Genomic DNA, 122986 nt, shown 5'->3' with positions numbered 1-122986 from the left:
ATTGGCTGGCCTCGACCTGAAGACATGTGGCTCTGTTTAAGAGCATGCTGACTTACCGTCCCTCCGCCCTGCACCCCTGCCTGGATAAGGTTGCCAGAGTCCCACCGGATAACACAGTTTACGCTGCTCTGCTGACTCACCTGACTGAGACACAACTACAAGGAAAAGCACATCTCATCTCTGCTTTTTAGCTAGAAAACTAGATTCAGTTCTTGTTTTCAGTAACACTAAACATGTCGGTGTGTTTCAGAGGAAGTGTTTGTCAAATTGACATGGACTAATCATGGTGGCTGCAGACATTTTAGACGCTACGTTCGATAAATTTATCTCTATGACGACAGGATTCCCATCCCATCTTTAAGTGTGGGTAAACGTTAGCATGTTAACATGCCAACACAGCAATTTTTGCCCGATGGCAAGCCAATATGCTAAGTGTTACTTGCTAAACATGGGCATGCTAACAATGCTAACTGTACAAGTTAACACACAAAGGTGAACAAGTAATTAATGTTACGTGATGTCTGCATGTTAATGACCAATAGTAGTTAAGGTGCATGCAAACATGCTAACATGTTAATGTGCACTCACCTTAAGCTACAAGGCTTTTATGCTCAACATCTTCTCAGTCTGTGAGGCATTAAGGCCATTAGCTGTAGATGTTTGAACGGACGTACCTGTTGCTGTACCTGTACGCTCATTGCTATCAACAGCATTGGATATTGCACTTAGCCATATTTATAATATTTAAATTAATTGTTCAGCCCTGCTTGGCGCCCAGTGTGCCAAAGATCCATATATGCAGGATATGTTTATGCAAGAGATGTGAGATGTTAACTGTTAAAGGTGTTTTTTTGTTTTTTTTTTAAGTCATAAAGACATCTTCCCATTCCAGAGGCTTCACCATTCCTTCATCAGTTTAACAGAGCTGATGAAACCTTTCGGATAGGAGATGAAACGTGGACGTTCGCTGCATGACTAAGACTTTTTATTGAAATACCCAGAGAGACGGTGTATTTGCTGGTCTGTTTGCATTTTTGTCAACAGTTGAAGTCAGTGGAACCACGTAGGAGAGATTCAGGGTGTAACAGGCCGGGTAGGAGTTTCCTCCAACATATCTGTCATTTATCATGGGGGCCAGAGCAGCATTCCTTCAGCTTGAGTTTACTTCATTTCCCTTCTTTTTGCCCCATTCAGGGTGAGTCCAGCCTGAGTCCTTCAGTCCTACTTGGAAAGCTCACAAGGTTCGTCTTGTCTGGAACATGTTGGCTGAAGAGTCGTCAATACTCAACAAAACAAGCATTTATTTAAATAAAACTAACTGGAAATGTTTCTCTGCAGGAGGTTAATTATACTGTGTGATGTGTCGCAGGGTTTTTAAGAGCCACAGTGGTTCTTTATCGGAATTCATCTGTTTGTAAGAAATCTAAGTCATTGTGGTTTAGCTTTAAACCACAACCTCAACCATGTTTCAGTTGAAAAGGCATCTTTGTTGGACCTGAGAAACTTCATTTTTGGCCACTTGGGGGCAGCACAGCAAGGCTACAGTTGCCTATTTATGCATCCAGCAGACCAGCATATCACCCACGTGGAAAGGTTGGAGGACTAAAGGTTGGGGGCACATGAACGTCTGTACAAAAGTTCACAACAATCCATCAATCAAATGTTGAGATATTTGAGTGGTGGGCCGACCAACATTTCCAACCCTAGAAACATGCTGCTAGCGTGAGTAAGAGCGGAACTTATTCGACTCTTTGTTTTCAATTGTTTTTTGGTGTCTCGTCAAAAATGTCTTTGCGGTGGGAGTTGCGCCAGAAAGTTGAACTCGTGAGCTCTAAGATCCTGATTATTGACAGCCATGTTGACAGCAGATCATTTGACAAACAAGGACACATTTTTTTGGAGGTTTCCTGATCACATAAATCTCAGATAACCTGACACAGTGAATAGTTTGTTACACAGAACCATGTGGGAAGTCGTCCTTGGAAACTGTTTGGTGGCCACTTTCAGAAGATACATGGTGGGTGATTGGACGAACCATCTGTCTATCACAAGCTAACTTCAACCAATCAGATCAACAAACTTAGTAGGGGCGTGAAACTCTTGGCAAAGCCAGTCGGGATGAGAAAGAAAACATGCTTTCCATGTAGAAAAACTGGAAATCAGATACAACTGATGCTACAGCGGCATTTATGCTAACCTCTTCAGAGCTGCCATTATTGTTTTCAATGAACGGCTGCTTCTCTCGCTGTCACACACCTAAACCTTGCCCACCTGTAGCTGCCAATAGTTCCCTGTAGGATGATCGATTGGTCCAATCCACCGCGGTTTGGTCACAAGCGCCTAACTTGAAGCCTGGCAACATGGATCTCATGTGATCTCACTGATCCAGCTGCCTCGCAAGCAATAAACAGTCAGTTTACCTTCTGAGAGAAATGTTAACCATCCTGTTGACGTGCTGAGCAAGCAATAAATAAAGTCTTCAGCATTTACTGGGACAGGAAAATGCCCAAGATGCTGACTTGCTGTGAGCCATGCCACTGCCTCCATAAGTCATACCAGACAATGCAAATGCAAATATGTGAGTGATGATGATTCAGTCCTTTTTCCATCTGTTTCCAGTCCAGAAGCTGTCTTTGGGAGTAGATCAGTGGAGATGGATGTGCATGTTGACCTGTGTATATCTGTGAGTGATTGGCTGTGCCTTCCTCCATGATCTCCAGACGCTCTGACTGGCAAACAGTACAGACAGCACCCTATTATTCATCCCCAGTGATCCCAGTGCTCCCACACACTATCCCGATTTATCGCTGAGGACCATGGGAAAGGTCAGAGGCGACCTCCTCCCGTTTATTCCCTGTAGTCACATGGATTTGATGGAATGCTTAATAGTATGTGTACTCTTCATTAAACCCTCTGTTGTTCTTGTGTCTCGAGTTGGTCCACTAAACAGCTGCTGTGCTGTGTGGAAACTCTGAGGAGGGCAGCAGACAAAATGCAAACAGGACACACACTCAGGACAATGGTATCAAACATCCTGCATCTGCTGTTTCTGCAGAAAAATAAAGGGCATGCTTACTCCAACTGCTTTGAGCTTATTCCAAGAACATTGTGTTTGAGAGTCCAGGTTGATTCAGTCTGGAGTCAGAGGGTTTGTTTTACGAGCAGGTCAGGATCGTGGGCATGTGGTCGTGAGATAAACACATTATCGAGCCAAATTCCCCATTTTATTATTCATGCACATGCTGAAGGCTTTATTTAACGAAGGACGGTGAATATTTCTCTCAGAAGGTAACCTGAATGTTTACTGATCTTAAATGGATGGCTCCCCCACATTACAAAATGGTGATTTTCTGCCTCACCTCTGCTGGTATCAAACAGGTAGTTCTGGTTTTACTGGTCCAGATTTTGAGAAATCTGTCTCTGAGTCAGATATCCACACTGAAAACAAAGCCGTAACTAGGATTTTAGAAACACTGAGTTCAGCTTCCACCCCAAAAACTGTTGACTTGACATCAAATAAACAAACAAATGGAATAATGGAACATTTTCTTCTTTTAGACGTGCTCGCAGAGCAGCTCGAGGGAAGGGAGCGTCAGTCAGTCGACTCACTGCTTCGACCCACATTAAAATGTCTCTTCAACTATTGGGTGGATTGCTGTGAAATTTATAGTGATGACGAATTTAGACAATGAGTCCTTACGTCTTTAGTGACTCTCTGACTTTTGCTGATTAGCAAATGTTAGCATGCTAACAAGCTAAACTCAGGCGGTGAACATAGTAAACATTATACCTACTGAGCATCAGCATGTTAGCATTGTCACTGTGAGCATGTTAGCACGCTGATGTTAGCATTTAGCTCAAACCACTGCGGTACTTTTCAAGAGTTTCGTAAAACCAACAGGCCAAGATTCTTGTTCTTCCCACGGAGAACAATCACCAGGGAAGAAGAAGGCCGCCTTAAAGTAAACCTCTGTGACATGAATAAACTCTAAAATATTCCCATTTTTGTTTGTTTACAGCAGGTGCTCAGACCAAACAGAACGTGTTTTCTCTTTCTTCTCACTTTCTTTTCCAACCTGTGACTCAGCGGCCTCCTCCTGCTTTGGTCAAGCACCCCCTTATAAAGGAGCGTTTTTGATGTCAGCATGACTGAACTATGATAAATACAGGTTAATTTTCATTTATGACTCAATGCCCGGTCACACAGAAGAGGAAAAGTGACTGAGTTCTGCTTCCAATTAAGGACCCACAAACACTTCCCGTTGGCCTGCTCTGATTCTATCTGTGCTCATCTCATAAACAAGGAAAAAACCTGGTGGAATTTTACAGCAGAGCAGGAAAAGTCTTTGAAAGGAAATGAGGGCTTTTTGCAGGGTGGTGCAGCTGTGAGGGCAGGTAGGAGCTTTGTTTTGTGTGGAGGCTCCATAGATTTGAAGCGGGAGGAACACAGTTTCCCTTCAGAGGCTGAACGATCATGACCCCACCTCTCCCTGAGGAGGGGAAGCTTCCATCGCTGTCTATTTTTGACTCTGCCCTGGAGAGGCGATACCAGGCTGGAAAAATAAATACAGTCCGAGCGTAGTCTCATTTGATCCCCCAGTAGATTTCCTGGAAGCGTGTGAGTGAAGGAGGAATTTCAGAGCCACTGCTGACTGAAGGAGCAGTCTGTAGGATTTAGTGGCATCTAGTGGTGAGGTTGCAGATTGCAACCAACTGATACCCCTAAGCAAGCATGTAGGTAGCTGGAAAACTCACGAAAAATGCAAAAGTCTCTCTCTAAAATCAGTGTTTGGTTTGTCTGTTCTTGGTTACTGTAGAAAAAGAGAAGAGGACTCCAAAAGCATATTTATTATGCCATTTTAATGGGTTCAGATCTCCACTGCTGTAGCTGCGGTTTTGTTATGTTTATGCACAAAAACTAGGATTTTCTGCGTTATAACAACAGCATGCTCTTTCCACTTTCCCTCCTGACACATAATTTTTAATTTAAGGTTTGTTTAGGCTTTGGTACAAACTTGACTCGGCCAATGTTTGGAAAAGATGATGGGAGGAAAAAGGAAAGGGTTGGAGTTACAGCTGTCTTCTGTGTCAAAGTCTGACATTTTATTGAAACCATCCATCCACCCCGACTGCCTCCCTCTACAGACTTTATGGCTCTGTAACAGCATCAATATGTTTTAGGACATTTGCCAAAACACATTTTGCTGTCGTGTTTCCTGAGAGGACCGTCTCAGCAGACATCTGCACGACCACATCAGGTTCTTGTTTTCTGAGCAGACGACCAGGCTGTCACTTCTCCGGTAGAGAAGGGCAGATCACCATGAAGTGTACAGAGCATGTTCGTGGTCCCAGGAGGATGTGCACTTTCTATTTTGGACTCCCCGTCAGCCATCCCTCCTCTGGGGCCGCCGTCAGGCCAGAATGTCAACTTTGCACACAGGATCTCATCAGAAATTCGGCAGGTTGCCATTTGCTGTGCACGTTGCATGAGCCCTGATTGGATGGGGAGTTATACGGAAATTGCGGGGACACCCCCCAAGTGACTCTGCGGTTGTAAACTAGAACTGCTCCTTTAACTGACAAAAGCCCCAGAAATACATACATACAGTGATGATCTTTTACTTAAGTAAAACTACAATATGACAGTCAGTAAGTACTCCATTAGATGTAAAAGTCATTGATTTAAAATCCTACTCAGGTCAAAGTACCAGAGTGAAATAGTGCTGATAATAGACCTTCAGTATTATAAGTAAAATATGCTTAAAGCTTTCACATGACTGAATTATTATTCTCTGTAACATTATCAGATTGTTAATACTGAAGCATCAATGTTGGAGCAGCGTGTTACTGTTGAAGCTGCTCCAGGTGGAGCTATTTTTAATGACTTTACATACAGTTAGCTTGTTTAGTCCAGTGGTAAAAAGTATGATGAGAGCTGCTTATTTGATGGTGCCAGGATTAAGTTGTGGGACGCAGTACAGGATAGAGTCCAGTACACGTCGGGTTGTCAGTTACATAAGCTGGAAGCAGCAGAAGGACCTCACTTAATTGAGGCAAACAAACTCTCATCCACATAAACACTGTCTAGACAGTTCCAGATAATAGATAAAAGGGATGGAGATTACTTCCGAGGTTTCCGGTCGCCGCAAACTCGACAGAGCAGCAGTTAAATAAGCAAATTAAATGATAAATCAGACAGAACGACAGCAGTTGATCTACTAAAGCAGGAGCTGGAACCTTTTTCATGCTTCAGAGTCTAAAAATGTATGTTTTTATTTATGGAGCTCGCACCTAACAAACAAACAAACAAACATACAGACAAAATATATTTATTATTGTAGCTTCACTGAGGAGCTTCTTCACAGTTCAGGTGAGGCAGCACCTTCTCCTGTAAACCCGTCATGGTGTTTAACCAGCTACTGTGATTCAGTATTTAAATGAAGCTCAAACACCCCCTGACATGATGCGTCATTATTAAGATAAAAGCTATGTACAACTGAATATTTTTCAAACATCTGTGAGCTTCTCATTTCTGTCCTGAAAGTGATAAAGAGACGTTTTCCTCTATGACGTAAAACAGCTTCCTGTACCACCCTGGACGGTAAATTAGCTTCAGTATGTGTGTTTCTCTCTCCTGGGGGATGGAGGGGATGGAGAGTCTGAGTCACAGAGGAGATGCTTCATATCAAGCGTCTCATGCTGAACAGCACTTTCTCATTTAAGTCTTAATCCAAACGTAAACACAGGAGGTAAAAAGGCTGGAGAAAGGTCAAAACTTTCAAATTAAGATCATCAGCATGACTGAAGTAAAAGATCAGGGTACTTCTGTCACTGGTCGCAGTGAATGGCTCCTTAGCCACCTGGGTGCCTTAAAGGTATCACAAACTGTAAGAAAAATTCATGAAAAGTAGTTTTCAGGGCTTTTAATGTGCTTTGGGTTAACTGTCCCTTCAGGGAATAATGATTAAACGAGAAAGATGTGGGATGTTAATTAATGAGAGGTGCAGGTGGGGGGATTTTGTCACCTTTGGACAAAACCAAGTTAGCTGTTTGATGCAGTTTCCAGTCTGTACTAAGCAAAGCTAACTGGCTGCTAGCTGTAACTTAATATTTATATAGACATAAATGTGTTTTTTTCTCATTGAAGAAAGCAAATAAGCTTGTTTCCTCAAAGTTCACCTTTTCCTTTGCCTGGACTCAGTCAGGCTCAATAAAACCATCCCATCTTGTCAGCCCAAATCATGCTGGATTATTATACCATGTCTGTTTCACATTAACCCGCTATATTACATTAAGTGCGAAAGTAGGCCTACAATGACACAGCTACTGCTTAATGCAAATGATGGATGTCATCCTGGATGAGTAGCTCTATGTATTTATATAAATTTAAGAGGAAGCTATATTGATGTAATCACCGTCAACCAGGTAGAGTGCCATGTTTATTGTGTGCTGAAGTGAAACATGACAGCTCATAAACCTGTCCACAGTTACCACTGGAAGTCACCTCATTATTGACTGAGAGCAGCTTCATGAAAGGAAACTGAAAAATTTCCCACTTTGCATGATGCAGCACCCAGACGGACCATTACAAAGTCAAAGCACAGCAAGAGCCTCCTGTTAAAATATTTATATAAAGAAACAAGCGTGGGGGTGCAACCGGCATTTATTTTTATCATCAGAGAGTCTGACGAATATTTATTGTTTAGTCTGTAAAATGAGAACAATGTTTATCACAGTCCAAAACCTGTAGTCACTGAGTTTAACATCAAAGACTATGAAAGAACCATATTCAGCTTTGAGAGGCTGGAACCAGAGGATATTTACATGGTTTAAACAATCACATATTTATTTGTTTTTATTTATTTATTTTCACCAGGAACGTTAGCACTCTCGAGTTTGTCCGTTAGCTAAATGTGAAGTGCAGCTAGCATCCAGCTAGCTTAGCACAAAGACTGGAAACGGGGGGGACGGTTAGCCTGGTTAGCGGTTCGTGTGCCGAAGGGTTTGTGTGCCGAACTAGTTGTTTGCTCGGATCAGTCACTTCCTGGAGTGTCTGATGTTCGCCTGGCAACCGCACTGAGCCAAGTTTCAGGGTAACTTAATGAACGTTAAACTCGACAAACTGACTATGTGTTTATAATTTTATATGTTAAATCTATCGACATAACGTTATGGGACATTTAACGGTCATTTTGACATTGCTTTGAGACTTGCTTGACGACTCGAAAGGGCTTGGCTTTTTTCTTGAATATTTGAAACTTTCTAGATTTAGAGATCTTACGCTTTATTTTGGAAGGATGATTGAGTGATTTGTAGTGCAGAGCGCGCAAACCTGGCAACCCAGAACGCAGCATATCAGTAGACGCCAACGCAGAAGGTAACGGCCACGGAGGAGGCTAGTCCAAAAATATCAAAACACGGATTCAAGGATTATGTTGTCGATGATTGTTGAAAGAAGAAAACGGCGGCATGGAAGGACTACGACCACCGCAACATTATACTGCATCACAAAACCCGCAAAGAAAGGTACGTGAATGTGTTAGCTAGCTTGATGTTTAGCTGACTGGATGTTCGGCTAACTTGTTGCTTGGCTAACCTAGTTACTTGTTATTTGGCTAACCTAGCTAAGTTGTTGTTTGGCTAACCTAGTTACTTGTTATTTGGCTAACCTAGCCAAGTTGTTGTTTGGCTAACCTAGTTACTTGTTATTTGGCTAACCTAGCTAACTTGTTATTTGGCTAACCTAGCTAAGTTGTTGTTTGGCTAACCTAGTTAACTTGTTGTTTGGCTAACCTAGTTAACTTGTTGTTTGGCTAACCTAGTTAACTTGTTGTTTGGCTAACCTAGTTAACTTGTTGTTTAGCTAACTTGCTGGTTGCTCAGACGTTATCTGGAAAGCAGGAGTTTTGTCATTGATTGCCATAAAATGTCAAATATCAGTAAGGTTTCTAAGGTGTTAGTAGGCTTCAACAGTCTTCGTTAATCTTGAAAATAAGCCTCAGCTTTTCATGTCCACTGCCTTTTAGCTGTTTTTAATGTATATATAGGGGTAATTATCTCCTCAGCATTTCGTATGACTTGTGATTTGCTTGACCAGAGCCATGACTTGACCTGACCTGAGACTTGCATTAGACTTGAAGAGACTTTCCTATGACTTGGCTTGCACATGTTTGAGCTACTCCCACCTCTGCATGGCTTTGGTTGTTTGAGTTGTATTGACACCAACAAATGCCTGTCATTCAAAATTCTACATAAGTATTAACATCAAAATATATTTAAATGAACTCATGATGCGGAATGGCCCATCTCAGAATGATATATATTACTTTATTGTAATAATGGATGTATTAGTAATAATAATTAATCGTTTTAATAATTTTAATTACTCTATGCTGCTAGTTTATGGACCCCCGTCTTATTTTATGTTATCAATTTGTTGATTACGTTGTGTATTATTGATCTGAACCTGCAAAGTAGCGAAGTTACCACATAAATGTTGTGGAGTAAAAGGTACTATTTGCCTCTGAATTGCAGTGAAGTACAAATATAAAGTAACTGAAAGTGGAAGTACTCAAGGAAAGTACAATTACTTCAAGTTTGTACGTAAGTACAGTACTTTCCAGCACTGTATCAGTTTTGCATTTCTTTAAATGCAGTGCTGTGAAACAACATTTGCATTGTTTATACTTGATTTATAATTTGGAATTCACCACTGACACTCTGGGTTTTGTTTCTGTTGTAAATGAAACTGTGACAATTACCCAATTACTAGCTAGTCAAAAACACTTAACATGATCTAGTTTCAGCTTCTCACATATGAAGATCTGCTGCTACTCTGTTAATCTCTTTTGAGGGACTGTCAATAATCAAGACACAAATGTTGGAAAATTACATTCACTTTATTCTCATATCATTAAGGGCTGTGTCTTCATAAACCTCTTTGCAGGCTGTTCATTGTGATAGTAATGGTCATGCACTCACAGTGTGCTTAAAGAAATAGTTCAACATTCTGGGTTTCCTTTTGGAAAGCCAGGCTAGCTGTTTCCCCCTACTTCAATCCTTGTGCTAAGCTAACCAGCCGCTGGCTTTATATTCAAAGTACAGTGCCATCAATATTTTCATCAAACTCTCTCTTCAAGAAATCTCAACTGCATCAGCACCTCTTGAAATAAAATGTTACCATAATCTGTGTCTGACTACAGGAAACCAGCCAAACTCCAAACATTAGAAACATGCACAGAGCGAAATATCATTTAAGGTCTCAGCTGAATAATCAGGAGTAAATAAACTTGATGTGGGCTGCTGTTCAGAGGTTTACATGTTTTTGTTGCACAAATAATGTCTCACACAGTACTTAAATGTAGAAAATTCATTTGGTACAAAATATTGCTTCTATTACAAAATAACATCACAGGATGAGAAAAGTTATACATCAACTTGACTTGCAGAGAATATCAATAATAACTTCAGGATTAACACATTAAAATCGCATGAAACTGTGGATCCCAGTGTAGCCCACTACATTACAGCGCTGGATTTCATATTCATGTCTTTCTTTAGAAAAATACAGTATCTTTATTGTACTTTTGCATCCGAGTGTCACAGTCAGTGCTTAGTCCATCCTTAAAGCGTTTTCAAACATTTCCATATCAAATCAACAGATATTATGTCCAGGGGAGAACCACAGGCCTGGGATCAGTACAGAAAACATACCTTTTAAAATGTCCAGCTTAGTTTTACAATAAAACTAATATTCATTTCTTAGTGTTAACAGTCACAGAACAAGACACAATCACGCAAATGAGAAAATAAGACAAAGAGAAAATGTAAAGTGCAAACTACATAAAGGGTAAAGGGACGGCTTGGGTTGCTTTATAAAACCTGTGGACGGTGTAGAGTGATCGCAGATGATTCAGCCTACGTACAGAATACTTCATCTAGTCATACTTCATCCTTCACCAGTAGAGCATTTTCTTTTATGACCTGTTGTAGTGTTATGTTCTTCATTTTCACCTTGACGAGAAACTTGACTGAACGTCACTGAGTGAAGACATCTGACTTTGTTCCACTCTAAATCTGATTTCTCTCTCGCTGTCTCTCACTCATTTCATTTTCAAAACCCCCTCACTGGACCCTTAAATAGGTTTACTTGTTTTCTTACTGAAAGTCAGAAGATTGATCATGTCTGTGCATAAGTGTGGAGCTACAGCCAACAGCCGGTTAGCTTATCTTATCTTAGAATAAGATTGGAAACAACAAGCTTAAATCTTATGCAGTAACAGTAATCCAGTAACTTCCTGGATTTACTGCACATACAATATAAATAAGATGCATGTTTATCAGTGAATGTCAGAGGTGCTTTTGGGCAGATTTTGTTACTCCTGTGCAGATCTTAGCTTGTTTTTTCCCCCTGTTTTCAGTCTTAATGTTAAGCTAAGCTACCTAGCTGCTGCCTGAAGCTTCATATTTAGCTTACAGACGAGAGTGGTATTTATCTTCTCATGTAACTTTGAGGGAGAATGCAAATAATTATATTTCCTAGAAGGTAAAGTTATTCCTTTAACATTTTGCGTCTGTATTTCAGTGTGGTCTGTCAGTGGAGAAAACTGTCCACAGTGTTGAAGTGCTTTAGTGTGGATTTTCCTATTACATTCAATAAACTGATGGTTAGCATGTGCCTTGATAATAATACCAAGCAGGAATCACCCCTGCTGTAGCCATAAGGTGTAGAGTTCCAATTCCTGAAAAGGCCACTAGATGCTCACTGCAAGAAGTCCATTCAAAAAGTCCAAACTTCTCTTTATCCTCTAAATACGAGGAGGAAATTATTTTCCAGAAGAAGTTCTGGTTTCAATAGTTTGTCTGTTGTCTTCATTTAGGGGATATTATGGCACATGTTGTCTTGATTGACAGGTGTCTCAGCCATTGTGGTCACATCTTGCATCTCAGCTTCAACTAGCTTCTTCCCCTTTGACCAAATATGGATTCATTCCCTCTAGTAGCAAAGATTGTTGTGGGAAAACCAAATCAAGGCTTTAAACTGTCTGTTCAGAAGACTTTGGGTGACATCATACACTACATTCATGTTTTTCTACTGTCTCTGGTTAAAATCACCAACCTCCTCATGAACAGAAATTGGAAAAGTCCCAAATGGTAAGTCCTTCATGGCCTGCATGTTCATTCACATTACGCGCTAAAGCTTCGGTTGTGCTTTCGTTTCCTTGACTGGCAACATTTAACCAGCAGCCCCAGCATGATCATCACAAGTAACGCTGTGAGTACAACAGCAATAATATAGTTTTGGACTCCTGCTCTGTGACACATTTCCTGGGTCACCTTCTCGATATTGACTGGTTCTGAATACTCCTCGTGAACGCAGGTCACAGTCTCGATGTCGGGAACCACCACACCTGAGTGTTGCACCATGTGGACGAAGCCAAGGTTGCTGCAGCAGCTCAGAGGGTTGGAGCCCATGTAGAGGGTTTTTAGTGAGTGCTCCAGAGCCAGCATGGTGCTGTACTCCAGGGTGACCAGGTTGTTGTTTTGCAGGTTTAGTGACTCAATGGAGGACTCTTTGTTCCACATAGGTAGAGTGGTCAGCTGGTTTGTGGACAGGTCTATGTGTTTGAGACTCCTCAGTGACGACAGGTCTGTGTTTAGGTTGGAAATGTTGTTCTCCCTGAGGAGGAGGTGAACCAAGGAACGCTCCAGACCAGAGAGGGAGTCTTTGTCCATGTCTAAGCCCGGGTTCAGGGACAAGTCCAGTAACTTCAGAGGGGTGTTGGCAAAGGCATTCGCAGGTAGAGTCCTTAGATTGTTTTCAGAGAGGTTCAGGAACTGCAAGTTTTGCATTGAAGTAAAGGAAACACAGTCTTGAGCATCCTGGTGGTTTTGGTCCGAGGCACAGATTTGCAGGTTGTTCTGCTCCAGCTGCAGGTGTTTGACACTTGGAAGTCTTTGAAATATCTGATGGTCCAGGGTGGCGAGGTCGTTGCCTTGTAAGAACAGCTCTTCCAGCCATGGCAGAGTGTTTTCACCAAATGTCAGACTCTGCAGTGAATTGTAGCTGAGATTGATGATCTTCACTCTCTGTAGGAAATCTTCCTGTGTGACAGAAAACGATCCGATGCAGTTATTGCTCACATTCAGGACCTCGAGACATCCCATACGGTTAAAAAAGGACTCTGGTAAGCTTTGTAGCTGGTTGTAACTCATGTCCAGGTATCTCAGGTATTTCAAAATAACATTAGCCTTCTTTCCTGAACTTCCTGTGACGTTGACGCTCTGGAGTTGGTTTCGTGAAATGTCCAGGCATCTAAGCACATTGTTTCCAGGGAGAAGAGGAAAGTAATGCATTTTGTTTTCGCTGAGGTCCAAACACTCCAATTTATAGGAGTCTTTTGATCTTGTGCTTTGGAAAAGCTCCAGGCTGTTCTTGCTGAGATTGAGCACTTTTAAGTTACGCAGATTGAAGTCTGTGATGCACGTGATTGAATTCTTGGACAAATCGAGTTCAGTCAGATGATTCAAGGAGTCAAAAGCTCCGTCTTCAATCTCCAAGATGACATTGTTGTGGAGGCTGATTTTTGTCAGGGATGAGGATCCACGGAAAGTATCTTGTGCTATCTTGGTGATGCTATTGCTGTTGAGGGAAAGGTTTTCCAGCGACGGAGAATCAGCCAGGAAATAGTCAGACATTCCTGTGTACAGCCCATTGCTTGAAAGATCAAGTGACTTTACAGCTGTAAGAGGCCCAATGTTGATTTTGGAGAGAGCGAAAACATTCAGATGATTCCTGGACAGATCCAGGACTGTCAGATCAGTCATGTCTTTGAAGAGTCCCGGCTGGATGAAGTGGATCTTGTTCGAGTGAAGGTTCAGATGATGGAAGCCGGTGTGGTACGCGAGCGTTTCCTGCGTGAGATTTTGCACCTGGTTACGTGAAAGGTCCAGCATTTGGACGCCATGAGGAAGGTTGACTGGGGCACTTCTAAGGCTCAGATCGCTGCAGAACACATCCATCTGGACCTACGAACAAGGCAAACACACAGGTCTGATTATGTCGGCTTACTGCCAGATTGCTTGACCATGACACAATGCAGACCTATTGTTTAAAGCATATGCAGAGAATTTATGAGTCAGTGTATCTGCGGCATGTTCTTGGCAGCAACACAGTCCTCTGAGGTTCATGATAGTGAGTTATTCTAATGAGAAAACAACTCGTAACTATCGATATTTCTCTTTGAATTAATTCTGAACTGCTATTTAATGACTGCCAATAGCTCTCATCTGAAGTTCTTCAACCAAAAACAGATTTTCAGTTTGAAGAAAATACACCCCACACCTTTATTGCCAACTTGCCATTTTTGTCATCATCTCTCTCTTTTCTCTTCATAGATTCAAACATTTAAGTTGTTAAGTTTAGTTTCTAATTGAAACCATATGGCCAGAGGACCCCCCCCCCCCCCCCCCGTCCAAAAACAGCTCATAAAACTGTCTCCTCCTCTGCTTTCTCTCTGAGCACATCAGACTTCTTAGCATATTTGTGGTATTCTGAAAGTGGCATTCCTCGTTGCTTACATGCCGGCCATAAACAAACACAATGATTTATTGGAGGACTACTGGAGGGCAAAGCATCTTGTGTCTGGTATTATGAACAAATCGGTCCCATCTTTAAGAAAATCTTATTAAAAACATGGTCTTTTGCCTGTGTCTGTGCTGTTATCAGTGATATATACACACTGTTCGTTCTGCTTACATTCCTAAAGCTTAAAGCTTAAACCTTTCTGTGCATAGTATCTGATATATGTGTGGGTTTATGTCTCGTTTAACAAATGACTTCAGGGCCAACAGACGGGAGCTGAGGCAAGACACAGAAATGATTATAGTTTGCTGTAATTATTCCTCCAAAGTGTTGTTCTTCCTCAGCGAGGAAACGCTTGCCACAACACTAAGAATTTTAGGCTAAAAATCCTGCTTTTAGTTCTTCTGTCCATCCCTAATTCTTTTATTAGATAGTAACAGCACAGATGACAGAAAGTGATGGACAGATGGTGAATGACGTGCTGATCAGGTACATATCACAGTTTCAGTATCACCTAACATCACTGAGCGGTTCTCTATCACTGCTGCTGCACTGACTCAGCCAGTAACCCACTTCACTGAAGCGCTTCTACATATTTCCATATTTGTCTTTCCTGGGAAAAGAAAATCCTCCAGCACACAGGAAGTGATGCTCGTTACATGTCAAGTTTGTTACACAATTCAAAGTGCTGCACGAGAAGCCAAAACTGATTCGCCAGAAACTCCAAAGAAAGACGTCACGGTCTACTGTACGCACCGACACTGCACTGACCCCCGCAGCCAAACTCAAAAACACGTCCAGATTTTCTTCCAGTGAAGCCAAATAATGTTTCACTATCCAAATATTAAAACCCAAAGGTCCGACAGCTGGCAGCGCAGTTCAAGAGCTAAAACTAATAAACCAGATCTGCTCTGGTCAAAAGCTTTCAAATAAACTCTGTGCTGCAGATAATCTGAACAAACCTCAAGCACCTGATGGAGCTGGTGCCTCATCTCCGTTGCTGTGGGCAACCCATGAAAATAAACGAATGACGAATGAAAAAAACCGCACGTATTCAGTATTTATTTAAGTGTAAGTGTGAGGAAGGAGCCTCAGTGATGCTGAATCTAAAGCGTAACAGCTGAACCTCAACTGGACTCGTGTGTTTGTCAGGCTGTACTTACAACTTGGCATGGAGGGAGGTGGCGGGGAGGATGTGCGGATGCCGCCACGCAGCTGACCAACAGCGGGAAGAGCAGCTGGAAGGCGGCCATGGTGCTGAGGCAGGGAGATCCAGATCACACGCGTTAGAAACACATGAGCGCAGGAAGCATGTTGGAGGTGATATGGCTCGAAAAGGGAAGGAAGAGGGAAGTGGCCCTACCTACTGTGTGACATGCAGACCTGTGACAGTGCTATTTATGCCCGCTCATACAAAAGGGGCTTTTTGTTACTTGTGACATTTCTCTGTCAGACTGTGCTGCACTCTGGAGCTGCAGAACTGGTAGTACTGAGAACGAATGACTAAGCAAATGAAGCTGAAGGGTTTCCGTGAGTTCTGAGTAAATGTAATCAAATCTGAACTGTATGTTACTGTTTGGAAACAGAAAAGACAGAGATTGTTTTGTCGGGCCTCAGTGAGTCATCTGTTACGAGACTCGAGCTCTGTGCCTCGTTATTTTGTGGAAACTCGCTAAAATATTTCCTGATAGGTTCCCCTGAACACAACAAAACAACATGCAGGGCAGACAGTGTGGGAGTAATTAGCACTGCAGTAATGGTAAATACCCATGGGGACAATCTCTAAAAACTAAAACTAAAAAGCAGTTTGCTCTTCAGATGTTCATCACAGAGCTCTCTCGTGGTGTTTGTGAGTAAATGCCAGCTCTGAGCTGATGAAGAGGCTTGAAGCTGCATGAAATACACACACATCTTTATTTAGCGCTACTGGAAAACATTTGGACTTTGCCGGCAGTTGAAAAACAAGTTAAGAATCAGTCAGTCACAATGAATTTGCTGCTTGAGGCAGATGGAAAAGCTGCTTCTTTTAACGCTGCAGAAAGTCAAATACACAGTTTATCACACGTCAGTGCAGAACACTTTTAAGCATTTACAGTCTGATCAAACATTTGTGCGTCTGCTGCCAGAAAGGTCAGCATGCTTTCTAAACTCTTTCTCAGGCCAGAAACAGACCTCCAGGAACTTAAACTACAACATTTCCATCTTACGCCACTTTGTTTTTCTTCTGCATGAAACTTTGTACGTTTTACTCCACTACATTTATTTAACAGCTATTTTTCTGAGTTCCACTCTGAACTTCTTCTCACATGCTTTCATTTAAATAATGTTTGAGGCCCAAAGAAGTTAAACTATTAAATATTTTTAAAAACGCAGGAGATTAGAGAAAAGTCCAGAGGAACACAGATTTGTGTCTTCTTTCTTCTCCCATTAATCATCTGTTGACTGCTCCGTTTGCGGGGGCCCGACCCTCAGCTGGGGAACACTGGACTAAATTAACTGTACGTTAATGTAACAGAGTCCACGACGAGCCGCTGCAGCCGCAACCGTAACGTAGAATTAATCTAATAATGTCATTTATAATAACTCATCACTCACAGCGGATGTTTTTCTACACAACAAGTACTTTTACTTTGGATACTTTGCGTACATTTTGTTAATAATACTAAAACGGTGATTATTTTGGCAGTATCGCGATCTGCAGGCTGTTTTTAAAGATTCTCTTTAAGAGATTGCAGTCTTAGTGTTGTGTACACATCCAGCACACAGCTTTTCACACTTTCCTGCCTCTTAACTGCTGAATTTCCATCATCTCAATTAGTTTATTCAGATTCCCTTTTGAGGCCAATTAATGTACAATTATGTCAGCAACTAGAAGTATTTCGATCCTTTACTCGAGTAAAAGCAATAACAGTGAAAATAGAGAGATTTTATCTGAAATACTTAGATAATGTGTTTTTAATGTAAAATCTTCTCTGATAAGACTTTGACTTTGAATGCAGGACTTTTACTTGCAGAGGAGTATCTTTACATTGTTATACTGGTACTTAAGTAAAGTATCTGAGTACTTCTTCCACCATTGCATTTGTAGCCGTGCACACACTCCACGAGCAGCATCTGTTCCCACAGTCCAGTCCAAGCGCAGCATGCAACAACAACACGCCTGAAGACTTCTCAGAGCTGAACGTTTACCTCACTCTCAGCTGATGACTAGTCGTCTTGGTGCCTCCTGACCATGTTGATTTCACATCCTCAGCGCGCACACCCACCCACTCGCAGATCGATAGTAACCGAGCGAACACCACAAGTCGAAAGCTCCTCTCAGCTGACTCTTCCCTCCACATCTCAGGGCTCCGGCTGCTGTCCAGCCATCACATCCTGTGAGAATATCCTGCATCGCTCAGCCTCTCCCCCCTCCCACTCCTCTCAGGGAAATACCTTATAAGGGGGTTGGGAAGTCCAGATTTATGCTCCACTTCAAGGAGACCCTTGAAGAGGAGGAAAAATACCGTCTTTTAATCCTAAAGTTGGACTCTTTCTTTAGAAATAGTTTGGATGTTCTCACACACCAAACTCCATTTGGAATTTGAGGCATTTTAGGATGCTTGACCACAGAGCTAAGAGTTCAAAGTTCACTTAGTCTCTCTGTGATTATTATTTTTTAACAACCTTTTATGGATAAAATGGGAACGTGTTGACGCTCCGTGGCTCCACCCAGAGAGAGCAGAATGTCAGCAGCAGTTATTGATGGATTTATAAGAATTTGTCCGCCCTTCAGACGCGTGTGGGTGTGTTGAAAAATCACACATCCTTTTCAGGACTGTGGGAGTGAGTCTCATTTGTCATGTGGCTTTTTCTTGGTAAACACTGTAAACAAACAACGCTGTAACTCCAGTGACTAAGTCCACTTTGGACAGACAGACAGACAGTCAGTGGTTCTGTGTTTGACTGATTTGGCCGTGTCATGGTGAACGGACTTGTTTTTAAAGATTCTTCTGAACTGTATCTAATATTTCCAGTGTCTGGTAGGCTGCTGTTAATATAGAAACGTGCTCGCAGCTGACATGCAGTGATGGAAGAAGTGTTCACCTCTACTTCAGTAAAAGTAATAATACCATGGTGTAAAAATACTCAGTTACAAATAAAAGTGCCAGTGATCACATCCCTGACATACTGTCACTTTGTAAGGCTGATGTGAAGAACGTTTGGCCAGTTTGACCCTCCTTCAGCTCTGTTTTGGAAACGTCTGCAGTTCTCAGCTGTTTTTTAATGTCGTTACCTCCAGCTAACAGGTGATGATTTCATTTTCTTGAGGTAACAACATAATTAAATTATGATTCGAGAGAACAACATTAAAAAGAATTGTAAGCGTGGCTGCTCTCAGCTTTTGAGGTAGATCTGATTTTAGCTTGTTTATATGTATTGATGAAAACTGTAATACAGTTTTGGGATTGTTTGGTTAAACTGCTTCTACTGTAATTTAATTTCTACTGCTGCTCGATGTGAAACTGCTCTTTCCAGTGTTTCCAGTGTTTCCAGTGTTTCCAGTGTTACCTGATACACTGAAGTCCAGTGCTGGACAGTATTCAGAGCTTCAGACGTGTCTGAGATCTTTTCATTCAGCAAAAGTGATCAGAGCATGTGATATAAAAATACTCACATCAAACAGGAGTATTCTCAACAAAATGAACTTGCAGTATCAAAAGTAAAAGTACTCGTCAAACAGAGAATCGAGTGTCACAGATTATCATTGTTACTGATGTGTTTGGTCGAGGTGGAGCTCATTTTAATGACTTTACATTGTTTACAGAAACAATGCCAAGAAGAAGAAGATGATGATGATGATGATGGTCTTCCTCTGCTGATGAAGGCTTTGTGACATGGTTGAAAGCTCCAGTAAAAGTTGGTAAGTGACTTTGAATTATTATTATTTCCTGTGTCTGAACTGAACTTTGATGTAAGATGGTGAGAAGTCCTAAAAATTGCAGTGATCAAATGTAAAATTCTAAATCATCTGCAAGACAACAGAGCAGAATTCATGTGTTGATGAAAACAGTGTGATGTGGTTGAAAGCCCAGAATAAGCTAGTAGGTGGGCCTTGAGTCTGGATGGTTTCATCAAAGCACAGTTAACCAACATCAGTTCACGTCTAATTGAGTGACTGAAACTGTCAGATACTGAAAAAGTACAATATCTCCGTCTGAAATGAGGCAAAAGGAGTAAAAGTACCTCAAACTCCAGCGTCACTGCTGATGTGCAGCTAAAAATCTGTGAAGAGTCAAAATGATGGTAGAAAGTGTAGAAGAAGAAGTCTTACCTGCTCCGCTCTGCAGTGCCTCGTACCTTTGCAGCAGGTCTGGTTTCACCTTCATCCTCTCATCTTCATTATGTTTTATCCATGGTGTCATGTGTTCACACACACACACACACACACACACACCACTTCACAGCTTCATGTTACAAAAGCACACCACATGGTGTACACCTTGCCCGGGGGATTGCCCCCTTTTATTCACCGGGATTCCCAGACTTTTTGTTTCCCTTTCCTCGGCTCAGCACCGCCACCGCGGCCGCCGCGGGGCGTGTGCAGCTTTGCTTTGTTTTCCAGATATTTGTTTCCTGGAGGGAAATGGTGACATCAGCTTGGATGCTGTTCAAACAAATTAATCATTGACTGGGTGACAGGCCAGTTTTTTTTTACCCTGTTAGATCTCAGTTAGACCAACGCTGCCTCCTGCTGCTCACAATCACACACTGCAGGTTGTTCCAGGAATCAGACTCGATGCCTGCTGGAAGAAAGTAACTAAGTACATTTACTTTAAGTACTGCACTGAAGTAAAATTTAGAGGCACTTGTTTGTCCACTTTGTCTGACAGCTTTAGTTACTCAGTTACACAGATCCAGATTATTAATACAAAGTCAGCTAATGAATTATGATGCATGACTCTGTGTTAAACCTCCTGACAGGTTAATAAAGTGGTTGAAAACAGCTCCACCTCCACCAGCTGCAATATTAAAGATGAACACATTAATGCATCAGTGATTATAATGCTGTGACATAATACACATTATTCTGAAAATCTTCCTGTAATGACTACAGTTACTTTTAGTACTTTAATTCTATGTTGATGCTAACACGTAACAGTACGTCAGAAGGTTTTGAATGCAGGACTTTTACTCATCAGGAGCCCGTAAAACACCGCTGTAAAACATGAAAGACGACACAGGAAGTGACAGTTTGTTGAGCACTGCTCCTCACACTCACACCTTTGTGCTATAAGATTAAGACAGTCTGTGTGGCTTTAGGATGAGTGTTAGTGTCATAAAGATACTCACACCTCCAAACAGGAGTATTCTCAAATCAACATAAAGTATAAAAAGTACTCATTACGCAGAGAATTGTCTCCTCCTCCTCCTGTGTTGTGAGAGTTGCATATTATTATTATTATTGATGTGTTTGGTTGAGGTGGAGCTGATTTTAATGACTTCTTTCTTTACAGAAACAGTCTAAAGAAGATGATGAAGATGGTCTTCCTCTGCTGATGAAGGCTGTGTGGTTGAAAACTCCAGTAAAAGCTGGTAAGAGGAGTATAAAGTTCGATCAAATGCAAAGTGGTCTGCAGGTTGCGTTTAATGTAAGAACGTCGCCGGTTTGATTCCAGCTCATTGGAGGATGGTATCAATATATCCAACAATAGCACATCGTTTCCCTCTTCATATGTGGATAAATGACAGTTATCCTTAAAAACTGCTAACGTTAAGCTAAGCTAAGCTAACTTTTCTCTGACTCTCCTCACTGCACTTTTCTTTCTTCTGCTCCTCAATTTATTTCTACGGTTGAAGGCTTTCTGATGTTGATGTGTCTGAGAAGAGAAAATATAATTATGGCAAGAAAAATCCTCCCTTTAATGTAAAGACATCGTTAGTATCTTCTTCTCTCCATTAATTCTGATTTATCAGCTTGATACTTGCGTCTTCTTCATCGTATTCAGAGGAATCGAACAGAATAATCAAATCAAACACGCGTGTAATTGGCCAGGAATAGGTTTTATATAAAATTTGAACAGTGGATACAGAGGCGATATTATGTGTATAAAAAAATACATACAATAAAAGGAAAATAAATGAATCTTATCTTTTCTATTTGGAGCAGATGTTCAAGTTAGCTGATGAAATGTAAAAGGCACTAAATGTACAACATTCCAGTTTTAAAGACGTTAACAGAGGCCAAGGTCATTCCGAGATGAACCAAAATAAAACAAAAATCACAGGGAATTTGTTGTCTTTGATATGCAAGACATAGTGCAGATTTTACAACATAACATACCAAACAAATCTCAAATAACACACAACTATTTACCATCGAGAAACACTAAGCGCGCACTTTAAGACTCGTCAGGAGCGGAGCGAACGTCGCCTCCTGCACTCAGACACCAACACACCCAGCGCTGCACGTCAGCTTGGTCAAACTGGAAATCTTTCATAATTTATAGTTTACATCACAATTTCTACAACAGCACTAAGCACTGCGACAAGTCACGATTAGGAGCGAAGCGACCAGCAGTAAAGGTCTGTCGGCATCATACAGGATGTTTTCTTTGCATGTGACGAATACATTGAAAAACATGCTAACTAGGAAAAGAACAAACCGACAGAAAAGACTCGAACACGAAGGCGAAATCTGGAAGACTACAGTGCCTGCAGTCCAGTCGACACGGGCTGAATTCACATTTCCTCAGTCCGACGGTCGTTACGACAGGAAATACAAGTTAAAGCAAAACTCAAACCAGTGAAATAACTCAAGCAGTCGTTTAACGTTTGGTCTGGAGCGGTCAAACTTAACGTTCTGCAGAATGTTGGCCACAGTTGTGAAGTCATGTCAGTCATTTAGATTTAACTGAAAAGGTTCTCACATTCTGGATGAACAAAGGTGAGAGGATGAATCCTGATGAGGTGACACGCCGCTGTATTTTAACATTATTGCTAACGTAGCATGCTGGCTGCTAGAGTTTCTAGCATTCTTTGTTTCCGTTCCTCCCTCTGGTTGTTTTCAGGTGCGCAATGAGCGTTAAAGTCAGACTTCAAGTGTTGTAGGATACAAACTGTGAGCACCGCAGTGAAACCGGCAGACAGAAGGAAAACAAACCTACATTATCTTTCATTCACGATGACATAATCAACCCTGCTCACTAACATCTGGATGGTTTTTATGTGGCTAGAATCTAGATTTTTAGAAAATGACAGTAAGACATCAGATGGTCACTTCCTCCACATTACGGAGCTTTCTGGTGAGTTTCAGCTCATCGTTTTCTGTCCAACCCACAACTTTATGTTTGGTTTTGTGTTCAGTCACTTGTTTAGCCCTAAAAAGCAGCTGAAAGCCTCCGTACACGACCTGAATGATGTGGTCAAAAAATCTGTTATTGCAGGTTAAACAGTACTGTTGTTATCTGTTGAGTGATGGATCTCTTGGACTTTATCTGAATGTGGCACTGAAACAAAGCTGAAGAAACATCACATTAATTCTGTTTATTGTGCAGATTTCAGACTGAAGAAAGTTAAATTCGAGCCCTTTTTTGAGCGGACAGACTTAACACTTCCTGCAGGCACTGTGTACATTAGAGTGGACGGTGACAAATGATTAAGACTGAAAGAGAAAGCATGCCACCAACTCTCTGGACCTCTACAGCAAACTGCTGTCCTTCTCTGGAAAGACACCCGCAGCCACGACACACTGGAATGACTTACAGTAAACAGCACTATATCTTACAGGAGCAGAGATATTTACAAACACTGGTCAACATGAATTTACTGCATTCAGAGTCACAGGCTGAAGCTGAAGGCATGTCGACGGACTGCAACACAAACATCATCCTCAAAGGTCACCGAACCGTTAAGACGAAACCAGAACAGAAATTTGGCTTTTAAATGCTTCAAGAAAACACAGGTGTCATACAAATTTGGAATGCATTTTAAAGCTTAAAAGAACTTAACCTAATATATTTGGCCCATTAGTGTAAAAAAAAAAAAAGCTTTATACAATACATATGAAAAAGGATGGATACTTTCATAATAATAATTGTTATGTTAGTAAATTGCATGCAAACAGTGTATTTAGCATTGAGAGCTCCTGGTTTGTAGAAAATGAGATATTTCACCTCAGCTGAACATTTTGTCAGAGATGCCGATTTCATCTAAACACTGCGCAGGCGAAAACCACGAGCAGGAAACGTTTTTAAAGTGTGACACAGGCCGCATCGTCTGTGTTCATGTGCACTTTTTTAAAAATTAAGATGAACACAGAACAGCCAAATTTAGTGAAAAAGAAAACAATACGCAGGAAACAGAGACGTTCCACTGAGGTGAAAATCCAACCGGAGGCAGTTTCATCAAAGGTACCACAACAACATGCCAGAAGTCCACAGAAAACTGAAGCATTCACAGTAAAACGACGTCAGACGGCTTCTTCTGTGTCATCTGAGGAGTACCAGCTTTACTTCGTAGATGTCGTTAGAGCTGCATGCAAAGTTACTGAAGGCAATGTAAAATCTAACTCTACATTAAACGCCCCTACAAAACAAGATCACTATGGAACTGCCCAACGAGGGAGACGAGCCGAGGCCTCGCCGCCTGCTGCACCAGCTGGCCGTGAACGCCGTCCGTTTTTACAAATAAAGGTTTCAACATAGTGTCAAGAGGAAAAATGTAACTTAGGTGTTGATGCGTAACGTAGTGTAACATGAGCAGACTCACAACGAGCCGTTTGAAAGGAGGATCAGAGCTGATTCAGCACCAAAGGGGTCATTTCTTATTCCTACATTACCCACAATGCAGCTCGAGCACTGCACTGTGGGATTCAGGCGTGTTACGCTCGCGGCGGTTAACGCAGCCTCGAGCGGAGACGAGGAGCAGCTGCAGTTCAGTTCAGCTGCAGATCAGTTTCATTTTCTCACGTTGGCAGTCATGCTCGGGGTTCCCCTTCAACCCCGCCGTGGCCTCCTGACTCATTTTAAAACCTGATTAACTGCTTAATCTGCGTGTGGGACGATGGGTTGGACTGGAGCAGCTCAGGTCCATCACGACTGAGCTGTGTCTCTGACATGGAACTGACAGAAACGAATGTGAAACTCCACATTTTCTATCATCAAAGCTGAATCACACGTTATCTGATGGATGAGATCACATTTCAGCCAATGCGTTCAGCCTCTTTTGCCTGCTCAGACGTGATTGGTCAATACTGCTCGAACTACAGTCGAACTATAAATGGAAACAAGAACGCTTCCGATGCCAAAATCAGCTCTGTTGGCTTCAGAATCAGTATTTAGAGTTTAGTGTCAGCTTGTCTTTGATATCGACAGAATACGTCCCTTTACGTAAATGTTAACACTGCAGAGTTAAACGCAGGACAGTGAACATCACTTGGAATAGACGATTGGTGTGATTTAATGCTGCATTCACAGGCGATGGGAATTACCACGAGCAAACTACGGTTTGTTGTGACGTGACAGACAAACATGTTGAGTCATCTATGAGCGGGGTCAGGAGGAATGTTTTTGTTGTTGTGGCTGGTTTGTTTTGGTTAGTCTCGTCTTATTTAAGGTGTGAGCGTAGAGACGAACGGCGGTTAGCGCTGATCAGCTGGTGCAGCAGCCTGCAGAACCCTCTGAAGACACGATAAACTTCTTCCATGTGGAATGATTTCTGAGGGCTCTCTGATCTGTACTCTGATCCCTGTGCTGGAGAACAACGTCAAGGCCGACTTGATGGAGTAATGTAGTGTCCACTGGAGTCTTTTTCTTTGCTTTTTTTGTCTTTACAGTTAAGCACATGGAGACATCACTTTATCATTATAACAGCATCATGCTTTCAGAGGACAAGAGATGAAAAAAAAAGAAAGAAACGGCACCAATTTGTGTCCCTGTTGAAATATTCCCACCCTTCCCATGAGCAGCTGATAGAGAGGTCTGATACTTTACTGTTATATTTATTTCTTTTGGTCCCCGGCTCCTCTTCAGTTTTTACGGATGTCAGCGTAGACCACCGGCTCCATCTTATGGAACGAGTTTTTGCTGCCTGAGTGATCCAACTGGGCGTATATCACCGGGCCCTGGAACGGAGGAGGAGGACGAAGAGCCGTCAGGTAGAGACACAAACACTCTCACATCCCTGCAGAAGAATCTGAATGAACCATGTTTGTTAAACTGTCCATCTCTAGTTTTTGGCAGTTTTCCTTCTCAATGGCAGATTTGTTCTATTTTTTATGTTTTATGCTCTGACTGACTTAATTAGTTGGAAAAGCAAAAACATGCAGACGGGTGATAACGAAAAAAGATGAGCTTAAACGATTAGTCGATTAATCGATTAGTTGCTCTGCAGAAAATGACTATTTTGATAATGTCATGAATCGTTTGTCATTTTTGTGACCAGAGCAAGAAGCAAACTTAACTTTGTGACTTCATACAGCTCAAGTTTCATCAGTGTCTTTATAAAATATTTGCATATTTAAAATAATTAAAATGAAAAACATTCACCATCGATGGGGCTGTTTTTAATTTGTTTTTGTCTAAAACTGCACCAACAAGAACTGGCAGCAGTCACCTGATGCTCTCTCTACATACATCTGATACAGGACTCAACATTTAAAACACTTTGAGCAAAGTCTTACTGAAAATAAACAGCGACAGTTTAATTCTCCCTGAACGTAAAACTCACAGTTCTTGTGGGTTCTAGGTCGATGAGAAATCCCCATTTCCAGGGCAAATGTGCTGAAAGCTGCTGTGGAGTTCATTTCATTTCTGATGTTGTTGCCATTTGACAGAAGCAGGCTAGCTGTTTCCCTCTATTTACAGTCTTTGTGCTAAGCTAAGCTAGCCGGCAGTTGGCTGCAACTTCAGCATACAGACGTGAGAGCGGCATCATTCTTCTAACTGAACAGCAGAAACAAAGAAAACTTTTCTTTCACTTTTACTTCACTTTGATTTGTGTTTTTCATTTTATTGCTGCTGCGTGTTTTTGTTCTTTTGATCACCTGAGGCTTTAATGTTCTTGTCACATGATCTAAAGTTCCCCTGCATCATGTTTGTTTGGCAGCTTGATTTTTTTGACACCGTCCCCCAGCTCCTACCTGTAGTGGACCCGAGGGACTGGTAGACCTGGAGCCCTCCAGGCTGGATTCCACCTTCTTTCGTGGCTTGGGAGCCTGAGAGCTCACGCTTTCCAAGGACGTACATCTATTTTAGGGTTACCGTTTGCCACGGTGTGGAGCAACCGTTGGTGCACAGTCAGATGGAGACAGACGACAAATAATGAGGCACAAGACAAAAATAAAGAAGTGAGAGATGAGCATGAAACACTAGATGCAAACAAAGTGCTGTGCAGAGATCCTGGAAGCAGCGACGGACGCTGGGAGGAAGCCTGAGGAGCACGAGGAGATCAGAGGAGGCTGCTGCAGCTTCCAGGTACGAAGCACGACTCGAATTCAAGTTAACTTACTTCAGTTTGTCAGATTCACGTTTAATCGACATTTATGTAACTAAAGTTTCAGATTGGACAGAATTTGGATGAAGTCTCACTTCACAGTAAACTGAGTATCTTCAGGTTTTAGACTGATGGTCAACTTAAAAAAAAAAAAGCTTTGGGTCCTGAGACATTACGATCTGAATTCTTCTGTGTGTTTTTACAGAAATAAAAGATTAAAGAATCTATTAAAGCATAAAACAATCTGCAGATTAATCACCACAAATGAAAACACCTGCTTTAATTACAGCTGTAACCATTAATCAATCAGCTGTCAGCCATCAATCACCAACTAATTTGATAATCAATTAATCAGTTTGAGCCATGTTTTAAGAAAAAGAGTCAAACTTCTGATTCCAGCCTTTTAAATGTGGATGTTCTCTGGTTTTTCACTCCTCTGTGACAGAAAACTGAGTGTATTTGGGCTGTGGGGGAAATGAGACACTTGAGGACGTTGTCCTGAGCTTGATTGATGTTTTTCACTATTTTATAGACCAAACAGCCAATCGATTAATCCAGAAAACATCTACAGATGAACGGACAGTGATGATAATCGTCAGTTGAGGCCATCAGTGCACCTCTGGTAAAAACACTGTGTCACCGGCAGAGAGGCAAAATAATTCAACATTTCAGAGTGAAGGTTTGAGGCGTCGTGTCGACAGACGTTTCATTAAAGAAAAGCTGGTGATGAAGATGAGGAAGACAGCGGTTAGCTTTGATTGGCGAAAGATGACACACAATGACGAGACAACATGCTGACATGGAGCCAATCAATGGAGTTAGGAGCAAGTTAATGTGTTAGTGATGGAGGAAAGTGACTGGCACCAGTGCAAACAGGAACCCCAAAGACTGCCGGAGCTCCGGCTCAGAGCACCACCACTCAGGCTTAACGCTGACTTCACACCTCTGGTTTACGGTCGATCCGTGGTTAAATCACTGACATGAAGAGGAAACAGCTGGAGCATGCGAGGGAGGCGTGGTCAAACTACCTCAAACACACACAAAGAAACTAAACTACGTCTACTTATTGACCTTCAACAGACATGAAGAATTAGTAACATCAGATCAAACACACAGCTCGTTCTCCGCAGGTGGAGGCAGAGCGAAGCTGCTCTCATGCACAGAGTTAGCCAGATGTTACAGTCTGAAGATCCAACCTCTCAAATACGACTAAAAACCAAAGATTCAGGAAAGCAGAAAGCAGCTCCGTCACACGAGCTGTGAAATCCACCCGAGAAACTTCGTGCGTTCCTACAAACCACGGCCCTGATCCAATGTTTTTATACCACAAAATGAGTGGACGTAGTCTGAACAGCAGACAAATGTTAAGATCGGCATTAAAAACGTACATAAATAATTTGTACAGAAACACACTGTAATGTGTTTACGCGCAGACATAAAGGACATTTCCACTGTCTATCAGTGCTCAATTAAAACCTTTATATGAACATATTTAATACTAATACTGTGTTTTACTGTGGCTCATCACCTGTTCATACACGCTCTCTACAGGAGGAGTTTTTGATTTCTAGATTAAAAAACACTTTAATCTGCTTAGAGCTGCACTGTGTTCTGCACCCTTTCCTAACGCTGATGAAAGTGTCACCTGAACGTTTACGTACGTTTTTAATGCCATTCTTCACTTTCTGAATCCTGTTTGTGTCTTTTGGACACTGGGTCTCGTGTCGTTTGACCGTGGCGGCGTTAACCTCGGCGCTCAGTGAGCTGCAGCGTGGAGGAACTCACCCTTCATATTCATGGCGGTTGTAAAGCACCCTCATGGTAACGCAGGCAGCCACAGCGATGAGGATGAGGAGGAGTAAAGCACCGCACACTGCTCCGACGATGACGGCCGTGTTGCTCTGAGGAAGAGACTCTGGACACACACACACACACACACACACACACACACACACACACACACACACACACACACACACACACACACACACACACACACACACACACACACACACACACACACACACACACACACACACACACACACACGGTTGGTTTTACAATATAAAGTCGACATTACCAAATGCATTAAAACCGTCTACATCAGTCTTTGAAGGCCAAACATGACCTACAACAAAATGATTTCTTTAGATTCCTACAGATTCGTGATTATTTCAACCAGAAATTGCAGAATTATCAGCAGCAGAATCAACATTTTATAAAATTCTGAAATCTGCCTACAGCTCAACTCTGGAAAAGAGTATTTCTAGACTAAACAATTCGCTGTTCCACGCCACTAATGAAAGTACACTTCATATCAAAGGGAAATGGGAAAGAGAGGCAGGAATAAGGCTTTCTGAGGAGGTGTGGGGGGAGATATGTACTTTTCAATGGTCTTCAACTAACTCTATGGACTGGAGAGAACACTGTAAAAAATCCATTACCAGGAAGTGGTTAAACCCAACACCACCTTCAATTGAGGATTGGCATGGTATTATTCTAGAAATATTCAAAATGGAAAAGCTCACCTATTGTCTGAGAACCCAAAAGGTTAAATTCTATCAAATATGGGAAAAATGGATCGACTTTATAACCCGAGCAGACTTCATATAATCCCTCTGAATATTTTCTTATCTTTTTCCTTTCTTTTTATCAACTTACTGTCCCTGGTGGGAATAACAATAAGCAGGTTCCCTCACCTCAATGTATGTAGTTGTCTTTTTAGGATTGCTTCACATGGATGCATAAACTGCAACTATGAAGGGTGTAAGCTTATATCTTGAAGAGTGTTTGTTGAGTGTAAATGTGTAAAAACTTTCTTAATTAGAAAAATGTACAATGACATGTTCTAAGGAAAGTGACAATGGACATTCATGGAGGACCAAGAAAACTGTCCTTAACCACACAAACTGTGACTCTTGTTGCTCACCTGTATGTAAAAATGGTTGCATAAACAAGCAAATAAAAAAAAAAATATTTTTTTAAATAAATAAATAAAACCGTCTACAGTCTCTTCTGTCTTTGTTTAGCGCCTTTTAAACTGTCTTTAGCCACCACATTTTTTTTATTAAAGCACAAACTCAGCTCGAATTTTGTCTCATAATTTTGTCACTTTAAGTGGTTCAAAACTTCCAGAAACCCCAAACGCAAGACGAATGACACAGGAAGATACGAACATGTACAAATATTGAGCAACAATCACAACAGGAAGTTCACGATTACACAAAAAGTTTCACAAACAAAACTTTCCGTGCACATGTGAAATGATTTTATACAAACTCACTGTGACCTTTTCATTTGAAGTGTTTGTAGATTTCTGAAAATGTTTTTGCAAACGTTTTCATGCATGACGGCCTCATATCAGCACGTTCAGTCTCAACAGGATGTGTAAATAAAGTTGTTGCTACAAATAAAACGTGGCCTTCAAGTTTGAGCTAAACTTTAAGGTCAGATTGGAGGCAAAGCTGCGAGTGTTGTTGACATCTGCAGCAGCACGAGGTGTGTGTGTGTGTGTGTGTGTGTGTGTGTGTGTGTGTGTGTGTGTGTGTGTGTGTGCGTGCAGGAAACAGCAAACACACTGCGGTGCCGCAGAGATCGAAATGTCAGATGTAGAGCGAGCTCCCACCTGGAGGGTGGGGCAACCACCGTTTGGCTACAAGACAACAAGCCGTCACACGCTCGCATGGGCTTCACGTACCTGAAAAACAACCAACAAGAACGCACCTGCTGGAACGGCTTTTGTTCACCAGAGCCCACAGCGCCAACAGGCCGCCGGCCCGAGAGGAGCCGACATGTTTACGCCTTCAGGGAGAGTGGCCCAGTTCATTCAGCTTAATCCTGATTATATCAAGACCACTGGATACTCACTTCTGATTGGCTGGAAGGTTTGAGCAATGTTTAGGCTTAGCCAACGTTCACTGAGGCAGTATTGTCCAAATGAAACCATGCACATGTCATTTAAAATACGTTTGATATTTCAGTCAGTTTAAATTTAACCCGCGTCAGCCTGTCAATCAGTTCACCATCAGAATGATCTCACAGAGCCGCAATTAAAAAAGCATTCAACAGGCGAATCACACAGGTGCTTTTATTGTGGAGCAGCCACAGGAAATGCATTGCATTTGTCAACTAAGCTAGTGCAGCTATACTACTGTAGCTAATGATTTCAGGCAGAATGACACGAGAGGAAACATCCACAAAGTGCTGAGTCGCACGCAAAAAGCCGGTTCTGCTGCCGACTGTGAGAACGAGCTCACCTCCAACACCACGGCAACCAAGGTAAACAACTCCCGCTGCCCTGCTATTGGATGGAGAGTCACTCACGTGGTGACGTGTCCCAGCCCGGAATAAAAACTATAATCGACCTGTTGTCTGACATGCTGCATTTTTTCTCTATACTGCAGCTTTTATATTCATCGTTTGAGTAAATGAGGAGATGATCTGGGCTTAGAGGCGACTAAAGTCAGACTTAAAGACAGTTTAAAGGTAATCCTGTTTGGTTTAATCTAGATCCAGCAGCAGTTTAAGATAAACCTGGATTTAATCCAGGTTTTCACTAATTCTAGGTGGTGCAACTCGCCCGATGCATCCAAAGCAGCCGTTCAGTCGACTGCATCTGACAGTCAACCAGATTACAAACAGACAGAAACGCCGACTCTTTGCCTGGAAACACGGCAGACGGCTCCGCACGCAGCGGCCAATCAGCATGTGTGTGTGGAGTGTGTGCAGAGACTCAGTGAGTGGGTGAAGTGTCTGTCCAAGGCCGCAGGTGCATTTAAAAAGCATCTTGTGTAAGCACAATCTTTAAGCATCCCGCCTCCAGCTTTTCATCACAAGTCTGTCAGAAAAAACGTTTCCTTCACTTCAGAGCTCACCTTTCAGAACGACCCTGAGCTCCGTTCGAGCCGGCGTTCCCGTCACGTCCGGCGGGTTCTTCACGTCGCAGAAGAAGGTACCGTTGTCGCTGAACTGAGCCGGACTCAGCTGTATGGAGACGTCCCGCTTGTTTATGTCTCCGATGAACTGCACCCTGTCCTTGAACTCGTCTTGTCCCGGGAATCCTTTCCCGTTGGAAAAGTAGAAAATCTGCAGCGGGAAGGAAAAACGGGTTCAACTGTCTGCACTGCATCATCTGTGTGTGTGTGTGTGTGTGTGTGTGTGTGTGTGTGTGTGTGTGTGTGTGTGCGTGTGTGTGTGTGCGTGTGTGTGATCTTTATTCTATCTTTTTTAGCTCAACACAGCAAAATGGCAGAGCTATGGGGAAGTAAAAACTTCATGTGCAAATGGATTTTATCACCACATCATCTTCTACTGTTAGAGCCATAACATCTCACAACACATAACATCAATTCAGTGGACTGACAGAAAATGAAGAGATTTATTTTGACTCATTGTGTTTAAACAAAAACATCAAACCAGTTTCCTGCTTCCAGCCACTCAGCTGTGAGGCCATACATGACAGCAAATAGAGGTGTTCTCATCAGGGGCCAATCAGAGGCTTTTATTTTCTTCAGTACGTATGTGGACACAGTGAACAGCTGTAAACCTTATTTCCTACGATCTGAATGGAAAACTGTTCCTGGTTCCAGCTGTTCTCTGTTCTGTCTCATTATAAATTACCAACATGATGTGAACGAACGTTTAACTGGACGGAAATGCAAAACATCAACACACAAACCCTCCGCAGCCAAATTCACTCTCTGCTTTAACGTGAATCAGCCAGAGCTGATGTGTTCTGCCGCCGGCAGCGTTTGTCCTTCTAACCGTCGAGAGGGAGGAAGAGGAGAAGGTCCTTCCTCACAGCAGAAAACAGGTGTTACTGATCACATTAACAATGGCTCCGTTATATTCAAGCCTTCCAGTAAATCACGACAGTGACTCAACACACGCAACACCAGGACGCTGAAACCGAAGCAGCTACGACAAACTCAGCCTCCTTCTTTCTATTCTTTCCACCTGTGTGTGTCTCCTGCTGGGACATGTCAGGACAGCAAACAGCTGTTCGTGTCAGAGCCGCCCGTCCACCATCGTGACGTCTGTGAACTTTTCCCTGTCAAACAGTTTTAGAGCTGCTCCCTCCATCCTAAAACTCAAAGCACATTGACTCTAAGACAACAAAGAGCGAGCAGATTCAGCGAGGCCATGAAAGACATGTCCTCCACCCTCAAAGACACAGATGTGTCCTCAGCACTAATCTGGCTCTGGGTCACATGTGGACAAAGACGCCATGGCCTCATTGTTATTAGCGGGCTGTTGCCAGTTTGATATCACAGAGTAACAGGAAGAATACTAACTCTACTGCCTGATGTCCTGCAGAGCTGTCAAATGTCCACAAACACCTGAACAATAAAAAAAAAACGATGAATCTCTTCTTCTTTGGTTTCTGCTCTGTTGGGGAGTGAGACAGACTCAGTTTCCTCCTGCTGAGCTGTGAGGACGAGGCTGATGGCAGCGACCAGTCAGATCACAAACATCCCAGTTAGGATAAACTTTATCGCCCAACAAGCGGCTTGACAAGGTGCACAGGAAAGGTTTTATTTATACAGCCCAATATCACAGGTTTGCTTCAAGGGGTTTCACAGTCTGTCCAGGATACAACACCCTCTGTCCTCAGAGACTCGACTGGGATCAAGAAAAACTCCCCAAAAGCCGATTTAACAGGAAAACATGAAAGAAACGTCGAGACGATCAGCAGAGGACAGATTCCTCTCACACAGACGAGCATGCAGGAAAAACACAGCGTGGACAGTCAGGAGGACAAAATGACAGACTGAACACGTATGAAGAATGTGGATCTGCTTCAGAAAACACGTCTGGAAGAACGCCGTGTATTATTAACAGAGTGTGTGTGTGTGTGTGTGTGTTAGCTCACACCGCGACGCTCAGCTGCCCTCAGTTTGAATCTATGAATATACTCCATGACTTATAATCCAAAGGAAGCAAACTACAGGTAAAAACACGGGCGGTAACACCTGAACTGAAGCTGCCAAAGTCACCCTACAGTTTGGAGGCTGAGCGATTAACTGGGGCCGATATCACCTCACAAACTATCGGCACAGGTGGAACTCGGGTCTGACGGCGGCCAATGGCTGCGCAGGTCAGGATCCTCTACGACGAGCAGACGAGCACCGAACAATCGTTCCTGTATCGGCCTTTAAAAATCCACCATCAGTCGACTGTCACATGTTTTTTGTCCTGAATACCGATGTGATTCGATCACATGGAGACTTCCTGTTAACCAGCAGTCACTCAGAAGCTGCTGCGCTCTGATGATGAGATAATTTCATAATCGTCTGACAAAATCATCACAAATCTGCACACGCTAAAAAGCCAAGCTGGCGTTTTGAGATTTACACGCCCTGAGAGCGTTCTGTGTGGACGGAGGGCAGAAACGGAGAGTAAAAGGTGCGTTTAGAAAATTAACCGGCTCGGTGTCGACACACTCAAACGCTGGCTGCGTGCATCTTTTTCTGGCATGACTGCTCTGCAATTTAAAACCCTGCGGCTGCGTCATCATGTCTGCAGGCAGGTAGGCCGCCGTCCAGCCTGAGAGGGGACGGTGGACAGCTCTGCTCTCCAGGACGGACCGTTTACATTCACTGTAACACTCAGGAAAGATCTTAAATGGGACTTAAAGCTCAGTTAAACATGATTCTTTCCGAGCAGTCGTCCCGCTAATAGAGTCACAATCATATGTGCAGTTATTTATGTTCGCTGTGGCCGACCGAGACAGTTTTAGCACTTGACAGTTAATCTCGATTGTTTGAAACTGACATCTGCGGTAATCAAGCGGTTCATGAATCATTTTGCCAGAAACAAATCAGTTTAACTGCTGTGTAAACACTGCAGCTCTCCACGGAAACACGAGGCCGGCGCTCGTTTCGTCACAGCGCCACAAGAGTAGGAAATAAACAGAAACGCTGGAAACACACCACGGCGCTCGAGCAGGATGCAGACGAGAGAAATCCAAAAATCACGTGAAAATATATAAACAAACAGCTGTGAAGACACAAAGAGGAAGCAGGAGTGAGCATGAAAACACAAACTTCTGAAGTTCATTATTTAAAAGTGGAACTGAAACAGAGTGTAAATAAACGTCTGAGCCTGAACATGACACTGTGAACTCGTGTGCTTGAACGCACCACGATGAGCGTCCCGCTGAGGCCTTTCTTCATGCAGATAAGACAATCGCAGGAAAACATCCTGGAGCTGTGGGAAATCTTCCCGGAGCGGAAGCGGCCGGCGAGGACTTACCACGTACGGAGCTTTGTAGAACTGGTTGTCGGGCTGACTCGACTGGAAGCTCCAGGTCACCGACGTGGAGCTGCTGACCACCTCGCTCGACTTAAAGGTGCATCGGAGGACTCCCGTGGTGCCGTTCTGCATCATCACCTCGGGGTCGGCGTGTATGTCGATGGCTGATGCAGGTTTTGAGACTGTGAACGAATGAGGGGATGAAAATAAGTTTCCTGGTATTATTATGGTGACGACACAGAAACGATCCACAAACGATCCAGGTGATGAGTTTACAGGCTGCTCTTCACTGGCCTTTAACACACCTGTAGTCACTGTCAGACATGAACCCTGCACGCATGAAAACATGAAAACATGAGCACCCACTTCCTGTATGTAATCTGTGACGATCAGTATTTGTCTGTGCACTATTTTTATTTACGTACAGTTTACAGAAACATTTGACGTGTATTTACAGACTCTGCTTTTGGTCGTTGTTGTTTACATATATAATCACTCGTTTATTTTCATGTCTTTGTTTGGCTTTGTTGTCCTTGTTTGCAGCTTCCTGTAAATTGTTCTTGGCCTTTAAACCGGAGTCAGATTCTTTATTGTGTTTACATAAAGCCAGAGATGCTTAAAGTGACTGATCGAAAAGGTGATAAAGAGATTAATCAGTAGCAGATGTGAAGGGAGAAGCGGTCACATAAGATTTATTAACACAATTCATATCTTTAAATGTTTAATGTGCTCTTGATGCCCTCAGACGACTTAATGGCTCAAATCGATAACATTACGTTACGTTATTGGAGGTAACAGGTTGTCGTTTAGCAGCTGGACGTTCCCACAAACCACCGACTTATTTCCCTCAAATTAATGTTTAATTTAGTGCCTTCGTCCATTTGTCCTGCAGCCTTGTGAACTTTCTCCGTGCTGTTGCTGCTCTGAGTGTTGTTTCAGTGCTTCTTGTTGGCTGCTGGCCGGGCAGCTGGGGGCTAAATGCACCATTGTGTCGCGCGACGCAAAATAAACAGTGGAGGTCAGATCACGGACAAAAATGAGCTGCTCGAGCTCAATAGAGGTTTAGTCTGATTTCAAACTGAAAGATGCGGATATGTCGGGAGTTTTTTGATGGTAAACACAACAAAATGTTATCTTCAATGTCCCCAACACAGTTTTAATATGATGACTGATCTGTCTCTGTTCATTTGTACATAGAAATTATTCAATTTGTGCACCTAAATTCTCTAAAGTGACACCTGCACAATCTAAATCAGCATTATTTCTCAACACATTGGCTGAAGAATGATTACTTTTGACTGTATTATATTGTCCAGGTGCTCACGTTAGTGTCTGTTATAAGTGACTACGACAGTTACTGTGTACAGGACACAGAAAACAGAAGGAGGTTCATCAGTGTGAAGTCCTGATTTCACAGTTTACTGATTAATAACCGCTACAGGAAGCTCTGAATGGGAGATGTGTGACAATACACTGACCTTTATGTCACAAACAAACACAGATCTGTACAACTGTAAATATCTATGAAAATCCAGGTCACAAACTAAACTATTAGACTTGATGTAAATGCAACCAGAGCTTAGATCGTCTCTGTCTCCTGCACTTTGCACAGCAATTAGACCAAATTCTGTCTAACGCACTGTGACAGTCTGGGATTCAGGCTCCAGGGAATAAAGTGCATTAAAAACAAAGAAAACGGACAAAGTAACTTCACAATATGAGAAGGAAGGACGTGTTTGTCATCCACTTCTTCCTGTCAGATGTTATTAGTCTGAGATTCAAAGCAGAAAGCCACAAGTCCACTTCTGCAAAGCACAGGATGCTGTTCTCCATCATTTCAAATGGCAGAAGTTTGTGGTGTTGTGGTGCAGGAAAGTGTGTTTATGAACTGTGTGCTGCTGTCCTTCACACACTTCATTTACTTTAAGCTGTCCAGCGTTCAACAGCTAATTATCAACTGGTGGACTTTTACATCAGCTCCATCATTTTTCTCATCTTCTACACAGATAAATCCTCAGTTTGGAGCTAATTCTACAGTCTCTGAGTGATATTTAGAGATAAAACATATTATATTGTGCAAAAGACCTGGTTTGTTAGTGTTAGCTGAGACTTCAGTGCTGTTTGTCTAACTAGCCTTTAGCAATAAAGTTAGCAGCACTAACAGTAATTAAAAAGACCAGAGACATTAATGTGCTTACTGCCACAATATTAAAGGAAATATGTGAAACTCTGAACAGAATCACAGGCACATTGGGTTTGTGCTTGCTTCATGAAGTGTATCCTGATATCTGGGTCAGGAAGAGGTTAGCCATTAAGAAAATGAGGTGCTCTCTTTGCTGTGGGACGCTAAGCTCGTCGAAACAGAAAGATGCGTTTGGCGCTGTTAGCTACTGGGTGTCAATAAAACACAATAACTGCTTTATAATGCTCGTGATAAAGATGTGTTGTGCTGTAAATTACTGGAAATTGTGTTAAGTCGGTGCGCTGGTTAGCTTACGAAATGACTATCCCCCGGGCGACACGTAGCTAACGTAAAGATTCACGTTAAACGACACCTTCGCTGAAAATCTGCCACTTTGATGTGGCTTTGTTTATCGCCAGAATGCCTGCAAGGGAGGACACGGTTTGAAATATTTTTTATATTATTAAAAGACACTCTTCAAATCGGCATACACCCAACACACCCAGTAACCCTTCTTTCAGCTAAATATTACTGTGTGCCAGCTGGTTGGCCTCTCTAGTTAACGTTACTTCCACGGTAAGTGCCACCGTCACCTTCCACAGAAAGACACTAGCAAGGGCGGTAGCCACCGCTCTGTACCAATTCAGACTCAGATTTTGGTTAATTTAACTGTTCCTTAACACGTTATCTACAACGTTATGTCGGCGTGGGAACAAGGAGGGTCTAGGTAACAATCCCAAGAAAAATGTTTTCGGTACTGCTACACCTCGTCTCTAGCTATGGGGGTGGACAAAGGTAGCTACATTAATTAGCAAGATTGAGAACAGAGGTTACGAGTGTGGTTAGGTGTCTCCCGTACATGAGATGCGATATAACATCGCTAGCTTGCTAAGCTGATATCCCACCTCAAATAATGAGCTCAAAATTAAACATTTCCAAATTGAATTTTAAGCCAGGTTGGGCCTCAGCACTCACCTAATACCACACATATCGTAAATCCAGTCAATAAAACACGCTTGCAGAAGGTAGTTGACCATTTTGGCTCCATTATGTTGTTGTAAACAGGAGTAGCCCCTCCGCTTTTTTTTTCCACCCTCTATCGTACGAGTCGTTTCTTCTTCGTGGAAAGTTGAAGGGGTGGGTCCAGAGTTCTGAGTGTAACTGCTGCCCCCTACAAGTCAATAAGTTCATTGACGGCTTGCAGCAGCTACTTGCGTTGCAGTGGAGGAATTATTCCTTTAAAAATTATCTAAGTACATTAAAATCAATCATATCATTTGATTACTATTACTTATACTTTGATTACTCATGCTTTAAAGCAGGATTTTACTGCTGTATTTGTTTGAGGTGGAGCTCTTTTTGAACAGTTTTGTACAGGACCACAACTTTATTATAGATTAAGCTGCCGATTATTTCCTCCATTAAGTGATTTATTGTTCAGTTTGTAAAAATTGTGAAGAGAGTGATAAATGGATGGTTTGTCCATCCATTAATCCAAAATGAAAAAAAAAAAAAAACAACAATTCAAAATAATTAACAACAAAAGCAGAAAATCCTCACATTTGTGAAGCTGGAAGAGTAAAATATTTACTTTTGGGTAGTTTAATTAATAACAAATCATCACATTTTATAAGCACTTTGTTTTATATGTTTGAGTCTTATAAAGTAATCAGTAAATGAAGCTGTCACATAAATGTGGTGAAGCAAAGAGCAATATTTCCCAGGTGTCCTCTGTAATATATTATTGACATGGGTGGTGTGTGAAGAGGAATCAGGCTGCTTCAAAATCAGCTGGAAAAAAATAGAGAAATATTGTAAAAATACAATTAATTATATTTTACCTGGTAATACTGTTAACTTTTCATCTAGCGCCATCATCAGGCCTAAATGTTACTGTGCAGTACTTTGGTTTCTGAGTAAAACTAATAACAAACATATCAGTTTCAGCTGTACTGCCTTCAGTGCTAGTTAGCAAATGTTAGCATGCTAACATGCTAAAATAAGATGGCGAGCATGGTAAACATTACATCTACAAAACATTAGCATGTTAGTACTGTCATTGTTAGCATGTTGATGTTAGCATTTAATGCTAGCCTCAGAGCAGCTAGCTTAGCTGCAGACTCACATTAAAGTGTTCGTACAAACGTTCGCAGGAACCGTTAATTTTCAGGAGCAGGACAGCTAGCATTCAGACGCTTCAGCCCAAACCTTCAGGTGTGACCAGTGTTTGAATTCACAACTCATTTTAATCGTCTAAACAAACGTCTGGAGAGGATTCAATGCACCACAAGAACCACCACACATGTATTTCACTCTGATGACGTTTAGCATGAAGACAGAAAAAAAAGATAATCAGATTAAAACTCAGCACACAAATTCAGTGGGCAGAACTTTATGGTAAATATTTGTCAGATTTCATCATATTCATCATTCAGCGTGCGGCTCATGCCTCTTTCAACTAACGAGTAAATATACAACATTTCACCTTTTTTTGGACAGTTTGAAATGCAACAAGTGGATTTGCAGGTTCACACTAGGATTCGACCGATATGGCTTCTTTCTGGAGCACTGAGAGCCAATAATTAGAATAAATTTTTGGCCATTTTTAGGGCTTAAAAGCACCGAAATTCTAAATAAAATAATTTTATTCTTGTTGAGAAACAGCATTTCCATCATCTCTGCTGAAACTCGTGTTTACAGTTACTCAGAAAATGAGAATATCGGTCTAACCCTAGAACAGAGCTTATGAACAATGAGTCAATTCATCAGTGGAAAAGCATAAAAAGTGCCTCTGAAAGCTCAAACTGTGCACTCGAATAAAGCACAAAAACATCTTAAAAAGGCCGAACCATCAGCTCAGTGTTTAGCATCGTGATTTACTGGAAACAAGACGCTTTTTAAGTAATTTACTGTCAATGCTTATGACGTCAGAGCTGACGGTGTTACAGCCGAACATACGAGGTGTGAGATTTCAGTTTATGTGAACAGTCGCTGTAACGACTGCAGTCATTTGTCAGCGTGCACGAGGTTATCAAAACTACAAAAAGCACATTTCCCACAAGTCACACTCCTGGAAAACAAACCGTTACTGAATATTAAGATTGCACAAACAAATCTGGGCTTTGAGTGCACTTCATTAGTCGTGATTCTCTAATTAAGCTAAAAACTAAGCAGCAGGTAGTACACAGTGTGAGCTTCCAGACCGTAGCTGTAGTTCAGGATTCACTCTTTTCAATCCAGCAGCGTTAAATCAGAAGGTACTCCATAAAAATCATGACCAAAAGGAATTAGTAGACGTCTGAGACGACTGCTGCTATTAAAGCCCCACGGGGCCGGTTTGTTACTGTAATAGACATGAAAGTAGAGGGAGACTAAATGTCAACAATAAAATGAAAACACACCAAGCCAATAACGCAGTAAGGCCTTCAGAGGAAACAATGTCCACAATTCACACTGTAAAATTTCTCAACTCTCAGCCCACAATCATACAGTTTTCTGTCAGTGCAACTCAGGCGGCTTCGCCCACACATCCGCATCATCTCATAACACGCCGCGCGACTCCATCATAAATATCAACTCAACATATCTACAGTATAGACAAATGCAACATAAGGAAATGTAATACATGCAAGTCAAAAACAAAAGAAACAGTGATCGACGTCCTTAAATCATACTGACACACTCTGTGCTGTTTCACACGGTGACGCCTCCGTCTGAGCGAGCGAAGAAAATTAATTCACGCTCAGATTCGCCATCAAAGCACATCTGCAGCTTCGCGTTTTTAACCGTTTGAGGCGAGCGCAGAACGACGAGTCGCAATCTCTGATCAGAGGAGATCAGGACAGCCGAGTCCCGGGAAATGTTTACATCCTGAAACTGATTTCAGAATCACACAGATCCACCTTGGCTGGTGAAATCTCTCTGGTCCTGTTGTGACTGTTTGTTTTCTGCCATTTGTGACTCTATTAATAGTTGAAATCACGTTCCTCTGAGCTGCTTCTAACAGAGACATAGTGGCAGCCTGAACATTTCAAATGTGGGCGTCTAAATTGGTCGAATATGCCAACGCGAGCAACTACAAATATTCTTGCGTTTATTTTTTCCAGCAGGAAGAAACAAGCTGCAGCGTGGCTGATTATCGAGCAGCAGCTGTGTGATCCGGCCTCTTCGGCCTCGCTGAGGTTGAAATCCGGCTCTTAATCAAACTTAATATGGATTATTCAAAAGGAAACGGCCCAACTGTTCGCTTTAAGAACGTGTTGCTGCCTCTGAGCGTAAAATAAAACACTTCACTGATCGTCTCAGACCTCTTCAAATCTTTTAGGCTGCGTCTAATTCTTTCAACGACGACGGGTGTGTGGAGGTGTGAACGCAGGCGGGGTTTGAACTTTTCTCTCTGTCGCTTTTCACGCGAACAAAGTGAAACAGCACCAAAGAACCACGTGAAAAGGTTGAAAACCCGCTGAGTTCTTGTGAGTGCAGCCTTTCAGACGCAGGCGGCTGATGCGTCGTACGACCTGGTTTCTTATGAAGCACACTGAGGCCTTTAAATCCCTGTAAGGATCAGGCGATACTGGAAAAGACCTGCTGTTGTCCCACCATCATAAACCAGGTTTGCATCCAAATGTAGCACAAATTTTACCTGAAATTTCAGAAATTCTGCAAAAACAAGTGTGAATTTTCTGAGCGTCCACTGCTGTTTTGCTAATATTAGGAGTTGGTTCATCGAGGTAAACAGTAGGTGGCGGTAGTGCTCCGGTCAGGTGTCATTAAAACAGAAGAAGAGCTTTTCCACCTCGGCCAATCCTCGAAACCTTTTCATTTTCAGTATTTCCACTTTGCACAAATAGAAAATGTGCTTAGAAACCAGGTGCACGCTGCACATTTCCAGTCAGTTTCAGGTGTGTTTGAATGACATAAAGAGAGCTGAAGAGAGAAGTTCAAACCCTGGTTCCTCCACGGCGTGAAGCAGGTGTGAACATGGGATTCGGAAAGTCACAGAAATTCACCTCTAGTGACATCCTTAAATTAAACCCTTTAGTAGTCTCACATATGATCTTGTAGTGACGGAGACACGACAGATAAGAAGCTGTCCTTAAACTGGGATTACACACTGAATTTCCCAGTCAGGCAGGAAAAGTCTGCAGAGAGGGTCGTTAGCGAGAGGCTAGTTTTCCTCCACCATCCAGAGGTGACCTTAAATACCACGTTGCCCAATCAGCTGCAGCCTCTGCTTGTGCCTTGTGTTCGTGTGCTCTTCCATCGTGTGTTATTTAAAAGCTGCCCACTGTGATTTAAGAGCTTTAGAGCGAGGTTAAGAAAGTCCAACCGAGGTCGATTCAAAAAGGAGCAAAGCGTTAAAATCTGTTTTTTCTGCTCGCCTGAACGCTCCTTTGGCCTGACACGAACTGGGTCAACTAGTGTTTCAGTGGTTTCCTCGACGTGGCCGAGCGTTTCTGCAGCTTTACAGGACAGAAAAAGGCTTCTGTCAGACGTTCAGAGCACACAGGAGCTGAGGAGATGGAGGGTGTTGCTCACATTGTGTCATGTTCCTGTTTTTTTTATCCCAGTTAAGCGATGTGCAAGCATTTTCCATGAATTTCCTTCATCACGTCTTTGTCACAGGGCAGAAATGACCAGAACGAGGTGGAAAATGTCACAGAAAAAACGGCCAGAAAAGGTGGAAAAACAAAACAAAAACAGGGAAAGAAGAAGCGAGTGGAAGGAGGAAGCGATTATCAACCGCTGTGAGGACAGACGGAGGAAAGTTATGCATCCAGTTGTTTTCTATTTACCTGGAAAGAGAAGCTGCGGATGAAAAGTGCTCGAGAAGACGACAGACCTTTTTGGTTGAGCTAATACAGACAGTCGTATCTACAGTAGAAACACTCCCTCCGTCCAGACTCACACGTTTACTTATTTACATTTTCTCTAGTGTTCTTCTTCATTATTCTATCCGTGATCCAAGACTCTAAATGTACACAAAAGGCTCCTCATGCCGGGTCTGTCCTTGTCCCTCCTGACTCTTCCTCTGTGGTTATGGGGAGGAGGAAGGGTCGGATCAATAATGTTATTGGGCCAGTGATAAGAGGACGAGGGGAATGAAACTGAAGGCAGTCTTTGCTCGGCGGCATCATGTTTCCGGAAGCTGGTTGATGTCAGTCAAGTTGGTGTCGTTGAGGATGACTCTGATCCGGTCCAGAGAGTCGGCCTGACGTATTCGCTCCAGCTGCACCTGCAGACAGACGTGAACCAATCAGCTTCAAGGCTTGATGCCACTCGCTAAAATACGACTCAGTTTGCCCCGAGTTTTCCCTCTCAGGCTGCTGTACGAGCAAGCTGATTGGTGGAAACGACAGGCAAAGAATAAAACTTTAAATCTTTACTTTGATTTACAGTTCATTGATCTAGAACATATGAGCCTTTTAGGAGGAGCTCTTTGTAGTGAAGTATAATATTCATCCTTTATTAAGTGTCAAACCTCGATCAATGAAAAACTCAATCAATGAAAATGTGGTTCGATCGTATCATCTTATCATTTCCATATTTTATTAGACGACCATTAATTTGGAAAGTCTGATACCAGTTTCATAATAACGTGCTGCATTAATACAAATCTAAACGAACATGCAGTCAATGCAGCAGAAGCAGAGACTTCGTCCTCTTAATTCCACAATTTCTTCTTTGACTACATTACCCATGATGCAACCCCACAGAGATTCGGGTGAGTTATGCGAGCAGCGGCTACAAAACTCTGAGTTCACTTCTTTAACTCCACTCATCTTTAAACCTTCACAGCATCGAGCGTAAAGTTCAGTTTTATTCCAGTTCAGTCGCACGTCTTGACCTTTCGACGGCGCAGCTACGAGGACGTCAAGCTACCGGCTGCTCAGGCTGCAGACTTCATCTGACTGCCGACAGGAAACGAGCTGTCAGAGCATCAGAAGCGTTAAATTCCACCCAAAGACAGAGCAGTGCCCGTTCTACTGCAACCACTCACACGTGAAGAAATATGAATATATCTGAGTTTTGAACTGTTCGTTCGACAAAATAAGACATCTGAGGACGTCACCTTTGACATTTTATAGACTGAACGAGCTTTATGAAGTCTGGATTAATCAAAGTCAATCAGTGACGAACATGATCACTCTTCTACAACACTACACAGATCTCAGAAATCTTTAAAAGCGGGTCATGAACACATCGCTTGATTTTCCAGAACGTTCAGTCGTTTCCTAAAACTGCTCCTCAAACTTGCTTTTATTGGGGCCTTTTTTCAGCTGCAGATTAATCCTCATTTGGTGCTCCAGTGAGTATTTGGGGCAGCAGGCCGGTGTGTGTGTGACCGACTCTGCGGAGTGTGTGTTCATGGAGTTCAGCTGTGTGGCTCATTCATGTGTTTTAGCAGCTTTCAGACAACAATGCAGCTCGACGACACGTGAGGCCACGCAGACAAAACTTGAGATCTTCGTCAACAAATCTGCCGTTTTAACTTCTTCTACGTGATTCTGTCGGTGCTTTGGCGACGACTCCTTACCTGAAGGGTCTGAGAGAGTTTGACAAAGTCCTTCTGAACCTGCTCGCTGACATCCAGCTCCGTCTGCAGCCGCTGGGCTTTATCTCGCTCATCGAAGACCTGGCTCTCTAATGCAGCCTGCAGTGAACACACACACACACACACACACACACACACACACACACACACACAAATTCACTTAGAAAGGCTAAATGGAGCCACTAAATTGCGATAACATTACGGATGAAGTGAAATTAATATTTAACTGAAACACATTTACTGAATAATTTAAAGCGATGTACGAGGAGTTTAGTTTCTTCACAAGTGGCTTCAGATTCCCTGAGGTGCCGTAAAGTGTTTACATACTGTGCAGGTCAAAGATCTCCACGCTCAGCTTCATTTAGCAGATTTAAAGTAGGAAACATGACAAACTGAACCTCACGCTTGATTCACACTAAATGAGTCGTTTTGTGAGTGGGGTTTGGTGTGGGAGCTGAGTCTGACCTTTGCAGCGGTGAGCTCTTTGAGCTGCTGCTCCAGGCTGATCCTCAGGCCCTCCACCCTCTCCAGTGTCTCCGTCTTTGCCATCAGGCTGCTCTGCAACTATATGAACAACATGTTTAAGTAATATATATCAATAACGCACAAGTACTGCAAATAAGACATTTTACCAAGAGTTTACAACTGAAGGGATTGAGAGAGGGCAGCGTGACAAACATCTGGCTCTTTAGCTGCTAAATGCTCCACTTTGTTCACAAGCTAAAGGCTAACTTTGTTTAGCGGTGGCCTGCAGCAAGGACCACATGACGATTGGACAAAATGGACAGGTGCATCAGAGGAAGCTGAAGTGTGTGTAATTCTGTGGTAGAGTAAGCGGAGTCCGTACCTCTTCCTTCTCTGCTTTTATTCGCTCCAGCTCTGTCTTCAGACTGGAGAAGGACGCTGTGGGAAGGAGACACCATGAGAGGATGATACCGACAGTGTTCACCTGAATCTCAAAGCTTTTTATATCCTCTCAGGGATCATTACGCGGCCGCTGGAACAACAAAGCTGAGGTGAAGGCTGGTGTGAAACAGACAGGAAGTGATCTACATGGAAAAGCCTGAGAGCTAATAGATCGACTGAGCTTCCAGATCAGTGCTGAAATAAAACACAAACAACAATCAAACACTTAAAGGACACTTTGATTTTCTGAGAGCTCGGCTCATTGGTCGCTTTTAAAGTCCAGAGGAAGAGGAACCAAAGTCCCGTCTGTGTTTCCAGGGGATCTGTCAGGCGTGACGGTTCATGTTTTAGCATCCAAACTAAAGATGAAGCTTTCAGTAAAGTGAACGAAGTGATTTCTTCTTTATTTTTCAATTAAAAAACAGCAGAGGACTGTAAATGCTCTCTGACGGCTCCTTCTGCAACATGAAAAGCATCTCTATTTATATTTTATTCAGCTAAACTATGAAAGTATGATGGAAATATGTCCTGGAATTATTTATTATCTTATTTTTCACTACTTCCTGGCTGTTTTTAACGATAATTCCTGATAATATCAAATCAATGCAACCTGCAGCTAAGTGTCATAACATTGACAGACGGATTAAACAACTAAAAACTGTGAATTTTAGTTAATTTCTCTCTTCACTGCAGGTCTGACGTCGCTCTCTTTAAACGTTGTTTTTGACATTTCATGAGCTAAACGATCAATAAGTGTTGGCTGCAGCCCTGATTAAAACGTCAGATTAATGTCACACCAGACAGAAGCATTGACCAGAAACAGAGACGATTTGGACGCCGGTCAGGCGAGGCGACCAATCAGCTGAAGCTCGAGTGAGTGAAGTCCTTCCAGTAAATGACAAAACGCTTTAAAGGCTGTGAGTGAACACACACGTCTCACTGAGCTGCCAAACAGAGTTAAAACTTCACCACGATGAACAAATACCTTCATTTAACTTGCAGTGAAACATTCACATCATTCATTAATGCACATTTCAGCCGTTTCAGGGAAGTTCGAAAGACGTGAGGGGAAGCATGACGCTGCAGGTTCACTACGGTTATTAGTCTTACGGCTAACCAACACACACACACACACACACACACACACACACACACACACACACACACACGTAGAAGCAGTTAAAGTGGCTTTTCAAAGTGTTCGTCATACCTTCCAAGATGTCTGAATGACCAATGGAGAAGAAACAAAAGCAGAAACAGAAGAGAATGTAAAAGAGAAAAGTGCTGGAAAATCCCCACAGAAGCTCAGAGAGTTGAAGTTTTACTAAAAATGATGGGTTAGTCATCCGCCGAGCCTCACCTATCTCCTCCTTACAGCCCTCGATCTCCAGCTGCAGCGTGTCCTCCAGGTTCTCCTTCAGGCACTGCTCGGCCTGGATCTGCTCCTTCAGAAACAGGATCTCGGCCTTCAGCTTCTCCTCCATGTGGTCGGCAGACGTCCGTAACGCCACCAGGTCCTCACGCAAACGCAGCACCAGGCCGTGCAGCTCCTGAGGACATGAAACCACATCACAGGCGTCAAAGCGTGCAATTGTCTGACTTTCCTCCTCAAACACAGCTGGAAAATGTGATGTTGTATGCTGACGACACACACCTCTACATCCAAAACACCTTAACTAAGATAAGTATTTACATTAAACTGTAGAACACGCCTGCATTCGCTGTCTCAGTTTTAAAACCCCTGAAGGAAACCGGGTGGAGATAAAGAGGCAGAAAGTTGCTGCAGGCAGAGCGACTCACACGTCTGTAAGGTCGTGTTGTGCAGGTGTTTGACAAATTGATCACGCCATCTTTCTTTTGTTGCACTTACAGATCATGAATATTGTCATTGTTGACTCCAGCAGAATTCATCCTAAAGTCTCTTTCATGCTGTGGGCTCCACAGTCTGCACAGAGGAGCTCAGCCTTCGAGCTAACGGCCAGCTAACTGACTGTTTTCATGTTCATTTCTGCTGCGACAGGCTGTCACATGTGAAAAATGTCCAAACTTAATCACTGTTATCAGCAGAAATGATATGATCCTGTACTGAGATCGTTTTATCAGCCAGACCCAGTTTTCTCGTCTTAAAAACCTTTAATCTCATGGACGATGCTTGCGTAGCAATTAGCATAACATCATGCTTTACCAGTAACTTTCCACCAAGTAAGGTTAAGCTGTATAATCAGATGCTGAATACTGCTAATTATTCTTAAATACAATATTTCTCAGTGTACGCATGAATTATGTGGCCCCTTAAACTGTTTATATCTCTAAGTTACGCTGCAGCTGCAGTGACTCAGGTGCCCATTAGCTAACCCCATTTAGCAAATCCAGAGTCTGAAACTTACTAACAGCAACTAAGAAGTCAGGAGGGATTTCATGCACAAATGTTGGAACGATGCAAGGGTATCAGGTGAAGCCCAATCAGGTTGAGCTTCTCCCTCAGATTAGATTTCTGATATCTCGATACAGAAAATACAGATCTAAAAATACCAACAATTGTCAGTTCTGCTCCACCTCCACTTCAGCTCTAGGCCCAGAGCTGAGCTCAGCGAGAGGCCGAGAGTAACAGTGTGGGAGCAGATGTGTGTTTGAGGGAGGAGAGCGAACGGCTGCAACAACAAAAAAACAAAAAAGAACAGATAATAATCAGAAAACTGAAAATGTGCAGGGACATTACGCAGGAGCAGAGAGCTTCTGTTGGTTACACTGCAGGGATTATGTCTCTGTAATCTGGTGTCAGATTCCTCTCATCTGTGCAGCAGCAGCACCGCTCCGCTCTGCTCTGACAGCCTTTAAATGGAAAACAGGCGGCTGTTAAGTGACAAATGGAGCGCACCCAGAAGCATCTCCTCACATGAACCCAGACTGACGCAACGTGACGCCGGCATCAGGATGTGTGATAAACCTGTCCACGCTGCTTCAAGCTCTGATTCAAAGCTTTCGACGCGTCCTGAGCTTCACTGAAGAAGACCAGGAGAGGATGTAGAAAGCTACAAAAAGGCCAGTGAGTGGGCCAGCTGTGGAAAATCATCAAGTCCTGTGATTTTGTATTGAAGTATTTGAGTATTTTACTTGAATATCATTATGTAGAACTTTATGCTTCACTCTTCAGAGGGAAATATTTCACTTTGTGCTCCGCTACGTTTATTTTACAGCTTTAGTTAATTTAAATATTAAGATTTTACATACAAAGATCAGCATATTTTAAAGTTAAAGTGAAAGACGTGATGCATTGGTATTCATCAAACCAAGAAGTATATAAAGTCTTTAAATAATTAACATTTGCTGAGAACAAAGACTGTATTTTAACACATTAATGTGTTACTACTACTACCACTACTACTACTACTACTACTAATAATAATAATAATAATATTGATATGTACCAGATTTGAAGGCATGGCACCCGATCAGATTTGTATTTAATTAGTAAATAAATCTTGGTTCAGATATCAGATCATCAGATAAGACCAATCATTCAATGCTAGCTCTGCTGCTCGAGACTCTTTGGTCAGTTTGAAGGAGGCTTTGAGGCTCGACATCGAGCCGTCTGCTGACGCTCGTGCTGAGTCTGAACGATGCGACCTGAGCTTCACGTACTTCCACAGAACAGGGCATCTGGAAGTCCTCCTGCTGCTGCAGCTCAACGTGCAGCCGGTGTTTCCCTTGCAGGCTCTCGTTGTCCCTCTGCAGTCGGCTGAGCTCGTCCGCCACCTGCTCCCTCGACTTCACCAGCACCGCCTGCAACAAACACAATAAATCACTGCATCTCGTCGTGTGTCAGTGCGTCTCTGGTGGAAGCGGCGCCGTTTCGGCACACGGTGAGGAACGACTCAGCAGCCGGCGTCTACTTTTAGAGCCACGCTGCATCAGATTCTCCCTGCAGAGCCGCCGCTCGTGCTATGTGTAACGTTACGTTCACGACAGTATCGAGACCCATGTTTCTTTGGATCAAAGCCCCCTGCAGCCAGAGGAGCTGCTCACTCTTCTGTTATGACACACTCGCAGCTGCACATTCATTCCCATACCGAGGACGTTTCTGTCTCGCTCGCCTCTTCCTGTTTTTCCCTCACAATTTGGAAAACGATCCGCTCGAAAGAGTGAGCGCACTCACACGACTGGCTAATGCATGCGGGACTTTTCTCAGCGGTGGACGCTGCTGGACGAGCAACGTTTGGACATATTTAACTTCTTTTTTACGAGTAGAAAATCCTGCAGCCAAGAGCTCCAACGAGTCAGCGCATATTTGTGGCTGGGAGGAACACTGATGTTATGTAATGCTCCATTTTACTTCCAAAAAAACAGGGATTTTGTTCTTTTAGGTTTGAACTGGACCTGAAACGCTCGGCCCGTTGATCGATCAGTGGTCTGAGACAGTTTGTTACACTCTGTTTCTGAGCTTTAAGCGATGCATACAGCTTGTTTTGCGGTGATGTACAAATCTGTCATTTTTGTTGTGGTGGATGAGCAACCTTTGAACATGTTAAACGTCATTTTTACGAGCAGCGGTGGTGTCAGCACATGTCTGTGGTGGGGAGGAACAGTGACGTTGTTGCCTCAGAGGCACAAACAGGGAGTATCCAAGAGCTGCGATCCGGTTTGGAGGCACGTCCGAAAACCACGCCGGAGCCCGACGTCGAAACAAAAAACTCAAAGTCTTGCCAGCATTAACAGATTCTGACATTTGGAGGAACCGGAGATCCAAACACAGCTGGTGAGTGCTAGCGGTGCGGGGCTGATGGGAGAAAACGCTGCTCACCATCTGCTCCTGGGTGTTCCTCTTGGCGTCACTGAAGGCCTGCTGTAGTGTGCTGAGCAGCGTTTCTGACTCCTGGACTCTCTGCAAGAGGGCGGACACCTACGACACAGAAAACACCACTCAGACCAGAGAAAGGCCTCACAGGTCTTTAGAGACAGAAACACTGGATGCACATTATGCAAATAATACTTGTGCGTTAAGCTTCTCATTTTATGTCATAAACCACAAAGATGGTGCACTTAAAATGAATCACAGAGCTGCATCATCTTTTATTCCTGAATAAGGAGGCATTAAAAGCCAGAAGAGGTCTGAAAAAGCAACTCGTCACATTAATTCTGCTGGCAAAAACTCTGAATTTGAGAGCACGTGCATGAAAGAACAGCCCGATATGAAAGGCCGATACTACAGCTCGGGAAACACTCTGACCAGCAGACGCACAGACTGCTGGCTTCCTCTTTCCAGCAGGTTCACAGCGCTGCTACCAGCTCTGCTACCCTCGAGGTGTGCTTACTTTAAGATCCGTGAGAAGGAATGCAAAAGGAAAATGTAGTTTGTCCTGTGACGCCTCGTGTTGTGTAAGGAGAGAGGGATGATGGAAGCGGACGTGTACAGGAGACAGATGTTTTAACTGTGATCTGATTTTATGCGTTGTTGTTGCGTGTGTTGTTTTCTGTGTGGACTGCGTGACATGAACGTCAGCAGCGAGGTTACTTTGTGTGCAGCAGCTCAAAGCAGAGACGTCTGAGGGGACGCACACCTGCTGCTTTCAGGTGGCTGTAAGTGGAGGAACTCAGCCAAAAGGAAGCGCCTTCATGCAGCATAAGTGCCACATGTTCGGAGCTGAAACTCATCGATCAGTCAAAACAGATGTGATAGTTGAAGGATGGTTTAAAGGTTATTTTTCAGGCAAAAATCCTCTGCTTTTAGCTTCTCAAATGTGAGGATTTGCTGCTTTCCATCATCATAAACGACACCTCAGTGAGTCTTCGCTGGTGCAAAAGGCTGCAGAAACTGTAGTTCCTCAAATGGCCACTTGAGGTTGACTCCAAAAGTGAGTCAATCCCCACATTAAAATGTTCAGCAGAAACAAACATGTTCACAGATATCTGAGCAGAACAGAATGATGTACTTTCCCTCTTTACAGTCATTCATGTGTTCACTGCGTCCAAACCTTAGCAGCCGTTTCCTCGTTGCCGGTTTTGACTGAATCTTCCAAACTCTGTTTCTCGGTCATCGTCCTCTCCAGCTGATCGTTGGCCTGACGCAGCATCACCTGCAGTTTCTTCACCTGGAAGACAGCGTGACGGAGGATCCCTCCAATGAAAACCTCTGTGGTTTGACATTCCTGCAGCATAAAGGTGACAAAGCGACAGCGGGGACACAAACCTGATCTCGCGTCTCGGCCTCTTGTCCTTGGATGGCCTGCAGCTGCTTCTCGTAGTTGGAGCACATGTCACAGCGTCGGCCGAGCTTCCTGCCAGCGTTCTTCACCTGACGGCCCACAAGAAAACCACCAAACACTTAATGACATCTATCAGACACACAGAGCAGCGACTTCAGAGAGACACCGTGCTGAATAAAGAGCAGTGAAGCTGCTCTGTTAAAACCTCTTGCTGCAGCAGGTTCCACTCGCTGTCGCTGACCAGCCTGTAGCCGGCGGGCGGCAGGAAGGCGGTGTCGGGGGCGTGAGAGATGCTGGACAGCAGCGACGCCGTCTCCTCCTGCTCGGGCGTCATGGCCTTGATGGCCTTCTCCTGGTCCTTAGTCAGCAGGAAATGACTCGCCGTCAACTTGATGGAGCTGAGGGACGAAGTTTCTCCAAAGCTACTGTCCGTCGCCCCACAGTCGGCCCCCACCAGGGGGCCAAAGTCCGACTCGTCCAAGTGGCTGGCCGACTTGGCTTTGTGGTTGTGTCCGCCGAGTCCCTGCTGGACCGACAGCGAGGAGCCGAGGCTGTCTGTGGACTGAACCCGCCGCAGGTTCTCCTTGTAGGGGTCCATGGGGCCCCCGGCCACCACCTCAGTGTCTAAGGAGTGCATGGAGCCGTGGCCACTGTGGTTGGCATGAGGCTGAAAGAGAGGCGGCAAATGAGCGTCAGGAGAAAACCTCAGAGGGGTTTTATTTCTAGACTCAAGACTAAACACACGACATGGAAAACACTACTTTAACATCAAAACGAGCTCAGTTTAATGGACGTCTGGGACGGAAACCATGAGGGAAACTTGACTGTGGACCTGCTAAAAAAACAATCATAGAACAGACAGACTGTCGATCATTCAGACATGTAATGCAGCATCAAACTGCAGGTCAAACGACAACCTACTGCGACCAGCGGCAACTAATTTAAGGTTAAAATCCAGCTTAATCTGTCTGTCCGTCTCGATGCAAACAGAAGATCAGAAGTCTCAGCAAACACAGATTTTACAGGTAACTGGAGATCTGAAACATTATTTTGATATTAAGTGACTTCAGACTTTCTGCTTCAGCTCATTGAACAACAGGAAAAAATCTGCTGCTGTAAAAACAAAACACAGAAAGCAGCTCGGAGCAGCGTCGGCTTGTAGCTGCTGGAAACACTTTTCCAAGGACAGACGTGTCGTGTTGCCTGTTTGAAGATCACGTTACTCAAAGGGAATTCAATATGACGTAAGATGATAATAGCCTGCTCTGTAGTCTCTGAGGACGTATCGCGTTACGTGATGCTCGTACCTCCTCGACGCTCAGCCCGAGGAATAAATCCTCCAAAGGCTCGGTGGCGTCTCCCACCTCCTCCTCCTGCAGCTCCTTCACTTGGCTCAGCCGCTCCTTCTCGTCCTCCTCCTTAGATGGAGAAAAGGAAAAAGGTTTAATCAGAATTTTGTTCATTGTTCCACCTAAATTTACTCAGATTTACGCAAAGTGGCCACATTATTAGGTACACCTGAAAAATCAGCCATATATTCTACCTTTACATGTTAATTAATGTAATTATATGTTCATTATTGAGGTTGTAGTTTGCATTGGTGTTGGGACTGGACTGTTTCACACCACCAAACCCAGTTACTAACATGACCCTGGGGAGGCAAACCCCCCCTTCATGTCAGGAGGGCGGTTAGGTGGGTTCTGGTTCTGGTTGAAAATCATCCCTTCACATGTAACTTTGTGTGTCCAATCAAAGTGACAACATGACTTAATCCACATGACTTTAAATTAATTTGAAATACATAGACAGGACAGTATACTGGTGTTTTTGTATAATATTAAGGTTATGGTTCAGTGTATTTTCAGTGCAGCAGGGAAAACAAAAAAATGTAGAAAACAATACTTTTGTCATTTATTAAGGCACAGAAAATTACACAATCGTCCGTGATGATCCACTGAAAGACTGCTGATATTCACTGAGCTGGGCAGCTGTGGTAAAGCAGGCATCCACTCATCAGAAGGTCGGCGGGTCGAGACCCGGCCTCAGTAGTCTACGTGTCAAAGCATCCTTGGTCTCGATGCGTGAGTGTGTGTGAACAGTTAAAAGCTTATAATGAGCAGGTGGCAGACTTGTGCAGACCTTTTAGCTGGTGCTTCAGCTGACACACGTCTAAAATTTCCAAATAAAGTCAATACAGAATAACATCCGTCCACGTCACCACCCACCCAAACTGTCCCGCACGGATGTCCAGGAAAAGACTCACATCCATGCAGCCAACTGACGACTAACGAAGCCGCCTCGCTCTCGGACACGGTGAGGTGAAGCGCTGTAACACTAACGTCTGTGTGCGTACCTGGTCTTTCTTCTTCATCTCCTCCACCTGGCGGAGCTGCTCCGACGACAGCACGCTCTCTATCCTCTGCATGTCCCTCATGAGGAGGCGCTGGGACTCCAGGAACTGGTCGTTGGCCCTCTGCCATGTGTGTTTCAGCTGGTTGTGCTGCTGCCGCTCCAACTCCAGCTTGTGACAGACTGAGACAGCGAACAGCAGCGAGAGAGAGAGAGAGAGGAGAGATTGACACTGACGGAAAAGGCTTCACGCCGCCGCATCAAATGCATCTGCAGTGTGGAATCGTCAAGCTGTGCAGCAGCTTCGAGCGCAGCTGTACGCATGTAAGAGTTTTCCAGGTCATCTCTTGAGTTGCCAGTTTTTATCTGACACTTCAGACAGCAGCGATGTAGGTGAGATAAGTGTGTCTGCACAGAGCGGGTGTAGACAGCCGCCTACGTTTAAAGTGTTTCTGTCTGGAGTTACGTCCACATGACAAAGACTCTGCCAGTCATCCCTCTGACAGCTCCGCCTGCATCCAGCCTGCCATAATTTCTACTAATCACAGGACTTTCACATAAAGAATAATGATAAGTACCATCGTGCAGCTCTTTGCGTAGTTTCTCTGCGTCCTCCTGCAGAACGGACTTCTGAGTGTTCAACACGGCCACGTACATCTCCAGGTCTGTGCGACACGACTTCTCCGCCTCCAGAACGTGATTCAGCTCCTTAACCTGCAAAAAAACACGAAACTCTCAAACTTAAAATTCATTTCTGAAACTTCTGGGGCAGCAGAACAAGCTGTAAACAACACTGACCTATAAAGTCACCTATCTATTGTATGAGTCCAGCATTCAGCCTCCCTACAGCTCCGCTTTGGTCTCCACCTACTCGAGGGAAACTTCTGGCTCAGCTCGTCGCTGACTGTGTGTGCAGGCAGCCTAAAATGTTTTTATCAAAGCTTTTTCATTAAAATCGCTGCCTGCTGCAGCTGGAAACAAAGCTGAGGAGAGCCTGAAGCGAAACAGTGAAGCTGTGGGCTGTAAGACCAAAACAACGAGCTGAAACACACTAAAACTACAATGACGAGGTCAAGCCACAACCTCTGCTGACGCTTTTCACGCCTACACGTGGCTGTTAAATGTGTGCTTGTGACTCTGAAATAGATTTTAAGTTCAGTATAACTTTAGCAAACATACTTTCTAAGGCCTTTTTATCATTACAACAATTACAATGAATAAAGTCAATAAAATCTTATTAACTCAACACTCGTTTTAGCTAAAACTCGTTACTGTGGACGTTCAATCGCCCTTCAGCTGATGAAGACAGGCCAACATCACCACCTACAGCAGGCAACAAGAAGCACTTAAGACCTTTGTAAATTACATGTTTTGAGTAGAAAGAACAAATGCACCTCTTTGTGAATCTCTGAAGCAGCATAAGAGCTTTTTATTCTAATATACTGACACATTTTCAGATCCAGTTTATTACAAAGGGCAGGTTAACATCGTGTCCAGCCATCATCATCATCGTCATCGTCAGAGCTGGACCACTGACTGAGTGCTGACTGACCTTTGAGGCCTCCAGCTCCTTCACCCTGTCCTCGGCTGTGCTCAGCTGGGCCTTCAGGGCTGCGATCTCGTGCTCCATCGGCATCACCACCGAGCGCAGCTTCTCTGCGTCCTCCTGGGCCTGCAAAGGTTTACACCCCCCATTTAAAATTCACACTACAGAGGTTTATTCTGGTCTTTGAGGAGAAGTATTATTCCATCTTTACAGGAAAATAAATACATCAAAAGAGTGACTTCACCAGAGTTTCACTGTTTCACACCTGCACCTGTAAACACCCTCAGCGGTGATGTCACAGGGTCCTGGAGTACACCTGTGACATCACTGCTGCAAGGTGAGAAGTTAAACCACCAGAGGACACCAAAAACAAGGTTTCGACTTCGACTCCTGAGTCATCTCTTTGTTTCTGTCAGCTCTGTCAGAAACTCCGTTTGAGTGTCTCTATTTTAAAACCTTTAAGGTAAAACATCAACATATTTTCCGTTACTCATCCTGAGCAGTGCGCCTGTAAAGTCCCGCAGCAGAGACAGAAAATCAAACCTACTTTCTTCATCTCGTCCTCCAGGTTCTCCTCCTCCTGGCCCTCGGTGAGGCGGCGTCTCAGCTCGCCCACTTCTCTCTCCATGGCCTCCCGGTACTGGTTCCACTGGGCTCGCTCCTGCTCCAGACGCTGGTGGAACTGGACCTCATACTCACACACAGTTTCTGAGGGAGGAGAACAAATCACTCATTAAACCTCAGAAACGTGGTGCTGCTGGAGCATCGATTCCATCTGAAAATGCTTCATTTCGCTTGTGTTATTGGTGGTTCTTCCACTACTTTACTGCTGTGTCACCGCCTTCTTCCTCCACTCAGACACTTCTCTGCTCTCTTCGTGCCACGTCAAACCAAACGTTTGGTTATCTCTCCCTCCTCCTCTCAGCCTCTGCCTTCCTCATTCACCCAAACACAGACCAGCTCGTCCCGTCCACTCGAATTTGATGAAAACACGTTAAAATGAGAAATACAACGCTGCGAAATTCACACCAGTGAACAGATTTGATGATCACATCAGCCTCACCTGTCTGTCTGTCTGTCTGTCTGTCTGTCTGTCTGTCTGTCTGTCTGTCTGTCTGTCTGTCTCACTTCATTAACCACACTGAGAGCCAATCAGAGCACAGAGCATGTCCACATCCACCAAAAGAGGCTTGTGGTGAGTGCTGATTGGCTGCGTGCTGCTGCTTCGTGTTGCGCCACCGTCTTTAAGGCGTCTCGTTGTCTCGATTCCGTACATTTTATCCTTTTATAAGTTTCAAAACATCTCAGCAAAGGACCAGGGTTGAAAGTTAGCCGGCTGGCTAACACTGGCAGGTTTACAGGAATGGTTCAGAGCAGGAAGTAGACGTTATGGTTCATTTTGAACACTTTGATTTTCCGCAGCTCAGTTACGATATGCTTAATAACGTGTTCTTTGTGAAATGTTACTGTACGATTCGGGAGGGTTTCACCACACTGCTGGTGTAAGAGCAGCTCAGCTTACCTTTCATGATGGCCTGCAGCGACGCCACCTCCTCCTGCCACTGGCTGCGGACCTGGTCGATGGCTTCCTGCTTGGTGTTTTCTGACACGGTGGCCACGGCTTTGATGGTCTCTATCTCAGACTGGGCCTGAGCCAGCTGGTCCTGGACGGAGCTCAGCTCGACCTGGGCGCCCTCCAGCGCCACGGTCTGCCTCTTCAGCTCCTCTGGGGGGGGGCGAGTTGGAGCAAAGATGGCATGATCGATGGAGGTGGAGGCAAACGTGTAAGAGCAGAAAGGAGGGGAAGGGATTGTGTTATTGTTTATGTTTAGACGTGCATTATGAGAGACCTCCCTCCTCATCAAACCTTGTTACCGCACATATCTGAGCTCTCAAGTTAATTATTTATCCAGCAAAGGAAGCTACAGTATGAGCCTTTCTCGTGAGCTCGCATGGTTATGGGATCCATACCTTCCTTGGTCATGTAGAGGTCTTTGAACTTGGCTCGTTTCTGGTTGAACTCGGCCTCCAGCTGCTGCTTGAGTTTGATAAACTCGGCCCTCTCCTGCTCCAGAGCTGCCACTCGCTGCTGGAGCACCTCTGGATGATGGAGGGAAAAAAACAAACACACAGGGCTGCGATCAATCAGCCGCTGAGCTTAAAAACAGAGCTTCAAATTAAAAGAAGAAATCCAACTTTCCTTCACGGTAACTTTCAAAATAACAATAATCAACATGCGTTCGCTGCTGTTCTTTCTCTTCCATGAAAGAAAACTTAACATCTGTGAGTATTAGACGACTTTTGGGACAAAGGATGTCAGATTGGATGCTGGGAAATTGACATTTTACAGACCAACCAATTACTGAAGAAGAAAAACAATCACAGGATAAATCAATCATGGAAATAACCGTTATGTGCAGCTCTAATTTTAACAGTTACTAAAGGGTGCTTATTAAATCAGTTGACCTCACAGGGGTCTCGAACCCCCGCAGGCTTCAAACGAGAGCATCAAACTGTACTAACCAAGTTAAAGTGAAACCCTCTGCCTGCCAGGCTGACATCACATTACAGCGTCACATTCACCGTTACTGATAGTTTTTAACGTGTTCTTGGACACAAAAATCCCTCCGAAGCACCAAAAGTCAGTGAAATAATAATGCTGTGTTATATTTTTGAGGTCTTCAGAAGCTAAAACAGAAGAAATTAATATAAAGTAAGTGGACAGCAACACTTGATGCCCCGTAACAAAGACAATAAAGAAAACGAGCACATGAATGATACTATTACAACATATGACAATTTCCCCGCTGTGGGATCAATAAAGTCTTATCTTATCTTACATAAACACTTAAAACAATACAGGAATGAGCAGACGAGCACAGATAATTCAGTAGTTATCCTTTATCATTTAAGCAAACTGCTGCTTTTCTGAGTGTTCAGTCATTTTTGAAGTACTTTGATTTTCCATTCAGGCACGTTCTCTGTCAAATCCAGACTTTTCGGGACTTTGGGGACCAGCTAGTCACACATCATCCTTTGCTGTTATCAAAGCACATCAGGTGACTCATTAAACGCTTTCAGACATAAAACTCAGCATAAAACAAGACTTTTTAATCTACGTCAAACATTTTTTCCTTTTATTAATCCGAAACCTAAACTGAACAAAAGTCTTCCTAACTGAAGTCACAGCGTTTTCCTGCTGCTTCCAGCTTATCTATTTCCTTTCTTATTCATAACCAGCGGACCGAGCAGAGACACGATGATGTCCTCAATCACAGACAGACAAATGGAAACATTGACCAGGACGAGCAGCAGGGCGGCTCAGCTGCACCGCGATCATGTGACGGCTGAGCAAACTCCACGGCACAAATTCCATCAGTACACGAGCTCGACGTATATTCATGTGGGTTCTGGGTGGATTTAGCTTACGGGACGTTAAGCCCTGCTGTACTGTCGCAACTTTAACTCAAAGCAGAGGGCGCTTCGCTGCTGTGGTTTTAATATAATGGCTAACCAAACAAACGTTTGTGGACTTGTCATCCTGTCTGCGTCGCTGTGAATGACTTAGTCATTCAGCTCAGGAATGCACAAAGATCACATGAATGTCTATTCAAACAAAGCCAGTAATTAACCGAGAGACAGCAGCAGTTCACTCAAGCTGCAAATATGGATGAAGCTCAGTCTCACTGCACCGTCCAGCAGGCACACGGATGCCGCAACATCTAGAACCAGCGATGAAGATACCAAGTAAAAGTCGCCTGGGGACAAAAAAGTACACAAGGCTTGTACGTTACACATGTAGACACTGTGGTGGAAATACTGTCTGCCACTGAGCATTTGTAGTACTAAAGGTGTGCACAGCAAACTATGCAAAGCCTGACACTCGCTGCATCATCACCTCATAAAAAAGCCAAATGTTTTACTATTTTAAGGTTAGTACACAGGCATATACTAATATGATAAACAGGAAAACTAATGAAATGAAAGATAAAAGGAACAAACAGAGAAGAGTCCCAAACCATCCACACAGAAACCCTGTGGTCATCTTTACATCAGACACCTTCACATACGACGTGAGATTTAATCAAATCAGCTGCTGTCTTAAAAGCAGCTCCTGCCTCGTCCTATAGAGCGTTTCCAGATGCAATAAACGCCTCTAAAAACAAAGAAAAAAATCGATCTTTACAGCTGAATAATCAAAAGTATCCCGATAATAACCTTAATTGCATTACACTAAAACCATTACAGCACACTCCATTTCCAAATATTGATTAAAATCCATTTTCCATTTACCATGTCTTTCTATATTTAAGTGAGAGGTGTCACCGTAAGGTCTTACAGGACACGCTGGAGGTCAGGTACCTTAGGCTTGTCGAAGTTTATATCATTATACTCTGATTGCACTCTCTGTACCACAAATCAAACTTCACATCGACTCTGCTGGATAGGGATCGATCCAATGATCAAATGGAGGAATTGTACATGGCATGAAAATGTTTTGCGACCTCTGAAACAAAGAAAGCGTGAGTGCCAGAGGCTCCATGATGCTGGTCGAAGTCCTGAAGAAACCGCCACTAAATCACATTATTTTGTGGTTCTCTGATGTTTCCACAGCAGCGAAACTGCACAATGGAAACGGGATCTTACTTTAGCCCCAGTGATGCAGATGGAGGCATTTTCGCTGCTGGAGCACTGAATGTAATGTGATTAGTGTGCTAAATGAAACCTATGATCACAATAATAATTCTTAGATATTTATAATAACCTCCAACTACGCTCACAGCCAGCAGAACATCAAAGGCTGCTTATATCAACTATATTTATGGGTACAATTATTAGCAGTGACTGACCATAAATTGTTATCTGACAGGTGTGACTGGTGCAAAATAAAAGTGCAAGATTAAATTTGCTCCCACTTAAAGCTACAGCACACACTCCCTGCAGGACCCCAGGATGGCCCCCGGACCACTGCTTGGGAACCAGAGGGAGAAACCTCCTGCAGGATCAGCCTCCTGTATTATGGTCCAACCCCCCGAGTGTGCGGGCCATACACAGCACATTGTAAGGGACTGATAAGATCCATATGATCCATGTTATAAAGGCTGACGAGGCTGGGCCGGGCTAGCAGAGGCCAGTGCCGACCTTTAGATCAAATCAGTCAGACTAGCTCAAGCTAGCTAACCAGCTAGGCTGCAGAAGCTAAAGAGAAGACAACGTTAGCTTGGCTGTGTTAGGATGCACTAGCACACAGCTGTTATTCAGCAATATAAAGCCTTAGTAACTTCCTGCAAATTAGCTTAAGTCGACGTTCGTAAATGCATCAACTGCGTAGTGTTAAATGTTCAATATAAGCCAGTGACAGCCAGTGACACGTCGCCCTGATGATGCTAACTTGCTAATGTTGTCAAGGATGCAGAGGCCGCTGGCTTCGGTGCTCCCAGCCCTCAATACTCCCACCACAAAACACCACAAACACAAGATATTTACCGTCATGTTGGGACGACAGAGGAGGTCCCGAGGCCTGCTCGGCCATGGTTTCCTGAGGGGGACTTGAGGCAATTACCAGGGAAGTGGGATAAGCGCTAGGAGCGTCCAAGAAAACAGGCTAACATCACAACTAGTGTTAAGCTAGCGAGAGGAGAGAGCATGGTTTCCGCTTGAACTTTCAAATTAAAATAAAAGCTTCTACTCGATTACGCCAGTTTTTAGCCATGACATGTGCGGATATAAAAAATAACAGCGTAACAGAAAAGTAAACGAATAATCGTTTGAAAGTTAGTGCTAAAATTGCATGGACAAGTCCTACTAATTTACCATTTTGAGCAAATGTGTAAAAAGCAAACTGCCTGTTTCCTGTATCACATCCACTAAATATGGCTAACTTGGATGATTCCGGTGGCGCCTTTCAAAATAAATGTAATGTACGCTTAATTATTTTTTTTAGAGAATTAGCAAGTATCAGCTTTCACAAACAAATTTAAGTTATTTCTCTTTGACACAGAAACAGTTGATTAATCTAATTAGAAAAGAAAATAATAAACACGTTTTTATCTGATCCCAACGACTGCACAGTGATGAAAACTAATGCAACATTATGCTAATTTAAGAGGAACTGAAAATATAAAAAGACTCTGAAATGTGATGTTCTGTTCCGGCGTTGACATAAAGTGTCATAACATTGACATCAGTGAAAAAATATTGGTTTTGACATCTTTAACATCACAGAGACTGAGTAAAGCCCATTATTCCCTCAGAGCACACTTCACATAGATATATACACATTTCATATGCATGCATGTTTGACTCTCCCACACACACACACACACACACACACACACACACACACACACACACACACACACACACACACACACACACACACACACACACACTAATGCTATAGTCACTGGACCATGGCAGAGGGTGGGGAGGAGATAGTTAACCAAAGAAATTTGGAGGGTGAGACTAAGAAAATTAGAAACAGTCATGCAAATACAATATAAGATGACTGCTGTCAAAAATGATCATCTGCTGTTATCATCCATTTACTGAGACCATCACCCCACTTTAACACAGCTGTGAAGCAATTTGCTCTTTTCTGAAAAGGTAAGATGTTTTCTGAGTATTTAGAAAGAAGAAGTTGATGTTTGGTAAAAAGAAAAAAAAAGACTGAACTTGATGAGCTTAGAAACGAATGCTAAAGATTCAGAATAAACAGTAAAGACTGAGCCTGACTTAATAACTTTATGTGCGTCCAAAATAATATCACAACATCCAGCCAGACTTAATCCTGAATCAGCAGTATTTGTCAGACTTTTCTTTGCGGTTTTTAAGATGACAGGAAGCTGTTGCATAGAGAGGATATGTGGCACACAGATAAATAGAAAATAGCATTTACATCATCATGTTCACAGAGATAAGGAAACATTGAAGCGTCTTTCTGGCTGACACAAACAGTTCATCTGAAAGCTGCCTTCCACTTTCAAGTTCATGTTGAGTGCAGGCACAGATGCCTCAGCTGCCACATTTTTGTGATTGTTGCCTGTGCAGGAGGTCGACTTCCGCACAAGAAATATTCCCTATAGATTGTTAAGACGCAGGTTTGATTCTCAGAACACTCAAGTTACTACCAAAATAACCCAGTGGCTTAGTCAATGCACAAAAGGGGAAGTGGTGAATGGTCTTCTTTCCGATCCACAGTGCTGTATACTGAAAAGCAGCAGCTCACATGCTTTGTTGTTGTGAAGTTTCTGGCAGCTTTGATGTGATTATTTTTCTCTCTTTAATCCCCCGTGGTGTCGAGCAGAATACCCATGGATCTTCTGCGTAAATACATGTGGTTGTGGGTGATAGCTGGGATGCTCTTTGTGTGCTTGGTGATCAGCCTCATCTTCCTGCTCATCAACAAGTGCATTTCCAGAGGAGGTAGGTTGAATCTCGGCTCAGCACGTCTATCAGGAGTTACTGAAAGTGGCATGATTTGCATGCTGAAATAAAAATGTTAACTTCTTTTTCCTGTTCGGTCGCACACTTCTTCTTATTCTTTTAGTGTAATAGAAATGTCACTCATACAAACTGAAGATCTTAAGAAAAGATGAGTGACAAAACATTACGAAACAGATGTTTAACACATCAACAGCATTAAGGGAGTGATAATATAGTCTAAGCAGTATTTGGAGCATAATATAGTGAAATAAAGTACATAAAATGTCACAGAAAATGTTTAAAAAATGTCTTTTAGGTGGTATAATCATCACAGAATACTCTAAAAAAAACTCCATCAAGACAAAAAGTACTTCAACATGTATTTGACACAGTCAGCAGAGACATTAGACTCGGATCAGATATGTTATCTGAATTAAGTCAGAACTAATCCTAAGGTCGAGGATTCAGCCATTCGTATCTGTCTCGAGCGCACAGGAGGCTGTGAAATGAAACCAATGTGCCATAAATAGCAACAAAATACGCAATATTAAACAACACAAACAGAGTATGCTGTAAAAAATGAAAGAGAGGTTTAAAACCAAAGGTCTAAGTTTAACGCTGACTTGAAATCACTGACCGAGCAAGTCTTAAATCCTGAAAACAGTGAGTTCAAACGTGTTCACGGGACCTAAACTAAAGAGTCTTCTTATGGGAAACTGCAGGAAATTATTTACAAAAGTATAGTACTTTAAGTACTGCAATAATAATATAATAAATAATAATAATAAAATATATAGAAGCATATGTGCACCAGGTTTTCCATCATAGCCTGTGCTAACAGAACTATTACCTTTAATTCTACTACTGCCATCTCTTTAGTTTAGTACAAACAGTAGAATAATACTGTTAATAAACAGGAATAATAGCTATAATGTTAATGATATATTAGTGTAATAAACTGTTAATAAGCCGCACAAACCAGCGGTATGCATCATAATCCTCTGTGTCATGTCGGTGGGAGGTAGTGAAACATGAAGCCAGGTCAAAATATTCCAGCATGAGTCAAGATCCTGCACTGAAATCTCATGTAAAAATATGCTACCGCGATTAGTGACATAAAAATGTGCAAGGAGTATTTTACTGTTAGAAGTGGTTAAAATTGAGCTAATTTGGTGTATGACCGTGCATTATATTTTATAAACTGGTGATTGTAAGATCTTAAACTCTGAAGCATAAAGTAGCGTGAATTACTTGAGTAAATGTACTTATTTACTTCCTGCCGATGGCCCGTCGAACAGCGGTCAGCCACTTTTCTTTGTAATGTGCTCATTTGACCTCCGTGTTCACAAGGATTTTTATGGAAAAGGTTAAAGACGTATGATACAAAGAAGTGAGCAGCAGACATTAGTTTCATTTTCCATCAGCGACTACCTGTTTTTGGTTAACAGAGAAGCCCGTATACTGAGCTGTGTTACCACAGGGTGAATAAAGAGCAGCAATAAGGGGAAATCAACCCATATCAGAGCGTCATGTGAACGCATTAATCCGAGGGACTCATTGCAAAGCAGAGGAAAAACTATTATAATTGTATGAATTGCTATTATTAGGGTTACCCTCTGGATTTGATTAGCTTAGATGAAAATTTAATGATCCCTGTGGGGAAACTGGGCTGCAGCAGCAAAGAGAGGGGCTCACTGATGGTTTACAGTATGGATAAACACAGAGCAAATAAAGGGAACAAAATATAACACAGCTCATCATCATCATAAGTGCACACGTGAGACTGCACATGTGAAGACATGAATACTGCATGTGCATGAATTTAGGCAGAAACAGGGTTTACTGCAACAGCCGATGTGCAAATGTGACTGTTTATTTTTAGATTTTCTCAGGATTATGTCCTAATTAAAGCTGAGAGGAAACTAAAAACCTCATTATAAGGTCTTAAATGTTGGGGGGGTTTAAGATTTTAGCTTTATGAAGAGCTGTATTTTATTTTTATGAAATATTCTTAAATCTAACTGCATGTCCTTCTGTTTTCTCCGCAGGCAAACACAGAATCTCACAGCTTCACAGACCATCTAACTTCAGCATCAAGTAATACATGAACGTTCACTGCGCTGAACGTTTCTCACCTTTGACACGAAACACACTGATTTTCTCATTAAGTGCTGTAAAAATGAATCTGTCCACGTTTACATTTATAAACTTATTCGCTTTCTTCAAAGTTTTCAATGAGACGACCGATACCAAACTCATATTTGCCTGTTAAATGTGAAGCGGTTAGCTTAGCTTAGCATAAAGACTGCAGAAACAAAGGGAAGCAGCTAGCTGAACAAAGGCACAGAGAAAAGGACCTAAAGTGAATTAACTTGTTAAACAGCGTCTTTGTTTGTTTAATCAACTCAAAGCTGAAGCGTAAAACATCAAGTTGTGGTTAAACATGAGGAACAACAGGAAATTTTCCCGCTGTAAAAAGTTTTCTATGATTTAAAGAACACGATTGAACTTGTTCATTCTGAGCTTTAGCGGTGTTGGTAGGTGGATTATTTTTACCACTGGTTTCCCCCTGTTCTCACTCTTAATGCTAAGCTATGCTAATTAGCTGCCTGTCAGTCAGTGGTATCAATTTTCTCATCCAACTCTGCAAGAAAGCTCGTAATTAGATTTCCCAAAATGTGAAACAGTTCCTTCAGGTGAGAATTTTTCTCTCATCGTTTCTCTTTTCAGGAGCAACAATTACCAGGAGCGAGCCTTCAAAGCCGTCACTCCACCTTTACCTCCTCGGACACAGTTTCTCACGGCAGGCAAGACTCTGTGAATTCTCAGAATGGATCGTTTGACTGTGATTCCCCTGAAAAACCCCTTCCCCTTCTTAACCACACGCACTCCACTTGCTTTCACCACATTATCACATGAAACCTCATCATATCTGCCATTTGACAAGAACCCAGAATCTAAAGGGCTGATATTTGTGGTATCAAATGAAAATGTCTCGACAAACCAAACAATCATGCGACCGCTGATGACGGTAAAATTAGACAACATAAAAGGCGGTTAAAAATCACTCCGCGACTTCTTTTTGCTGCTGCAAAATCCCACAAATTGAACTCAGATCCAAGAAACGACCGCGTGTTCTGATCCAAGCCGGGGTTTCCGAACCGACGTCCATCCGAGCATCATGAAATCAGACGAGCGATGCTCAGCGGCCAGACAGGGAAAGTGGCAGTTTCTTTACAAATCAGACCAAAAGACTTGATTTTGTTTGGCGAAGTGACGTTTCCACAAACTGTGGAGGGGTGTGTAGCAGCTTTTAGCCTGTTTTTCCTTTAGTTTTATAAGCTTTAACTATCATCTGTCTATAGAAACATGAGTCAATTTTACCTATAAGCTACACAGTAGACGTTGTTTTTCACTCATGGGCTAAATCGCAGAAAAGAACAAGCAGTTTGGGTTTGAACCAGCTGTAGTATAAAACTGATTCTAAGGACTCTGGAAATGTAGCTTAACCTTTAGTCTTTTATAGCAACCTTTGACACGAGGATAGAAAACATAAAAAAAGGTCCAACTTCACTCTAAACCTGTCATTGTTAGGGCTGAGATAAGAATAATATTATGTTTGTTACCACAGTTTGGAAAAAAGAGCAAAAGTAAAGTTCAGCCACGTTAGCAGCGGACTACTTCCTGGTTCTGAGCTGTTACCAGGCAACCACCGGAGAAGTTATGGTGCCTGGCCAAGAGACGTCCGCCAGATGACTTCCTGTAAAACTGTACACAAGCAAAATATAACATGTTAAATAGTGAGCGAGAGCCAGGCTAGCTGTTTCCACCTGTTTCCACCTGTTTTAAGTCTTCTTTTTTTTTAGCTAAGCTAAGCTAAGCTAAGCTAAACAAACTGTTGCTGTAGCCTCATGCTCAATGTACATAAGTGAATGGTGTCAATCTTCTCATTTAATTCTCCGCCATAAAGCAAAATACTTTAAGTGAAAACTGATATTTTCAATTTATGAAGATGGCGGCAAAGATGGCAGTAACTTTAGTGGATCATAACAAAACTTTTAGACTTGTGCTGCTGTTAGACGCTTTCCCAAAATGTTATTTATTATATAGTATGTATTGCATAGTATTATAGAACAAATGGAGATACACACCTGTGATAAAGACTAATTCTAAGAATTGGATTAGAAATAGCGATAGCCACGTATAACGTATAACGAATCAATTCAGCCAATGGCGTCTCGTGGTGAACCTGTTATACTAAACCAGCTCATACAGTGACACAATCAAACTGCCTTCACAGTCAAGGACTTGAAGTGAATATGAAATGTGTTGTTTCAGAGGCTCAAAGCTACGAGAACCTGGCTGAGGAGCCCAGCTACGAGCAGTGCACACCTGAGTACGAGCAGAGCATCCCCGACTACGTACAGGGCATCCCTGACTACGAGCAGAGCACACCTGACTACGAGCAGAGCACACCTGACTATGTACAGGGCATCCCTGACTACGAGCAGAGCACACCTGACTACGAGCAGAGCACACCTGACTACGAGCAGAGCACACCTGACTACGTGAAAGTGGACGAAGAGAACATTCTCCCTCCTCCACCGCCGTACCAGGATCCAGATCCAGCAGCAGACAACATCTCCACGGAGGACTATGACGACATCGGAGGTGAAGACGAAGCCCAGGGTGACGAGGACTACGACGACGTGGGATAAGACCGGGAGGGAACAGATGGGAGATTATTCTGAGAGACACTTTGACTTTCTTACCTGGTCCCTGCTGATCAGAGAGACCAGAGAGACGTTACCTTAACCCAGATTTCCTTTAGACGTTTGTATTTTTTGATATTATTCCTAAATAAGAAAATAGCAGATGGAGTTATCTGTGTTTAATGTGCACCGGAGAGCAACACTGAAGAGCAGAAGTCCGCCTGCTGAGAGGAAAGTGATGTTCAGACTGAACGGGCAGAAAGATTTTCCTGCTTTAACCTGCAGCTAATTTATTCTACCTTCAGCCAGCGTTGTTCGCAGGCTGCAAACAGTGTTTCTATAGATCGTGTTTATAGGAAGGGGTCCTGGACATTGACTGGCAGGTATTTGATGCTTGTACATACTTTGAGTATTTGTCAGTTATTGACAAATGAGACGAACTGATCAAACAGTGGCAGTTTATCAAAATAAAATTAGACTTTTAATGTTTTTGATTTCCAATTCTTTGACTGTGTATTAAAAAACCTATTTGGATTATTTAAAATCCCATTCAAAGGAATTAATTTGGAAAATATGCCTATTTGCCTTGGTGAAGAGGTCACGATTAGCTTAGCTTAGCTTAGCATAAAGACTGAAAGCGGGGCAGACGGCTAGCCTAGCTTTGTCCAACATGTCAAGCCTGTTTAAACTGAACAAACAGAAATGTAAAAGCGGTCTTTTTGGACTTAAAAACGACTATTTTTCATTTCTAAATATAGATTTTTATTACTGTCAGCAAATCCAGAGAGAACAGTGAACTGATCCCACAAACACATGTTGACATGTATCTACTTCCTGTTTGTCGCAGAGCTCCATTAATGTCCAAAAACCATCAGAAATGAGCCGCACTGTTGCCCTGACTGACATGTTCCTCCTTTATGATTAACACTGCTGCTGTGGATTATTTTGAGTCACCTGCTGCCAGAAATACCAGAACTCCAAAATATGTATTCATCCACAGCTGGAAATAGTCCCCAACAGATGCACGATTTACTTATTGAGCAACATTTGCTAAAATCCACAGCGCTCAGTGGTTTCAGGGGATTATTTTGACTTTTTAAGCCTTATTTAGTGACTTATTTTTAAAAAATCTGCATCTTCAGTAGGAACAGAGGCGCAGAGAGAAGGGAAGTCACAGCGAGCTGAAGGACACACTGAAGTTTCCACTGGATTTGTTGACAATAACAAAAAACGTGAGTAACGTTGGTGATATTCACTTTATATCCTTAAAAATAAATCTCTCAACCAGGAAAAAACACACACGTCGTACAATGTGAAATCTCAGCCTTAAATACTACATTTGTTATTAGAGTTTATAGGTTTTATTTGCATAGAATAAGCCTTGATTCTACAAACTGGATGTGATCTGAGAGCTGAGGAGGGGCGGCTTCCTGTCGCCGTCGACTTCGGCCTTTTGGAGAGCGCTCTGTCTCCTCCTGTGGAGTCACTCCTCATCGCTCTCCTTTGAGAGGAGCTCTTCAGCTGGATTTCCTGCCTGCTCTCTCGTGGCACAAAGTGGCGGCGCTTTGAAAAGGAAGGAATGGCTGTAATTTAACAGGTCACAGTGACTTTGCTTCGCACCATTCACAAAAGTCTTTTACTTCCTGTGAACTGACCATTTGAAATTCTCCAAAAAGGTTGATGGTCTGTCGAGGCTCACAGTGGACCTCCTTCACATCAGGTGTGTCGGCGTGTCAATGCAGGGAAGGTGAACTTAGTAAAAACGAGCAGGTGAGCGTCCTCCAGGTGTCAAACCACAAGCACAACCAGACCGCTCTCATTCCTTTGTCTTCAAACGCCTCTGGGCACGAGCTAGCTTAGCCTTTAGCGTCGGGGAGCGGTCAAGTGGTGGATGCTGACTCACCGAATTCATTTCACTTTCACTTTTCCTGCTTTGACGAATCAAAACGTCTGCTGTGAAAAAAGTCTATTTCTGTCTTTCCAGAAGCATCTTTCAGAAGCAGAAGACAGATTAAAACACGTCAGAGCTTAAAAACATCTTTAATATCCTCACAATGAATAATAAATGTCCTCTTGGGTGTAATTTACTTCATACAATTGTCTTTTTTTGTTCCGCTCTCTGGCTTCTTCTTCTGCCTCTTCCTCCCTTTTGTTGGTTAAGATTATTTTCCTTTGCTCAGCAGTTTTCAAGCCCCTTGAAGCCTTTTGAGTTTAGCACAATTGTTTGTGTGTTAAGGATATTAAAGCTATTAAATTATGCAAAAGGATATTGTTATCTCGGCTTATTGGAAACATCATGGAAGGAAAAAAGTGCCTCGTCATTCTCTGACCTGCAGTCTCGTTCTGAGGAATCTCAGAGAATAAAACTGGACAAAAAAGACAAGACAAAGATAAAATTATTGATCCCACACAGGCGACGTTTATGATGCTTTTTCTCCTCATCTTCTGAAAGAGGAACCCTCGACAGCAGAAACTGCCCGGGAAGGTTTTGATTGGTTAGAAAGTCAATATTCTGTGTTGATGTCTGATGAGTAACCGACACGTCTGTTCAGTCCACAAAAAAGGACGGGCGCCCCGTCCACCAAAACCAGAGTTTATCCGTCTCACCACCGCTTGGCAACGACTGCAGCAACAATCAGCAGAAGCGGTGATGTGGTTCTGCTGCTGCCGGCCGTGCAGCAACAAACCAAACCTGAGTTCAGTTTCTCAAAAGTCAAACTTCATGTCAAAGACAAGGTGGCCCTGGAAACCACAACGTGTCGCATTTAATGACCTGATTACAAGTTTTTAATGGAAAATCCTTCTCTGAAAAGTAACCTTTAACTATGAATGTAGTGGAGGAAAATATTTGCCTCTGATAATGAAGTACAGTTAGAAGTACAGTTACCTGAAAAGAACTTCAGAAAATGTGCATACGTTCCACTTCTGCAATATTATTCTGCGGTCGCAAAGAAACGTTTGTTGGTTTCAGTTTGTGATAAAACATCAGAAAATACAAATATTGATAAATCAAATTTAACAGAAGGTCAGTGGTCAAACGGTCCATCGGAGGGTCTCGTGTGTGATGCTGGAGGAAGATTTTACCTCAATCTGGCAACCCAAACATTATTAATGGATTATAAATAATCTATAAAGGATTAACAAATGGTTAATTATAATTAATGACTGATTATTAAAGCTAATAAGCACTTGATAAACGGTGATAGTCTGTACTTTTTGCTTTTTATTGTGCAATATTGGATAATTTTGCCTTTTTGGGCCTCAAACATTTATTTAAATGAACCATCTGAGAGGTTTAGAGGTTTTTGGTGCAGCTGCGATCAACTCATGTATGAGTGCAGCAAGGAGTCCAAACAAGACATCTTTATCTTAATCTATAAAGTAACTGCAGCTGGGAAATAAATGCAGCAGAGTAAAAAGTACAGTGTTTCCATCTGGAATGTGGTGGAGTAGAACTATGACGCAGCATGAAATGGAAATACTCAAGTACAAGTACCCAAAAATTATACTTGATACCAGTTCATGAGTAAATCTTAGCTCAGCTCCAGTGATGCTTCTGCTTCATTCTGAGCAGAATTTGATCCCACATGCTCAAAAATGGCATAAATATGAAAGAAACGTCGATCTTCATCGTCCATCCGTTTTCACTTTTGTTTTCACACTGGTTGTCTTGGGCGCCCCCTGGTGGCAGCAGGGCCTTCAGCAGCTCAGGCAGTTAATAAGCCTTTGTTCAAGCCTCGTGCAGCTCATGCTGAGTCCAGGTAGTAGACTGCAGACAAGGCAGAAACGTTCAACAACATCATTTGGACTCCCTGAACCAACAGTTTGGTGACCTTCATACATCTAATAATCCCTCGCACTGACCACATAATGATATCTTGTCGGTCATCAGTCACGGCTTCACTTGGTCCTGAGACGGTCGATGGGCACGAGCGGGTTTGGATGTTGGGAGTCTGCCAGTCCAGGGTTTAGTGAACGGATCGCATGAGGGCTGTCCAAAGAGAGGCCGAACTTCCCTGGAAAGACGCTGAAAGTCTCTGAGAAATGTGGGAACAGAACACATGATGGCTGCTGAGGCTGACAGTGATGAAATAATACAGATTATTTTCACCTCTTAACACTTTGAGAGCAGTTCAAAATGAGCTCCACCTCAACCAACTACAACAGTAAAATCCTGCTTTTACATTAATATGTGAGTCATAACGATCTAATGATATCATGTATGATAGTATAACGCTCACACGGGATGTTTTTCTGTATGGAGTACTTTTTTTTTTTTTTTTTACTTATTTTCCTGAATTACATACTTTTACTTAAGTAACCAACATTTTCAATGCAATGCTTTTAATTGTAATGGAGTATTTTTACAGTGTGGTATTAGTACTTTTACTTGAGTAGAGAATCTGAATACTTTGTCAGTGTTGTTCTTAATGAATGACTTTGAGCCTTTGGATTTATAATAAAGAAAAACTAATTTGTCACGAGGACTTTAATGTTGAAAAATCTAAAACGGAAGTGAAGATAGAGCTAACGGCGCTAACTTGAAACAGACGAAAAGCGACAGTTGTTACTTTTATTAAATAAAAAAGAAAAATTAACTCATCAACATGAATACTGGCAGAAAAAAGAAAATAAGAATGAATTTTTTATATAAAACATTTAATTTTATGATAAAAACCTGCTTTGTCTTAATTGCTTCAGGGTTTAAAATCAGCTTTTGCATTTATGACAGCTTTTATGTGAAGTAATGAGCCTTTGAGGGCAAATTGTGTCACAGCTGACGAAAAATGTAAATAATTTAATGCCTCAGAGAAGCTTTACTGACACGATTACAGCAAAAAAATAAAATAGGCATAATAAATAGGCAAAGAAAACTCCAGGGAACAATAGTAATAAAATTGTCCACCGGAGTGGAAAATTGTCTTCAGTTCATCACATAATGGAGCAAAACAGCACTGATGCATAAAACACAGCACACAAATAAAATAGCAAAGAACAGATATGAATACCTAAAAAGTGTAAACAAACAACCTTTGTTTGTCAGATGTATTCACACACCCATGATCAAGACCTCAGTGTGCAGGTGACCCCGAAAACTAAGTACATTTACTCAACTACAATACTTCAGTACAAATTCAAGGTATTTGTACTTTACTTGAGTTTTTGCATTTTCAGATTCTTTACACCTCTACACCACTACCTGTCAGATAACCTTTAACAAGACTTAAAAATACAAAAGTATTAGCATCAAAATATAGTCAAAGTACTTAACCTGGAATATACGTGATATTTTATGTTGTTGATTGTGTTTTAAAAAATCGGAATCTGCAAAGTAACTAGTAGCCTAACTAAAGGTATCAAATGAATGCAGTGGAGTCAAAAGTACAGTATTTTCCTCTGAATTATAGTACGGTAGATCAGTAAAGAGATACAAATAAAAGTACCCCCAGACAAAGAACTTAAGTACAGTACTTTAACAATGTACTTAGTTACTTTCGACGCCTGCCTCACTCTTCAAAGCGCTGAGGGAAATGTGTTTTATTTTGAAGGCGCTGACAGGAAGTGTAGGGGTCGACGGTTGTCGTCTGCTTTGACGCTGCATGCGGGCTGATCGCATCGCATTCCGATGTGAGCGAGATGTAACCGCTGCGTGGACTCTATGCTTCCAAACCGTCTTCAGCCGCAATTTGAAGGGATAAAATGTCCAACTTGAAGGAGTCCAACACTTGTCCTGACGGCTACAGGGCTTTAAGCACAGGCGAGCTGAGCGAGCTTTTACAAAACGACGACAAAATGGACCAAATCATTCGGCTCAATGAGAAGGTAGGTATCCAAAGTGCCAGCAGGAATTTGCGCCTTATTAACGCTTTTTAAAGCTGCTCTTCTCTCACTAACGATGCGCTTCTGTTGTTTCCCGGCAGCACATTTGTCCGTCGCCGCCAACGAGCATTTCGGGGTTTTTGTTCATCACGTTTGATGTTCAGTGTGTACCGTAAATCCGCTTTACATGGCTCATCGATTGTCTGCGTGGCGAGTGGTCTGATTCCCAATGCGTCTCCACAAACCTCGGTCTCCTAATATTTGCGGTTAATTATTAGTCACTGAAGCCAAGATGAAATACAAAGATATTTATTTATGTGGTGTGTACAAGTGATTGTTTATGCTTCTAGCGTTCTTAATGTGCTGGAAGCATCACATCGAGGTGTTGAAGACCCCATACGCGCCGTTATGTCTCTGCGCCGAACTCCCTTTGAAAATCTCGCAATATAGCGTTTCTTCATCTGACAGAGACCTGGACACGAACTAGAAGATGCCCTGAGGACGCATTAGCGTTTTTAAGGCAAACTATTCAATTCGGCATCATTTGAGTACACATAGGAGGACTTCTTTGAATCAAATTTCAACTTTTACAACTGCTCGTTCTCACTCGTCGTCCCCCGAAAGATGCGTCGGCGAGCGGAGTTCATTTTGAATAAAAGTGCACTTTTGCTGCAGTGAGTTTCGTCTTGACGTATTGGATTTATGCCGAATTGAGCAGCGGTCTCTTGCAGTCAGGAAACACCTTCGGTCGCAGTCTTTCATGCGCGTGTTTTTGTGCATGAACATGGCAAATTAAAATTGGAAGAATTTTTGAGCGAATTCCACGTGCCCTCCTCTGCACGTCAGAGAGGCACGTTTCGGGGCTACATGACCTTCTTGGCGTACTACATCACTCTCCTTGTCACACACACACACACACACACACACACACACACACACACACACACACACACACACACACACACACACACAGAGAAGGTGCACCAGTGGCTCCCAGACATTTTCATGGGCCCCATTTTGATTAGGTTTGCCTTGGGGGTCCGCGGACAGAAAAGACTCTCCCAGCCAGGATCCAGTGAGCTATAGAATATCAGTGCTTTCACAGCCATGGGTGGAGTGATAACAACAGTGTGTGCAGTGAAACATAACCAGGGCGGGACAGTCATCCTCATGCCTGTGCTCATTGTGACTGTGCGAACATCCAGGGAGTTAATTAATGGAGAAATTCATCCGCTTCGATTGGGTTGGGGGTCCTGGACCGGACGTTTGCATTGCTGTCTTCTACTAAACTCTTCCTCTTTGACTAATTAAGGCGCTGAGAGCTGACTGTCATGTGATTTTGCTCAGAAACAGAGGCAGACGTTTTTTTTTCCTTGGCGAAGGACGCGACATTTGAAACCTGCCTCTGTGAATGAATCGGGATGATGGAGCCAAAGAGGTTGAAGAGGTCATACAATTCTCCCCCGAGACCAAAGCGAGAGACTCAGATCCACAATCCAGAGCGCTTGGAGGTGTTTCAGGAGCGATCCACCCCGGCTCCCATTTGTCTGTCATTAACAAATAATAGTGTGTTTGCAGAGGACGTTTTTTCAGTAAGAGATGTCATCTACTCTACTGTACACAGAATATATCAAAACATGTCCTCGTACATATTAAACGCCTGGCTGGTTCCACAACGCGCCTCTCATCTGCACATGAGCTCTGGGAGCAGAACGCTTCATTAATCTCATGTTAATGATGAGCGTTATGTAAACTGCAGTTAAATCATTTATAAGCGTGAACGCTTGAGCCTGAACGGCGGAGCGTCCTTCATGTCCTCATGAAGAAGAAGAGACCGCACGAGCGGCTGCAGCGGCAGAAACATCAGGTCACATCAGGTTCAGTCGTCTTCCTGGACACGTTTAGTAGTGGCTGTTAATGACGGTGCAGGTCGGCTGATGAAAGTCTTTATTAATCCCGAGAGAGGAAGTAGAACCTCGTTCAGGCTCAGGAGGTCAACGACGAAACAGAAGTAAAGAAACCTGTCTGCAGCGCTGAGCGGCGAGAAGTACCAGCACATGATGCAAACTTTCTAAAAATCTGTAAACCACAAATACAAACCTGGAGAAAATAATAGCAGTGTAAATAGATATTTTCCTCACAGAGCAACGTTAGTCTCCTTTCAGCTCGGCTTTGGCCTCCACCGGCTCTGTAGCTGCTAACTGCTGCGCTGTGCTCAGCCGCTAGTCGCTAACGTTGCGTGTCGCCTGTTTGATGCCGAGCAGGTGGTCTATCGGAGCTTTATGGGGGATGATTTATTGATTACTGTGGCTGAAACTCGGCGAACAGCGACACCCTCCACATTTGATCCCAGCTGCGTTAAACTCATCCCAAAGGGTGCAAAGAGCGAGTGATCACGCCGGCGTCCCGCGGAGGCTCCCGCCCTTCACTGAGGAATCCTCTTTCATGGAAAAGACGTCTTCACCCGCCCGTTTCATCGCAGTCTGAATGTTAGACTTTGGCCTGCAGACGCCTAATCAAGCTTCAGCCTCATTTAAGATAAAAGAGAAACACCTATTTACTGCTTTTCCCGCGGTCAGACATGTTGAACCGCAGAAAACAACAGCGCCACCGCTCCTCGCCTCCTCCGGCGCTCAACTCCCGGCGCTTAAGTGCTCCCCGAGTGTCATTTGTCAGGGACGGTAAACACTGTCAGCTCTGCTTTACAGCCTGTGCATCAAACACAAAAACACTCCCTCCCCGAAGACGGCGGCAGTTGTTTGACAGACGAAGCAGGAAATGGAGTGTCTGTATTGATTCCTGTTTAAGGAAAAGGGGACGCGCGATTGGGCTGAAACTTATCTTTATCCTCAGAGGACACGTTTTCAGACTGAGCAGCACATCTGCAGCATCTCCTGCTCGCAGACAAGCCTTCTTTTGACTACGAGGCACATTCTGCAAATTCCTCCAAACTTGGGACTGGCACATCCTTTTGATGACCCGTAAAATGCGAGACAGATGCACCGTACAGCGCTGGACTCAATGATGTGGCCTTCAGCGACTCACTGTTGAAAGAAAGCAATTGAGCAAGAAGAGTTTCCGGCCGGGCCGAGTCGCAGGAATGCTCAGTGACGGAGCGCTCGGCCGGGATCGGGGTTTTCTGCAGCGTCGAGTCCGTTCCTTCACAGCTATACCGTCACAGCATTGTTTGGCTGCGCTCAAAGGGAGTGGCATTCAGCTGAATAATTCATAGTTTTGGCTCGTATGGCCCGGTGACAGTGATTACTCACCCCTTCCCCCACATCCACACACCCCCACCGCCTTCTCTCCCAGCAGCACGACATTCAACAGCACGTCGAAGACCTTTTCCCATAAATCTGACCTCTTTGGGCCTCAAACAGGACGTAAAGAAAGACGTGAGGAGGGAGAATTTGTCTTCGGTGGAGCTGCTAACAACTCGTTGACATCTTAAACGTGACGGGGGCCCTAGAGGACCCTGTTTTTAAGGGGCGACAAGCCAAAAGGGCTGGAAACCCCAGATTTAATCTTCAGCAATGCATTGTTTTTGATTAATCTGACCTGTAGGTGCAAAAGTGTATTTGTAAAAGTAGCACAAAATGGAAATACGCAAGCGAAGTACAAGAACATCACAGTTTTGTACAGTACGTGAGTAAATGCACTTCATCCCACCGCTGCAGCATTCGGCGAGTGAGATCGATCAAAGCAGCCGAGCAGGCGATTGGCTGAGCGATCACACGCTACGTTCACACACGCTAATCAAGAAACAAAGTAACTCCATCAATCACAATCAGGAGCTGATGTGTGAGGAAATACTCCGACTGCACAGCAGGCTGAAGTTAGCCGTCTGCACGTCTGCACGCTGATGTTTCACAGTAAAGGTCGTTAAAAGATTCACTTCCTGTTCACCGTGAAAAGCAAATTCCACCAGCCTGTCCGCGTTTCTCTGTGTGGTGTAGTAGTAGTAGTAGTATGTATGTGTTCTAGGTTTGATTTGGTCCTCTGAGGTTGGGGACATTGTGCCAGACGTGTCAGTCTCTGTTTCTGCCTGTTGTCTGCATTGAAGCATGGACGCTGGTTTGACAAGCAGGCCTGTGGACATCAGTATTCCAGCTGGGACGCAGGCGGAGATGGCGACTGATCGACCCTCCTCCCTCCGTCAGCAGGTGTTGTTGAGTTTACCTGAGCGGCGCGCTTCACGGCGTCCTGTGCGGCTTCCATTTGCAGCGCTGATTGCATCAGGCAGCTCCCGCAGAGGAGCGTCCGTCCAGCCGCGGCTCCCTCCCAGCGCCGGGGTCATTCGGGGTGCACGAACGATGCAGCTGCGGCGGGTCTGAGTCGGCCTCGCCTTGCAGACGAACCGCTGGGACTTTCTCTCAGCGATTTATTGGGAGGCACCAACATAAATTTCCTTCAGTTCTAGAGAAACAAAGCACCCAGAGTCTGTGCTGTATAAACTGTCTGCGCTTCCATAACCGAGTCTCTGTGCGCTTCGAGCTCGCCAACGTGGCCTCAGCAGCGACCTGCAGAGCAGATGAACTTTGTGTTGATTGACTCATAGATTAGTTGACTGATCATTGCAGCTCTGATCGATTAAAAACATACTGAAGGTAAACAAAGCGAAGAAAATGCGCACCAGGCTGAGAAGAGGAAGTAAAGCTAATATAAGCACGCAACGCAGTTCACAGAGTTTTTAATTTCCTGTTTAAACACAGAACGTTACCTTTTGTAGGAAAGTGCATGAAGTCGACATTAATAACCCGCAGAGACCCTGACTATAGCACGCAGGATGCATCAACAGCACCTCAGAAAGAGTCAAATGTGCGCCCCTCAAAATAAAAGTTAGCTTTTATTACGTCCTGTGCGTATTTTAAGGCAGCATCATGCACGCATTTGTTGACTTTCCACCTTTTGTTCAGTTTCAGGAGCTTCAAGTGGACCGAGAGACGCTGCTGACCTCCAACCGGAGTTTGGCGGAGGAGAGCCTCGCCCGACGACCCCGCCTGTGTAACGGCAAACTCCAACTGGCGGAGAAATACCGGGAACTGTCCAACCTGGCAACCACATGCTGGGAAAAACAGAGTCAGCTTGGTGAGTTTACCCCGTCATTGAAGAGACAAAGAGGTGGGGGTGGGGGTGGGGGGGCTGTGTCTGGTTTCATTAAGGTTGCCAGTGGATGATCGCCGTCGAGCCATCAGTCAGGAGGAGCAGTGATGACGAGGTTGAGATTCCAGGACTGGACGGGTAAATCCGGCCTCGCTGAGTGAAAGTCGAGCCCTTTTCCTAATGATAGGACAGCTTTCTATCTGACCTTAAACCGCCCGCTGTTGCTGTCGTCCTTACTCACTGAAACGGCCTCAGAGCTTGCGCAAGGTTTCATGTGGACTCGAGTGAAAACAAACCAAAAAGAAGAAACCAGAGAAGAAAAGGTTGCGTCCTGACCGCTTAAGGTTAAAGCTAATTACACGTGATGTCCCACAGCGGCTCCTCATTGTCTCACCTTGTGATTGCAGCGAGACGCTCGGCCTTCGCCGCACGCTTTGAGACATAGAAAGCAAAACGCAAGATCGCTTCTGACTCGCTGCGAGGGAAGCTTCACATCAGAGTGCAGCGAAGCTTCAGAGAGACGAGCCTTCAGCCGCCCGGCGAAAAGCCTCAGCATGACTGGAGTTTGGTCATGGGAACCGAGCGGAGCATATCAAATGCCAGCAGGAAGCTTGCAGCAGTTGTCAAGGAATTTGCGGGGTGAAAGGGGCCTTGTCTTTGTTTAGGCGAGTCATGCTTTTGACGGGGCAGCGCCGGAGGATGTCTCTTTAAGCCTCGGCCCTAAATTTTAAGCCTTGTGGGCAAGCTTTAGAAATTCCTCGCCGCGTACGAGCTGAGAGCAGGTGATAAAATAAATCCTGTTGCATTAATTTCCAGAGGTAAATTCTGCCGCTGCGTATTTCTGACTCTGAGCGGGAGCTTTTATGGAGCGGGCCGCCTTCACCCTCCACAAAACGATCAGGCAGATTTGTACCGCGGCCTCAGCTGCCGGCCGGTGATGGAAGTTGGGTGGAATGTTAAACTTCCTGTCAATGTGTGCACATTACACAGATGCTGTCCCACCTCCCCAGCAGAGCAGGATGGGCGGGGGCCCGTCCTTCCTCTGCAAAACATCTGATTCTCATTAGCTGCAGCAAGGGAGAGGAAGAAAGGATGAATGAAGGGTGTTCTTGAGGCAGGTAATGGCAGCAGAGACAAACCGGGCAGACGGCTGCATTGTTTGTACATCCTGCCGCGGGTGGACGGGGGTCTGCGAGCGGCGGCGGGGGTCCCCAGGTGGAGCTGAAACCTTGAGTGTTTCTTCACATCCACTCTGGAAAGTTTCTCACAACTATTATTGGCATTGTTTCCCTTCTGCTGCTGAACGTCGGCGCTGACTTTCACACTTTTAAGATGGAAGATAATCCCCTCGCCGCCGCACAGATGTGACCCTGGTCTGTTACAGCAGCCTCGCTTTTTAGGAAACCGCTCATTTGTTTTGTCGAAAACATGTTCAGAGTTGAGTCGGCGAGCTTTGGTTTAGAATCAGAATCAGCTTTTCTGGCCAAATATGTGTAATCTGACTTTAGTTTAGGCAGCAAAGCACTTTTATTAATGTTAATAAAGTTGAATGTCCAGTGATTTTGGCAGTTTAATCAGTGTCAACAGGACGTTTTATACACTGTCTGATTTGGCCGATGGCTCGTTTCAGATGGAGGCTGCGGACACGGTTTTAGTTTGATGTTCACTTGTTCATTTCTGTGTTAAAGGACTGAAGGAGGGATGTTGAACCTCAGTCAGCAGCCTGTTTTTTTTGGTGCTCGGTTGATTTTAGAGAGCAGAAATTCACTGCGGTGAAGTTAGTTTTGAGTTGGACATTTGACAGACGTTCAGTCCTGGTCCAGCAGCATCGTCTTACTCGGTTAGCTCACCTCTTAACCACAGGGGGACACTTAAGGGACCGTCAATAAATTACTCTGTGAATGATCCTAAACCAGTTATTTTCAGAGCCTTTGTGCAGACTTGCCTGCATTAGAGAAAATTATGACAGAAATATACTAAATTGGCCTCCTGTGATGTGTAACCGCTTTATTTTACAGACACATTTTCAATAGCTTCCACGTCATGTGACCCAGTGACTCCACATCCACTGGTCACACTGGAAACCCATTTTTCCTTCATCATTCTCATCTTCACTCTCTCCATCAGGCTCATAATATGAGCCAGGAGAGTCAAAGCTGCACAGACAGGTTGAACAATTTGCACAAAATGTTGTTGATTCCTTTGCTGAAATGAACACCATCGTTTACGCTAATCTGTGTTCTGCGTCTTTTTCTTCCGTCTCGGTATGAAATTTAAATCCCTGTGCTTTCCAGCCTGCTGTCAGTTTAAACTTGTCCTCATGTTGATAGAAAAGCACAATTCAGGTTTGCAAATTGCAAATTAGTAGTATATAGAGCAGATAAACAGGGTTGTTTAGAGGAAAATTCACTCTGAGACGCTCACTGATAACAGGAAATATGTATTTATTCAGTCTTGAGGCCTGTTTCTTTATTTACATGGATAACGGGTCAAATGTTGACAGCATCAGATCGCTGTGAGATATTTTTGGCTCAGCTACGGCGCTATTTAAAACATCAGCACACTGTTGGATTAAGTGTCAGCAGCTGTGAATCAAAGAGCTTCGCTGTAGATTTTATGTTATTATACAATTAGAAATCCATCAAACAGGCAGAAAGCAGCATTTCAAGTCGAGCAGAGGCGCCGCGACACTCAGGAACTGTCACATGTCAGCGTTTGCTCTGTTTACGCTCCCGTGGCCACTTCTGAGTCCTCAGTGGGTGTTGAAAGGCATCCTGGGACACATTAGTGAAGTCATTACTGAAGGTAGGTACTGAGGTAGGCGAGCTGAGGGCCGAGGTAAACGGACAGTCTGCTAAACCCCGCCCCCGCACAGCAGTTGTCCAATCCTAGCTCAGCAACCGTAACGAGGCCCAGCAGGCTCGTCGATCTATGGATTTCCTGCATGTTCTGTATATGAAGAGCTGCTAACATTAGCATGCCTGGCTAACTAGCCACTAAGCGCCACTGTGAAGCATTTCCACACCTGGTGAGAGCCACAGTTCTAGATGCTACTATATTAGCATGTAGGCTAACGGTAGCAGCTTGCTCTGTTGGATTTAGAGAAGGTTAAACAGCAACTCCAGCCGAACTCGTTATCCAGGATGGTTTTACTTTAGCCAAACACATTGGCTTATCGCCATCCCAAAAGCTAAGCTAACCTCTGTTCTGCTTGTCCAAGTATGTACGCTAACATCGTAACAGTGAATGAAACAACAGTCAGAACTCCTAATTGTACATATTCTAGGACTGTTTTGACTGTTTGCTCTACATTTTTTGTTAGCTTTAGCCTCAGTCCTTTAGCATAATAGCATGTATGTAGCCACTAGGTGCATCATTAAGTTGCCTTCATCGGCCCGTTAGCTACAGCTGCGAGCAAGACTCGTCATTTCAGACTGTGGCCTGCCTGAAATCAAGGAGCCATAGTCTAAAAATACTCAGAGCTTCGATTGTGAGTCTGTTATCAGTGTCTGCTGCGGGTCGGCATGCTAACACACGGCTGGAGAGCCTCACGTTTGGCTCCTGGCATCTGTTTAGTCAGGCCGGTGCAGGTCGACTGTGGCGGCTCATTTGATGCATTGAATGCTTTCAGCTGTTTGACTGCTGCAGTCAACGGCTCGACTGCACCTTTTGTCTGTAACAGTTCCTTAATGATCCCCTGTAATCCCTGTGTCATCAGCGTTTTACACTCAGAGAGCATGAAGATGAAGAAGTGGCAGAGAAGAAATATGAAATATAATATGAAATCGAACTTTTAGCCACTGACCACAGTAAATTCTCCAAACACCCACTGGTCGAGGACAAGCGGAGGTCAGCCTCTGAACGCAGCGTGCTCTGTCTTTTTTTTGTATCTGTGATGTTGGGTGTGGTCATCAAAATGGGATCATGGGCTTGTTTGTTGCCACCATGTCGGATCTGAGACAGCGTGAACTGTGAGAAGACGCCTTTATGCTCACTTCCTCTGGGAAGCCAGCTGACTGTTTGTAGGTGGAGAACAAAGTGCACATGGTGTTTCTGTTTGGGACTTTCCAAATTCAGATGTGAATAAAAGGGCTTTGCTGAAAGTCAACAAGTCATTTGAAGGCTTTGAGGACGTCAGAGAGTGTGTGATCCCGGCTTTGTGTTGGAGGTTTGGACGTTTGTGAGGTGTTCTGCTGCTGCTTTTTGAGAAGAGGTGCTGAGGGTGCTCCCCACAGGTGACAAAGCCCGGGGGTAAAGTTCCTGCCGACCGAACCCAGCGGTTGGAGTCCTGGTGGAGGTTTGTGCATTCCTGCATAATTGGCCCTGTTTGCCGGTGGGAAGCCGGCGAAGCTCCTCTGGTGTTGTTGCTGCTGTGGCTGAAGGATCTGAGGAAAATTGTGATAATTGTGATTTTTCTGACCAATGATGTGAGGTGTGTGGTCCTCCGTGGGTTTTTCAGAGCAGAGTTAACCCTTTAAGTCGGAAAACTGGGAAGTTTAGCTCAGATTTTAAGTATTATGTCCTTTTTTATATGCTGCCCATTCAAAAGTGGGATTATATCTATTAATCAGTCACAACAGATTTATATCGAATGATCATCTGCTGGTGTAACCTTCAAAAAAGTTGATTTTTGTAAACATCTGCTTATTGTCAATCTGATGCAGCAACACGTTTCACAGACTGGGAAAGATGTGGAACGCTCCAGAAACATCTGTTTGGATCATTCCACAGGTAAACAGGCTCATTAGTAACAGGTGAGAGGATGATGACTGGGTATAAAAGGGGCGTCCTGGAAAGGCTCAGTCATTCACGAGTGAGGATGGAGCGAGCTTCACCACTTTGTGAACACATGACTGGATGAAGGATGTTGCTGCATGAGCTCAGAGACACTTCAGAAAACTATTGTCAGTGAACACAGCACGTCACATCTGTTAATATTTTAATATCTGACTATCGAGCGATGCTGCTGACAGCTCTGGACTGTAGCTCCATAAGCTAAGTTAGCTTCAAAGGCCGACTAGCTACCTGCTAGCTAACCTGTCTGACATGGCCTCAAGGCGATCACCCACATTGTTGATGAAGAATAAGGCTTGTGTGCTCTTTGATAAACACGCCGTGCTGCGATGTGCAGCTGGACAGAATGAAGGCAGGTTGTGTTCACTGTCTGCAGGTTCACAGAAAGTGACTGTGCCGCCTTAAACTGTGGCGTGTTACAGCCTGTTAAGACTCTATTAATCACATTAAGTCGTAATTAAAATCCTGGCTCTTGCAATTCAAACATTGCACTCTTGTAAAGCACACATGTGACTGTCTATGTCTATGAACTCTCCGGGATTTGGGTGTTCCAAATGGGAACAAAACCGGCTAAAAGCCTTGAAATAGATTTAATATGAAGCTGTCAGAGGAGCTCGTCCACTCGTAGAAACACGGGTTCTGGCGTTCGACGGCTGCGTTGACCGTGACTGAACAGACTGAGGAAAGATCATCGACCCAGAGAAACTCCAACAGCAGAAGGAAAAAAGATGTCACGGCGCAGATCTCGCCGTGTGATCGACAGGAAACGCCACGGCGGCGAGCGCGTAAAGGGAACAGATGGTGGAAATAAAAGCATTTTGTGCATCATTTGCTGTTTCCCATCAGCAGAGCGTGGCGGCATTCGTCCGGGAATCCTGAACGAACTTAAAAAGTGTTACTCTGTTTGTGGCGCCGCTCGAGAAGCTGCGAGGCTGTTATCACACCCGTGCTGGACGCGACTGGACGCCTCTCAGGTTGCTCCGACGTGGTGCTGAAGAGGACAAACATGAGGCTGGAGTGCTGCAGGGGTGAAATTCACTGCTGACTCGCTGGCTAATTTTCAAGCCTGGGATGCGTCCGTGCCCTGCAAGGCCCCATCTGTAATGCCATGACCTATTTGTGTGTAATCAGCAGCAGATCGCTTGCCCGGCATGTTAAACTGCATTTCTTCACTTGATTTCTCAAAACCGTTCTGTACAGTAGTGTTAGCAGCCTTTGGAGGGGAAAGAATTGCATTCATTCTGATCAACCGATGGCGTCTCCGTGTTTGTCTCGCTTCCAGCTGGCGCTCCATCAGTCGGTCGCGCTGATATCCAGCAGCCTTTGACCGGAGACGACGTTTGGGCAGGTCAGGCATGAAACGCACAAATCTGCTGCGCTTCAAGGCAACGACGGAGGCCGCGAAGAAGAGCTGATATTTCACTGACATTTCCGTTCAAACACAGAAATGAATCCACCTCCTGATGTGCGTTTTACCAGACTTTCATGTGTTTTCATACAAGCTTTCAGAGCCTCTCATGTCAGAATGATCCCCCTGATAAAGCTTCACGCTCTCCTGATCGATTTGCACGCTCTAAGAAAAAAGTCAGCGGACTAAAGGCGTTTAATTCTACATCAAAACAGAACTTCAGATTCGTGTGATGGATCGAGTCTTTTGTCCGCAGCTGGGTGAAATCCTGCCGCTGCTCAGACATGTTGATAAATCCGCCGCCTCTGATTTGCAGTGACATTATGCACGAGCGTGTTTATCTTCATTAAATCTCATGCACAGGACAGCAGGCTAAGCACACACACCTCTGCAGACATCAACCTGCTCTATTAAAGCTCTGTATTCTGCCTGTTTACACAAGAGACACCAGCTTACTGTGAACTCATGAATCCTGTGCGTCACTGCAAGTGAAATGTCGTCTTATATTTTGATTCGAAATGCATTTCTTGCATTTCTGCACTGCCGATTCCTCGTAAATCGAGCTGTTGTTGACTGGCTGAAAGTCTGTTTGTTAACCTTGACGAAGCCCTTTTGCACTACACGAACCAAAATAGATGCCCTCGCCGCCCGTGCTCCCGAAAGCTGCCGCGGCACGCTTGACGTCGTGCGGTTGAAATGGAGCCCTGCGCCTTCGTTGTCGCGATGCAGCGAGTCGTACGAACGTGGACGGCGGCTCACACTTTCACAGCCTCCCCTCAAAGGCATTCTGAGTGCCGCTCTGTTGTAAACACAGAGGAAGTTGTGTGAAGGACACAAACTGTACCTCCTTTCACACCCGCCACACCTGTTCGTGTGTACAGAAGGTTAAGAATATTTCCAGCAGGTTCACTGAGGCTGTACGGCGGCCTCAGCATCTGACCATGAGGCGTTAAAAGAAGCGTCTGAGGCAGGTGAAGCACTCCTGTTCCAGAGTCTCCGGTCGCCTCAGCTCGGACCATTAACATGCTGACATCAGCTGTTTGCTGCTCGGCCCACACGCCGACAGCAGCTGTCACACTGATCAGTGTTTCCCTCAAACAACACAAAGCAGGTTTGAACTGCGCTCCGTCTCAGCGCGCTGCACAGGGTTTTACTGCTGAGTCTCAGCCTGAGCCGACTGGACATCCTGACAGTCAGAGCTTCAGGGGCATCGCTGCCTGACGGCCCAAACCATTATTTTGTCGTGGGAACAGGCTCTTCACCTCTAAATGACTCCAGAGCTGCCGCAGCCCGACAAAGTCATGTCTGAAACAGGTTTGAATAAGACAGAAATACGAGTCAAAGAGTGAAAACGAACCAGAAATTCAGTTTATCTCCAGTTAAAGTCAAATATTTTACATGAGAGGAAATATCTAACCCGTCTTGTTATTACATTATATTACATTATACATTACAACAGACCATATACACACATAAATAATTTCCTCAAAGGAAAATTTAAATGCCAGCATCACTGGATCAATTTCAGCCTGCAATTAATCCTTCTTTTCACTCTCCATTAATCAGTAAAAATGCTTGAAAATGCCCAAATGCTCAAAGATGATATCCATAAATAACATGTTTTATTGGACCAAAATCGAAATAAATGTAACGTGCAGTGATATAAAACAGATATAATCAGACAATGGTTGGCGTTTTTACTCGATAAATGACCTCAATTATTAACCCAAGGCTGCAGCCAGTGCTTATTGTCATCAATGATTAACCTCATCATGGTTTTCTAGATTCATTTTTAAATCCTTTAGACAGAAAATATAGTAGAGTATATGTATGTAATATACAGACAATATTCCCGCCTGAGAAGCTCAGACCAGTCAGTATTTTCCCTTTTTGCTTGAATAAATGACTTCAAATTAAATTTCAGAATAGTTTCTAATTGATTTTTTGATCAATACGTTTTTGCAGCGACAGTGTGAGGCATCACTCTCCTGTGATTTCACTCCTGATGTGACTTGTCCAGGACGTGTTCGGCTGTGAGGCTTACGGCTTCAGCCTCAGTACGGTTGGGTGGATGGAGTTTCATTTGGCGCTCGCAGCGCTTAAAGCGTCAATTTAAAAATTCAGCAGCAGCATCTCTGTTCAGAAACAGTGTCGCCGTTATAATCGGCAGTAATCCTCAGAACGCGCAGTCAGCAGGTTTCACGGGGACTGTTTCCTCAGTAGAAAGGACGTCCAACGCAAACAGAAAACTCAGGCAAATTTCTCAAAACCTGCACATAAACCCAAAAGAAGCTGCCTGCAGAGACGCCACGTGGGGTAACTGCGTCAGGATGTTTTTCTATAGCTTGAACTTTGTGAACTGACCCTTCAACGGCACGACCAAAGGGAGGTGTCAGAATTTCCCCTGACGAGCACTCGGATCCGTGACAGCGCCTCTGTTTGTGAATGAAATATGCTGCAGATTTCATCATCCACAGCAGAAAAGTCTGTCAGTTTGTTTGTTTGATTCATCCAGAAGGTTTAAAAAGGCTTTGTTTGTATTAAGACGTTAATAACAAGTGAAAAATGGCAGAACAGTATCACAGAGCCTGAGGAGACGTCAGTAAATTGGGTTTTTTGAATGCAGCAAAGGTGTTCAACTTACAACGACGCAAAACAGAAAAGCAGCAAATAATCACATTATGGAGGCGAACGCTCTGGAATATGTGACATTTTTCTCTAAAAATTGATAATCAAAATACTAAATAATCATCTGTGATAGCAACATTGTACCTGCTAATCACCAAAAATAAGTTCAATGGGGAAACATGAGCAGTCAGACAATCAGTTTGTAAAGAAACCGGCAGGTTAGAGAAACTTATTTAGAAGCGAAAACAAAGACAAACGGTGAAATCACGGCCCGAGCTGTCTGTTGAAAGCGTCCATCACAGTTTACAGACGGACTCACGTCAACATCCAAGTCCAATTACGAGTGAAAGCTCTGAAATGTTCAGCTGGAAGTGCTAAAAAGCAAGCAAACGCTGCTTTTAATGGCCGTCGCGCTGGATCGTCAAATCGAGTTTCGTGAAACGACATGAACGTCTGCAGACCGTAAACATGGAAACACGTTGATTATCTGAAGGGGCGTTTCCTCTCTGTGGCGGCAGCAGCGCGACGACCTCGACTCCTCATCATCTCATATCTGCTCCCAGACAAACTGCGTTACTCCATCACTGTTCTCTACGCCGCGCTGGCCTCCAGGTCCGCTCCCCCCGCCGCCCTCCACCTCCTCAAATGTAGGTCACATACAGCTGCTGCAGGAGTGTTTTGTTTGTCTGGTTGTCACCTCTCATTACACCCCCATCACCCAACATCTACAGTGCGGGGTCACGAACAAGGCCAGTCCGTAATGCGCGCTTGCTTTTTACTATGAGTCGATGTTCACACGTGACGGCCGGCAAAATGCAACCGGTGATAGATTATTAATGCCGAGGTGACTGCGGTGTAGAAAGCGGGATGTGCTGTGGAGGCAGAATAAGCTCAGAAATCCTCCTCTCTTTAAAGGAAATTTATCACCTGTAAAGATCTTTGCGATGGCTTCGACTCAGCGGCGAGCAGGGAACATTTAAAGAGAACATCCCGAGTGGAAATGAAACTGCCTGCACACATTGTCTCTTCCCTCTCTGTCTGTCGAGATGGGGAGCAGAGATTTCCCTCGGGGGGCTCAGAGTTATTAGAGTCATTACTGTGACCTTTCTTTGCCCCTCAGTCTCCGCTGAACCCAGCCTGACCTGTGGGGGTTAATGTGGCTGCCACAGCATCTCTTGGAGGGACAAGACGCACTTTGCAGTCAGCTGCGTCAAACCCGCTCATAATGATGGCTGACCACGATCCCCGGGAGGTGAACACATGCTGTGTGTACAGTGTGAGAGCGCTGCACTCATGCATATTTATCGTCCAGGCTCTGCTGTCTGTTCCTGCTGGACGTCACTTAGACAATCTCAGGCTGTTTGTAGTACATTTGTTCACATTTGGACAAAGTAACGGCATTTAGAGGAAGCCGAATGAGCTTTTAGCAGTTCCTGTCTGCAAAGCGCTGATGGATAAACACGCAGCTATCAGCGGATCATTTGGATGTCAAAGAAAATAAAAAACGTGATGATTCACAGGCAAGTTCTGCAGTTATGATTTATAGATGTTTAAGTGTGATTGACGTCAGAGAGACTGATATCCTCTGGATTACTGAGTTATGACTAACAAAAGGTGTGATTTTTTGATGCAGTTTGCGATAATGCAGCTCCACCATGTTAGTAAGCAGTCGGATCGGTGGGCAAAAGTACAATAACTGACTTCCTGTTGTTTTTACAGCACCGACATCTTTGACCTCACGCATCATCTGCGCCTCGGGTCTCCCCCACTATTCGAAAACCTCTGCTTCATTAGCAGTAGATGACAGGAAATGAGGGGAGAGAGAGATAGAAAACAACATGAACAAATGTTGTGGTTCAAGGTCAACTTTCTAACCCCTGGGCCACCACAGCCCCCCCTGTTTATAGACCCTTTATTATCAACAAAAGGCTGTTTAACTGAAGTCACAGCCTTTGGAAATATCATTAAATAAGTAATATCTGCTAATATGTTTCAAGGCCTTGAGGATTTCCTTGAGAAATTGTTGATACCTGAGGTCACGTTTTAGTAGATTTGGCTTAGTAACAACATTATTCTGCCCAGTGGAGCTACTGGGATCAGAATATGGTGATGCTGCTCAAAAGTCATCATTGTAAATTTAAAAAGTATAAAAGGGCAAAAAACAGGAGCCGTCAGGTTGTAAAAAAGCCCTGAAGATAGATATCACAAGACCAAAACCTGATTATTCTGATGCATTTTACACACTGTGCAAAGATGGAAACTTGTATTAAAGGTTACTGCAGAGGTTTCATCTTGTAATGATGCGGTTTGTTGTCCTGTTTACGGCCTGTCGGATCACCTGACCTGAATGTGCCTCCTGTCCTGTTGATTTAGATGAAGTGATGCTCCCAGATCTCAGAAATAACCTCTGTGTTATTGTTAGAAACTAACCTAACCTGATAAGACCCAAGTTATAATTAAGAGAAATGACCCAGAGCTCCTCAGCGTCTCCGGACAGTTTGCTGACCTGATGCGTCACGATGAAGGACAGTATCTGGTCTCGTCATCGAGTCGCTTCCCGCTCTGTCCTGATATAAAGTTGATTTGAGCAGGTTTTGATGCTCTCAGGCAGATTTCATTTGATGTGGTTCTGTGAGCTGCTGCCTCCATCTTTTTCTCAAGGCTGCTTGCATTTTTTATTGTATTGACATGGACGTAAATAATTCAAACATGTGGTGTGTGTGTGTGTGTGTGTGTGTGTGTGTGTGTGTGTGTGTGTGTGCGTGCGTGCGTGCGTGCGTGCGTGTGTGTGTGTGAATGCATATGAACATTACACTGAGGTACGATGCCAAAGAAAGCATTGAAAAAATTAATAAAACATTTAGTCCGTAGTTATTTGTTTGTTGAAGTTGTATAGATTTTCTGGCTGCACAGAGGAGAGCTGATAAAATCTAAATGCTGTATATGAGAAAGTAATATGAGTGGATGGCATAAATAAGACTCCGAAATGGGTTTCAGTCTGTGGCCAAACCAAACTAAGACCAGCTTCCCAAAATAGCTTAAAGTTGAATATTTACAGCCCCTGTTTTCCCTTTTTTCTAGCCAACAACTGTCCACCCCATCACCACCATCTCCTCGTCAGCACATACCCTGAAGGCTCTTTGTGATTTGGAAAATAATTTTCTCTGCCGCGGTTTCTTGGTTACTGGTTTTTTCTTCCAGCTTCAGTGAAGTCATACCTCATCTTCCTTTCTCCGCATGCATCACTGATGTTTCTTTGTCATTGCAGAGGCTCATGTCCAGAAGCACAGCCTGCAGACGGCACAGAACCTCCTGCAGGAGGAGGTGGCACATGCTGAGGAGCATTCAGAGGTAAAGAAACCAACAGAAACCTCCTAAAATGGAGTTCGTTCCTCTTGTTCTTGCTGAGAATCTGAGTGCAGGCTTTCATCAGTTTGGCAGCACAGTTGTAGATGGTTCTTGAAAAGCGAGTCTGCAGTCTAGCTGACATCCCACCCACTTCTGTGCAATCTGATCTCTGAAGACATGAGGCGTGTACATACAGTGAGCAATCCACCAACATCTGACAGCAACTAAGCCTCCACAGCCTCCACATACTGCACATGTGCTCAGTCCTGCATTCACACTCAAGGATTTTGGAACAAACGTCTGCATCTTGCTATTAAATGTTATTTGTCCGGGTCATTTATTGTGGCGATGGAGCATTGGTTAGTTTCTGGAGATTTACTTACTGTGGCAGCTCAGATCAACAGACCATATTCCATCCCACCGGGTCAATGCTCCAACCAAGGAGGCGATAAACTGAAAACTGTGCACCCCAGTGAGCGCTACAGAATGATATTGTAGAATAATAATAACCAGCTACATGACTGTAACACTTAACTCTTTCATTATTACAGTTCTGTTTTGCTAGCAACTGCTAGCAAGTCACGTCCGACACTTAAAGCTGATAGAAGAAATCAGATACGATGTAATGGCTGCTGACAGTTCTACATGTTGCCATGATGCAGAGCGAAAGTTACATTAGCTTAAGTTACGTAAGTTAAAGTCATGTCAGCTAAAGTTACATTAGCTCAAGTTATGTTTGCTAAATTACATGAGGTACATTCGCATTAGCTAAAGTGACATTAGCTGCAGTTACCTGAGCTTAAGTTATGTTAGCTAAAGTTATATTAGATGAAGCCACGTTTGCTAAAGTTACATTAGCTAAAATTACATTAGCTGAAGTTACGTTAGCTAAAGTTATGTTAGCTAAGTCACATTAGTCGAAGTCATGTTAGCTGAACTTAAATTACCTAGTCACATTAGCTAAAGTCGTGTTAGCTAAAGTTACGTGAGTTAAAGTCACATTAGCTGAAATTACATTAGCTATACTTAAATTAGCTAAAGTCACATTAGCTACAGTTATGTTAGCCAAAGTTACATGAATTAAAGTCACATTAGCTACAGTCATGTTAGCTAAAGTTACATGAGTTAAAGTCACATTAGCTGAAGTTGCATTAGCTGAAGTCATGTTAGCCAAACTTAAATTAGCTAAACCACGTAAGCTAAAGTTATGCTAGTCAAAGTCACATTAGCTACAGTCATGTTAGCTAAAGTTACATGAGTTAAAGTCACATTAGCTGAAATTGCATTAGCTGAAGTCACGTTAGCTAAAGTTACATTTTCAGGGACTGCGTACGGGCCTGGGAAACAGCGTACGCTCAGCTAACGCTGGATATTTCTTCCTAACAGCCTCATCACTCATCAAACAGAACAAACAAAGCGTACAGACACCAGTTTTTATGTTTAATTTTGTAGATTAACTGACTCATGAAATCAGTGTCGACAGAGCTGAAAAAATCCAACACAAACTGAATTATCCGCTGACCTTGATGCCTTCGTAGCTGTCTAATAAATAAGCTGTGAAAGGATGACGAGCTCATTATGGCAGCGCGGCTTCATCGCAGACTCACGGCTCGGTATGTTCATGTTCTCATGTTTACCTCCATGCGCTCGCTGCCTCTCGCCTGTAGGCTTTATTGTGTAACTGCTGTCATAAAACGCAGTTTCTTCCACGTGCATGTGCTGACATGAGCACACAGGAAACACACACAGCTGTTGGTAGAAGCCGTTTTTCATGATTCTGTCTAAATTAAAATGACAGTTGGTGGGTTTTATTGTATGTGTGCCGTAGAAATATTTGGACCAAGATCTTCCTCAAATATCTTCATAGATAATGTATTTTTGACTTTATCTCACCTGCCCAGTCGGCTCTTTGTGGGTTTTTCACAGGCTGTTAACAGAATATTGTTCCACTGACATGAAACTGCATATTTTAGTCTATTTTTTGTGCTAAAAACCACACAGATGTGCTCTGCAGATTAAAAAGATCAGCACCCAGAGCGGATTAATTAACCTGTTATATTTTCAGGTCTCCCCTGTCAGTTCATTAACCAGCCTGAACGCTGTTGTTCTGTCTGTAGACACAAATTAATTTGCATAAAGCAGGATAACAGCCAGACACAGAAAGAGCTGCAGACTCTGAACCGAGCTTCATACCCTCATCTGTGATCATGGCCACAGGTTTGGTGTTTTAAACATCCACGGCTGAAAACGGCACTGCTGCCGTCACTGTGAGGGTTTATGAACCAGCTAGCACACATGTAAGTTATAAGGCTGTTGTAAAACATTTCAGTGGTGGAGATTAAGATCCAGTTGTGGGAAAAAAGCAGCAGTCTGTCTCTGTAGGGATGCTTTTCATAATGTTGTCAGACATGTAGAAGAACAATCTGAGCTGTCAGCGGGAAAAACAAACAACTTCTGGTGGACGAATGTTGACGGTGAGCAAACGACCGCAGGGAATACGCTGCCAGCTTCAGCGCGCTCGTTCAGTACAGACGAAACTTCAAAAAATATGTCGCTCGCACTCAAAAACACGAGAAAATAGGTGCGTAATCAGATAATAAGTGACCGAAACAACAGCACCAACTGGAAGCGAGCGAGCGAACATTTCAATGCTGTTTATGTTGAAGTTATGTACAAGTAGTTTGTCTGTCATTGTACTGGGAGAGAGGATGAAAACGCCAGCCTTAAATAACATCAAAACTGGGTTAGATATGATCAAAGTCTTCAGGATTAAGTCTTTAAACAGCTTGGAAACGTGTCAGCGTTGGTCAGTTTTGGTGCTAAATGTCCGTCTGTCCTTCACTTTGGGATCTTCTTCCGTCACTCGTGCAGTTTATTTTAAATGGCCTGCGTTGAATTTTGGCTACAGAATAGATGATTTGTGTGCTTCCAGTGAGACTTTAAAGATCAAATCATGTGTTAGCTTATGCAGCTTATATCCCATTGGTGTTTTATTCCCGCTGCGGACACATAAAGCATAACGGGAGGCTTGAAGGACGTCCTTGTCTGAATGAAACTGTTATCTTTGGAAAGGCTGCATCGTTTGTCTTCTTCTCCGTGGTGAACATCGCTTCAGCCTCAGACTGGTGGTTAATAACAGTCACCTCTGTGAACACGATACATTCAGCGTCTTCTTTTGGGCTTAATCAGGACAGCGAGGGAGTCTTATTCACACATGAAACCCACCCCGCCGCTCCAGGCTGGGATTGATCCACCTCCCCCACCTGACGTGGCACCGATCAATACCTCCACGACTCTGTCATTAGAGCGGCGGTCCGCTGATTGATTAACGGCCAGCACGAACAGCCTCGCTGAGAAAAGCCTCATAATGTTTGTGCAGGAGACGAATCACGATGTGTTTTCTTCACGTCTGTTATCTTTATACAAATAAAAGCACACATTAGTTTTCAACGTTAATGATGGACACTGATTCTTTAACGTTACGATGAAAGGATCCTTGAAGTGACGCTCATCCGTCTGCAGGTGGATGCAGCTCCAGCAGACCTGAAGCGGAACAAAGAGACCTCTGCAGCGTCTCTCCTTCTGTGGTCGTCTCCTCTGATCTCAGTCGCTTCACATTAAGCCCTCAGAGAGTCGTCGCTTCAGTGAAAGTGTGTTTTGATTTCCGTGATAGTTCTAGAACGAATCAGACAGTTTCCAAAACATCTTCTCTCATAACTCAAAGTCGTGGCACCGCGGCCATGAAAAGCTGTTTTTCCTGCCTTTGAAGGCTCCGGCCGGCTGCCTCTTCCTCTTGTAATGTGTGTAAAACCAGTTTCCAGGTGAAAAAAGGTGGATCGACGTGTCTCTGGTTCAGATATCTGCTGAACGGAGGGCACGCAGGCCGGTCTGGGTTTTGACTCGAGTTCAGAGTCTCAGTTTCCTGCTCATTATGAGTTTAAGATGAGAGGGGATCGATGCTTTCAGGGTCTGCTCTGCTGCCAAAGTGACGTTTTCACATGGACAAAAACCCTGAATACAAGGCTTCATAATGAAGGATTCACCAGCAGAGATGTTTGCGTCTCTTGTTTCCTGAAGCTGATAAAGAAAGCAGGTTTTTTATGTCAAAAGTGACTGTAAATAAAACATTCCAGGTAAACAGTGAGGAAAAGGGTTAAAAACAAGTGATAATTAGCTGTTAATGAGGAAATATCGTGTTTGCACTGATGAAAACTCTCCATCATAACTAAGTGAAATGCTAGTTTTGATCGAAACCATTTATTAAATCTAAAGAAAACACAATATCAGAAGGTAACGAATAAGACGATGATTTATGTGGGATTAGTTAGATATAATTGTGTCCAGGGTTGTGTTTTTTCCACGATTAATTACTCTGCAGATTATTTTCTCGGTCGTTTTGTCTGTAAAAGGTGACATATTTAGTGTTCTGAGAAGCTGGAAGCATCAAGCTTTTGGTATTTCCGCTTGCATAAATGTCTCTAATGATTCACTGATTATTAAAATCGTTGCCTCTGATCGTTCTGTCGGCTGACTGATTGATTGTTTCAGATCTAAATGGCGTGTCCCACTGACCCGGTTTCACCCATTCGTGTTGACGCATGAGTGATTCGCAGGCCGGCCGGCTGTCCAGCAGCATCCATTCAGGAGCTCTAAAATCTCGTTTTCTCCACACAAGTGAAGCGCTGAGAGCTGAAGGAAACAACTCATGTTGGGAAACACTCGGTCACTGCAGTCGTTAGCAAAGGCTAACGAAGCGGTTGTAAAGTGCATGTGATGAGGCTGTTTTTAGCTGCTGCTTCATCCACATGTGGCTCTGGTTTCACAGCAGCTGGGTGGTGAACGTGGCATCGACTCAGAATAACTGCAGGTCACTCATGTTTTTAACAGGATGGAGCTGTGAGGCTCAGAGGAAGGACGTCTGTCGGGGTTTGGACGCACAGATGTTGATCGTTATTTGGATCATTTCATCGCTGATTTGCATGAAATTTGTTGACTGTGAGAAAATGTTGTGATGATGGTAGTGGTGTTTTGTTACTCGTCCTCCACCGCGTCGTCCCCCGCTGTCTCCTTCTGGCAAAGACGTTGTTTAATAACCTCCGATCGCCGCCAGTGTGTTGGACCTGCTGCCAGCTGTTACCTACAGAGCTCGTTTCATTTCATCTGGAGCGTGCAAACAGTGATCTGCATTCAGCACATGAGACGAAACCAGTCGTGAGGAATCTCCTTCCTGTCAGCCTGCAGATGAAATAGAGCAGATTCGTGGAGGAGCTCATTGGGAGGATTTCACATTTCTGCTAATTCTTACTGTTTCTGTGGAGGAGAAGGAGCGATCGATCGGTCAGAAAGCAGCTGAAAGTCAACTCAACCATTAATTTGAGCCACATTTTGAGCTAAAATGCTCAATAACTGCTGGTTTCTGCTGCTCATTTTTATGGTCTGTCATACTAAACTGAATGTTTTGGGGTTTGTTCTGCTGGTCAGACAAAACTGAATATTTCAATGTTTCACCCTCTGACATTTAATGACAAAATGCTTCTAATGAAAATAATCATTAGCTTCTTCTTTGTCACTCAGTCACTTGATCGTTATCATCAGAAACATTAAAAAGAACCTGGTTTCCTCTGTCAGATTAAGGAAATAAAAGAAATCCGTCTGATGCAGTTTGATTCCTGTTGCAGAAACCTGATCATTAGGTGATAAATAGTCTCGTATTTCAAAGCATTTGAAGTGGCAGCGCAGTGTTTCCTCACCCTGTCAATATTTCTAATTTAGACTTTGTGTTAGTTTCACTTTCAGCCGTCGCGTGATGTCAGAAACACAGCAGAGCAACACCATCGTTCCTTTCATCCCACCGGCTGATCTCACAGCCTCGTCACAAACCTGTTGATGTGACTACATGACCAAAAAATCAGGTTCCGCCAGCTGAAATGTGGTTTCTCTAATCCTTTACCCCGATGACAGAAACCTCATTTACATGATGTGTCAGAAAGAAATCGGGTTATTGCAGAACGCCAGCCGAGTGCTTAAGTGGATGGAAATACACATGAAGCTCTATATTTTGGAAACAAACCTCCCACTGTCTCCCAGCGTGAACACGCAGAATGTAATGAACTGACCAAAATGTGAATAAGCCTCTGCTTTTTAATCCCAGGCTTGTAAAACAAAACTAAATCAGAGCTGGCTTTGAAACAATCACGGTGGTTTATGCAGCGATTACTTCACAAATATAACTTCTGTCCTCGACCAGACGAGGCTCGCACTCGGCTTCTCGCGTCCTGGGAACTCGTTCAGAGACGGATCACGCGGCTTTCAAGCTCTGCCAAATGTAACAGTTGCAGCGTTAGCCGTGTAAAATGTCCTCGCAGTGATGTTCTGTGGCTGACGAACTGTGCCAGAGTTCATGGGTAAACATCCCGAGCTGATTAAATCCTCTTTCTACTCGGAGGAGTTTGTTTGAAGGGTTCCCCGCGGCGGACCTCCCTTTGTGTGTTGTCCCGTCTGCTGATGTTGGTTTATTTGTCTGCCCTTCTTCACAGGAGCTGCTGGAGAAGTTCATGGAGGGAAACCTAAGCCTGGATGAGTTCTTGGACTCCTTCCAGAGCTCCAGGAAGACGTATCACGTCCGCCGGGCTCAAGCGGAGAAGATGCAGGAGGTCGCTCGGGCCAGGCAGCAGCCGAGCAAAACCAAGAGGGCGGAGGAGAGCAAAGTCCCGGAGGTGAAGAAGGACTCGGAGCAGCCTCAGGAGCCTCAGCGGCCCAACGGCTTCGTAGCGCAGGGACCTCTGAGAGTGTTCCAGGTGCGCTATGGCCTCACGCCGGCCATCCTCCTCCCCCATTACCCCGTTTCTCCCCCCGCCTCGGCTCCAGGCTATCAAAGCAGCACCCCCCCGCCAGAACCCCAACCGGGACAGACCCACATCCTCAGCCCCAGCACCCCGCTCCCAGGACACGGCCAGCCGGTCGGCCTCAGGGTCATCGGACAGTTACCGGGCGGCTGGCCGGCCAACGGGCGGCCGGTCAGGGTGCAGCAGCTTTACAGGCCGAGCTCTCAACAGCCCGAACCACCGTACCGATAAGCAGGAGGAGGAGGAGGAGGAGGAGGAGGATGAAAAGCTGCTTCGAGAGGTCTTCCAAGACGTGGAACCAAACAATCATGTAAGCAAAGACTGATCCAGAGACAGGCAGCACCGCAGGCGTCCGTTTCTGTTCTCCATCCATGACACACAAATGTAACCAGAGCAGAGATGGTGAGGCGGCGGAGGCAGGGACCAAGGACCAGGGACGGGCTCCGATAGCCGCATTTAAGCTCCAACGAACCCCTTATCCGACCTTTAACCTCTCCTCATTCTTTCCCAAAACATGTTCGATCAATCGGCACTCGCACATCAACAAAGAACACAAATAGGACAAAAGAAGAAACTGTTTAATGATGAGGTGAACTAGAAGCACAAATATCAAGAAAAATGACCAAATCAGTCAAATCTGAGCGAGTTAGCAAACGCTCCCAGAGGGGTTTGCAGCGGCGTGGACGATGGAACAAAAACAGACGTGTCCTCGTTCAACAATCGGCTTCGACGCTGCGTTTGAGTTGAATAAAATGCTATCGGAGTCCATCCCTGAGGAGGAAGGGCTTATCGTGACTTTAAATTTTTTTTTTATTATGCTTTTCATGGAGGAAGGTGAAGCACAGGGTTGTGAAGCACAACGGCGGAACGAAAGGAGGATCCCATCGCTCATTCGTACGGTTAGCACGGAGACGCTTTGAGACGCCGAGTCGCTGAAACGAGCGTGGCGCCAATAATATGGTGTTTGATATGAACTCTCATCGTCCCTCCTCGTGTCGTCAGACTGTGACGTTCATCATGAGGAGTTGAAGCAGCGGCTGGCGTTTCTGATCGATACCTGGACTAAAACCCGTCGGCGTTCCTCTGCAGCGTCTCGTGTGCGAGCATCACAGACGATCACCCGAAGCCGCCTGCCTTCTTGTGCGATTTCACGATCAGCGTCGGAGCTGGCAAGATTTATTTATTCATGTAAATCCTATTTTAAATGGCTGACTTCAAAGCTTCTTGTTTACCGTGCTAAATGAAGAGCTGCATCTCCTTTCAAGGGGGCCAGTGTTTCTCTGTCTCCCCCCGAACGGAGACGCACAGTGAAGGGAATTTAATCTCTGTGAGGACGCCAGCGCTCTGCCAGCCCACAGTGGAACAGGAGGAGGTTTAGGAGGTTTCCCTCGCTTCACTCTGCCGTTTCCTCATTATCCATCCTCCACAATCGAAAAGGGAAAAGCTCTGGAATGTAGTTTTCGACGGTGAACGCTCATCCATAACTCATAAGTGCATGCTTACCACAGCTTGACAAAGTACATGAAGATGCCTTTTGCAGGCCGGTGCCCAGTTGCATAAAGCATCCACAGAAAACACTCAGAGGTCTTTGAAGATTTGCGTTGAGTCGTTCTGATTTCACCCACGTTGTTGCCTGGAAACCTTCTGAAATAAGAAGAATGCATTTCAGGGCTCTGATGGCTTCATTAGAGGATAGTTGTGGGATGTTTTTTTTGGGTAGTTTTTCTGGAGTTTTGGCCATCGTTTCTGTCTGCAAACAAACTGCTGAGATCTGTGAATGCAGCTGCGTCGCCAACAGGAAGTGGAAGTGCCAAAAGATGCTTCGTCTGTGTCATCTGATCTCCAGCCTTCAGCTCTCTGCCCACGTCTCTGCAGCTCCGGTTTCTCCTCTGACGAGCTGAAACTCGGTGAAGCTGCTTCACACATTACCTGGAAACTACATTACCCAACAAATCCTAAACTCTCTGACGCAGAAATGCAGCTTTTTGTGTCAGCGAAGTGAATTAATGAGCGATATACAAACACACATTTTCAGTTCCTTCCCTTCATTTGTTCTTTTTCTGGTTTGTTTGGCTGGTTTTTGTATGTGTGTGTCTGTTTTGTTTTGCTCCTTGTGTTTTTATTTATTGTGGAAAAAATCAAAAGAATAAAATGTCGAATAATAAAAAGAAAGATCCCACAGGTTGTAAACAAACCTCCAGATCAGAGAACATGAAGGTGGAATTATGAGCTTTGACTATTGGCTGGTTTCTGATCACCTGACCGACGCGGCCACGTTCACAGATCTTACTGTGATTAAAAGTGTTATTATGATCCTTAAATTAATTATGGCTCAAAGACACAGTGGATTTCTTTAAGTCTGTTAAATCCTGAACAAGGAAACTTGTTTTAATTAGTAAATGAAACTGAAAGGACTTTTGTTGTTTTGCAGTATTTCTCCTTTTCCTCTTCAGTCCAGTTTATTTTTTGACCTTTCATTCTTTCATTTTGTTGTTTTGGTCATTATTTTTATTTAATTTAATGCCTTTGCCTGCAGCGTTTTGCTAAATAAAGGAAGGACATCTCACCTTTTTTAATATGCAAACCTGTAACACAACCACAGAAAGAGATTTAAGAATCACTCATTATTTTACCTCATGTAAAAATGAAGCCAGAACCACGAGGTGGTTAGCTTAGTTTAGCTTAGCTTAGCATGAAGACTAGAAACAGGGACCCACCAGTGTCTGTAAAGGTCAGTAATTAGTGAGTTTTGGCGGTGCTGGTTGGGGATTTTGATCCCTTTGGACGGAGCCAGGCTAACAGTTTCCCCCTGTTTCCAGTCTTTATGCTAAGCTAAGCTAACTGGCTTCACATTTAGAGTACACACGTGAGAGGAGCGTCAGTCTTGTCATCTCAAGAAAGCGAATAAGCGTATTTCCCAAAAAGTCAAACTACTCCTTGAACCACACATCTGAAGATGCTCGTTTCAGGAAGCTCTTCTTCTCTGGGACGTAAAGCTGTGATGTAACTGGGCGCTGGCTGCGAACAGACATGCAGTTCTGTGTCCACTCAGGGTCTTAGAGGGAAAAGCACAGTGCTGTAGCACAGATGGACCCGGGGTGATGCTGAATCTGGACCCGTGGACCTCATGCCCCCTCCCCCTTTACAGGTGCATGCCACGCCACATCACCTGCGAGCCCTCTGTCAGTGAGATTTGAGTGAAGGTCGAACAGTTCAGTCCTGAGAGGGTTTTTATTCTGGTTTTTTCGCACCAGCGTTGTCTGCTGTGGCCAAAACAACCAAGAATCCACCATCAGCGAGCTCGCCGGGGCTTCATTCAGGCCACACGATCCATGTAAGATCGGACGCTTCTGTGTTTGAAATATTCTGAAAATGTAAAGTGGTTGTTTCTGCGACTGTGCTTTGTCCAGTCTGTTCTGTTACGTGTCTCTTTTCTATCGAGGATTCCTCCAGCAGCCTTCTTTGAAGGGAAAAAAGCCGTAATGAAAAGCGTTGCTTTAGTATTTAAATGGAGATAAAGTGCGGCCGCTCGCTGAGCCAAACACCCTCAGACGTTTCACTTGATTTGCATCGCAGCGTCTCAGATGAAGTGAACCGGGGCTGCGGGCGCTCGCACCAGATGATCATGAGCGACGTCAAAGCCGATCAGCGCTGCACTGAGTGAGGACGAGCTAATAATATCCAAGTCGACTCGCTTCCTGCGCGTGTGTGCAGCGCCAGCGGCCACAGTTCAGTGTGTGTGACTGGACGCATGTGGCTGTCAGAATAAACAGAGCTGAAGGAAGGAAATGTCAGAAAACCTGACCTTTGACCTGAGAGGGGACTGATATCCTCTCTTTAGCTTTGTTGTGATTCAGGGAGCCTCAGGTAGAGATCAGAGCATTCAGCCCTTCATGCTGAATGATGTGTGTGAGAACGAGCACAGCAGCTCTCACAGTTTGTGATTCAGACATTTGTTCTGCACACACACACTTATCATTAATTCATGTTAAGGGGCAACATGCAAAAGCAAACACACACAGACTCCTGCATGGTCGTCTTCCTGTGCGCACGAGACATCAGCGCCGTGACCTTCAACACATTTTGTCACTTGAGATGTTCCAGCATCGTAAAACCTCCAGAGGAGGCTTTGTGCTGCGTAACACACGGCCATAATGTGCCGTGACGGCTACTTTCCAGGCCAAAGTAATTGTGCTAAATGATCTGAAGACGCGGCTTTTACATTTTCCAGCCTCTTTAAACCGAAAGACCGCAGTCGCAGCTCCTCGTTAAAGATGGAAACGTCTCACTCCTCACTTATCGGCCTTATAACGCAGCAACTTCTGTGTGGAAACAGTCTGTCAACGACATCCAGACTGGCGCTAAAAGTCGGACAGTTTGAGGAAAGTTAAGCACAGGAAGTAAATCCTTGTTTGTGTGTCTTTGTTTTGCTGTTCAAGCTGCGACTTAAGTAGGTTACAAATACACAGGAGAAGTCAGATTTACCTCAGAGCTGAACAGAACGCAGCAAAAACATCCAGAAAAATGAATTAAATAAGCAAATAGCAAGGAGATAAAACAACTGCAAAGTGGTAAAGAAACTGGTTCCCAGTGTATGGGTTGGGACCCCACAGGGGGCCACAGGATGCATTTGAGGGGTCCAGAGGTTTATTACAAAGCACAGGGGGAAAAAAGTCAAATAATCAGTAAATAATATCTGTTTTAAGATGAAAAGAGCTGCACAGCAACGAAAAGAAGGAGGCAGAAAGAAACAAACCTCATTTCTGCTATGCAAAGTTTTATTTTTTCCTAGAAATAAAGAATTTTTTGTGGAAGCTGCTCTAATCGATGGGCTGTCCTGAGCCAGTCACAGGGATCAGTATTGATCCTGGAGTGTTGTCGTGGATCTGTGTCGGGTAAAATAAAGATATTAAACTCAGATCCTTTCCCTGCTGAACTCTTCAATCCACCTCTTTTCTGTGAAGCTGCTCTCCTTTAGACTTCATGCGCAACTGAGAATCCAAATTATTTATACTTATTTAGCTCAAACGTTAACAGATCTGCTATCGAAACTCTGCTTTTAGCAAAGAGGCAAACAACACATTCAGCTCGTGGCCTCTCGGTTGAAGCCAACGCTGGTTTGGATGACAAACAGGTGCAGATCATATCACCTGATAACGGGCCAAAATTAAACTTCTTTAGGCACATTGCACAGCATCAGCTCCACTATTAACCCGCCACAGGCTGCCTGTCCCGTCCTGAGGCTTTGACCACATGCACACAGATTTTTTCCACAAGACGAACATCATTTGGGCCTTTTAAGTCATGAAATAAAGACTTTTTAAAATGCCCTCTAATGTCAAACAGCATTATTTACTCATAATGAGGATGTGCAGGTGAAACAACAATGTGGACTACAGGTTCATGTTTGTTAGCGCTGTGTGCAGAAAGCTGTTAAATCCACAAATAAATAATTAGCTGGTGTTGTTTGTGTGCTGAAGTGAATGCCACCAAAGGTAAATAAGCTCGCTGTGCTCCATCACAGAGTCCGTATACGGAGAAAATATCCGTATACGTGTGGTCAAGGCCTTAGTGGAGTATTTAGCAGCTGAATCAGAGCTAAAAACAGAGATATGTTAATGGCCATAAAAACATGCTAATGTTCCACCATGTTGGCTGGATTTATACACAAGCAGCTGTTTGCTGACGTGTTCATCATATCAGCTTTATAAGGAGATAACTGTATGTCAGCACTGTGTTGAGTTAAAGCAGGTTTAAAATAAACAACTACAACACATGAAACCAGTGATGATGAAGACAGCACTCAAGCTAAAAAAGCTGGGAACCACTAACAGAAGAAGAAGTCAAATCCAATCATCCCTCTTCAGTGAAGGCGAACTATAAAATATAGACTCGCTGTTACTATACTCCACATTTACAGAGGCAATAAGTGTTTAATAGGAGGAGGAATAAAAGCCTTATCTCTCTGCCAGCAGGTGTGTGACTGAAGGTCGCTGCTTTATATCACTGATCCAGCTGTGAGAGGAAACCACATCTGTCCGTGAGGTGACCCTCATCTGATCTACAGACACTGAACGAACCTGATCTGAGCTCAGTCATTCTGTGGGAAACCTATGTCTAACTGATCATTTCTCAACATCATTTTAAAGTAAATGACATGCAGCCCGAAGCCGTTCCCCCGGGACGTTTGAAACGTCTTTATGAAGCAGCTGAGGAGAATCAAGCTAAAATATTCATATCAGCTCCATCAGTCCATTCCCAGCTTCTCTCTGCCAGGCTGAGAAGCTGCTTAATGTAAATGTGATGGATATTTACGCCGGCAGCTGACCAGCTGTTCCAATGAGACGCTGTTGAACATCTGATTCACTGATGCTGTGTGCGTGTGTTGAATCCACTCATGGAGGCAATTTCGAGAACAATAGCGTAAAAGAGTTGCGCAACATTTTCCTCGCTGGCAGAAGAAAGCTTTCAGAGAAAAGCTGCAGAAATAAAAATGTCGCTGTCCCTTCACCACAGTCACATCTGGGGTTTAGCACAGTTAGCACCAAAACAGAGACAGATGCTTCGCTGGAATCCTGCGTCTCCATTAATCAATGCTTTCAATTTATTGGATAGATTAGCAGGAAATTCATGATTCCCACAGGGAGAGCGATGGTTCACTGACTTCAAAATGCAATAACAGATCAACACTTTGTTTGCTAATGATTTCAGGCTGATTTGTCCACCTGTGACGCAGCTTCCCAACTTGTTTTGGACTCGTGGTTGCACGTCATCATGCTGCACGTCACGGTGACTGATGGGTAAAAAACCTGGAGCAGCTGTGAAGCCACAGAGCATGCAAGCTTTGAGAAAAAGCAGTCAAATCTGGCAGTTTGAGATTTATAGAAATGTTCATACAGAATCAAAAACAGACAGACACCGCTTCAGTTTTATGGGAACTGAAGGTGTGCGTGAGGAGGGGAGATGAGCATGTAAAAATGAAAGCACAGCGATAATTACACACCAGAAATAGGTCATAATTAAAAGCTAGCTCCATTAGCTACACTAATTAATCATTTAATAGTTAATTAAAAGGCAGCACAGTTGCTCAGCGGTTAGCGCCGTCACTTCACAGCCAGCAGGCTGAGCGCCGCTCGTTCACAGTTTCCCCCCTCAGTGCCAAAATATCAGCTGATTTGAGGTTTAAATCACTCCAGGACAGGATTTTCTCACCTTAGAAAACTAAGATAACTTTACATCTGAATCAGGTGCTTAAAATCAGCATGCTAACAGTCATTTCAAGCATGTTAGCATGCTGGTGTTAGCATTTAGCTCATATCTCCCACCTGACATAGCCGCTAGCATGACTGCAGACGCTTTGTCTCGTTTGATTAACGACTCAAATGATTAATCAACTATCAGAATAGTTAGAATTTTTTGTCTGCTAAACGTTTTCATAGTTTCAGGATAACAAAAACAACTTTTAACATCTAGAAATCCAGGCGTCTTTCTTTGGGTCATGCTAGTAGCCTTCTGTCAGTCAACACTGTGAGCGTGCAGGTGTTAGCATGACGCTTCTAATGTGTCTAAGATCAGGTGTTGTCCAATTCCCCAAAAGTGCGACATGTTCCTTTAAAGGTGATCAATGGACTGTAAGCAGTTTCTTTTTGAATATAAAACCCAAATCATGCTACTTCAGGACCTAAACGCTGATCATTGAGGAGGCGTCTGCGGTGTTAAACACGATCGACTGATTTGAAGGAAATTTCCAAAACATAAAAAAGTTTGTGCACTTGCCTTTTCTTCGACCCTAATTAATAATTTTCTGAGGGGAAATGAAGGCTGCTGGGGAAGTTCTCATGCATGCTGAGCTTCACATTAACAGTCTAAAATACGATCGTGGTGACGAAGCCCATTATTGTTTCTCAACACTCAACATTCAAGTGACCTTAAACAACATGTTTACATGTGAGATGATTCCATTTTGCTTCCCATATGGATACGGGAGTTGTCAATAAAATACATTTGACACTGATTCAAGGAGTTTGAGCCATTTTTTAAATGTGATCATTTGAATTAATCTCAAAATACCTCACATATTAAATGAGTGTGTTACAGCAAAGGCAATGATCGGGACCACCGTTGTGTGAACAACATCTGAAACAATAGAAATATATTTTGAGTAACCAAGATTACGAGATGGATGATGGAGATTATATGTTATACATATTCCTGCACAGTTAATATTTGTCTCTGCAAAATACTTTGGACTGAAATGTTGCTCTCTTATGATGTGTAGTAAGTACAGTATACTTAAATACTACAGTATTTTTTCTCTCACATACTTTTTCAAAATATTTTAACTTTATTCTCTAAATCAAGCAGTGGACCTATAAACTCAGGATTTAGCACTGTTCAGGCAGGCAAGTCCCGCCCCCGAGCAGTGACTGTCCAATCATAGCTTAGCAGGGTAACTTGGCTCAGCAGGTGTAGTTACAGTTACTGTGCACTGGAGTAATACTCCTCATATCAAAGACAAACGAGAGTGTTTTCTCCTCTAACGTTAGCATGTCCTGCTAACTAGCTTACAGCTACACTACACTCGCTACACTTGGATTTATTTTTTAAAAAGCTCTAGAAATGAGTGCCTGCAGCTCCAAACAACAAAGAATGAAGCAGGTTGCTGCACGAAAATTCTGAAAAATCCAACTTTAATCCTTGAAACGAGGATTTTTGCACTGAAAGTAAATTGGCTGAAGAAGCTGGGAACCACCGGTGAAGAGTAATCTTAATTTTAACATGATCACGCGCTGCTATCTTCCTCTCAGCCCTCATCACTGCCTGGGCCTGTGCCGATCCCTCCCCACACTTCTCATTGTTATGCAGATGAAGCCCAGTTAACGCGCTTCTGGAAATCCAAATGGGATGAAAGCTGCTTCAGAGGAACGTGATTCATGTTGGAGCTGGTCTTAAATGAACAACCTGACTCCCTGTGAGAAACACACTGCTGCTACAACAAGGTCCATCAGCGCAGCGTGAAGCAGCAGGTGAATATCAGATGCTGCTTTGGAAACTGCAGGGCATCCGGGGAAAGTGGGAACATCAAAAGTTTGTAGTTTGTTGCTGAACCTTCTCAAACATCACTGAGCATATTAAAGAGAGTCTGCTGGCAGAAGTGGGACAGGCTGGAAAAAAACACATTTTTGCAGCATTAATTGTTTATAATAATAATATTTTTATGGTAATGAAAGCAGCTCTCTGATGCTCTCTAGTGGCCGGGTCAGCTGTCACAGCTGTTATGAGTGTGCAGCCTTCAGTGGAGGGAGACGGGATTATTGATCAGGAGGAAGTCATGACACAAAAATCCTCACGGCAAAAGCAGTAATATAACAAAGTAAAAATACTCCATTACAAGTAAAAGTCCTGCACGAAAACACCAAAAATACAAGTCCTGATTATGCAAAATGGCTCATTGGATTATAATTATTGTTGTATTGACTGCTTTTATTTTGTCACAAGCTTACAGTTTCCTGTAAACAAGACCTCCACATGTGAGCCTCTGTGAACTATTCATTTAATTAACACTAATTAATTAATGCCAGTTAAATTGAAAAAACTGCTTGAAAACAGCCGCTGATGATTCTGAAATGACAGTTTAACATGTGAACAGAGCTGATTCCACACCGTTAACTTTTCTGCTGAGTTTTAATTAATGACATTTCATCCAGCTGTGTTTCATTTGTCATTTGTCAAAGCTAACTAAAGCTAATCCTGCCGTCCTGCACACACATCTGATGTGGCAACAAGCCTCTGAACCCTCTGTGGTAACAGTGTTAGCAGCGGCTGAACACTGCAGTATACTGCTAACACTGCATGCAGAGTATTTGCATTTAAAAACCTCTTACTGCTTGTTCACGCTGACCTTTGTGCCCCTCAGTTCACCTCCTGCTCCACAGTGAGAACAACGCAGCCTCTGCTGAGCCAGAGAGGTCAACACGAAACAGCACAGCCGCTTCTCTGCATGTGTGATGTGATATTTAATGACCAAAACCACACTGAAAATACTGCATTACAAGTCTAAAGATGAGTTCTGCTAATTTCCCACATGGGGATAATCAGGAGGCGGGAGGCTGAGGTGCATGCTGGGTGTTTTCTGTCGGTCAAAGTGAGCGTTGATCGATTGAGTGAACAGTCCGTTGACATGCAGCACAGTGATGCTCTCAGCCTTTCAGATAAAAATAAGACATTTAGCAGATAAATACAAGCGAGGTGAAGTCAGGACATTTCTACAGGCAACCAAAGGCACAAAGCAGTACTGTTACTGCAGTATATGCAGTATTCTCCTTTGTGTAACACTGCAGTCTTTGCTTCTCTGCTCAACTATCATACTTTCTTTTACATTTCAGCTCTCTCGTCCTCCACTTACACCATCATTACTCACTGATGAGTACATTTTCCAGTTCTAGAGGGCATGTGTGTTTCCTGGTTTCTTCTGGTGTACCTCAGTGTCGTGCAGTAATCTCGCTTTAGCACGACGTACCTGATCATATCTGGATTTCACACCTTTATCTCTGAGGAAATTTGTACCGCAGAGCAGCTTCTTTTCTCAGGAGGAACACAAATGAAAGGTGGAGGATCACTTCTGCTGGGCCTGACAGGACATGACAGGACACGTCACACGATTCGCCTTTAGCCAAAGACTGATTTTAGGATAATTGTTGTACAGTTTGTTTTTTTCTACAGTTTAAACCTGGGGCTAAAAGTGTGGAAATGTACTATTGTACCTCTCTGTGGGTGTGGGTGTGGGCAGGCAGGCGGACAAAGGACGATCCTGAAGCTTGAGGGAAAGCAGTTACTGACAGGAAACAGCAAGAAATGAATCTTTAAACTAGAGTCCTGATCCAAGTGACTGCCGCTGCAGAGCAATCTGGAAAGGAGGAGAAGAGCCGGGACGACGCACTGGAGAAGGTGATGAGCTGGTGGAAGGCAGGTGTGCAGGTTGAGCAGGTATCCAGGTGTGAAGAGGGAGGGAGCAGCACTCAAACGCCTCGTCCACAGACAGAGACAGACAGGGGAGCAGGGCTTTACATGCAGGACTTTTACTTTAAAATATTTTCACACTGTGGTACTTTTACTTCAAAAGATCTGAGTACTTCTTCCACCACTGCTGCTGTGACACTTTCCTGCAGGGGATCAATAAAGTTCATCTTATTTTGTATAAAATATTTCTCAGTAAAGTAAATATATGTACTGAAATTAAAAAGTACACAATATTTCCTACTGAAATGTAGAAATATAAAGTACTCAAGTAAATAAGTAGTACCTTATATTTATATTCAAGTCCAGCATTGATGTAATTCTGATATTCAACGTGTAGAACACTAAAAGACAGAGAGACTGAACAAAAAGTCAGTGGATTGTTTAAAAAAAGGTTTATTCCAGTTAGAGATGTTACTTTCCCTGAGAAGAAGCTTCAGTGTTACACAACATGATCCACGAACTGTAGACTGGTCTCAATTAAAATCACTTTGCAGCTACGGTACGTTCACAGTTTCCTAATTATCAAGACGTGCCAAAGCAAGCAGCACTCAGTTAGTGTTTTAGTAGAACAATGAGAAAACTCAGAGGCCTGCCCACATTTTATTTCCCTCCTCGGCCTTCGTAACATGTAGTTTTTCATTAGAACAGGCTCAGGCGCTAATCTGCTCAAGAAGGAGCCTTCCCACTGTGCCATCCAGTATTTTGCTCCTTTCATTTTCCATGTCAAAGCTTCAGTCCCTCCTTCTCCCTCTTCCACACTTTTCCTAGACGGAGTCACAAATCCCAAAGGTGCTTTGATTGTAATGAGCTGCTGAGCGAGAGCTTCACTCGCACTCATGTCTGAATTTTTAGCCATAATAACGTTCAGCATTTGTGCTGTTCAAGGTCCACCGTTAATTTAAGTGTCGGCTGGAGGAAGCAGCGTGGCCACATATTCCCTCAGCGACGCACTCGTCTGCAGTCTGACAGCTGAAACTTTATTTAAAAGGAAGTGACAAACACGTGGCTTTTTTGAGTTCGCTCTCGCTCATCCTCTCCTGACTGCTCACATTTTGGTGATGTCCACAGAGTCGTGGATGTCGATCACCTGGAAGCCCGGGTTGTCGATGCCCAGCTTCTCCTGGTTGTTGTGATTTTCTTGGTTGTGGCTGTTGTGGTTTCTCTGGTCTGAGTCTGTCTCGAAGCAGCGGACGCAGTGCGGCGTGGTGACGCGAACACTTTTGGAAAAGTTTGAGAAATCCACGCGGTACTTTCCCGTCTTGGTGCGAGAGATGATGGGCAGGAAGCTGTATCCCCACTGAATCTCCTGTGGGATGTAGGAGGTTCGGACCTGACAGGCAGAGCTGGTGGACTCGGCCATCCCATCCAAAAAGACCACCAACTCAAAGTCCTGCTGGGGGAGGGAGTCGGCTGACAGATCGTAGAAAGGACTCGATCTGTTAATCACGTGGTAGAGGGTCAGAGGGCAAACAAAAAACAAGTTATCCTTGCCGGCGTCAACCATAAACTCAATGTCCACCTGGTCCAGGATGATGGTCTCTCCATCTGGTGTGGTTGTTGTCCTGAGCAGCTTGCCGTAGATCTGGCTGCCGATCAGTAAGGTCTTTCGAAGGTTGGCCACTCTGATCAGGAGACACAGACTTCCTTTCTTTAAGCAGATGACGGCGGTGTGGCTGAAGGTCACGGTCTTTGCCCTTTTTTTGGGTAACGAGATCTTCGCCAAGATGACGCCGCACATGAAACAGTTGATGAAGACCCCGATTAGAGACTGGACGATAATTAAAGCCACAGTGCCAGCACAGTGCCCGGTCAGCGCCCTGCCACCGTACCCAATGGTGGTCTGGGTCTCCAAGGAGTAGAGGAACGCCGTTGTGAGGCCGTTAACGTTGTCCACACACTGGACATGTCCAACTGTGCGGTTTTGTCCCGTCAGGTCCCCATTGCTCTTTGCGATCCAGTACCACAGCAGGCTGAAAATGAACCAGCTACCTGTGAAGGAAGCCACAAACAGGAGGAGAACAAAGCGCCAGCGGATCTCCACAAAGGTGGTCCAGAAGTCCACCAAGTACGCAAAGTGGTTACTGTACTCGATGTTGCCGAACTCAATGTTGCAGCGCCCGTCTTTGGTGACCAGGCGAGCTTTGCGGCTTCGGTGTCCAGCTGGCTGGATGTGACCCTGGAGCAGCTGGAACATCCTGGAGCTGGAGAGACCAAACGCAGGATTAGTACAAAGCTGCGTCCACGTATTCCAGAGCAGGACTCACCTTGTGCTTTACAATACAATCACCAACAACCAGAGCCGTAGACAGGCCGTAAAACACGTCGAATATTTTCACGTTTGATTATTATTCGATTATTCGCTCCAAGGACCGGACAGCGAAGCTAAGTGTTGAGTCTGAGCCTGGTTCCTTGTGTTTCAACAAGCATCTGTGTGGCCTCATCCTTCATCATCATCTTATTTTGATCAGAATCACTATTTAACCTGAACTTTAGCCCCTTTAGCATCTGTGCTCCAGGCAATCTTCATCTTTTGCATATCCTGCAGTTTCTTGATTTGTTTTCAGGCAAATGGAAGTTCAAGTGATTGATGGGTGACAGGGATGAACGAGTCAGTCAGGACACGTGAATAATCCTGCTGTAAACCAACAGCGTCTAACTTCTCTTCTTCGTTATTACAGGAGTGTGTTTAGCACAGACCTGCAGCACGCTGGCTGTCCCACACAGGCTCAAAGAATGCATTGTTCTTTTATTTGAGTTATTGCACCTGTTTGTAATGTGCAGCGTGCACCACGTGGTCCTCTTTGAGTCTTACATAACAGCCACTGATTAGACTCCAGACTCTAGAAACAGGTTTCTTTTGACAGAATCTGGCTCTAAAGACGCAGAATAATCTTATTAACTGCATGTTTTGCCATCATTGTTAAGAACTGCCTGTCAACTGTTGGTGGTTATTATTTTTCTAAACCTGCTACTCATTCTGATTATGTACATGTTTTATTAGCTTTATATCTTTTTGTTGTTGGAAAATGAGGAAAAACTGCTCATGCTGTTGCTGTTTTTTCCAGTTATTAAGCCTTGATAAGATTTTAAAGAAGGACTGTCATTGGAATCCTTTAGTTCTTTGTGTTTTACTCTTATATAATTGGCTAGTCAGTACTGTATACACCACGGTGTAACATCAGCATAAAGGAACATCTTCACAATGAAACTAACTTTCCTCTAATAAAGTTTGTGTGAGACAGTGTTCACCTTTGCTGTTAGAGATGTCTTAAAACTCACATCAAAGTACAACTGCACACTCGAAGTGAACCATTCATTCGCCCTCACATCTGAAAAAAGAAAGTTTAGTTTCAACGTACCTGCTCAGTGAGACCATGGGCCCGCAGTGCTCTCTGGATCTCCACTGGAACGTCAGACTCCTTTCTTTCAGCGAGTGGCCATGGAGGCGATGGAAGGATTTTAATCCACAGTGAAATTTCCTAATCCCAGCCACATGCCACCATGTACACTGGCTTCATGCGGACGGAGGAGCCAGCCGGAGAGCTCCCAGTGGGCGTCAGTTCTCTTTGAGTGGTGGGGAGACTCCCTTCATCACTCCACCAAAAAGCCCAGCAGCACAAGCGGTTCATGAGCGCTGGGTTGGCGATGGCTGAAGTTCTGAGGAGGGACTTTTCTGGAAAAGCGCTCAGTGCTTTTGTCTGGCAGAAGGTGCATCTATTGAAGGGGCCAATGTGGCCGGTGCTGCACCCATGCTGTTTTTGTTTTCAGCCCTGAGAACATTTGGGATCTGCGTCAGGCCTCACAAAGAAATCCCCCAATTGCATTTCCCCTGGTCCCCCTCCCCCCCCTTCGAACCTGCAAGACTGGCTCACATTTGCATCAAAATGAAGAGCTGCAGGGACAGAATGCTGCTGCCATATTCTTCTGGCTGTAGAAAGACCATTTTCATATTTATGGAGCGCATTTCCATGATCTGTCCTGATACCAGAGAGGTCATGGACCAATAAGATGCCCCTCAGCGATGGACACAGATGCCTTTAGCTGCATGCAAATGAAGGGAAGACAAGATGTAGAGTTCCTGCTGTATTGATTCAACTGCAGAGACCCTGCAAGAGTCTTACAGTAATTTACCTCTGCCAGAAGACAGCTAGTGGTCTTTATTCAGGTGTGCATCTGCAAATATCCAAATGATTGCAGTAAAATCACAGCCTGTACAGAGCTGCTTAGGAACATACCGCAGACTCTTTAAAGGAGTTTATTCGCTCTCTTGCTGAGGGTTAAACAGGCATGTCTGTACACTCAACGTGAAGCTAGCTAAAGGAATAGTTTGACATTTTGGGAAATTATTTGCTGCCTTGTTGAGTAAAATGAGAAAATTTAAACCACTCTCATGTCTGTACTAGAAATATATAGCTGTAGCTAACAGCCAGTTATCTTAGCTTAGCATAAAGACTGGAAACAGGGGGAAACTGCTAGCCTAAATGACTAATTAACTTGATTTATCTTGTTTGTTTAACCTGCACAGTACTTAAGTATAATTGGTGGTTTACAGGGGGTTATGTGCTCTATTATTTGTTAATTGGGACCAGTTAAACCAGCAGAGACTCCAGGAAGGTCCCAGGTCAGCTGGTTGTAGCTTATTAGAGTTGTACACGTATGTCAGATGTGGCACATTAAACCTCGTATTAGACTGCAGCTTATTTAGGTTCCACACATAATGCACTATGTCAATAATCAATAGAGGATTTAATAATTGTTATTTATCAATGACACCAGATCATGAACAGAGACTCTGCTGTGTTTGTGATTTTACTTCTCAGTGATCTGTATCTCTGTTTGCTGTCATGCACCAAACCTCCGACAACATCCTGCTCAGTCGTGTCTTTCTCTGCAGCTTCTGTGCAAAACATCCTCCACCTTATTAAAATCTGACCAGATTGCTACATGCTAACAGCTAACTCTGCACTCCGAGCTGAAACAGGGGTTTTCCTTGTGGAGATCTTAAACATTTTCCACTCATTACTGTTGCCATTTTTGCAGTTTATGGCACAAAACAACTTTTTATGTTGTTTTCTCCATAAAATCTTAATTATTATGGTTTTTTCTGCTCCCCATGTGCAAGAATGCCTATTCTCAGTGTTTAGATTGTTGGACTCGTTTCACCCTGCAATACTTCACTCAGTTCATTCAAAGTGACGGTTCAGTCATCAAAAAGGAAAAACTTTGCAGATGTAGTAGCTTTAATAGCAATGATCATAGCCCGTTATCACTGGATGATTCATGTATTGATGGAATTATAGACGCATGTCTTCTACAACGCTCCAAACAGAAATCTAAAGAGCTCCTGATCTAAACTCTGTTATTTTTACTTCAGCGTTTCAGGATGTGATTTATTGTTGCATCATACACGTGGATTTAATTTAATTTGTCTCTGTAATGGAAACATAATCCACTTTATTAATTCAATTCAATTCAATTCAATTCAATTCAATTCAATTCAATTCAATATTCCTTTATTAGTCCCACGAGGGGAAATTCCAAACTACCATCACTCTGTGGGTTGATTATTGTGTAGTAACAGTGAATGATGGTGTCTGTTTAACTTTTTTTTTTTTTTTGCAGCTCTACTTTCAGATTCACCTCAAACATACAGAAATGATTAATCCTCTCCAGGTGAAGCTCTTGATGTGGTTCTGCCAATGACTCTTCTACAAGCTTCACTCATAAGTTTTTGGTTTTTGCTGGTGTGTTGCAAGCTGCAGGAAGTCGACATGTAGAGGATGTGGAGCTGGCTGGTGTCACTGTGCCTGATCTGGGGAGGGGAGGGGGTGTTCAAAAACCCCCCTGTAGCTGCAAGAGAAAACCACAGCATGCTTGGTATCATCGTGCTTGGCGAGCCGTGCACAGTGGTTTGAGCAGAGTCTCAAATGAGCCTCATGCTGTTCAGTGTTTTAAGTTAATTTTATTCAAGTACAGTTCTGGGTATTTGACTTGAATATTTCAAAAAAGTTTTCTCCATACTCAAAGCTTATGTAGTAATTATCCCAACACTCTCAGCAGCAGACGATCAATATTTCTGCTTCTTTCGGGTCATCATTCAAGGCTTTATAAAAAGCTCAGACTCTAAAAAAAAACCTGTTTTAATGAACTAATTACTAAGAGAATTAATTATGTCGACCCTCGGAGCTGCAGAGAGCTTCGTGTGCCAGAAATAGACAAAGAAACAGAGGAGTTAAGGTATTAAACGAGACAGCTTTTTAAACTAAGCTTGTTAAGGTAATTTTGGGTGAACCTGCATAACCTCACAGCTCAGACCAGCAGACAGCGTCACTTAAAATGCACCTCATTAATCCTGCACTTCAAAAAGCTTTAACATTATACGAGTATTTTTTTTATTGTCAGCTATGATTGTGTTATTTATCTGGTCCAGTGTGTTTTCAGTGTCAACTGAGGTGATGCTTCGTGCTGGACTCAAACAGAAATGGCTCCACCTGGTGCACGATTTCTCCACAGCAGCTGGAAAACTGTTGTCAGATGCCAAACTGTGAAACTTAATGCTGTCGTTTAAAAACCGCTGGAATATTTTACTTTGAAAAGCATCTGTTCAGCCTCCCAAACCTGCAATCTGCTGTCGATTAAATGTTACATTAAATGCTGAGCTGCTTTAGTTTCTGCATCTTCTTAATTAAACAAAACAAAACCCACCTGTATTTTAAATATTCTAAATCAAATCATCAGGTTTTATTTTAGCTGTGTACATGAAACAGCGGAATTCAACTTTAACAAACCCGGAGAGCAGAAGTCGTGATTTTGGTATTATTCTAGTTTATACTGTGACAGGTGAGAGTCAACAGTCGGTTCACTCACTGGTTCTGTTTCACAGATCAATACAAAACATAACTAATGTTCAGAAACAGTCATCAAATCAACTATGATGTATTATTAAAGATTAAGCTAAATGTTAGCTGTGGCTGTTCTTCATCACAGACCTGAGTGATGAATTCAGCGAGCGTGACCTCAGAATGCTGCTGACGAGCTTTAAAACCGAGCAGTCAATAAAACAACAAAAACAAACAAACTGAAACAACAGACGTCTGGTTACAAAACAAATTTTAATAAAATAATGTACATTAATGTACATTCATTCAGTTGTATTTTTCTGGTTCACTTATTGTCATTTTGCAACACGAGGCTGCACGTTAAAAGCTGCTTCCCCTTCATGCTTCATGTCCACAGAACATGTATACAAATGTAGCTTTTAGCTCATTTTGTAACCGAATACCATAAATTACAATGTACATACTACTATACTATGTACCTAAATAAAACAAAAATTAACTGAATATTAAAGCTGTTATAATTTTGTACCAAATGCACGACCCCCTCCAGGATTAAAAATGTTCACAGCTCTGAAAATAACACCAGGTTCGTAATAATTTGTCATCGTCCAGCTTCCAGCTCCTCTACACGATGTTCCTCTCCAGCATGGGTTCCTGGGCCACAATACGTCCGAACCCGAGGCCGCTCAGGTCCAGCGTCTTAAAGTTCCCGTCTAAGATCAGTTCTGCCACAGCCCGACCCACCGCGGGCGAGTGCTGCAGGCCGTGGCCGCTGAAGCCGGTGGCGAGGTACATGTTGTTGACGAGGGGGTGAATCCCGATGATGCCGTTCTGGTCGAAGGTGTTGTAGTCGTAGAAACCTGCCCAGCCTCCTTTCACCTGACGGAGGAGCACAAGAGGTAAGATGCACGACACTGATCTGATTTTTAACAGTTTCTTTTGTGGCCCGAACACTCTGCTCCATTAATGAAGTGGACGACCACACATGTAGACTGAACAGCAGACAAATAATCAGAGAAAGCCTCACGTACTGACTGATTATATAACATCTCCCAAACCCACCTTCAGTTTCTCAAAGGCAGGCACTCGATTGGCCAAGCTGGGCCAGATCTTGTCCTCAAAAAACTGGTAGTCTACATCCAGGTTACTGGTGTCGGGCTCCTCGGCCTGAGGACGGACGAATGGAAGAAACATGAATGTTTTTATTCTTCTTCATAATAAAAGTGAGCAACAGCTCTGAAGTCCAACAAACCTCCTGTGGAGACATCCCGGCGATGTAGTTCCCCCCTAGCCCCTCCCTCCTGAAGTACGCTCCAGAGTAATCAATCAGGAAGGGCGTGTCCAGACCTGGACCATCAGGACAGTGGACCACGTACACGTACCTGAGCACAAAGGATTATCTTACATGCAGTACACAGAAGTATTCTGTGTACTCACCCACCCACCCACCCAGACTGAGACAGAGTTGCTGTTTTAAACTGATCTTTCACTGTTTGAATTTTACGTACAGACAAAGAGTTCAGTGAAGGCATCATGAATTTAATCTCTCTTAATTCGCTTTGAATGGAGAGACTGACTGAAAACACGCTCCGTCACCCCGACAGTTAAACCACGACGGAAGTGTGTGTTTGAGTGTGTTCACATCCACGCAGGGCGAGCAGTGAAATTAGAACCAGCGAATCAGCACTGTGAAGTTTCCCAAACACCAACGAAGAGCATGAGGACACTTGATAACGCCACATTCAGAGAGCTCTTAGGTTGCTCTTTAAAAAGGGAAGAGATGCCCCGTAAATCGACGGCCGACCTTTTCCGAGGCTCAACAGGCAGCGGGATCTCCCCGGCGTCTCTGGGGCTGAAGCCGATTCCCACCATCTCTGCCAGTTTACGTGAAAAGGCTCCTGCTGCGTTCACCACGATGGCGCATTCCACCGGCTGGTACTCCAGGCTCTTCGGCATCTGCACCTGCTCAACACAACAAGGCAACCCGTCACGAGCAACGCCACGCCGTTCCTACGCTGCCGCGTCAGCAGGTTTTCACATCCTCCGCTTGTGTACAAATACTCACTCCATCACAAGAAAAAGTCCTACTGAAGTAAAAGTACACAAGACCTGATGTTATACCAGTTTTATCAGATGATTTTTATGCAGCATGTGTATAATTGTGCTGTATAATATAATATAATATAATATAATATAATATAATATAATATAATATAATATAATATAATATAATATAATATAATATAATAATGATCATTTCCTGTAGTAGTGGAATAAATGTACTCAGTTACTTTCAGCTTACTTTGACAGACTTTATTCTCCTGATGACCAAAGGTTCGCCATCGACGGTCGTCATCATGTTTATCATATAATCTAAATCTGTGGAGGAGAAACAAACAGACAGTCAGCTGTTCACTCTTTAACGTGATGACGTCACCTTTGTGTCGCCATCATGTCAAACTCCTACCAGTAAAATCTTAACCTTCACTTCTATTTATTCTGTACTTATGATTTAAAAATGCTCGTTAAGGGACGAACCTGTGACTTCTCCGCAGCACTGAATGGCGCCCATCGAGATGGCTTTCCTTCTGAAGGCGTTGAGCAGACTCCAGGGGTCGAACCAGCCCTCGTTCTCCAGCCCTGAAGGCAGACGAGACAGCGAGCGATGTTAGAAAAAGGCTGAGACGTTCGATTTCAAACTCTCTGCTGTAGCTCTCTTTGGCTTTAGCTGTTAGCTGCTGTTAGCTCAGTTGGCTGTGCAGCTGGTGGCGTTGGTGGAGATGCAGGGTTATTTCGATAAATGAGAGAAACTTGGATTCAGAAGGTGCCCAGTTGTATTTTTCTATTCGACAACTTTCGCCTCCTTTGGTGCAAAGCGGTGTTACGAGAAAGGACGAGCTGCAGCTAGCTGGTTAGCATGCTAACATCAGCAGATCTCTGCAACACAACACAAAGACGTCTTTGACAAACAGCCTGAACTGTTATTTCTTCACATTCTGTTGACATTAGTTCACTTTTTTGAATGTTTTAAACTAAAATCTTGGTCGTGTCTGACAAATTTCACCTTTAAACTGATTGTTTTGTGGGTTTTGTGTAGTAGTTTTTACTGACGAATGAATGGATCTAAGCTAGCTGTGATGAGGAGACGCCTCCATCTTATCAGAGGCAGACAACACTGAGGCCAGATTTACTGAAACCTCTTCAGATTTGACTCTTTCTGCCTGAAACACATGCAGAGTCTTTATTCAAACCCGTGCAGCAGGCTGCAGTCTAGTCATTTTAGAGGGTGCACATGCATGTAAGGGAAAATCCTGCAAACAGTAAGAGGAGACATAAGAGACAGCACGTCTGGCACTAAATAACTAGCTAACCTGGGGATTAAATAACAGCTCATGTCTGGTCTGCGCTCACCATAAGAAGCGAGCACCACGCCGTCTGTGTTCAACCACGGAAACTTCTCCTTCAGTTGTGTCGGCGAGAGGAGGGAAACTTTGGCTCCAGCAGACCTGAAGCAGAATCACAGCGTCAGAGAGCGAATGCTGCCTGCAGGAGGAACCGATTCACCTTTCTGATATCACCCAGTGCAGATGGAGGGTCCCCAAAAGCCGAGTGAAGAGAAAACTAGTTCCTATGTCTGTGTGTCTGTTTGTGTAGCAGCAGATTCAATGATGCTCATTACATTTTGAGCATTTTCTTATTGAAATGATGAAATTTTAGACATCTGTCACACGATCAGAGACTCTTTCTGATGACAAAATCATAAGAATTTGGGGAAAAATTAAAGGTGAACCTGCAGGAAATGAAAATGGATTTCATTGGGCCGTGCAGGGAGCAGAACTGAACGAGCGACACCTCTGAGTGCTGTAGTTCTCCTCCATGATGTGAGCCACCTGCTCGCTGGCCAGGAAGAGGTATCCTGATTGGTTGAACTGCAGGTCCACCGGGTCTTCATTCATCACGCCGAGGTGTTCCTGAGAGGACGCAGAAAGTTAATCCAAGTTTAAACCTGAGAAGACTCAGAAACATGTGTTCATTTTACCCGTGGAAAGACTAAAACCGGGGTTAGGGTAGCTGGCGCACAAGCTGCCCTCGCTCACATATTAACACAACACACAGACTGAGTGTGAAGGGTCACATTTAATGAATCAGCGGCTCGTCATTCATTGTCAGTGTGACATACGTTGATGTTCCTCATGAAGTCTGCCGAGGCCAGGGACAGGTGGATGTTCTCCGGCAGGGAGAACTGCTGTCGGATGCCCCCGGCGGACAGCACAGTGGAGGCCTGGGAGTACTGGAGAATCACACACAGGAGGAAGCAGTTAGAGGCCTCCTGTTCAGTGCGTTACCCTGCTTATCACCATCATATCATCACCTTTAATAACATGGACTGAACAACTGGATCCTCACCGTTGGGTCTCTCTCCACCACAACGACTTTAATCCCGTCTTTCCTCTTCTCCTTCTGCTTCAGCCAATAGGCGATGGACCAGCCCATCACACCGCCTCCAACGATCACAATGTCGGCTCTCTCCGGCGGAAGGTTCGGGTTTATCACGAAGGGGCTCCAGTTGCTGCCGGGCATCGCGTCCGACACCTTCTTCCGTATACCTGCCAGCTGCTCGTCCAGGTCTGAGGCACAAAAGCAGAGATGTTATTCTACTTCATCGTCATTTGGCAGATGTTGACTGGCATCTAACAACTCCAGATGTTTTGAGAAACTTTAACCACAACTCTACAATTCGGCATATATAATAATTAACATATTAGAATATACTTTAAGCTAGCTAGCTTCTCGTGTAAGTGGACTAGTTTTAAATCTTCCGCCAAACCACACAACGGTAGTGTAATGGGTACAATTATTTTGATTAAAATAAAAAAAGTGTTGTTTTGAATATTATATTCATGCCGAATTGTAGAGAAGCGTCTGACTGTTCACCAGAGGCTTTCAGCTGTGACATAAACATCGTATAATTTTGAGTGCATATAAATCATTTGATAATTTGGGGATTTCTGAATGTGAATCAGCTCGCTTGTTCGCGTGTTCATGTGTGACGGTATAAACAGGACTTATCCGACATTTCCGTCCATTTTAATGTCACCCACCTTTGAAGAAGTCGCTTCGGAGAGGTGTGCCTGTACTCAGGCTCTGACACAACGCTGGACGTCCACACAGCCATGTGTGCCGTGGTGTCACTGGTCTGGAGGTAAGAAATCCATGAGCCGTTCGCACCTTCACATGCAGCCGGCGCCACGTTGACATTGCTGCGCGTTAACTAACGTTAGCTTGCGACTCTTTTATCGTTAAGAAAACAGCAGACTTCACTGTGCAAACAAAAACAACAGCAATGTGAACAAACTTGCATATCTTCGCTTCAGATGTGTCCAGCCAAACCTTGGAATCTGACAGCGAGGTCAGACACAATCTGAGCCAACGTCAACGAAACAACGGAACCCCGGTTCGACGGTGTTTTTTTTTCAAAATAAAAGCACAGATTTGGATATGCCTCATTCATGCCGTCACTTCTAGGAAAAGGTTAACCCCCCAGTCTGTGCCTCTCGTGATTAAAAACGGTCTGTTTAAACGTATTTTAAGGGACGCATCATCAATTTATAGGTTGACTTCTTCTTGATAAAGTCATAAAGTCAGTTGGTCATAATTTTCTACCAATCAACAAGTCGATTAATTGACTCACTCTCAAATGTGGTGCCGTGTCTTTGAGAAAAATATTTTATTTTGAAATCTGCTCAGAAAACCTCGACTACATTCCTGCAAACTTGCTGCTGGTTCATGAAAGAGGCAGTGGCTCATCATGTGACCGCATCGGACCAATCAGAGGCAGGACAGACAAGTTGGGGTGCAATTTTCCACACTGCAAAATAGGGGGAAACAAAAATGCTGTTTAAAAAAAATTCAAGCAAGTACGAAGACATACATACCAACACACACACCTTATACAAGTACATGTTTATTTAGCTGCTCCAGTGTTCGGGTATTCATGTGATGTGGCGTTAAAATAAAGAATATAACACATACCCTTTAGAAACTGCTGAAAGTACATGCTGAATGAATGCACATTGTCCTGTTGCAAATTTAGTCAGCCACATACAAAAACATAGTGACCACAGACGATCATGGTTTATCCCTGTGCTCCCAGTTCTGTTTGCCATTTGTTCAGATGACCACAGTCCTCCACCATCATGATATTTCAACAGCACTCACAGCCAACATTGTTTTCCTTCTTTGGCATGGTTTGCCTTTTGATGTACGGGCTTGCACTAAAATGTCTCATCCTCCACCACAGTTGCATGTCATCTTGCAGAAATACATCCAATTTAGGTTGGTGGCACGGTGGCATGTATCTTTACACTGTAGCATGAGAGGAAAGCAGCGCTGTGCACTTCCCTCATTCCTATAAATGACGTGTTCATTCGCCTTAAAGGCAGGGGATGAGCACTACAGACAGTCTGATCAGATGGGATGATTACACAGACGTGAAAACATAAGACAGCTATTCTGGCAATTTTGTGTTAAAAAGCACAAAGTCGTTCATTGTCTTTCTGGGAGTTTGGAAAAGTTTCTTTCTTTCTGGAAGTTGCTGTCAGGTGATATACAGAAACAATACTTTATCTTGAAAATAGGATGACATTACAATGTGTTGTGTCATGGTGAGCAGATTTATGCATACATACACCTAATCAAATGGCATAGTTTATCATTTGGCTTTAAGGTAGTGAGTGCTTATGACTGAAAGAGAAGATTAAATCGTTTGGTTCACTATTGAACAACAGAGAAGATGGATAATAAAAAAATCCCATTACACAGCACAACAGGATTCAGACTGTTGATACTCCCATACAGTACTTCTGCAGCTGCAGCTGTGGAAAGACTGTGAAGTTGCTCAATGGATTATAAAAGAATAGAAATTACATTTTTTTTTTTAATTAAAAAATATATCTACATATTGAGTGAGCCGTAACATCTGAGCACAGGTGC

General features: G+C 43.6%; 7 protein-coding genes across 7 annotated transcripts; 2 read left to right on the top strand and 5 right to left on the bottom strand.

Annotated features, from left to right (window-relative positions):
- Window positions 1-9882: 9882 nt before the first annotated feature.
- lrrc32 (leucine rich repeat containing 32) lies at window positions 9883-17934 on the bottom strand. Its single transcript, XM_070983650.1, has 3 exons — window positions 17774-17934; window positions 15748-15841; window positions 9883-14028 (listed from the first exon to the last, which is right to left on the bottom strand). Exons 1-3 carry the CDS (start codon window positions 17923-17925, stop codon window positions 12187-12189), a joined length of 2088 nt encoding a protein of 695 aa, XP_070839751.1. The 5' UTR covers window positions 17926-17934; the 3' UTR covers window positions 9883-12186.
- Window positions 17935-21609: 3675 nt separating this feature from the next.
- On the bottom strand, window positions 21610-38616 carry mpzl1l (myelin protein zero-like 1 like). Its single transcript, XM_070983651.1, has 6 exons — window positions 38469-38616; window positions 35312-35493; window positions 31933-32143; window positions 28844-28973; window positions 26706-26811; window positions 21610-25688 (listed from the first exon to the last, which is right to left on the bottom strand). Exons 1-6 carry the CDS (start codon window positions 38539-38541, stop codon window positions 25593-25595), a joined length of 798 nt encoding a protein of 265 aa, XP_070839752.1. The 5' UTR covers window positions 38542-38616; the 3' UTR covers window positions 21610-25592.
- Window positions 38617-43381: 4765 nt separating this feature from the next.
- On the bottom strand, window positions 43382-61698 carry rabep1 (rabaptin, RAB GTPase binding effector protein 1). The gene is made up of 18 exons (XM_070983649.1): window positions 61540-61698; window positions 58024-58152; window positions 57575-57778; window positions 56600-56760; window positions 56059-56178; window positions 55085-55220; window positions 54511-54689; window positions 53465-53575; window positions 52363-52824; window positions 52142-52246; window positions 51927-52043; window positions 50756-50854; window positions 49597-49737; window positions 47315-47504; window positions 45896-45951; window positions 45514-45612; window positions 45031-45147; window positions 43382-43728 (listed from the first exon to the last, which is right to left on the bottom strand). Exons 1-18 carry the CDS (start codon window positions 61583-61585, stop codon window positions 43627-43629), a joined length of 2574 nt encoding a protein of 857 aa, XP_070839750.1. The 5' UTR covers window positions 61586-61698; the 3' UTR covers window positions 43382-43626.
- A 1667-nt stretch (window positions 61699-63365) lies between these two features.
- Window positions 63366-68195, top strand: LOC139344954 (uncharacterized). The gene is made up of 3 exons (XM_070983398.1): window positions 63366-63477; window positions 66174-66284; window positions 67816-68195. The coding sequence occupies exons 1-3, from the start codon at window positions 63366-63368 to the stop codon at window positions 68193-68195; spliced, it is 603 nt and encodes a 200-aa protein (XP_070839499.1).
- Window positions 68196-73772: 5577 nt separating this feature from the next.
- On the top strand, window positions 73773-100821 carry vps37d (VPS37D subunit of ESCRT-I). Its single transcript, XM_070983069.1, has 4 exons — window positions 73773-74012; window positions 78926-79097; window positions 91211-91293; window positions 97827-100821. Exons 1-4 carry the CDS (start codon window positions 73890-73892, stop codon window positions 98364-98366), a joined length of 918 nt encoding a protein of 305 aa, XP_070839170.1. The 5' UTR covers window positions 73773-73889; the 3' UTR covers window positions 98367-100821.
- Window positions 100822-109529: 8708 nt separating this feature from the next.
- LOC139344744 (ATP-sensitive inward rectifier potassium channel 1-like) lies at window positions 109530-112813 on the bottom strand. Its single transcript, XM_070983109.1, has 2 exons — window positions 112514-112813; window positions 109530-111355 (listed from the first exon to the last, which is right to left on the bottom strand). Exons 1-2 carry the CDS (start codon window positions 112528-112530, stop codon window positions 110200-110202), a joined length of 1173 nt encoding a protein of 390 aa, XP_070839210.1. The 5' UTR covers window positions 112531-112813; the 3' UTR covers window positions 109530-110199.
- A 3055-nt stretch (window positions 112814-115868) lies between these two features.
- Window positions 115869-121422, bottom strand: foxred1 (FAD-dependent oxidoreductase domain containing 1). The gene is made up of 11 exons (XM_070983837.1): window positions 121096-121422; window positions 120401-120621; window positions 120174-120284; window positions 119846-119964; window positions 119405-119499; window positions 118532-118633; window positions 118296-118372; window positions 117798-117955; window positions 117246-117375; window positions 117056-117160; window positions 115869-116872 (listed from the first exon to the last, which is right to left on the bottom strand). Exons 1-11 carry the CDS (start codon window positions 121250-121252, stop codon window positions 116618-116620), a joined length of 1530 nt encoding a protein of 509 aa, XP_070839938.1. The 5' UTR covers window positions 121253-121422; the 3' UTR covers window positions 115869-116617.
- Between the last annotated feature and the right edge of the window lie 1564 nt (window positions 121423-122986).

This window comes from Chaetodon trifascialis, chromosome 16 (assembly GCF_039877785.1).
Source record: "Chaetodon trifascialis isolate fChaTrf1 chromosome 16, fChaTrf1.hap1, whole genome shotgun sequence".
In the NCBI taxonomy this organism is placed as follows: Eukaryota; Metazoa; Chordata; class Actinopteri; order Chaetodontiformes; family Chaetodontidae; genus Chaetodon; species Chaetodon trifascialis.
The sequence above is the reverse complement of the archived record's forward strand: the minus strand, read 5'-3'. Positions and strand labels throughout refer to the sequence as shown.

What these genes read in the sequence shown, in the direction of transcription:
- lrrc32 (XM_070983650.1), bottom strand. Translation starts at nt 17,925, where the DNA reads ATGTGGAGGGAAGAGTCAGCTGAGAGGAGCTTTCGACTTGTGGTGTTC. An exon ending in AGTCATCAGCTGAGAGTGAG is followed by an intron (nt 15,842 to 17,773) that starts GTAAACGTTCAG and finishes TCCCTGCCTCAG; the next exon opens with CACCATGGCCGCCTTCCAGC. An exon ending in ACCTCCCTCCATGCCAAGTT is followed by an intron (nt 14,029 to 15,747) that starts GTAAGTACAGCC and finishes CCTTGTTCGTAG; the next exon opens with GTCCAGATGGATGTGTTCTG.
- mpzl1l (XM_070983651.1), bottom strand. Translation starts at nt 38,541, where the DNA reads ATGGAGCCAAAATGGTCAACTACCTTCTGCAAGCGTGTTTTATTGACT. An exon ending in TACGATATGTGTGGTATTAG is followed by an intron (nt 35,494 to 38,468) that starts GTGAGTGCTGAG and finishes ATTCGTTCACAG; the next exon opens with TCTCAAAACCTGCATCAGCC. An exon ending in TCTACAAAGCTCCGTACGTG is followed by an intron (nt 32,144 to 35,311) that starts GTAAGTCCTCGC and finishes TTCCCGCTGCAG; the next exon opens with ATTTTCTACTTTTCCAACGG.
- rabep1 (XM_070983649.1), bottom strand. Translation starts at nt 61,585, where the DNA reads ATGGCCGAGCAGGCCTCGGGACCTCCTCTGTCGTCCCAACATGACG. An exon ending in TCGGGCTGAGCGTCGAGGAG is followed by an intron (nt 52,825 to 53,464) that starts GTACGAGCATCA and finishes CCTCTCTTTCAG; the next exon opens with CCTCATGCCAACCACAGTGG. An exon ending in AGGCCGAGACGCGAGATCAG is followed by an intron (nt 52,044 to 52,141) that starts GTTTGTGTCCCC and finishes GCTGTCTTCCAG; the next exon opens with GTGAAGAAACTGCAGGTGAT.
- LOC139344954 (XM_070983398.1), top strand. Translation starts at nt 63,366, where the DNA reads ATGGATCTTCTGCGTAAATACATGTGGTTGTGGGTGATAGCTGGGATG. An exon ending in CAAGTGCATTTCCAGAGGAG is followed by an intron (nt 63,478 to 66,173) that starts GTAGGTTGAATC and finishes CAGTTCCTTCAG; the next exon opens with GTGAGAATTTTTCTCTCATC. An exon ending in GACACAGTTTCTCACGGCAG is followed by an intron (nt 66,285 to 67,815) that starts GCAAGACTCTGT and finishes GTGTTGTTTCAG; the next exon opens with AGGCTCAAAGCTACGAGAAC.
- vps37d (XM_070983069.1), top strand. Translation starts at nt 73,890, where the DNA reads ATGTCCAACTTGAAGGAGTCCAACACTTGTCCTGACGGCTACAGGGCT. An exon ending in TCATTCGGCTCAATGAGAAG is followed by an intron (nt 74,013 to 78,925) that starts GTAGGTATCCAA and finishes CCTTTTGTTCAG; the next exon opens with TTTCAGGAGCTTCAAGTGGA. An exon ending in ATGCTGAGGAGCATTCAGAG is followed by an intron (nt 91,294 to 97,826) that starts GTAAAGAAACCA and finishes CCTTCTTCACAG; the next exon opens with GAGCTGCTGGAGAAGTTCAT.
- foxred1 (XM_070983837.1), bottom strand. Translation starts at nt 121,252, where the DNA reads ATGTCAACGTGGCGCCGGCTGCATGTGAAGGTGCGAACGGCTCATGGA. An exon ending in ACTTCATGAGGAACATCAAC is followed by an intron (nt 119,965 to 120,173) that starts GTATGTCACACT and finishes GCGTCCTCTCAG; the next exon opens with GAACACCTCGGCGTGATGAA. An exon ending in GTGCTGCGGAGAAGTCACAG is followed by an intron (nt 118,373 to 118,531) that starts GTTCGTCCCTTA and finishes TCTCCTCCACAG; the next exon opens with ATTTAGATTATATGATAAAC.